Source organism: Monodelphis domestica, chromosome 2, assembly GCF_027887165.1.
Source record: "Monodelphis domestica isolate mMonDom1 chromosome 2, mMonDom1.pri, whole genome shotgun sequence".
In the NCBI taxonomy this organism is placed as follows: Eukaryota; Metazoa; Chordata; class Mammalia; order Didelphimorphia; family Didelphidae; genus Monodelphis; species Monodelphis domestica.
Window position 1 is genome coordinate 493,954,032 of NC_077228.1, and position 144,179 is coordinate 494,098,210.

The 144,179-nt window shown below is 39.7% G+C and overlaps 3 protein-coding genes across 5 annotated transcripts; 1 reads left to right on the plus strand and 2 right to left on the minus strand.

The window, feature by feature from the left end:
• Positions 1-30,310: 30,310 nt before the first annotated feature.
• LOC100014588 (purine nucleoside phosphorylase-like) lies at positions 30,311-31,766 on the minus strand. Its single transcript, XM_056819302.1, has one exon. The coding sequence runs from the start codon at positions 31,564-31,566 to the stop codon at positions 30,694-30,696; it is 873 nt and encodes a 290-aa protein (XP_056675280.1). The 5' UTR covers positions 31,567-31,766; the 3' UTR covers positions 30,311-30,693.
• A 2,376-nt stretch (positions 31,767-34,142) lies between these two features.
• Positions 34,143-35,367, plus strand: LOC103100392 (purine nucleoside phosphorylase-like). Its single transcript, XM_056819301.1, has one exon. It carries the CDS (start codon positions 34,359-34,361, stop codon positions 35,229-35,231), a length of 873 nt encoding a protein of 290 aa, XP_056675279.1. The 5' UTR covers positions 34,143-34,358; the 3' UTR covers positions 35,232-35,367.
• A 9,178-nt stretch (positions 35,368-44,545) lies between these two features.
• GJA5 (gap junction protein alpha 5) lies at positions 44,546-82,655 on the minus strand. 3 transcript variants are annotated; one of them, XR_008916787.1, is made up of 3 exons: positions 82,192-82,655; positions 74,361-74,426; positions 65,553-68,319 (listed from the first exon to the last, which is right to left on the minus strand). XR_008916787.1 is itself a non-coding variant. In XM_056819298.1 (2 exons), the coding sequence occupies exon 2, from the start codon at positions 47,848-47,850 to the stop codon at positions 46,780-46,782; it is 1,071 nt and encodes a 356-aa protein (XP_056675276.1). In that variant the 5' UTR covers positions 47,851-47,884; positions 82,192-82,633; the 3' UTR covers positions 44,546-46,779. The 3 variants fall into 3 exon arrangements, 2 of the variants coding, with proteins under 2 accessions (XP_056675276.1, XP_056675277.1); XM_056819298.1 differs by lacking the exons at positions 65,553-68,319; positions 74,361-74,426 and adding an exon at positions 44,546-47,884 and having other exon boundaries at positions 82,192-82,633; XM_056819299.1 differs by lacking the exons at positions 65,553-68,319; positions 74,361-74,426; positions 82,192-82,655 and adding exons at positions 44,546-47,884; positions 81,307-82,174.
• Positions 82,656-144,179: the final 61,524 nt, after the last annotated feature.

The window sequence follows — 144,179 nt, forward strand, 5'->3', positions numbered from 1 at the left end:
AAGTTGTGCAGAAATCCAAAATCCAATCTGAGACAGTTTTCTTGGCCAACTGTTCACTTTCCAAATCAATTTTTCTCTTCCACATTATTTTACTTCAGTGATTAACAATGAGCAAAACACAATCTGTATCCTTGTAGTCTTCAGTTTCTTGCCCAAGATTTTCTAATTTTTGGTAATATTTTTAGTTTTGTTCTGACAGTATCATTTGGGCTCACATGAATCACCTGAAATGACTAGTAGTTATGTTTTGACAAGTCTTGAGAGGCTCTCTGTTATGTTACATGGAGTAGAAAGACAACAGATTTCTCTAGTGTTGTCAGGGTGACAAATGACAAAAAGCTGCCTCGGTACCCCATGATGGAGTCACAAACAACCAATATTCTTCTCTTCTTCTTCTGATACTTATTGTTGAATAATTTCTCACTTGACAGCTTCTGTGATTCTTCTTCATCATTTCTTGAAAGATACACAGCAGCTTCCTTCTTAGAACATCTAGCTCCCTTCTCTTTAGGAAATCACAGGCATGTTTTTTTAGCTCTAAGTTGAGTCTTTTTTCTTTTCCTTTCTCTTCTATATGAGATTCTTTAACTCAAATCTCTGCTAAAGGCCATTTCCCTTCTGCCACTTCAGATCCATTTTTACCACTTCTTTGTTCCTGTTGTATCTTCTTTTAAACAGATTTTTTTGGTATTAGTATCTTTTTCTTTTGTATCTATTACTTTCATTTCCAAGTTTACCTTTCCCTTTTCAGTACTAGAAAACTAATACTTTTTTAAAATTATATTTTATTTGATCATTTCCAAGCATTATTCATTAAAGACATAGATCATTTTCTTTTCCTCCCCCCCCCCCCATAGCCGACGCGTAAATCCACTGGGCATTACATGTTTTCTTAATTTGAACCCATTGCTTTGTTGATAATATTTTCATTAGAGTGTTCATTTAGAGTCTCTCCTCTGTCATGTCCCCTCAACCCAGGCAGTTGCTTTTCCTCGGTGTTTCCACTCCCATAGTTTATCCTTTGCTTATGAATAGTGTAAAACTAATACTTTTTTAAAGCCCTTACCTTCTATCCTAGTATCAGTTCTAACTAAGAAAGAAGATTGTCAAGAGCTAGGCAATTGGGGTTAAGTGACTTGCCCAGTCACACATCTAGGAAGTGTCTGAGGTAAGATTTGAACCCAGGACCTCCTGACTCCAGCTCTGGCTCTCTATTCTCTGACCCACCTAGCTGCCTTAAGGGGGTTATAATGTGTCTGTCTTCCCATAATACTTCTAGAATTTGCCATCATTGCTAATCTGCCAGGTATCAGATGAAATCCAAGAGTTGTTTTATTTGATCATTTCTCTTATTATTAGTAATTTGGAGCAAACTTTCATATGACTATTAATGAGTCACTCTTCTTTTGAGAGTTGTTTCTTTACATACTTTATCTCCTGAGGTAAGATAAAAATAACAACCAAAAAAAGGTGTTTTGAAACTCTTGGTTTTTTTAGCTGTTTGGGGAGAAAATAAAGAAGCATCAGAGAAAGGCCAAGACCTTTGCTTGAGATGGTTGAAACAGTGAAGTTTGACAACAGAGACAAGGTTGATAGTCTTATTTTGTTTCTGTTTTCTCTACAAAGGAGAATGACCTTTACATAAATGACTAACAGGAACTTAGTTTAAGCCATTTGGTCGAGATGAACTCTATCTTCTGGTCCTGAAAGAACTGACAAATGATATTGCTACAACACTCTGCAAAATGTGAAAGATCATCGTCATCAAAAGAGGTACCATACGTTTGGAGAAGGGGGAATGTCCAGATTTTCAAAGAGGAGGGAGCAGACTGCAAGCTGACAAGAAACTTCAGTGTCCCCAGCTAGGGATGTATTTCTAATATCTAGGGAATAGCTAAGAAGTTTGCATTCCTGTTTCCTTAAACTGGAACTCAGAATTGCATTTCTCCACAGAACCAGCATTCTAAGTTGTGGTTCATTCATCCAGGATCCTTAATTTTTGGTTGAGTTCTTTTAAAGGATCGCTGGAATTTTATGGACTAGCTTGGAGACCAAGCTAAATACCACATAGAGTATTATTTCCCAAGTCTTCCCATCTTTTAAAAAAAATTCATTAGATTCTACCATTAAGTCAAAGAATTATCTAGTATTTCTCTGTCCTTTATCAACCAAATCTCTAGAAAAGGCTGTCTACAGTCACTTCTATTTTCTATCCTCTTAGTTGCTTTTCAGCTCTTTAAAATGTCTTCTGTCCTCATAATTTAATGGAAATCACTGTCTCTGAAGTTACCAATGGTCTCTTAAATACTAAATCTGGGAGCTTTTTCTCAATCTTCATCCTTCTTGACCTCTTTCATATATATTGTGTTGATATGGACTATATTTGGCACTGACATCACTTTCTCTCTCCTTTCCATTTTTTAATTTCACTATTTTTAGTTTTCCTACTCCCTATCTGACCACTCCTCAGTCCCCTTCTTTGGTTCATTATCCTTATTTCACCTTTTTACTGTGGATGTACCCCCAATGCTCTCTTCTTACTTTACTATCTCATGTGGAGATGTTATCAACTCCCAAATGGGTTCAATTATCATTTAATTATCAGTTCATACACAGACACACATACATATATGTGTGTGATCTGTTAATTAAATATGTGTGTATGTGACTTCTCTCCATTCTCTCTTTCTCCCTCCTCCACCTCTCTCCCTCTCCCTCTCTCTCCCTCTTTGTCTCTCTCTGTCTCTCTCTCCCCCTCTCCCTCCCTCTCTCTTCTCCCTCCCCCACCTCTCTCTCCCTCCCTCCTCTCTCTCTCCCTCTCCCTCCCCACCTCTCCCTTCTTCTCCCTCTCTTTTCCTCCCTCCCTCTTTTCTCCCTCCCTCTCCCTCTCTCTTTTTCTCCCCCTCCCTCCCTCTCTCTTTCTCCCTCCCCCATCTCTCTCTCCCCCTCCCTCCCCCACCTCTATCTCCCTCCCCCACCTCTCTCTCCTTCTCCCTCCCCTCCCTTTCTCTCTCTAGTCCAACAATGTTCTCTTTCTCAACTCCAATCCCAGATCCTCCACACACTATCAGACATTTTCAATGTGATGTCTGAAAGGAATATCAAACTCAGTGTGTCGAAAAGAGAACTAATTATCTTTCCTCCTAAATACCAGCCCTCTTCCAACCTTCATTATTTCTGTTGAGGGCACCACCATCTTTCTAGACACTTAAGTTCACAACCTCGGTATGATCCTATGCTCCTTACTCTACAACATCCCTCTTATTATCAATTGGTTGCTAACCAGTTGTTTCTACCTCTGCAATAATGCTCACATCTCTTACCTCCTCTCCATTCATACAGCTTACAAACTAGTTCAGTCCTTCATTACTTTTACTCTGGACTATTGCAGTAGTGCTCTAATTGAACTCTCTAACTCAAGCATCTCTCCATTCCAGGCCATTCTCTACCCAGCTGCCAAAGTAATTTCCCTAAATAAAGCCCATGTCAAAGCACATAACTCTCCTAGTTGATAAACGCCAATGATTCCTTGTTGCCTCTAAAATTAAATATAAACTCTTCTCTTTGGTTACCTGTCTTTCCCACCTGTTTATTACTCTCCTTTTTTGATAGTCAAAGGAAACTGTTCCAAATATCCACAACATCCCATCTCCGTTGCTATGCCTTTGCATTGGCTTTCCCCTGGATGCATCCTCTTCTCACCTTCAGCTTTTACAGTACCTCGTTTGTAGAATCATAGGGTTGAGGGGGATGCTCTCTAAGGTTCCTTCCAATTTGGAGACCTTTGGTCCTTATTCCTGTTATCTCCCATAATTCTAATCTCAATGCCTTTTACAAATACCATGGAGTTATTCAAGGGAACTTCCTGGATCTTCTGGATTTGGGAACTTCCAGTAGAAATGAGAATGTTTCTTGGTGTCTTTTAGTGGACTTCATGTTTGAGCCCTTTGCTAAAGTATAGGTACAATCACAGCCTGTGTTCCTTGGTCTCCATAATTGAGGCCTGTGCAGCATATGATTGTTGACTGAAACAATTTCTGCTCTCACTCTGTCTTCCTCTCTTTTGAATATGGCTTTTTATATAGCTTGGGGTTGACTACTCTTTCAAGGATTTTTCATTTCTAACACCAAATATGACAATGACATGCATATAGACTGAATAGATATGATTGCCCAGGTATGTGTGAGACAGGATTTCAAGTTCCTGTTCCAAGTTTCTTTCCTTCAATACAAATGACCAAATAGTAATTCTGAGAGGTGAACCATCCAGCCCTGGAGATTTTGAGTGGACAGGAGTTCCTGGCTTGTTGACTGGCAGAAGGAGGTTCTTCCTATAACTACATGTTCTCAGAGAAGCTGATCACCCTAAGAAAGATAAGCTAATTCCCTGGGTGGCCAAGAGAACTGAGTTATTGCTTGAAGAATCAATCACATCCAAGGTGAATATAAAATAATTGGACACTTCTTCCAGGAATCTTTTCTATCAGAATATAATAGAAGTGATGGACAGTGTGTTTCTGTAGGTGTTTATGGGTTCCTCTGAGTTCTTTATGATTGGTTATCACTTAATATGATGATATATATTCATGAGCCTTTTTCTTTCATAATGAAGGAAATAAATAACTGTCCTGTAGCTGATATCTACTACTTTGTGCATTTAATAACTCTTCCAGAAGGGACTTCTGCTACTTTCTTTTGGAAAATCTCTGGACATAAGTCATGCCCAAGGATGCTTTTGCTTAAAAATTTCCCCCAGAGTTCTATATTGGGGTTGTAACAAGTCAGAGGGTATAAAAAAGTCCTTTTCTCCGCTCTTTGAGGTCCAGTTTCCCCAGAACTGAACCCAGATTCACTTGTTCCCAAAAGCCTGAGCATTTTGTGGGAAGGGACCCTTTGGCCCTTAGGTGACATAGAGCAATAATTTCATATCGAGGTTTTAAATTTTCTTCTCTTATCCTAAACAAAACTCTTTGCTTCTAGTCATGAGTTTTTCTCAATGTGCAACATGGAGCTGGCATTAGGCAAAGCAAGTATGTCAGCTCTGAACAATAAATAATAGAATCCAAGTGGGTTAAATCAAAAGAAATACTGTATATAAAGAGTTTTGTAAATCTTAAAGTACTATATAAATGTCAGCTGGTAATCGTTGTAGTAAGAGAAATTAAAGATGTTTGCAAGGATTAGGAGATGGTGGTAAATGCCTAATGTTTTAAGATTGACATTATGTCTTTCCATAAACTGTCCCCTGGTACCACTGTCAGCCTGAACACTCAGCTAAGGGAATAAGTGGTTTGATTCTGAGTGGAATTACATAGAATTTAAGTGCTAGAGGGCCCCAGAGAGATCATCTAATTCAACCCGCTAATTTATAGATGTGAAATCATTTTCAGCTTTCCTGTGAATCTTCTAAGTGTTCTGGAACACTGGAATATAGGTGTACATAGAACTTAGATATGCCTAGAACAAGGTGGTAAGTATTGACATTCTTTATCTAATCTTTAGAGAGAGTTAAGTGCTCTTTGGTCTTTAAATGTGTGACCCTCTGAGGAATAGTTTTAATAAAAAAACAAATAATGAGAGTAGATGTTCTCTGAAGCAAATTATCATTAGTGTTGTGTTGCATTCCCATTTAATCCACTGATCAGTGTTGTGCTTTGGAGAAACTTTGATTTTGATTCTTTTGTTATTATGGCATTCCAAGAGTCCCAGCCAAATAGCATCACTGGGACACGATGATTAAAAAGATAAACTTTTGTAGCAATGAACAGCTCAGAATCATTGAAAGAGCTAATGATATATAATGTTCCAGGGCTCAATGCAGACTGTTCAAATAATCTGCAAGAAGGAGCACTGGGAGAATCTTGCCATTGATAGGAAATCTTTCTCACTCTGCAGGGCATCCTCTAACATCCCGGGAAACACTTAAGTTAAGAATTTGTTGTTTTTTAGTCATTTTCCAGTAATTTCTGACTCTTTTTGGCATCATTTGTGGTTTTTTGGGGGGTTAAAAATACTGGAGTGGTTTGCTATTTCATCCTTCAGCTCATTTCACAGATGAAGAAACTGAGGCAAGCAGGATTAAGTGACTTTCCCAGGGTCACAAGGTTAGAAGTGTCTGAGGCTGGATTTCAAACTCAGGAAGATGAGTCTTCCTAGCCACTGTGTCATCAAGATTCATAGAGGATAAATTGGAGATTATCTGTAAAGGAAGGGCACAAGCATTAAGGGACCCTAGGAGAGGCTTCTTGCAGAAGAAATGAGGCTTGAAGGAAAGAAGCCAGGAGGCAGAGACAAGGAGATAGGGAATTCCAAGTATGAAGCTCGGGCAGTGAAGATGCACAATCTGAAGATGGAGTGCCTTATGTGAAGGACACTAAGGAGATCCATGCCACTGGATTGGAGAGTATATGGAGGAGAGTAAAGTATGAGAAGACTGGAAAGGTAGGAAAGGGCCCGGGTATGAAGGGCTTTAAAAGCCAAACAGAAGATTCTGTAGTTGATCCTAGAGGTGACAGGGAGCTACTGGTGAGATTGCATTGAGTGGATGCTGGGGATGTGAGGTATGATATAATTAGGTCTAAGCTTTAGGGAGATCCCTTTGGAGGCTGAATGGAAGGTAGATTGGCATGGGGAGGGAGACATGGGCATACTTTTTGGTAGTAGGAAAGCAGCCAGTAGACAGGGAAGGATTGAAGATAAAAGACGGAAAAGAAGTTCTGGACATATGGCCAACAAAAAGGAGAACTAGACACTTTCCCCAGTCTTCTCAACCTCTCAAACTTCTCTAAAATAGAACAAGATCTCTAATATAGAAACTATTTAGAAGAAAGCAGCTAAAAGAACACAGACACTAAAGGACTTTATTAAGCATAAAGGCAATGAATCCAAGAATAAAAGTTTAGAATAGACTGAAAGGGAACATAGATAATGAAAAAAAGGCCCTTCTAGAAAGAGTCACAGAAATGGACATTTTAAAAGCTAAGAAACACAGTAAGTTAAAGGGGAAGAAAAGGGAAATTTTACTTGACTAGATAAATGAAAGGGGGGTAAAGGGAGGGAAGAATCAGACAACTTGATAAAAGAGAGAAAGAAAAAAGAATTAATAAGTAAAGCAAAACTCTAAAACTAGAAAAAGGCATACCAAAAGACAGAAGGGAGGGAGGTTTGAGGGGAAGGGGGCGTCAACAAAAACTTGGTTGCCTTAAATTAGATGAAGTGAAAACAACTAAAGAGACAAAGTAGTTCCTGAGACAAAGTAGTTGCTTTGTGGAGGAAAAGGGGAGAAATCCACTAATTTTTTTAAAAGGTATTAGAGAAACCAGAAAAATATAAACCTAATTCTCATAATTTTGAATGTGAAAAGATTTAACAATCCAAGAAAATAAAAGGAATAACAAACTAGATAAGAAAATGAAACCCTGTAATCTGTTGCTTTTGAGAAACATACCTAAAAACCAAAAATCTGCACAGAATGAAAATGAAGGTCTGGAGGGAAATTGCTATGCATCAAATAAATTTTTTTAAAAAAGAACAAGAACAGCATGCTGTCAGATGAGGCAAAAATCAAGGCAATATAAAAAGATATGAAGTAAACTACATTATGTTAAAAGGAACCATAGACAATGAATTAAAATCATAAAGGAGAAATTAACAGAACTACAAGAAGAAATTAGATAGCAACTGAATAATAGTCAGAGATTTCAACGTTTCTCTCTGTTTTGCACATAAAGATAAACAAAAGGGAAAATGTAGAATTGAACAAATTACTGGAGAAACTAAAGGTAAAATGCTTACAGTATCTTCTAAATGGAACTGCTATAGAATGTATATGTTTCTTAGCAACTCATAGAACTGTGATGGCCAACCTATGACACTGACACATGTAGCCATTTTTGATGACACACTGCTGCATGGGGGCTCAGCATGCCTCAAGGCGGGGAGCCACTGTGCCCACAGTTGTAGCTTCGGGGGAGGGTGGGAAGGGCTGTTCCACCAGCTGGCCATAGGGGTAGAGTGGGGGGCTAGCACCAGGCAGCATGCACCAGGGGGCAGGGGCATGTGGGGTTGGGGGCGGGATAGGGGAGGAGGAGTGAGCACAGCAGGCAGGTGGCTGCTGCTCTCCTGGCACCTCCCTGGCCAGTCAGTTGGGGAAAGGTGGGAAGGGGTGGGGCTGGGCCAGTAGAAGATTGGGTAGGGCTCTGGCCCACCTGCAATGGAGGAGTGCCTGGAACCAGTTACCAGACACTTTTAGCACCCTGAAAAATATAGGAATGACTTTACCACAATTTTTCCCTCTATGTACTTTTGTGAGACTTTATTCTCAGCATTAAATAATATCAAAACCAACAAAAGAAATAGATTTACAGATGAAGTTAGTAGTGCTTGCTTGGGCTTGAAGTGTACAAAATACCAACCTTCAATTGAAGATTTAGCCAATGAAATTCAGCAACAAAAAAATTCAGCAACAGTCACTAATAGGCAAGTTAGTTAAAGAATTCTCCCTCCTTCTCACTTATCTTAACCGAGTGACAGATGAAGAAAGTCACTAAGCTGGTAAGATAAAAAATTAGTTTTTGGTTTATTAAATACAGTTATATATTACAATTATACATTTTTGTTAAACTATAAATATCATGAAATTATGTTTTTTTTTCTCAAAGAGACACACTACCTGAGTTATGCTTGTTTTTTTTGGCAAATTTTGACACACCAAGCTCAAAAGGTTGCCTATCACTATCATATAACTTTAAAATATGTAACCAGACATTAGGACACAGATATTACAAAAAAAAAATGTCAAAAGGCAGAAATAGTAAACACATGCTTTACAGACACAACATAGTGAAAACAGTAATTAGCTCAGAAAGCACAAACAAAAAAAAATAGACTTAGAGACAATAAAATCCTAAATAATGAGTAGGTCAAAGAATAAATTATAGAAATAATAATAACAATATAAAAGAAAGTGATAATGATGAAATAAAAAACCAGTCCTTAGAAACAAAATTATATACCTAAAAACATATGTTATCAAAATAGAAAAGGAAAACATTAATGAATTGATTATTCATTTAAAAAAATAGAGATTAACGAGAAAGCAGGGATAATATATGAGGCAATATTTTGAAGATACAATGACATTACATATTCATATAGAAGGGTTTACCTAAGTAAGGAGAAGGGCCACTTCTTCATGGGAGACAGAGAGGGAAGAGACAGGAGGGAAGTCAACTGAGATATGTGAGATGGGGAGGAAGAGAGGACTTCTTGGTGAAGAGGCTCATTTTTTTTCAGTAAAATATGAGGCAAAGTTCTTGGCTGAGAGGGCATGGAAAGAAGGGACTTTGGGAAGCTTGGAGAAGGATGAAAATTTTTGGAGAGGCACTCTGGTGAGTTGTATAGTGAATAATTTTTTTTTAACCCTTACCTTCCATCTTAGAAACAATGCCAACTATCAGTTCCAAGACAGAAGAGCAGTAAAAGCTAGGCATTAGGGGTTAAGTGATTTGCTTAAGATCACACAACTAGGAAATATCTGATGCCAGATTTGAACTCAGGACCTCCCATCTCTATACCTAGCCTTCTATTCACTGAAAAAATTGAGGCTTTTGGGGGCAGCTGGGTAGCTCAGTGGGTTGAGAGCCAGGCCTAGAGATGGGAGACCCTAGGTTCAAGTCTGGCCTCAGACACTTCCCAGCTGTGTGACCCTGAGCAAGTCACTTAACCCCCATTGCCTAGCCCTTACCCTTCTTCTGCCTTGGAGCCAATACACGGAAGGTAAGGGTTTAAAAAAAAATTGAGGCTCTTCACCAAGAACTCCTCTCTTCCTCTTCATATAAATGTGGGATGTCATTGTATCGTCTTCAAAATATTGCTTCTCATATCATCCCTGCTTTCTTCTCCAGCTCATTTTACAGATGAGGAAACTGAGGCAAGGTAGTTTAAGTGACTTGCCTGGGTCCCATGATTACTAAGTATTTAAGGCTAGATTTGCTCTATTCACTGCACCACCTAGGTGCAGTAAGTTACTATTAACCAATACATAGTTGAAAAAAAATGGGAAGAAACTGTCTTAACAGTAGCCTCATAGATCTGTTTATAAAATATAGTCTGATTTTTTTAACCTGTTGCTGTTTGCACTAGTACTAAAAACCAATGGTATTCTCCTGTAGTGTTTTGTTATTGTTGTTAAACCCTTACCTAGAACTGATAGTAAGTATTGGTTTCAAGGTAAAAGAACAATTAGGGCTAGGCAATGGGGGTTAAGTGACTTGCCCAAGGTCACACAGCTGGGAAGTGTCTGAGGGCAGATTTGAACCCAAGATCTCTCATCTCTAAGCCTCGATCTCTATCCACTGAGCCATCTACCTGCCTCCCTCTAGTGTTTTAAAGAGGACACTGAGCTTCTCAGATCTATGAGAGATATTGGAAATCACGCGCATAGAAATCACATCCTGTCTCTTAAGTCCTTTGTTGGTGCCATCACACTGTGAGCTCCAGAGAACAAGATTATTGCCTTTTTGTAGCAGCAGAAGCACTTAGGTGTTTAATACATATTCCTTCCTTCCTTCCTTCCTTCCTCCCTCCCTCCCTCCCTTCCTTCCTCCCTCCCTCCCTTCCTTCCTTCCTTCCTTCCTTCCTTCCTTCCTTCCTTCCTTCCTTCCTTCCTTCCTTCCTTCCTTCCTTCCTTCCTTCCTTCCTTCCTTCCTTCCTTCCTTCCCATTACCTTCCATCTTGGAGTCAATACTGTGTATTGGCTCCAAGGCAAAAGAGCAGTAAGGACTAGACAATGGGGGTCAAGTGACTTGCCCAGGGCCACACAGCTGGGAAGTATCTGAGGCCAGATTTGAACCTAGGACCTCCCATCTCTAGGCCTGACTCTCAATCCACTGAGCCACCCAGCTGCCCCCCAATACATATTTCTTAACTACCCATCCACTGGACCTCTGATAATGGCACCAGTAAAGACTCCAGGTTTTTAGATCTTCAAAATAGTCCTCTGGACAGTTAGAATGTGAATGTGCCCAGCTGCTGTCGTCTGGGTGTGATCAAAGGTAGTCAATCCCCTGCACTGGAATTTAGGTTGGCTTTCCTGTTGGCAGCTGGACCAAATCCTTCCTATCAGGCTAGCTTTCAAACCTCCAACAAGTGGCTACTCCAGATTTATCTCCTTTTACTCAGTTTCCCTTGGCTATCTCTAGAGTTTCATTTGATCATTTTCACCATCTTGTCTTTCTTTTGTCTGATCTAATCTGGCCCTCTTAGGTCTCTTCCTTTTCCTTCTCTTTCCCCTGTGATAGACCTCCCCTTGCTCTCTTGGCTGGGCCAGAATCAGTGGACTTCTAAGGGTGGAAAGATATAGGGATTCATGAGGCAAGAAAGCCTTTCTTTCTATTTTTCTTCCAGATCCAGCATCTCCAGGGGTTGACGTTTGGGTTGAGGATAAAAGTCTTGCTCCCTGGCTGCGGAATTTCCATTCAGGATGTTTCTGTCTACAGCAGTTGTTCTGCACAACTTATTTTCAGAAGCTCCATAATCCCTGAGGGTCAGGGGGTGGCATTGTGGGGCTATATTGGGCCAAGGAGGTGAGGCAAGCCAGGAGGCCTGGCTGGTGGGGAGGGGAGGAAGGGGATGAGCTAGCAGGGGGCTTCTGGAGAAGGGAGGCTTTCAGAACTCCAGGGAGAGGTAAGACTTTTCAGGTTAGAAATACCAGCCTTGGCATTAGTAAAGATGCCTCCAAGAAACTGATTCATACATACAGGTACTTATTCTTACATACATGAGAATTGCAACTGCAGTAGAAAAGTATTTTTCTATTTTTTCCCCAGTTTATTCCCACATAACAGGAACACCTGTTGCCAGATGAACAATATTTGTTTCTCTGTTTCCCACATTTATTTTTAGTACGTTCCACTCTCTCCCTGCCCTTACCCCACAAGATGCTCTGCATTAAAGTTGAACCAGGCAGGCATATTTTCGGGTCTGCCATAATTTCCATTATCAAAGGAAAGCATCTGGCTCACCTATTTCCCCTGGTACTTATTTCATATCATTTTGTTCCAAATTCATCCTGAAAGCCTCTTTCTCTTCTCCTAGAGGTCACTTCCCATTCCTCATCCAATTCCCCTGAAAAACAAATCAGAGAATCCAGAAGTTTGATTCCATAACACTGATGTGTCCATCTAAGCTAATAGTGTCTTTCCCTTTTGTATATCTCCCCTAACAGGCTTCCTTGGCAGGGCCATGGCACGGGGGGCAGGAACTAGAAACGGTTTGCCTAGATTAGTAGGTGTGAGGGTGTGCAGTGTTTGAAAAGCCAGGAGTACTTTTCCTTTGAAGTCTGCCACCCATTGCTGTCACACACAGTCAGTTCTGTCAACTTAAAGGCCAGGATGTCAGAAGAAACCTTTTGCCCTCTCTCTCCCAACAGCTGAAGTACTTTTAGCTGTCTTGAACTCAACACCTCGGTTCCCCTGCCAGGGCAAAGGGAGAGGGAGGCAACTGGTCCCAGCTGATTACCCCAGAAGGCCCTTTGAATTAAGGGACCACTATCTGCCTAAAAGATTAGAGCCAAGTTTTCCGACTTTATGCAGAAAGCTTGAGATAGGCAGGGATCGGATGGGTGCTTTGCAATGTCAACCATGTAGAAATCTGAGATAGAAAATTAGTGTGGCAACTATGGAGTCTGGGAGCAAGGTTGTAAGTGGAGGAAATGTTGGACTAAATTATATTGCTGCCACAAAAGATTTAGACAAAATCCTGTGGCCATCAGCCTCCGATTTCTACTCTTCCAAGAAGTTGATACTGCTGCTCTTCCATCAAATGGGATCAGCCAAAGGGAGGAAGAAGGCATGAGTTCTAGACAAGTAAGATTGGATGGAGAGAGGGAGAACAGGAGCTAAGTAAAATGATCATGGCCACTTAGACTCCAGGGAAAGAGAGGACTGGAAATTCAGATCAATTCAACAAGTATTTATGGATCATCTATTGTTGGGGTCCCAGCACCAAGTGGAGTCCTAAAAGTTCAAACTTCTGATCTAGAGGAACACAGTCTAGCTTGGTGGACAAAACTAGCCCAGGTCAAAAGACAAGAGAATAAGGCAAGATGGTAGATCATGAAATGTTTGGCTGAAAATAACAAAGACCATGCAAAAAGATCATCGAGCTAGTTCCCTGAGCAGTCAGGAAAGGGAGAGATCAGTGCTGGCTGTCATTGTCTGGAGAGACTTCATGGGAAAAATTGGACGTGAGATGAGACCTCCTGAGAAGGGTAGACAGGGTCCAGAAAGTTCATTAGAGGGAAGGAGAGTCAGAGAAGAGGGAGGAGGGAATGGAAATGGGAGAGATAGAAAACCTCAAATGAAGAGCCAGGAATACAACCTAGATCTCTTGAAGCCCAGTCCAATTCTTTATGATTTTATCAAACTGCCTATATTAGTTGTAGAATATTTAGGAAAGACCATTAAATCAAACTTCCCTCATTTCACAAATGGGGAAATTGAGGCAAAAAGAGTTTAGCCATTTGCTCAGTCACACATCTAGTAAGTACCATAGGTTTGGGATTTGAATCCAAGGCTTTCCTGACTCCCAGGCATTACACCATATTCTAATATGGACTATCCCCAAAATGTTGGTACAATTTTAAGCTGTCATATATTAACTGATACATAAGAATACACATGTATATACATGAATATTCTAGTGTTATAGCTCTCTGTTTATTAATAAATAACTATTTAATAATGAAACCTGAATCCTTTCTCCATATCGAGGATTGGGGGTGTTGTGTCCTCACAATCTGGAAAATCCATGAAAAAAAAATTTTTGGCCTTTCTTTTGGAACAGAGAAGAAGTCTGAATTTTTTCTTTTTCTTTAATAGGGTATTTACAATACCTTATTGTAAAATTTAGGTTAAATATTTGATCAGAGGCTACATGTAGGTCAATGTTAAGTAAAAATACTGTGTGGAAAAATTTTTAATTCAAAATAAATCTGAAAAAATTAAAATGGAAACAAAATATATTGAGATCTTACCATGTGATCCATATATTTTATGCATTTTCCACAAAACTTTCCCCACCCCCCAAATTCCTACTTAATTTCTTACGCTGATCCACAAGATGTTGAAACCACAATGGGGAAAGTCACAATGTAGAAGGGATACCTGTATATACTTTTTTGGAAATTGGAAACCCTGGAGAGTATATCATGCTCTTACATATATGTATATACATATATATATATATATATATATAGTATATCATGCTCTATTTATCTATCTATCTATGCATACAAAACACTCAGTGCCTAATTTGGTAGGAACTACTTTTCCATTTTGTGGGATTCTCCAAAGGGCGTTTTGTTCCTTCTGTCTGTCTTGGCCACTTCACTGCAAACTTATGTCCTAGAATCAGAGTTGTAGTGTTGTAAAGGTCCGCAGAGGTTACTTAGTCCATCCCAGACCCAAAGCATGAATCCTGTCTCCCATGCCCTCTGTAGGTGATCATTTCACTTTTGCTTCGACTTTTGGTAAGTGGAAACCCATTACCTCCTAAGGAGTGCCATTTTTCTACTTTGGGAGCAATTTTAATGGAAGAATCATGGAATGTTTAGAATTAAAAGGGATTTCAGCCAGTATCTAGCCTAAACTTAATGCCCACCCCCTCCTCTGCTAAGATCAGGCTCACCTGGCCTCAGACATTTACTGGCCATGTGACCCTGGGCAAATTACTTAAGCCTGTTTGCCTCAGTTTCTTCATCTGCAAAATGAGCTGGAGAAGGAAAGGCAAACTGCTCCTATATCAAAGTGCTAAGAAAACTCCAAAAGGAGTCACAAAGAGTTGAATGTGACTGAAATATGATTGAACAACAAACAAAAACCTTTAGGTCTTTTTCAGACAAACTGTAGCCTAAACATGCCTCCTCCATCTTGCCCTTGTGAAATTGATTTTTTTTTTTAACACGAGGTTAAGACTTTTCATTTTGCCTTAATGAACTTCACCTTTCTTAGATTCAGCCCAGTGTTGTAATCTGTAGAGATTTTTTTTAATTTGGTTACTTAGTCAACAAAATCTCTCTCCCAAGGAGAGATAAGATAAGCATGTTATTTTAGGACTTTCTAGGATTCATTGATAAAGGTCCAAAGGCAACTGAAATGAAGACCTTGCCAAGCTGACATTGACCCATTAGTGATTACCATTTGAGTCTGACCATCAACCAGTTCCAAATGCATCCATCCATTCCTATCCGCTAGCCCATTTCTCTCCATGTTTTCATGATGTAGTTCATCAAATGTCCAAGTAAACTAAATCTTAGCATGCTTCTCATTTATCGGTTTCAGTAACCCTCACCAAAATGGACAAAGGCTTAATCTGGCTTCACCTTTTTGGGATGAAGCCCTGCTGGCTTTGGTAGGAAACTGTCTCACCATGAGAAAAAAGTCTTCCTCCTCCTAACTGTAGTCTTTGGTCTTGGTTCTGCCCCGGGGGGTTAATCAGAAGGAGTCTAATCCTTTCTCCACATGACAGCTCTCCACATATTTGAAGACAGCTATCTCTGTCCCTTGGCTATTTTTGCTGAAAGGAGCGGTGCAGAGCTCCCTATGTTGCTATTTGTTATCAGGTCTGGATTTAAAAAAAAAAAAAGCCTGTTGGAAGAAGAGGTGGGATGCACTGACTAGCACAGCAGAAGGAAAGCCGGAAAGCCGGCCAAGAGCCAGATCCCTAGCTCGCTCTGTCACCTTGGGAAAACCACTTCAGCTCTGAGGGAAGATGAGGACGTTGGACCAGTCAGGGCTTCTGGACAAGGACACTATGAACTTTAAAAATATCTATTTTCATGAATTCGATATAGGTGGTTTCCTCTCTAATCCTTTGGATTATTTTCTTTTATTTATGGATTTATTGTTTTATTTTTAAAACATTTTTTTGAAGAGAGGTCCAGAGGCTTCACTAGATTGCCCAAGGCGTTCATGACACAAAAATGGTTGAGACCTCTGGACTAGATGATCTTAGTGAATGAGTAACACAGATATTGCTTTTCAGATAGTATATGATATATAATGCTATATCACATCACATATTACTTTATATTACATTGTATCATATTATGTTTTTATATATTTTATAGTACATTGCATTATATTATACTTATTATGTATATTATTGGGGGCAGCTAGGTGGATAAAGTACCAAGTCTGAAGTCAGAAAGTTTGGAATTCAAATTCAGCCTCCAACATTTACTAGCTGAGTGACCTTAGGCAAGTCAATTTCCTCATCTGCAAAATGAAAATAATAATAAATATTATTAAATATATATTTTACATATATTTATACATATATAATTTATATATATATAAATTATAAAAAATAAAATATAGCATCTACTTCCTAGAGTTTTGTGAGGATCAAATGAGATATTCATAAAGGGACTTAGCACAATGTGTAGGACACAGTAAATGCAATATTAGTATTAGTTATTATTATTATTATTATTCCAGTTTGACAAATGAGGAATTAGATCTCACAAAAGATCAAATGGCATTACAATAACAATAATAACTAGCATATACATGGCACTTTAAGGTTTGCTAAATGCTTTACAAATTTTATCTCATTTGATCCTCACAACAACCCTGGGCAGGGGGTAGGTAGCTGCTATTATTATTCTCATTTTACAGGTGAGGAAACTGAGACAGACAGAAGCCCTGAGTCACAGAATCGATAAGGTCTGAGGGCAGCTTTGAACTTGATCTAAATCTCCTCTGATTTTATGTTTCAGAGTACATTTTAGAGAACCTGGAAATTAATTCCCCACCTCATTCTCTGTCCCTCATATGCATAGATAGCTGAGAGTTAGGGTATTCATTTAAACCCTGGGCTTCGGGGAGGGCAGTGTGATGGCTTAAGAAGGATTTTTTAAAAAGTCTTTTCAAATCCCTCCCTACAGCATGCACTGTTCCCAGAGGTAAGCAGCTGGCATAGCATCTGCTTTCAGAAGCAAACGTCCCCTGGACCCCATCCTGGCTGACTCCCCTGCTAATCTTATTCCTTTTAAGGGTGGGAGCCACAGACCCAAAAAAAGAAAAAGTTCCAAGGCATGACTGTCCCAGAGATGGAGAGCTGGCTAGCTGGCTCCCCAGGGAGAAACTAAATTTAGCCCAAATGTTAAACTTGAATTTCCTTATAAACTGTCTGTACATTAAAGTTTCACTACAAACCACCTCTTAGAAACATTAGCAACTAAAAGGGACTTGGACTTCACTGGATTTTCCTGATGGCAGTGAGCACACCTGGGAGGGACTCAAAATTATGCTTTGTTCCAACAATCCTTGTTATTTGGCTTTCTCTGGCGAGTGCCATTGTGTACCTCAGTTTCTTCAACTGAAAAATGAGAGGGTTGCATTCAATGGTTTCTAAGATTCTTTCCAGTTCTTATCCATGGTCCCTTAGTCTTCTCAAAGCAGAATACCCTTAGTTTCTTCAACAAATCCTTATATGGAGCCTTTTGGACACTCTCCAGTTTGTCAATGACTTTTTAAATGCCTTTAGAGCTGCAACAGCCTTTAAATTCCTTATTTGTCTCCTTTACTTGCCTGGGTCACTTCATTGTGTTTGAGTTGGGAATAGAATCTAGATCTTCTGGTTCATACTTCTGGTCTCTTTCTGATAAATTATGCTTGATTATTTATTTAGCTTACAGATATTTATTGGTGTCCACTATGAACAAATCACCATGATGGGCATAAAAGAGGATACAATTAAAAAAAAAAACTCAGTAGGCATACAGGTCATTATTGGTAATATAATTGATAATATATTGATAATAGACTGCCACCTATCTACTACCACTGTATATCTTTCCATTGCCTTCCACTCCATTTTTCCATTGCTTTTGGTGTTACTTCCATGATTCTGTTGCCTCTTTTCTTGACTCTTCTGTTGGTTCATTGTAGATTGGAGAGGATGTTCTACCAGCAAAATCCAAGTTGTGTCAGTCTGTACTAAATTAGGAAGACTTTGATTAGAAATCTGGCAATAGACTATGTTTCCTGTCCAAGGACTAGCCAAATTAAATGTGGGCAAGTCACTTAATCCCCCTTGCCTAGCCTTTACCACTCCTTGGCCTTAGAACCAACACTCATGGTGAGGCAACCAAAGGAAAGATAAGGAGTCAGGAGATGTTTGTAGAAGGCCAGTCTGGCAGTACCATAGAAGCAATATAAGAGAGTGCTATGTAATAAGTCTGAAAAGGTAAGACTGGGCAGTAGTGAAAGCTTTAAAAGACAAACAGAAGAATTCCTATAGATAATAGGGAGACACTATAATTTATTGGGCAGGAGAATTTCACAGTCAAATCTGAGCTTTTAGTATTATCACTTTGGTGGCTATGTGGAAGAAGGGTTGGAGTGGGGAGAGATTGGAGCTGGGGAGGCTCCCTTAGGACGCTCATTGGAATAGTCCAGGTGAGAGGTGATAAGAGGCTGATGTAGAGTGATGGCCAGAAAAGTGGAGAAAGGTACCCCTCTATGTAAGACGTAAAGAAGACAAAGAAACAATAAATTTTGGCAACTGACTGATGTGGGGCCAGGGAGAGTAAGGAGTCAAGGATGACACCAAGTTTTTGAACCTGGGTGATCAGGATGGTGGACCAGATTTAGAGATCTGGGAGTCCTCTGCATAGGTATGATTATTGAACTCATGGGACCTAATGAAGTCATCAAGTGAGAGAGCATAGAGAGAGAAGAAAAGAGGGCCAGGAACAGAGCCTTGGGGCAAACCAATGATTTAAATATGCAAGCAATGCTCTGTTAACAATTGTACATTTAGGAGAAAAGGAGTGAAATATGAAATCTATGTATAAAGTAAATTATAGAAAAGGAAATGAGTCTAGAGAGATTTAGTGTCTCATCAAGGGTTGCACAATTAGGAAGTACATGAGGCAGGATTTGAATCCAGCACCCAAGGGAGTATTTGGAAAAAAAGGGGGGGGAAGAGAGCAACTAGATGGGTCACCCCAGAGACTGGAGATCTTGGGTTCAAATTTAGCCTCAAGTATTTCTTAGTTGTATGTCCCTGGGCGAGTCATTTAACTCCCATTGTCTAGCTCTTACCACTCTTTAGCCTTGAAAACAATACACAATATAGACTCTAAGACAGGGTAAGTATATAAAAAGAACAAAAAAAGGAAAGGAGAAATTATTCACTCTGTCATGGTTAAAGAGGTGTCCAACAGGACAAATAAGGTTGAATCATTCCAGCAGTATTGGGGAAAGTGTTAACATGACACAAAAGATATTTCCAATGCTCACTGCAACTTTTAAGAGAAAAACAATCCAGTTAATCCAAGTCCTTTTCTGAAGATTTTACGCACCAGAAATTCTCAATATCAGACAAATACTTTGTTTCTGGGGTAGCTAGGTGACACAATGGATAGTGCACTAGGCTTGGAATCAGGAAGATCTGAGTTAAAATCCATCCTCAGATGCTTATTTGCTGTGTGACCTTGGGCAAGTCATTTAATTCATTTGCCTTCATTTCTTCATCTGTAAAATAAACTGGAGAAGAAAGTGACAATCCAGTATCTTTGCCAAGAAAACCCCAAATGGAGTTAAGAAGAGTCAAACACAATTGAAGAGACTGAATGACAAAAACTCTGGTTCTCAATGAGCTGATGAAGATGACAGCTAATTTTTAGATAGTACTTTCAAATTTGCAAAGCATTTTAGATACACCATATTCTTTAATCCTCACAACAATCTTGTGAAGTGTGTATTATTACTATTATTAAAACTCTCACCTTCTGTCTTAGAATCAATACTGTGTGTTGGTTCCAAGGCAGAAGAGTGGTAAGGGCTAGGCGATGAGGATTAAATGACTTGCCCAGGGTCACACAGCCAAGAAGTGTCGGAGGCTAGATTTGAACGCAGGACCTTACGTCTCTAGGCCTGGCTCTCAATCCACTGAGCCAACTCGCTGCCCCTCAGTGGGTGCTATTATTATCCTTATTTTATAGCTGAACAAACTCAGTGTTGTCCCATCCCTTCCCATCACCCCACTAGCATGAATCTAAAAACTATTGACTATGTACATGTTTGTGCATATAAATGAATGGGAATGGGAATATGAATGAATTTCTGAATGTGAATATCTCTGTGTATATGTGAGTTTAGCTACTGGGATTAATGAAGCTTAATTGACAGACTCTTGATTAAGGGTTTCATAATTAAGATTCTGATTACAAGCTAATAAAATCTTTGAAAATTAAGATTCCATGTCTGCTGCTCTTTCCTCATAGCTCCCTCCTCTGGTTCCTTATATTTATTGACACAACCATAACTGGGGTAGCATTGCTGATTTGACAAGTTATTAGCCTCTCTGAGCCTCAGTTTCCTCAACTGTAAAATGAAGAAGTTAAACTAGATGATTACTTGGGTCTCTTCCTATCCTTATATCTTAAGTCCTGTATCCCTACCCTCTTTCACATGGGTGTATGTGTACACATGTATACATATATACATGTACATAGTACACACATATATTGCAAACACACATACATAGTATTGGACTCCATGTCCAATTCTCTATACACTGTGACACTTAGGTAATCAGAATAATGGATAACATAGCACTTACTAACTGTGTTCGGTGTTTTAAAATTATTATTGAATTTGATCCTCACAACAAATCTGGGAGGTAGGAGCTATTATTATCATCTCCATTTTACAGATGAAGAAACAGAGGCTAAGTGTCTTACCCAGGATCATACCACTAGTAAGTGTCTGAGGCTGGATTTGAACTCAGATCTCTCTGACTTCAGGATTGGCACTCTACTGCTACATCACCAGCTGCCAACATGAGCTCCTTGGTGTAGGGATGCCTCTGAGATGGGAGGTTTTGAAAGGGCAGGGGAGAAACCCAAAGCACAGGTGAGAGAGAAAGAGGAGGCAGGGGAAGAAAGTGGCTGGTAGCTAAGCCAAGAAAGATAGAACTAGAGATATTTCCTTCTCTATCTTCCAAAATCAGACACTCATGCATTAATGGAGCAGCATTCTGCCAGTCTGTTTGTAGTTTCCTCACTCTTGCACGTGCTAGACTTTGAACCCTTAGTGGGCTATGCTCTAGAGGTCCAGGGAGGCAGGTCCTAGGGATGCTAGGAACCAACCCTGGAGAAGACACTGCCCAGTCTTGAGCTAAGAGGACTCTTGAGCAAGACACTTTTTGTGGATGATCAGCCAACGGGTCAGTAGTTAACTTACCATTTCTACTTCCCTAGGATGGACTCCACTAATAGCCTCATTATGGCAGCACAGTTAGGCAGGATTTGCAACCAGGATGGGCCAATAAATGTTTAACAATGAACTTCCCCCCCTAAAAAAAAACAAAAAAACTCATGCAGGACACACTAAAGTTCAATCTATATTATTAGCATTTTCCTAATCACTTTCTTAAGTCTAGATAACAACCAGTCAATTCCTGATTTATAGCATGTGCTGATTTCCCAGTGTGAATTTTAAAAGTCTCCATCTTGGTCTAGCACCAAAAAATTGTGCACACCCACACTACACGGGCATGTGCTAGGTAAATTCCTTGGCGGCCATTGTTCAATATTACATAAATCCTGTGGCCACATTTTTAGCCATTACAATATTATAACCTCTCCCAGAAGCCTAAAATTTCTACATTTACACCAGGCATAAATATTTACAATGAAAATATTACAATCAGCTTTTGGGAGCTAGTTTGAGCAGGCTCCAGCATACTTCTGCTCCTAATCTTCTGTCCCCGAGAGTTGGTTGGAAAATGGTTTAATTCAGGCCACAGGTATTAGTGGTATTTGCTATTTTGTGTGAGGCAGCTAGTTAGCAAAATACATAGAGAGATGGACTTGGTGTTCAGAAGAGCTGAGTTTGAATCCTGATTTTGACACTTACTAGCTGTGTGTCACCAGTGCAAACCTCTATTGGCCTCAGTTTCCTCTTCTGAAAAACAGGGTTGAGATAATATTCATAAAATACTTGGCAACCCTTAAAGCACCATGTGAATGCTTGCTATTGTTATTAATATATTATTTTTTCTATTTATTCTTTTTCAATTAAAATGTCCTTTTTTATTGCCTCATCTCTCATATGGGTTGGTTATAAAGATCAAAGTGGGAAAAGCTGTGGCTTAGAGCAATGGACACAGATGGTGAATCTAAATGGGTTTTAAGAACCATAAGTAGCTAGGGAGTACTTACTACACAGGTTTACATTTTTCAAGTAATTCCTGCAATCACCTGCTTCCTCCTTCTTCTGGAATCCTCTACAGCTCAGGGTCCCTTAAAGTCTTTCCTTTGCCCTTGGCCTATTACTTTCTGTACTATTTCATTCTCATGAAGGAATATTTAATAACCACTTATTAAAGCTTTGAAAAATTATAATTTTTAATTTTAATTTTATTTATTAAAATATTTTTAAAATAAATTTTTCTAGAGCTGAATCTGTCCCTTTCCCCTTTTGAGGCACATACACATGTGTGTTCTGATCCTTATCACTAGTGACCATGAGGCCTAGATGGCAGTTACTGTCTTTCCCAGAGCCCATCTACATCATTGGCCCCTTCCCTCAGTCAGAAGAAGATTTCTTCCTGATTCAAAATCTTGATCCCTTTTTGGACCACCCCTAATGGAATTGGGATGAAGGAATGGTTTCTTTTGCATTTTTAAATCAAAATCCTGTGGGTTGCTTTTAATATGAGCCTTTGAGCCTTTATTGCTGCAAGTATATAATGATATACCACAAAATGAGTATCCGCTTGCCATGGTGAGCAGACTTTTCTGGCATTGATAAAAAAACATATTGAAGTCTTTCTCTCTGAGCTATGGCCCAGACAACTCTTGGTACCTGGCTCTTCCCTCAAAGTTTTTATTTTCTGTTTGAAGGAGCTCGTCTGCAAAATAGAGATAACTGACTGACCTCTCCTGGGCCTAATGAATGGTCATGTACAAGGCTGACCATGTCATCCCCAGAGCTAAGCTTTAGAGGAAGCTTAGGAATTCTGAGTTATATGGAGGTAAGGAGAGAATGAACTCTAATCACATCCTTTCTTGGGTACTACTTTAATTACAGGGAGAATGGAGAGTCCGAGAAGTGGGTGGGATGCTTGAGGATGAAAAGAGGGGGGTCACAACCAAGGATCAAAAATAGGATTTCTTAATCTTAAGTTTATTACTTTGATTTTTTAAAAAAATGTTTTTGAGAACTCTATTTCATTATAATTGGTTTCCTTCATAATTCTTCATATTTCATGCCTTTAAAAAATATTATTCTGAGGATCCAAGATGGAGATGTAGTGCAGAGAAGCTCCAAGTCACCATGAGAATCCTCTCCAACCAGTATTAAAATAATGCCACAAAATGAATACAGGAGTGAAAGAAAAGGGAAGGGAGAGATAGAATGGGGTAAAAAATGTATAACATAAAGAGGTATGAAAAATCACTATAGAGAGGGGAAGATAAGGGTAGTGACAGGCAATGCTTAAATTTTATTTTCATTGTAACTGGCTCAGAGAGGGGAAAATATTATTCTGAGAAGAGGACCAGAGGCTTCACCAATGACACCAAAAAAGTTGAGAATCTCTGGACTAAAGGTGGGCCCAAAGTTCAGGCTAGAAGCCCTGAAAGACATATTTCAGAAGTTTTCCTGGGGCAAGCCTACATAGTTGGTTTATGTCGAGGCACTAGAAGTAACATTTTCTTATTTCCACTGCGAGAAGAGGAGGCATAAAATCTGAGTCATTAATTCTAAAGATTCCTTGAATTTCTGGTTTAAAACCAGACTGTTGTTCGTAGGCTTGGCATATCTGATCTTCACCAGACTGCCTTACCGTGGGGTCAAGGGTCAGGTAAAGAGTTGGTAGATGAGCTGAAGGGGATAAAAGACCTTCAAGATAGGAGGGTAGGAGGCTTAGCATCCACCAAGACTTGAAGGTGTATTCAGAGAGCTCCCTGTCAGCTGTTTAGATCCATGTGAGTTAGGAAAGAATGTTAAGTCAAACTGGGTCACCCATCTGTGGGAGTCACCTAGGGTGAGTCAGCTCAGACTGTTCTCTCATTCCTCTTCACCCATCTCCAACTTCCTGTGGCAATCTCCAGAATTTTTCCCCATCCTCAATGATGACCATCTTCCTCACCCTTGCCAAAAAGAATTTCCCCAAGGCTTAATGTGCCTCTGCTGTTTCTAGGAGAGGGTGACATTAACCAAAGGAAATAACCATGATACTGGCAATATACAAAAAAGTACATACAAGATAAATATAATTAACAGAGGTATGCACCAGAATGGAAAGGGTTGGGAATGGTTTCCTGTAGAAGGTGGGTTTTTAGATGCATCTTAGAGGAGGTCAGGAAAGTCAAAAGCTGAGGAGGGAGAGCATTCCAGGCATGGAGGGTGAACCAGAGAAAATGGCCCCAAACAAGACATGAAGTATAAGATAAAATGTAAGAACCTCAAAGAAGGAACCACTGATAATTCTAGCAATCGTTAGGATCTGGCTGAATTTCTAGATATGTAGCTCTCTTTCTAGCTTCAATTAACATGTTTAAGTATGGGACCACTCATATCCAAGCAGAAAAAGTAAATTAGTAAAATATCACAGAGAACAAATAGTCTCTTGCCCTACGATCAATGATTGATTACATTGTAAAGGGTTGAGAAATTTAGAACAATAGGAATAATATTTTTTCCCCAAAGAATTTGGCAGCAAAATGGAAAAGATATATGGAATGATACCTTGAAGCAGTGACAAGATTAGGGAAAGGTTGTTATTGGGGGTTTTTTATGTGTTTTATTTATTTTTATTTTTAAAAATCTTTACCTTCCATCTGAAAAGCAAATATTATATATTGGTTACAAGGTAAAAGAATAGTAAGGGCTAGGCAATGGGGATTATATGACCTACCCAGGGTCACACAACTAGCTTCTCCTGATCCTTGGCTGCCTGGTACTTTCAGGCCAGATCTTGTACTCTCTTCTTATACTTAAGTTCCTGCTGCTCAGTGTGGCTCAGCTCTACATCTCCAAAAAGAAATTCCTCATCTGCCAGCTCTGTTTCTAGATCCTCCAGTTTCTCCCACTCTCCCTTTGCAAGGTACTGTATTATAAAAGCATTAATTTGTTACCAGAGGGGTTCAGACTTTCAGTATGGAGCAGGGGAAAGCGAAGAGACCCCCCCATTCTCAAAGCAGGGTTCAGGGGAGACAGCTGATGTTTAGGGTTGTCTCAGAGAGAGGAGAGGGGGTTTGAAGATTTCCCCCCTTCTGCATTCCCTCCTTCACTAAATCTACTCTCCCCAATTTGTTCTTGTCCCTCTTGTCCCCCCTCCACTACTCAAGACCAAAGGATCTCCCCTTGATCTGTTCACTCACACTCAGCTTGGGGAAAAGATAACTATTTTAATGTCAACTCAATCAGGTAATATAAAAGGAGTAACAGGCAGGGAAGAATGGGAAAAGGAAAGTGGGGAAAAGGGGTTTCTATCTAAACCTTTTTTCCTTCCCTCCTCAAGTTTGGGGGGAACTCTCTCCTTTCTATCTCTATTACTGAATTATATCATTAACATGTTACATATATACATGTCTGTTATTTGTATATATTTACATATGTCACATGTTATATATATATATATATATCCTCTGGTACTAGAGATCTATTTACAGATATACAATTTATGGGCTGTCCTTATTTACGGTACAGCCCCTAATATAAGTGTGAAATTTGTTTGTGTTCTAGATATGTCACAGAGGATGCATATTTATTTCACTATATATGTGGATATACTTCCCACATATGTGAAGTTAATATGATTGGCGATTAATCTTACATGATCCATTTTCCTGAAGTTCATTCCCCATAATGTCTTTGATTCAAAGTTCTTTCCAGTTGTCCATGTATCTTCCATCCTTTGGTATTGCTTGAAGTTTATCACTGGTCCAGGGTGCCTTCTCCTTTACAGGATACATACTTACCTGTTGTTTTACCTTGAAAGACAATCTCAAGTATCCAGAACTACAGGATCATGTGTGTGTGTAATATTGTGTGCGTGTATGTAAGAGTAAACATGTTGATTCATGTGAGTGAAACTTTATACAGGATGTTTGTGCCATCTTCATGTGTGCAAGTGAGATTTTTTTTAATGTAATAAATGTAGGTATCTTTCTTAATGTGTCATTGTAAGGCAATTACTCTATTCCTCTGTGGTTGATTATAGAGGTTAATGATATTTTAGTCTAGGCTTGAGATTGAAATTTGTATATAGGTTTAATAAGTCTAAGGGATTCTAAATCCACCCAAATAAATTCCCAGGTTCCACAAGGAACTGCTTCTCCTCTATTTCACAGGCTACGCTAACCCTCCCTGATCTAACTAACCCAAATTTATATTATCTGTCATGGGGCATTATTCTATTTCAGTTTTATGCAATAATTTTTGTTTGGGTAAGATGCTCCAATAGCATCTTGGATATTTCTCATCTACATTTACTGGAGTTCGTGGACTTGTCTCAGTTTTGTTTTTCTTTTCAGCCAGACCTTGTCATTATGGCTTAGGGGTTTTCCTGATTTGATTAAGGTAACTTCATGGATTAAGTGTCAGATCTTATGTCTAGTACCAGTGTGGGTTTCTATAAGGTTTCGTGTTGTTTGCTACCCTATAGAACTCAAATCAGTCCTGGTACCAAGTTCTCTATCATATTACTTCCAATTCAGTGTCACTGTCCCCTAAGTCATATTTCTTCCAAAATTCTTCTTGACTATTGACTCCTGCAATATACAGTATTTCCTCTACTGATAAAGAGTTTCCTATATTTTCAATTTTTTCATCAGAATCAGAATCAGAAAAACGTGTTTGTTCTGAATTCAGGTGTTCACTATGCCAATTTGTGTCCCATTCATCTAAATCTTTGTGAACTTTATCATAAAGGTTAATGTACTCATAGGGTTCCTGTTCTTCATCACTGTTTTGTTCAACTATTATTGTACCATTTGATACTGTAGCATCTGGGTCTGAGTTTGACTCTTGGTCACTGATTTCTGTACTCTCCATGTCTTTCACTAGCTTTTGTTCAGTGACATGTTGTAATTCTGTGTCAGGTGTTGTTAACTCGGGTTTTGTATCTTGGTCTGACCCCATTTCAGTGATTTCTATATTTCCCAAGTCTTTTTCTATCTGTTGCCCAGTAATATGCTCTAATTCTGAGTTCTGTGGTGAAAAATTTGATTCTTGTGGGTTTACTGCTTCCTATGGATCTGCTATTATGTTACTAAAGTGCACAGGTTCTACCATATCTTTTGGATCAGGCCCTTGTGTATCTACTCCCTCTTGTGAATCTCTTGACATAGAAACCACTCCCTCTATGGTGGTATCTTCTGGGAATTACTTCAATACAGATCCACTCTCCCCTCTATCACTGTTTGTGGTTTGTACTTTTGTTCTCCCACTTCTGTCCCAAGTTACAGTTCTAGTCTCTTGTAAATTAGCTATTATGGTGTTTGCATACACAGGTTTCCTATTGTCATCAGAACCTTCTTGCCCCAGGGTTTGTAATACAATTGTATAACTAGTAGATGTTTCAGGTTTTGTAGATGTTATAGTGCAATCATCCCCTTTTTAGTTATTCCACCCTCATTCAATCCACTATTATTAACTAGCTCTGTATCACTTTGGAGCACTGCTGTCTGTGAGCTAACAGCTTGCTCAGAAGAAAGGTTTGTGTTTGTGTTACTTTCAGTTTGAGAACTGCTTGGATGAGGTTTCACTATCAAAGACTCTTATGTTCCTCCTTAAATTGTTTTGCAGTCTCTGGTTCAGGGAATAGACAGTCATTGAAATTTTGGTATTGATCTGTTCTAAACCCATCCCCAGGACTGGTATCTTTGAGTGTTATAATATTTCATGGGTAAAAGTCTTTGGCTTTTGGATTTGTTAGTTCTCCCCTCATTTTCCTTTCTTTCCCCTCTTAGATGTATAAACGTATTAGCTCCAAAGTCTCTTGCAACAATGTCTCATTTGGCTATCTTGTCAGAATGGTGTGGATACTTAAGTTGCTGTTTTAAAGATTTGCTAGCCCCTTTGATTTTCCACTGCCTAGATCCATTCTGCAAGCTAAGAAATTTTCCAAAAAGGTTTTAATCTGTTCCTTGCTTTTCTCCATGCAGTTTTATGTGCCCATGTATTGTGAACCATAAATGTCATGTTTCATGTCTGCTATTATCTGTGCAATTTCTCTCTCCATCTCAATTATAGATTTCTGTTTTGTACTTAAGTTACTTCCCTTGGCATCTTACCCAACTATCTGTTTCTCCACCAATAAAATTTTAAAGTTTTCTTTTTCCTTTCTACACTTTATGCTTATGCCCTCGTGTTTCCTCCCTGGGGTACCTCCCCCATTGGTCTCTTTTTTACTAGATAATGCTAAAAGCCTAGCATCATGCAGTAGAATGATTACTTCTCCCTACAACTTCTGAATACCGGAGTTTTGCTCCAGAAGCAAAGTGGGGGAAAAGGGTCCCTGTCTCTAAACCCTTTTTCTTCCCTCTTTGAATTTGGGGGGAACTCAGGCCTTGGCAGCCTGAGCCCCCTGAGAGAAAGTCAGGTTGACTCACCCCTGGGCAACAGGAGCTGAGGTAAAGTCTGCTCAGGTTTCTCTTCAGAAAGTCCCTTCAATTGGGAAGTGTTGGGGGCGGGGGGAGTATTTTCCAGTCACCAGCAGGAAAAGTGGGTAACCCTCAGGAGAAAGTCTTTTCCCACCTTCTGCCTTGGGCTTCTCAAGACCAAGAGATGACCAACTCCTCTCCCAGTTAGTCTTCTCTCCTCAGGAGTCCTAACTCCTGGGGCCCCTCCCCCATCGAGGTAATCAATTTCACACACTCTTAAGCCTGGCAATTTTCTTTAGTGCCAATGTCTGTCACAGTACTCCCTCCTCTATTTCTTTTGGAGCTCAGATACCATTGCTTTCTGGCCTTCTTCAGCCATTTTCAAGTGCTTCTGGGCCTCCTCATAGGCCTTCTTGTTTGACCACTCCAAAATGTTCTCTGGTGTGACAATCTCTATCTTTCTTAAATGTTGAAATGCATCTGGACTAGTCTCCCCATTGGATCTTTCAAACATTACTATCCTACACTCTATATTTCTAGTCAAAGTTGCCTATACTATTATTTCTTTATAATAGAAAACTATACTGATATGAGAAACAGGGAGAAGTAAAGAAAGAAAGCAAGTCTCAAATTATAAACATTACAGTTATAAAATTATAACTAGTTACAAGTAACACAATCCTGACTATACAGAAATAAGAACCTAAAGATATCAATCTAAATTCAACTTACAATTATTATGTAAAAAAATTATATACAACAATATTATATAAATACAATATCCCCTCTGAAGCGGTGTTGACTAACACTTATAACACTTTGTAACACTTTATCATTTACCTATCATCCAGTTATTTTAACTTTTTCTATAATCCTATAAAAATATACTAATAATTATTTCTAAACAGAAATCCTATAACATAACATAAATTATACACTTACCTATTGGCTTTTACTCATTCTATTTCAAAATCAAACCAACTACAAGAAAATCAAGCCTCTTATTGAAAAAACATAAGTTTAGGAGTTCAATGTCATTGACACATGCAATCAATCATTTTTGATGGAAGATACTTTTTTCACATGAGAGTAATGGAGCCACAATATCTTTTCTCCAATTTTTATCACTGTTGAGGTTGTTGAAAGTACTTGGAATGGACCTTCCTAGGCCAGCTGAGTTGTACCTGTGCACTAGAAGTTCTTTACATACATTGTATCTCTTGGACTTAAATCATGTAGAGAAGTCTATAGGTCCTCCTTGCACTGCTGCTTGGGATTCCTGAAGTTCTCATATTTTAATTTGCAGATTTGTATATAAATATTTAAATAAAGACAAGAGTTTGTCATTCAGTAGCTCAATTTAATTTTGTACTTAGGTTACCATTCAGAATGTCAAGTGGGAAAATGACAACTTTGCTTTCTATTACAGATTCTCAATGAAATATGCTTCTGAAACATCCAATTAGACATATATACAACTTAAAATAAGGACCTGGTAGGGAAATATGAACATTATTATACAATTTTTTCTGTTATTGAGACATTTTGAAATAATTACAATTTCTGAAAAATAAAATGAAACTTATCACTTGATTTCTTTAAAAATTTTATTATAATATTTTTCCCAAGGTAATAGTATTCATGATACCCCCTCACCCTACTTCTGTAACTTTAAATCTCTGAAATTCTTGACCTTATGTCCACAAACAATCCTACTTTCTTCATGGAAATGCTGGTTTTGTGTGGTTTAACCTCAGAATTAAAAAAATCAAATTTTGATTTTAAGAAGAGCCTCTCTCTTGACTTACCAGATAAACAGTGAATTTTCAATGCACTTAACACTGGATCTCTTATTACAACATGGATCCAAAAGAACCCCATTTCAGTTGATATAAATGAATTCAAATATGCTCAGTTTATTGTGGTACTCAGATAAAGCTCTTTATTGTCACAGGAGGCAGAAGTTCTTTAGGTAAAATCAATTACAATCTTTGATAACATTACACTGTTATGGTACTCGTGCAGGTGGTACTAACTGTATCATAAGAGCAGGGAAGGAGAGGTCAAAAAGTCTCTTCTGCTGGTGGCTGCATGTTCTCCACAAGAATACAGACAAACTTTTCCAGCTTCTTGGCAGCCTGCTGCCCAGCCATCAGCACCTCTTCATGATTGGCAGTCTCTCGGGTTTCATAGTCCAGTATTGATTTGTTGGTGATGAGGGAGAATCCAAAGACCCGAAGGCCACAGTGTCTCGCCACTATCACTTCTGGCACGGTGCTCATGCCCACGGCATCGGCCCCTATTTTCTGCAGAAACCGACACTCTGCGATGGTCTCAAAGTTGGGGCCTCCCACCATGACATAAGTTCCTTCTTGCAGTGGTCGGTCTTGATCCATCTGCTTCCAGATGCCATGGGACTTCTGCCTCAAAACTCGGTCATAAGCATCAGACATGGGGGGGAACCTTCCTCCAAATCGGTTATCATTGGGTCCACTGAGGGGATTTTGGCCCCCGAGGCCTGGCAGGTTGATATGATCTCGGATCAGCATGATGTCCCCCACTTCATATTCGGGGTTCAGTCCCCCGGCAGCATTGGTGACAATTAAGGTGTGCACATTCATCAGTCGGAAAACCCTCACAGGGAATGTCACCTTCCAGAGAGGATAGCCTTCATACATGTGGAAGCGGCCCTGCATCATCACACAGCATTTGTCCTTTAAGTATCCAAATACCAGTCGCCCTGCATGGCCTGGTACCGTGCTCTGAGGGAAGTTGGGTATCTCACTGTAGGCAAAGGCCTGCCCTTGGGTCACTCTATTTGCCAAATCCCCCAATCCAGAACCGCAGATCACCGCTATTTGGGGCCGATGTTCTGTGTGGGCCAAAAGCCACTCTGCTGTTTCCTTATAATCCTCATACCTGAACTCATGCTCCATGGCTCCCTCGGGGTGTCTGATCCTCTCTGCTACGATGTCCCCCTCTTTCTTTAGCTTCCCCTAAAAGCTGTTCTGCTGGGATCTGTCCTCCTCAGCCCCTTTGGGGATCAAAGTGGCGGCTGCCAAGTTTTCTAAGGTGGGTCTGCAGATCCTTCAGAGCCGGCTCCAATCTCCAGGAAAGCTGCTGCTCTTCCAGTAGCCTCCGGTGAGCTCAGAAGCCCCAGACAAACAGGGCTTTTTATACTGGATCCTGGAGGTAATGAGGCCCCTGGAGTTCACACGGAGGGCCTCACAAGGAGGAGTTCACAAGTAGGACTTCACAAGGAGGATCTCACAAGGAGAAGTTCACAAGTAGAAGTTCACAAGGAAGACTTCACAATGTCAACATGGAATCTAGAAACGCCAAACTTGTAGCCTAGAAAGAGTTAATGACCCCCAGTTTACTTAGCTTAAAGGTTTGACTTTGTCACCTGAGTTCCTCCCTGGGGGAAAGTCCTACTTCACTAGTCTCAGACTAACAATAGATTTTAGGGTAGTTTGGGTGGGAATAGTTAATCCCATCAGGTATTAAGTACCTCTTTTGTCCCAAGGGTTTCTCCCCTTAGGCCAAAGTCCTTTACCAAGATGGCCCAGCCCTTCCCTTTTGTGTCCATTGTAAAGCAACAGCCCCCCTGTGTTATTCCCCTTTGTTACCATTGTCAAGTCAATCAACTGTCCCCTCATCCTCAGCCCCCTTGTTTCATCTAGAGAGGTCTTCAAGCTTCCCAACTTTAATGGCTCCTTGGAACTGTCCAATCTAGCTTGGTTGGCTTTCCCAGGGGTCAGTGTCCAGAGAGACCAGAGTTCAGTCCTCAGACTCTACAGAGGCGTGTGGCTCACAGCTCCTTGTGTAGAGGCCTACTATCTCACTGAACCCCTTTCCCTTAATTAAAGAGTGATTTTCTGACCATTTAATTCTACATCTTTTCTAAGTCAACAAATTGAGGTTCCCCAGCGAGATTCCTAAGTCCCAGCTGCCTGAGTCTCCCTGCTAAGGAGGATCCCAAGATGTGAGGTACCCACACAGCCCTCTTGATGTTGAGTCAGGAATCTGACTAGCAGAGGGGCAGAAAGAACTCGGCCTCCAGTATTTGGGAGTGACCCGCTCTTTAATTAAGGGGCCATTAAGCAGTGGACTGTGGATTGCTCAGAGAGCCACAGAGTCCAGAGCTACCCAGAAGCTGCTGGAATGGGGAACTGCATGTCTATGGTCCACAGGAGGAGGTGGGGACAGCTGACAGTCTGAGGAACCACCTAACAAAATGGCCTCAAGTTATGTTTACAAAGTTTGGGCCTGATGCAGGCTAGGGTTCAGAGAAGATGGCAGGTGGGGGCAGAGTCTGGCCCCAACATAAACTGGACAAAATGGAGTCTAGCTCAACCTGACTACAAGCTCAGAGCTTGGCTACATTTTTGGGGGTGTGTGTTGGTTCATATGGATGTAAGCGCAGCCCTGTCTAGAGGCGAGGACCAGGAGAGCAGTTCAGATGAGTGAATGGTTGGGTGAAAGCTTTCAATGGGAAGCTCAGCTGGAGTGAGAGAGCCTGAGTGTTCAGGTGAAGTTCTGGGTAACTGCTGTAAGTCGATTAAAATAGAGAAAGTGTCTTCATGAATTGAAATGCCAGTTTAAGGTTTAAATGGTTGTAAGTTTTGGTGAAAGAGCTTCTCGGAGAAGCTTAAGAACTGGTTCAGTTCTGTGGGGTTTTGCTCATATTGTATGTCTAATGTAGTAAAATGCAAGTGATATAAATGTTAGCCAATAATGTCTCTAAAGTTGTGTTAACAGTTAATTCCTCCCCAAAGCTGAAGAACCCAGACTGGAGTTGGCAATCTGGATATGGGAATATCCAGCAGGAGACAAAAGGAGGTCCACACATCCACGAAGAGTCTGAGGACTGAACTCTGGTCTCTGGACACTGACCCCTGGGAAAGCCAACCAAGCTAGATTGGACAGTTCCAAGGAGCCATTAAAGTTGGGAAGCTTGAATACCTCTCTAGGTGAAACAAGGGGGCTGAGGATGTGGGGACAGTTGATTGACTTGACAATGGTAACAAAGGGGAATAACACAGGGGGGCTGTTGCTTTACAATGGACACAAAAGGGAAGGACCCAGCCAAGGGCTGGGCCATCTTGGTAAAGGACTTTGGCCTAAGGGGAGAAATCCTTGGGACAAAAGAGGTACTTAATACCTGATGGGATTAACTATTCCCACCCAAACTACCCTAAAATCTATTGTTAGTCTGAGACTAGTGAAGTAGGACTTTCCCCCAGGGAGGAACTCAGGTGACAAAGTCAAACCTTTAAGCTAAGTAAACTGGGGGTCATTAACTCTTTCTAGGCTACAAGTTTGGCGTTTCTAGATTCCATGTTGACATTGTGAAGTCTTCCTTGTGAACTTCTACTTGTGAACTTCTCCTTGTGAGATCCTCCTTGTGAAGTCCTACTTGTGAACTCCTCCTTGTGAGGCCCTCCGTGTGAACTCCAGGGGCCTCATTACCTCCAGGATCCAGTATAAAAAGCCCTGTTTGTCTGGGGCTTCTGAGCTCACCGGAGGCTACTGGAAGAGCAGCAGCTTCCCTGGAGATTGGAGCCGGCTCTGAAGGATCTGCAGACCCACCTTAGAAAACTTGGCAGCTGCCACTTTGATCCCCAAAGGGGCTGAGGAGGACAGATCCCAGCAGAACAGCTTTTAGGGGAAGCTAAAGAAAGAGGGGGACATCGTAGCAGAGAGGATCAGACACCCCGAGGGAGCCATGGAGCATGAGTTCAGGTATGAGGATTATAAGGAAACAGCAGAGTGGCTTTTGGCCCACACGGAACATCGGCCCCAAATAGCGGTGATCTGCGGTTCTGGATTGGGGGATTTGGCAAATAGAGTGACCCAAGGGCAGGCCTTTGCCTACAGTGAGATACCCAACTTCCCTCAGAGCACGGTACCAGGCCATGCAGGGCGACTGGTATTTGGATACTTAAAGGACAAATGCTGTGTGATGATGCAGGGCCGCTTCCACATGTATGAAGGCTATCCTCTCTGGAAGGTGACATTCCCCGTGAGGGTTTTCCGACTGATGAATGTGCACACCTTAATTGTCACCAATGCTGCCGGGGGACTGAACCCCGAATATGAAGTGGGGGACATCATGCTGATCCGAGATCATATCAACCTGCCAGGCCTCGGGGGCCAAAATCCCCTCAGTGGACCCAATGATAACCGATTTGGAGGAAGGTTCCCCCCCATGTCTGATGCTTATGACCGAGTTTTGAGGCAGAAGGCCCATGGCATCTGGAAGCAGATGGATCAAGACCGACCACTGCAAGAAGGAACTTATGTCATGGTGGGAGGCCCCAACTTTGAGACCATCGCAGAGTGTCGGTTTCTGCAGAAAATAGGGGCCGATGCCGTGGGCATGAGCACCGTGCCAGAAGTGATAGTGGCGAGACACTGTGGCCTTCGGGTCTTTGGATTCTCCCTCATCACCAACAAATCAATACTGGACTATGAAACCCGAGAGACTGCCAATCATGAAGAGGTGCTGATGGCTGGGCAGCAGGCTGCCAAGAAGCTGGAAAAGTTTGTCTGTATTCTTGTGGAGAACATGCAGCCACCAGCAGAAGAGACTTTTTGACCTCTCCTTCCCTGCTCTTATGATACAGTTAGTACCACCTGCAGGAGTACCATAACAGTGTAATGTTATCAAAGATTGTAATTGATTTTACCTAAAGAACTTCTGCCTCCTGTGACAATAAAGAGCTTTATCTGAGTACCACAATAAACTGAGCATATTTGAATTCATTTATATCAACTGAAATGGGGTTCTTTTGGATCCATGTTGTAATAAGAGATCCAGTGTTAAGTGCATTGAAAATTCACTGTTTATCTGGTAAGTCAAGAGAGAGGCTCTTCTTAAAATCAAAATTTGATTTTTTTAAATTCTGAGATTAAACCACACAAAACCAGCATTTCCATGAAGAAAGTTTGATTGTTTGTGGACATAAGGTCAAGAATTTCAGAGATTAAAAAAGTGGAAAAAAGATGCAGAAGTATAAAAATATAGTAACTCTTTTTGTTATAACAAAGAACTGGAAACCAAGGGAGGGGGATGAGAAATGGCTGAACATTGGAAATGTTCAATGCTAGACTATGAAACTCACAAGACTGCCAATCACGAAGAGGTACTGATGGCTGGATCCTGGAGGTAATAAGAGACTACTGGAGTTCACAAGGAGGACTTCACAATTTCAACATGGAATCTAGAAACCCCAAACTTGTAGCCTAGGAAGAGTTAATGACCCCCAGTTTACTAAGGTTTGACCTTGTCACATGAGAGTTCCTCTCCAAAGTCCTACTTCCCTGGTCTCAGATGAAATAGACTTTAAGGTAGTTTGGGTGCGAATAGCTAATCCCATCAGATGTTAAGTATCTCCATGTTTCACCTAGAAAGGTATTCAAGCTTCCCAACTTTAATGGCTCCTTGGAATTGTCCAATCTAGCTTGGTTGGCTTCCCCAGGGGTCAGTGACCAGAGTTCAATCCTTGGACTCTCCATAGGCATGTGGCTCACAGCTCTGTGTAGAGGCCTACTATCACACTGAACCCCTTTTCCTTGATTAAAGAGTGATTTTCTATTTAATAGTTCTGTGTTTTTTCCAAGTCAACAACCAGGAGTTCACAGCTTGTGAACTTTGGGAAAGTCACTTTGAATTCTAGGTAGTGAGCTCCCTACAACCCCTGGCAGTAGAAAGACTTTGGGTGGGAGTTTCTGCCCTTCTTTTTTAGAAACTCAAACTAGTCTTTTTTTCCGAGGCTTTCTCTGTCAACATGATGGCCGGGCTTGATGGCCTGGAAACCAGAAGCAGCTCTATTAAATTTTATTTTATTTTGACATAATTTTAGTAGATATTTTAGAAAATGGGGTGGGAGAGGTTCAGATTTGGGGGATGAGCTGTTGGTAACCCTTCAGTACTAATCAATCTGTGGTGGATTGCAAAGTCCCTAGTGGGAGAGGGGGGTTGGGGGGAGGGGGAGAAAGTGGCCCTTTAAGCCTGTGGCCTATGTTGGAACCCCAAACAAGTTATTTGGGTCTCCTGTGGATAGTCTTTGGGGTTGCACTTCATAGAGCCCTTCTTGTCCAGCCATACCATGGAACCTCTGTCATGGCACCCAGCCACCCCCAGCCTCCAACCCTTGCAGTTCCTGCCTCATTGCCTAGGTGCCCTGGGCACTTGCCAGCTATCCTTGAAGACTTCAGGCCACCAGAAGCAGTTCTGATACTGTTTAAAAATTAAAAGTCTGGACAACACTCAATTCCTTTTTGTTGATAATAATGATAATAATAAATAATGTATAAATAGATAAATAATATAATTATAAATAATAATAAAAGGAAAACAAATAAACGTTTGTTAAAACTATTTACCCCCAAATTTGTTCCTTACATTTCTAAAGCACTTCATCACCTCAGAGCCCAACCAGTGTAGCAAGGCCATCTGAGCTTTCCTAGAGGAGTCCCCATCCTTTTTTTTTTTTTAAATATATTTTATTTGATCATTTCCAAGCATTATTCATTAAAGACATAGATCATTTTCTTTTCCTCCCCCCACCCCCCATAGCCGACGCGTAAGTCCACTGGGCATTAGATGTTTTCTTGATTTGAACCCATTGCTTTGTTGTTAGTATTTGCATTAGAGTGTTCATTTAAAGTCTATCCTCTGTCATGTCCCCTCAACCTCTGTATTCAGGCAGTTGCTTTTTCTCGGTGTTTCCACTCCCATAGTTTATCCTTTGCTTATGAATGGTGTTTTTTTCTCCTGGATCCCTGCAAGTTGTTCAGGGACATTACACCACCACTAATGGAGAAGTCCATTACGTTCGATTATACCACAGTGTATTAGTCTCTGTGTACAATGTTCTCCTGGTTCTGCTCCTCTCGCTCTGCATCACTTCCTGGAGGTTGTTCCAGTCTCCATGGAACTTCTCCACTTTATTATTCCTTTGAGCATAATAGTATTCCATCACCAACATATACCACAGTTTGTTCAGCCATTCCCCAATTGATGGGCATCCCCTCGTTTTCCAGTTTTGGGCCACCACAAAGAGCGCAGCTATGAATATTTTTGTACAAGTCTTTGTGTCCATTATCTCTTTGGGGTACAGACCCAGCAGTGCTATGGCTGGGTCAAAGGGTAGATATTCTTTTGTCGCCCTTTGGGCATAGTTCCAAATTGCCCTCCAGAATGGTTGGATCAGTTCACAGCTCCACCAGCAATGAATTAATGTCCCTACTTTGCCACATCCCCAGAGGAGTCCCCATCCTATGGGGATCTTGGGAAGGATAGTGCATGGGCCCTGGAGCTGCCGTGAAGGGAGGTGATGATCCCATGGGGTGGAATAGGTGTGATCTAAAATCTTCTGGGAGTGAAGTTACAATCAGAGGAGGAGGAAGCAGGGCAACATGAACCCTTACTGGAGGCCTACTGAGAGGGAGATTAAAACAATTGGCAGCTACTAGAGGAGAAGGAAGAAGTCCTGGAATTCCTTTCAGCTTAATCCAGAGGCTGTGGCTCCTTTTTTTGCTTTTCTTTTCCTTTGGCCATCTGTCTTCTTGCCCATTTCACATGAAGCCAAAGGACTTCTCAGCAGCCATCTCTGCAGCTTGTTTGGCTAGAAACTGGATGAAAGTCCAATGTTGCCTTTGCCCAACCTTTAGGAACTCATTGAACTGCTCCAAATGATTTCTCTCTCTCCCTCTCTCCCTCCCTCCTCCCTTTCTATTTCCTTCCTTCCTTCCTTCCTTCCTTCCTTCCTTCCTTCCTTCCTTCCTTCCTTCCTTCCTTCCTTCCTTCCTTCCTTCCTTCCTTCCTTCCTTCCTCCCTCCCTCCCTTCCTCCCTCCCTCCCTCCCTCCTTCTCTCTCTCTCTCTCTCTCTCTCTCTCTCTCTCTCTCTCTCTCTCTCTCTCTCTCCAACCTTTTGCTTTTTGTCTTAGTAAGAACTCTAAGACGGAAGGGCAAGGGTTAGGTAAAAAGAGTTAAATGACTTGTCCAGGGACACATAACTAGGACATGTGGAGGCCAGATATCAACCCAGGTTCTCCAAACTCCAGGACTGCTCACCCTAAAGTGATTTTCTCATTTTTTTCCTCCTCCAATTTAAAAAGAAAATTAATTTAGTTTTCCCCCAATTACATGTAAAACCAATTTCCAACATTTAAAACAACAACAACAACAAAAAAAACTTGAGTCTTGAATTCCCTAAAGTAATTTTCATAAAGCTCAGTTCTGATCATGTTAGTTCCTCTTGACTCAAAAACAAAATCTTCTATTTGATGTTCCAAACCTGTCCTCAACTAGTCCCTTCCTACCTTTTAAGTCTTACCACATCTTCTCCCCTCATACTCTTTAATCTGGTGACAATGGTGTACTTCATCTCTTGGCTGTGATCATTTTCTCTGGCTCATCCTCCATGTCTGGAATGCTCTCCCTCCTCAACTCCTGATCTTCTCTAAGACCTGTCTAAAATCCCACCTTCTACAGGAAACCATTCTCAATCCCTCTCTATTCTAGTGCCTTCCCTCTGTCAATTACATTTATTATGTACAGAATATATTTGTCTATCCATTTGCATCTAGTTTCTCCCATTAGATTGTGAGTTCCTTGAGGCCAGAGACTATTCTTTGACTCTTTTTTTAGCCCACTGGAGTTTATTGAGAAGGGGGAATGGAATGACATGATCAGGCCTTGCATTGTGAAAATCACTTTGGGAGCTAAATGGAGGATGGATTGGAGTGGAGAGAGAGTTGAGGCAAGCAAACTCACCATCAGAATGATATGTACATGCTCATACAAATCTTTCAATAGGTTCTAAAACGGATTCTATCATGTTACAGGCTCTTTTTAAAAAAGTTTAACAATTTTCCCCTCACTCTTCAAGTGCTTAACATACAATCTGACACATAGTAGGAGCCTAACAAATGTTTATTGATTGATTGATTGGAATTAGGGCCTTGATTTATTGTTTTGTTGATTTTCTAACTTAAGAAAATTCCAGAGAAGATGTTAATAAGGTAATTAAACTTAATGGTATGTCATGTGTACTTTTTTCTTTTTTCTGGGAGAATCAGTTGTTAAACATAACCAGAACACACCTGGAGGGATTCATGTGTCCTCAGAAATAACAAGGAAGTATTAAATAAAATGGGGAAGATGGAAGGGATGTGTCAAGTTCCTAGAGAAGGTGTGAGAGTATGGGATCATGGACATAAGTAGAGCAATTAACCTCAACAAGGAGAATGGAGTAAAGGAGATGGTAGGTGAAAATGTAAACGTGTCTTACATTTGGAGTAGGACAGATAACAGAGTTCATGGTGGATAGCTTCCATTTACCCCCCAGCAAAATAGGAAGTAAAGCCAATGTTGGGACAGTGAGGCAAGGGATAGGTAGGCAAAAGGATGGTGAAGAGAAAGGACAAGGTTTATAACAGTCACTCAGAGGTTATTATAGAGAATCAATCAGGAAAGAATAATGTCATGGAGCAATAAGCATCCAGCCAAGATCAGAGAATGTAAATTTATAGTGGAACCAGCCAGCTCAAGTATGTGACATTCAACAGCTTGGAAGGAGGAGTTGGAAGAAGAAGTAAATAGTAGTGTTGACCCAATTTTGAGGAGCAGGAGGAAAATAGTGGTAGGAAAAAGGTCCAAGAGGTTCAAGGGCAGAGGATAATATGTTGTAGAAAGAGTCAACTATAGGATAAAAATGTAGGGGCAACTAGGTGGCTCAGTGAATTGAGAGCCAGGCCTAGAGACAGAAGGTCTTAGCTGTATGACCCTGGACAAGTCACTTAACCCTTATTGTTTAACCCTTACCACTCTTCTGATTTAGAACCTCTATTTAATATTTATTCTAAGACAGAGGATAAGGATTTAAAATAAAAAGAAAAGAGTGAAGACAGAGGCAAGTAGCATCAGAGCAAGGGTGGATTAGGAAGACCTAGAGGAGTAGTGGGTAGAGAGCATGGAAAGAGCAAAGAAAAGGTTAAGGAAAACTAAAGCAGAGAGAGAGATGAAAGGATACTGATCAGGATCATATATTAAAGGCTTCCTATGTGCCAGGCACTGTGCTAATCCCTAGGGATAAAAGGCAAAAACCAGTCTCTGCCCTTAAGATGTATCTGTTCTAAAGGGTCATACAACCCACTTTCTGAGAAAAAAATTTCACAGCCTTCCTTAGGAATATCTTCTTCTATCTCTCTTAGACTCTCTGACCTCTTTCCAGATGAAATTCATGAGCTACTTTTTCCAAATCACTTTCCTTCCTTCCTTCCTTCCTTCCTTCCTTCCTTCCTTCCTTCCTTCCTTCCTTCCTTCCTTCCTTCCTTCCTTCCTTCCTTCCTTCCTTCCTTCCTTCCTTCCTTCTTTCTCTACCTTCCCCCTTCCCTCAATTCCTCCTTTTTCTACCTTCCCCCTTCCCTCCATCCCTCCTTCCTTTTTTTCCTTCCTATAGAATCAGACAGTGGTATAAACATGACTCTCATGTTCTGAAATCTTGTATTTTTCACCAGTTAGCACACATTGCAAAATCTGTATTATTAATCATTTATATTAGTCTTGTAATTTTCTGTATTATTAATCACCTACTGTTTTGTATTATTCTTGTACTGTACTGTACTGTACCCTCTCTATGTCCCTAGCTGATAAGGACATTCCAGGAGGGTAGTGAGACCTCTCCTACGCTGACAAATGATGGCAGGTCAAACAATGGAGGGAACATGAGACATGCACACTGAAGACTCTTGCAGTCCAGAGGAATCCCCCAAATTTCCTCATGCCCCTTATTTCTTTTTTCATGTGTCCTTAAGTTCACCTATGATGTATCAGACCCCAAACACACCTCCACCTGGATTTGTATGTACCCTCCTCCTCTACACAACAACCCCAGACTATTCTGAAAAAAGAAATAAAGAAAAAACCTTCTTTATCATAAGTGAATCCCCTAACCCCAAGTCTACTCCTGCTCCCAGTTCTTTATTTTATTAAGTCCAAACTACTTTGCTTGACTTTCAAGACCTTCCTGGATTTAACCCTCCCACCCCCATTATCTATTCAATTTATTTCTCATCACAATCTTTCTGCCCCACCATTCTCCCAGTTATTTAGGCCCATGACCTAGTGTCATCATCAGCTCTTCATACTCTCTCAAAACCTCCGCTTCTAGGCCAACAGGATTAAGTGATTTACCCAGGAAAATGTCTGAGAATGGATTTGAACCCAGGAAGATGAGTCTTCCTGACTCCAGGACCAGCACTCTTTCCACTGGACCAAATAGCCACCCCCAATAGACTAAGGACTTTGTGTAAATCAGATTAGAACAGTGGTTTTCAACCTGTGGGTTTGTAGCAATGAGAATACATAATGCATATCAGGTATTTACATTCTGAATCATAACTGTAGCAAAATTACAGTTTTGAAGTAGCCACCAAAATAATTTTTTGGTTTGGGGTCACCACAATATGCGGGGTCACGCATTAGAAAGGTTGAGAACCACTGGATTAGAGGAAAGAGAGCCTGGAGGCAGATTGACCAACAGGAAGGTCTAACCCCTTTCAAAATATCTCTCCTCTCCTGTATGCCTTCTTTTCTCCTCTGACACTGCCACCACCTTGGAGGATGCCCTTATTTCCCAATTATTATACTAAACTTTTGGTTGGTCTTCCTGTTTCTCTTCCCACTCCAGTTCATTTTCCACATAGCTATCAGAAAGATCTTCCTAAAGCATAGGATTGACCATGCCACTGTACCCCCTATTCAATGAACCCTATCAGTTCTCTATTACCTCCAAATCAAATATGAAATCTTCTGTTTGGTTTTTAAAGGCCTTTGTAAACTGGACTCCTACTTTTCCAGTCTTCCTATACCTTATGCCCCGAAACATACTTTATATAGTCCAATGACATTGACCTCCTTGGTGTTCCTCACACAAGACCTTCTGTCTCCCAACTCAGGACATTTTGACTGATCTTTTATGCCTGGAATTTTTTCCCTCTTCATCTTTTCATTCTGACTTCCATGATTTCCTTCAAATCTCAGCTAAAATCCTCCCTACTGAAAATGCCCTTTTCTCCTCTAAAGTAAATGTTCTCAATTGAAAGCCAAGCCTAGAGATGGGATGTTCTGGATTCAAATCATACTTCAGACACTTTCTAGCTAGCTGAGTAACCATGGACAAGTCACTTAAGCCCCATTGCCTAGCCCTTGCCACTTCTCTGCCTTGGAACCAATACATAGTATTGATTCTAAGACAGAGGGTAAGGATTTTTTAAAAAAGTTGATGACTTTCTTGCTGATATTATCCCCACTTTGTCCTATTTCTATCCTGTTCATAGATGTTTGCATGTTGTCTTCTTCATTAGCCTATGAATTTCTCAAGAGCAGAAACTGTTTATATCTTTTGTTGTTGTTGTCCTAGCACTCACTACATTGCCTGCTTCATTGTGAAAGAGAATTCTCTACTCTATTGTCTATCCTGAGTTAACACTAACTTAAGTACCTCACTAGATCACCAAGATAGGATTTATTCTCCATTGTCTACTTTTTGATTCAATCAACACAAGCTTGAACTAGGTGGAGGAGCTCACAGACCACTTAGTGAATTCACACACTACTTAGTGGTAGGTGAGAAACCAGCAAGATACTTGCAAGAGCTCCACCTTTTTTTTTTTAACTCAATCAGTAAGAAACTTGTGAATTCTTTTAAGAGTTCACACCTTCAGAAACTATTTTTTTAAAAGAATTTACACCCTCAGAAACTGTTCAATTAGGAAACTGTAAACCTTTTTTTGGATGAGAAATTGACCTTCAGAAGGTGAGAAGTTGATCCCACAGACACTGCCCCCTCTGTAGTGCTAGACAATTTGGAAACTGATTGGTCCTTGTGAAAAGGGAGGAGACTGGAAGTCACCATAAAAACAAGCCCTGAACTCCCTCAGAGAGGATGGTCTTTGAGAAGATAGTCTGAAGAGATTGTCTGCTGGATATAGTCTTCTGACTGGGAAGAGTCTTCAAGGGAGCTTTGCTGGAGACTGCAGTTTGGATTGATTGTGGGCTTGGAGCTCAGCTTCAACTTAGAATCTGATTCCTGGACTACTTTGTTGGGTGAGTGATAGGCTGACTACTTTCCTAGTTTCCTAAGAGACCAGCTTCCATCTTGGAGGAGGCTGAATGTTTACTTACCACCAGCCTGCCTGGTTGAGATAGGATAGATAATTTCTCTATCCCCCTTACATTTCTCTTCTTTATTGTTTCCTCTCTATAAATACTTATAAATTTCTGACTCGAGATATAATAAATATTGGTGAGCATGTAATTTCATAAAATTATTGTCCAACCATTCATTTTTACCTTTACAATAGAAGATATCTAATAAATATTTATTGACTAGTCAAGACTATCTCTTCAGCCCTCCAAAATAGCTTTGCCCAATCCTAACTCCAAGCCTTTGTGCATGCCATTCCTTCATCGGAAGTGCCTGTCCCTCTTTTTGTCCATCTGGCTAATTGAAAACTCAAAACTATCTCCAAGACTTTGCTCATGTCATCCCCTCTGCTGAATTGACTTGCCCTCCGTTTTCCCATTTGTGTAATTGAAATCCCAATGTCCTCTCTCAATATTTGACTTAAATTTGCTTCCTTGAAGCCGTTTCTACTTTTTCTGAGCTCTCGCTTCTTTGAAATCCCTTAAAGACTTCAGTTGGTAATTCAGCAGAGCACTTTGTTGTTTTCAAATGGCTACATATATGTGTGATTTCTCTATCCCACCTAGATCTGGCAGGATTTTTGAGTTCATAGTGGGTGTTCACCAAATACAATCCATTGAGATAGAAGCCTAAGCATTCTTCTGTTTCTTAACCTTTTACTTAAAGCCCATCATTGAAAGGACATACAGAGGAAGAGGATGTCAGATCAGCTTTTATTAAAACAAATACATATGCCTTTCTCCTTGCTTAAAAAAATCTCCATCAAGGAGAAACCTCACAGAGTTTCTAATTCAAGAATAAACAATTCATAAAACCAGAATATTGGAGAGACAGAAAGAGGGGGGAAAAGACACCCCCCCATCAAAAGAGCTCCAAGAGATAAAGAGGAATTTTAATACCTAAGGGGTGCATTTGAAACCAGAAATAACCATCCTTTCTTTATTTGGTTAGGCTTAGAAGCCCTATCTTTCCACCCTGCTTCATATTCTTGGCCCTCTTAGATTAAAAACAGAGTGAGACAGTGGATGGGATTTGTGGCTAGGAAGAGGAAGGCAAGACAGCAGAGGATGACTCTCCTCTCCGAATACCAACATTCAGTTTTGAAAGTCCTCCTTCATCTAGTTTGACGACTATCCCAGGATATGAACAAGCAGGCAGATCTATGTAGCTCCAAGGGGGTCTCTTCTCTTCATCATACTAGATCAAAGAAGTATGTGCTTTAGGAGAAATAACAGAACGTCCACATCCCCAATCATGACCCCTTCCAACAGGAGTGTAGGAGTCTTGCTGCTACTGTTCTCACACCAAATCCTCTTCAAAGAAATCACAGGCCTGGGCACTTGCACAGAGCTTGTAACCTGGTGCTTCAATCTGGGCACTAACTTGAAAGTCTTCAGGAGAAATAAGATGGAGGGTGCAGAGTGGCTCTCTTTTCAGTGTGTGTCTCCCTCCTCTCTTACTCTCTGTCAACTGTTCACAGCAATGGGATTTGGATCCTCTAAGATGTATGATGCCCCTTTGGAATTTGTTTTCATGAAGATGTGGGTGTATACCACTGGACATTTTAGCTGGTGATTACTATCTCAAGGAAGGATCACTGGTGGGGGAACCATGGTTCTCCACATGCATTCTTTTTTTTTTTTAAACCCTTACCTTCCGTCTTGGAGTCAATACTGTGTATTGGCTCCAAGGCAGAAGAGTGGTAAGGGCTAGGCAATGGGGGTCAAGTGACTTGCCCAGGGTCACACAGCTGGGAAGTGTCTGAGGCTAGATTTGAACCTAGGACCTCCCGTCTCTAGGCCTGGCTCTCAATCCACTGAACTACCCAGATGCCCCCTCCACATGCATTCTTATTAGCAAGATCTTTGATTCTTGGAGAAGATGGGCATAGGAAACAGTTGAGAATAGAAAGAATGTCTTCTAAAAAACGATTGAGATGCAAAGAAAGTTGTAATATAAGTAGTTTCAAAGATTCAAGTAAAGTCAGTTTGCCCAGTAAACTAGTGTAGGGGCAGGCATACTGGTAGAATGAACATATGCCTGGGTAGACAATATACCCAAGAAGGCACTTCTTTCAGGTATCACAGAGTCGGGCACTGATGTAGAGGTACAGCCTGAACACTTGCAAAAGTGAAACCATTGGCCAAGATGAAGCATCCAAGAGCCTGTCGTTAAGTCAGGAAGAGGAAAAGGATGCTTCAAGGCAATGTGTGGTCTCCTAACCTCTACTCAAAGGAGCAGCTTTGGGGAGATAGCCTTTTGGAAAATATGACTGATAAAAGCTGCCCACACTCATACCATTGGTTGGGATCTCTATGGACTCTCCTTGGACCTCATAGACCGACCTCAGAGGGAATTAATGAAGCTGAGGAAACTTGAAGTACTCAGTAGGACCAGATATTTCACCAAGACTTGCCAAGGTGACACTTGTAAAGCTGTGATAAGAATTGGGGTAGGAGTACAGCTGAGGTACTGATGCTTACTCTTGCCTGCTTGCATGTTCTTGGCAAAGTGGACTAACAGTGTGGTCCTTTGTCTGGGGGCATAAATCAGAATTTTGGAACCCTGAATGACTTCGCAAAGGATCCCAACCCATAATCACTGCCCCAATCTGCCCCATTTGAGTCCTCTTGAAATGTCCTTACTGGGTACCTTCAGTGTGTGTGAAGATAATGAGGAAGCTCCTTTTATGGCCCCTCACACCGCTCTCTCTTCTTCTTCTATGCTGCCCCATTTCTGGATAAAAGAGCAAGGTTATTATGACCAGAATTCTCAAAAAACAAACAAACAAACAAAACTAGCAGGGCAGCAAGAAGGAGAGGAAATCGAGGTCCCCAGCCTAATGCTAAGGTCCAACACAGACATACATTCCTACCCTTATTCCTGCCCCTCAACCCCACATGCCCCTTGCCACCATCCGGGGTACCATCACACCGACAAGTCATCTGACCTGGCTTTGCTGCTAGCCTTGCTCAGGCGGCGCTTGTCAGCATGGTAACTATGGGGGAACCGATGTGCATTGGACATCCCATTAGCCACCTCGGGCCCCTCTGCATACTGCATGTGCAAAAAGGCCCTCCCTACAGCCTCCTCCTGGCCTTGGACCTGCTCTGTGGCCAAGTTGTCTGTATTCTGCCGGGAGGCAATATTATTGCTGAAATGACTGCTGTAGAACTTCTGATTGGGGCTGCCCTCTACACACTCATTGAAGTCTGGGGGTGGCGTGCAGTTCTGGGCCACCCCTGCTGTGGGCAGGCTGGCCTCCACCCTGCCTGGGCAGTTCTGGTTGAAGTGCCGCTTGGCTTTCTTCCAGCCCAGATGGTAGAGTTCAGCCAGACTGAGGCAGAGGGACAGACCCCCCACAGCCAGCATGAATACGATAAAAACATTCTTCTCAGTGGGCCGAGACACATAGCAGTTGACCGGGTGAGGGCAGGGTTTTCGGCGACAGATGTATAGGGTCTCCAGGAAGACCCCGTAGAGGAGGTACTGCCCCACGATGAAAGCCACCTCCATGGCCGTGCGAATGAGAATGCTGCAGACATAGGTGTTGAGAAGGGTGCCTTGAAGGATAATCCTTCCACTCAGCTCTTCCCGGCAGGAAAGCTCAGCCTTCTCTGCCTGATACTCATAGGTGTCTGCACCCTTGGAATCCTTGGCCCTCTCAGCCTCCTTCAGCTTCCTCTTCTCCTCCATGCGCACGGTGTGCATCGCGTGGCCCATGTACACCAGGGATGGAGTGGAGACGAAGATGATCTGCAGCACCCAGTATCGGATGTGGGAGATGGGGAAGGCTTGGTCATAGCAGACGTTCTCACAACCAGGCTGTAGCGTGTCACACTGGAAGTCGGCTTGCTCGTCCCCCCACGAGGACTCCGCCGCTGTGCCCAGCACTAGCATACGGAAGATGAAGAGGACAGTCAGCCAAACCTTGCCAATCACTGTGGAATGCTTGTGGACCTCTTCCAGGAACTCCCCGAGGAAGCTCCAGTCACCCATCTCTTCTCACTTGCAAGAAAGACCACTGCCACTTCTGTAGGCAAGAGAGAAAAGAGGAAGTCTGCTGAGAGCCAGGACAATGTGCTTGAAGGAGTTATTGTCAATAAACTCAAAATTATGACATGTTTATCATTAAAATCACTTAGATTTCAATAAATAGCAGCACCCAATTCCCATTCTCATGCGTCATGGTAGAATGAAGGGATTGGTGGGTTTTCAAAGGTTACACCAAACTGAGAGCAAGCTAGAAAGACTTTAAAGTTGGAAAAAAAAAAACCTTCAATTATGGCACTGGTGACAGATGTCCTATTCATCATTTGAGGACCAGTTTAGTTTGCTAAGTTCAGAAAGACTTGGATCCAGAAGCTTAGATATGAAGTAATGACATTTTTTAGGCACGGGAGTTCTCAAAACCATCTACAAAGGAAAGACAAGTCCTGATTTGCAGCACTGGAGAGTGTAGTCTCCCAATGGAGCTAAGGGTCCTTAAAGTGAGATAATGGAAGCAACAAGAGATGGGACAGTGATCAAATGGGCTGATGGGGATATGATAGGGGATATAGACTCTAAGCGATCACCCTAATGCAAATGTTAATAATATGGAGATCAATCTTGATCAATGACACATGTAAAACCCAGTAGAACTCCTCATTGAATACAGGAGCGGGGTGGAAGGAGGGGAGGGAAAGAACATAAATCATGTAACCATGGAAACAAATTCTAAATTAATTAATTAAATAAAATTAAAAAAAAAAGGTGAGACAGCCAGATGTCCATTTGCTTGTGAGTCAGGAGTACCTCAAAAGATTAGATGGTCAGGGTGGATAATGAATCCACCTTCCAGGATTAAGATGGTAATAACACTTTAAATTAAGACTACAATGCATTTTACATATATTCTCTCATCTGATTATCAAAGAAGCCTAGGAGCCAGATGCTATTATGATCTCCATTTTACAAATAATGATTTGTTGTCATGGTTGTTTAGTCGATCAGTCATGCCTGGCTCTTTATGACCCCATTTGGGATGTTCTTGGCACAGATACTGGAGTGGTTTGCCATTTCCTTCTCTAGCTCATTTTGCAGATGAAGAAACTGAGGCAAACAGGATTAAGTGACTTGCCTGGGGTTACACAATGAGTACTGATTTGAATTCAGGTCTTTCTGATGCTAGACCTGGCAATCTATCCACTGCACTACCTAGTTCTCTATAACCATAAGATTGGTTCCAACCAGCATCACTTCAAGTAAATCTGTGACATCAACTTTTCTTTAGATACCAGCAATTATTACCCTGAACTGTAATTTCCAAAAGCTGTTCTCTAATTTTTGACCTTGAAATTATTATGCTTGAAACTCACTGCCCATATATATGAACTTCTGGCTGATGAATGCAGAAGAGTGGTAAGAGCTAGGCAATGGGGGCTAAGTGACTTGCCCAGGGCCACACAACTGGGAAGTTTCTGAGGCCATATTTGAATCTAGGACCTCCTGACTCTCAATCCACTAGTTTTTTTTTTTAAACCCTTACCTTCCATCTTGGAGTCAATACTGTGTATTGGCTCCAAGGCAGAAGAGTGGTAAGAGCTAGGCAATGGGGGTCAAGTGACTTGCCCAGGGTCACACAGCTGGGAAGTGGCTGAAGTCAGATTTGAACCTAGGACCTCCCGTCTCTAGGACTGGTTCTCAATCCACTGAGCTACCCAGCTGCCCCCACAATCTACTAGTTTTATTGATTGATTGACTGTACTCACTATCTCTCACATGTCAAGTAAACTGAGTTAATTCCTCCTCATACCTTCCAGATCCTCTGACATCTATTCCAACACCATGAAGAAACTTTCTTTGGCAAGACAGCATAACCAGGGACCCTTGGTTTAATACTCACTTTTCTTTACAAGTGATGCCATTTCAATTTGGAATTATGCCCAAAGAGCTTTAAAAGGATGCAAACCTTTTGGTCCAGTCATATCACTACTAGGTTTGTACCCCAAAGAGATTGTGAAAAATGTTTGTAAAAAAAAAAAAACATTCGTAGCTGCACTCTTTGTGGTGACAAAAAAAAAATGGAAAATGAGGGGATGCACTTTGATTGGGGAATGGCTGAACAAGTTGTGGTATATGATGGTGATGGAATACTATTGTGTAATAAGGAACGATAAACTGCTTGATTTCCATACAAGCTAGAAAGACCTCGACAAACTGATGCAGAGAAAAATGAGCAGAACCAGGAGACCATTGTACACAGAAACTGAAACACCGTGGGATGATCATATGTAACTGACTTTAAAAAGCAATGCAATGATCCAGGACAATCCTGAGGGATTTATGAGAAGGTACCTTATCCACATTGAGAGAAAGAACTGTGGGAGCAGAAATACAGACAGAAAACATTTTATTTTTCATTTGTTTACATGGGTATTGGTTGTTAAGCTTTGGTTTTTTAAAGATTATTACAAAAATGAATAATATGGAAAAGGGTATTGAGTATAACCCAGTGGAATTGCTGTTGGTTCTGGGAGGGGGGAGGGAAAGAACATGAATCATGTAACCATGGGAAAATACTTTTTTAAAAAGCAATGCCATTTATTTTCCCATTATTTAAATGACATAAAGTATTTTCATTACAACACCCTTGTTGTTTTTCTTCCTCCCCATCTCCCCACTCCCCTCTCATCCTCCCCTGGCCCCAGTTGGAGACATCATTGGACATTGAAGGTATAGGAGAATAATATTTGAGCAGAGTCTGAAGACTAGATTCATTTCTTGACTCTGCCATTAATATGCCTCATGCTTTGGAAATGTTTCCCTTCGCTGCTTCTTCTTCAATTTTCCCAGGTAAAGATAGAGCCAATAATGTTGGGTCATCTCTCAAATACTTATATGCATTTTTAATTCTCAAAATGCTTTGAAATTTCATCTGAATTCCTGTGGGGCAATCCGTTATTAACATAGGAGCTCCTCACTTTAAGTAAACCAAATATCTACCCATATGAATTTGTGTAAAAGATAAATTAAGGGGTACTTTGCTTAATAAAATTCCACTGCACAAATATGAAACAGCTTTTATCACTGCAAATGTTTTCATATCTATGGTCCCAGGGGATCCTCCCAACTCTGAGTTAGGGAGTAAAGTTTATCACCAATTCACAAATCCTTGAAAGCCACAAAACCAGTGATGTGTCCAAGAGTCACACGACTGGCTTATGACACATTTAGTTTGTTGTCCCCATCTTCTCCTCCAACCCTATTTGAGGTCTTATCTAGTGTTTATGGCATTAATTCATGGCTACCCTCTGGCCCTTTCTGGAGGGAGTCTTTGCTTTTCTAAGAGTTCTTAAGAGGATTTCTCAAGCTGTCCTGCACCCTGATTTTTTTGTTTGTTTGTTTGGGTTTTGGTTTGAAAGAAAAGAAAGTTAAAAAACTATGTGCTTTGGGTTTAAATATGACTCATATACCTCCTAGCTCTGTGACCGTGGGCAAATCACTTACTCCTCATTGCCTAGCCTTTACTACTCTTCTGCCTTTGAACCAATACACAATATTAATTCTGTTGGAAAGTAAGGGTTTTTTTTTTTTTAAGTGTGCACCTACTTTGTGCCAGCCACTCTGAAAAGTTTTTGACAAATATCTTACTTGGTAGGTATTTGGAAGCACAGTGGACAGAGCACTGGGGCTGGGGTTGGGAAGACCTGAGTTCAAAGCCAGCCTCAGGCACTTACTAGCTGTGTGACCCCAGACAAGTCACTTAACCTCTCTTTTCCTCAATTTCCTGATTTGTAAAATGGGGATAATAAGAGTACCTACTTCCCAGGGTTGTCATAAGGGTAAAATGAGATAATATTTGCAAAGTACTTAGCACATAGTAGGTGCTATACAAATGTTAGCTTTTATTATTATCATATTTATTTTGTAGTTGAGAAAATGTAGGCAGCAGATGTTAAGTGACTGGATTTGAACTCAGAGCTATCTAACTCCAACTTCATCCCTAGCTCTATTCATTGCACCATGTATAATTGAAAATCTATTACCCTAAAAAAAAGAGAACTACATTTCCGGAGAGCCCACTGACTTCCTGTTGTTACGTACTTCCTGTAGACAGGGGATATTGGGTGGGGACATGGAGGGTCCCACCTCTCTTTTTGGCATTATGTAGCATCAGCAGTGATGGTGGTAAGGTGGAGATTTTAAAATGGCTAACTAGCCATGGGCATGTGGTTTTTATTTTTATTTTGTATCCTCTTTATTCCTTTCCTTTATTCCTAATATTTTATTTGAGATATAATTTAAAATTTTTACAATCACCACTAGGACTTCTAAGGAAGCAGATCTTTTCAACTGTGAGACTTAGCTATGCTCAGCAATACAATGATCCAGGACAATTTTGAAGGATTTATGGCGAAGAATGCTCTCCACTGCCAGAGAAAGAACAGTTAGAATCAGATGCAGATCAAAGCAGACTATTTTTCACTTTAGTTTATTTGGATTTTTATTTTGAGGTTTTGGTTTTGCACTAACGACCAATAGAAAAGTAGGTTCTGCCTGATAACACATGTATAACACAGATCAAATTGCTTGCCATCTCAGAGAGGGGGGAGAAAAATGAGGGAGGGAGATTTTTTTGTGGGGGCAGCTGGGTAGCTCAGTGGATTGAGAGCCAGGCGTAGAGACAGGAGGTCCTAGGTTCAAATCTGGCCTCAGTCACTTCCTAGCTGTGTGACCCTGGGCAAGTCACTTGACCCCCATTGCCTAGCCCTTACCACTCTTCTGCCTTGGAACCAATACACAGTATTGACTCCAAGACGTAAGGGTTTTAAATATATATATTTGTGGAAAATTGTTATTACATGTCATTGGTAAAAGAGATCTTTTTTTAAAAACGAAAGCAGATCTTTGATTAAAATTGGTGTAGGGAATTCTTGCATTAAGAATTTTCCACTCTAATGCAAAATTAGTAGTTGCATTATAATTTAGTCTTAGAGACCCAGGGTACTGGGTGATTAAGTAACCTGCCACTGTTGGTGTTAACAGACTGGTCAGGAACAGGACTAGAACCTGGGTCTCCCAGATACCAAAGTCTACTTTTTTGTATACACTGCCTCTTGTCATTGTTGTCATTTCGTCTTTTGAGTCATATCCAACTCTTTGTAATCCCAATTGCGGTTTTCTTGGCAGAGACACTGAAGTGGTTTGGCATTTCCTTCTCCATCTCATTTGACAGATGAGGAAACTGAGGCAAACAAGGTTAAGTGACTTGCCCAGGGTCACACAGCTGGTAAATGTTGGAGGCTAGATTTTAATTTAGGAAAAGGGGTCTTCCTGACTCCAAGTCTGGTGCCCTATCCATTGTACCCCCCCTAGCTGCCCAGTGCCTCTTAGGTACACTTAGAAAATAGAATTCAGTACACATACCACTTTTCAGGAGCCAATTGTTTCAAAGAAAGTAAAATTATGATGACTCTAGGGGCAGCCTGATGGCTTAGTGGATAGAGAGCCAGTCCTAGAGGTAACAGGTTCTGGGTTCAAATATGACCTGATATGCTCCTAGTTATAGGACCCTGGGCAGGTCACTTAACCCCTATTGCCTAGCCCTTACTCTTCTTTCCCTTGGAACCAGAACTTAGTATCAATTCTAAGACAGAAGGTAAGAATTTTTTAAAAATTGTACTGATTCCGGGGGCAGCTGGGTAGCTCAGTGGATTGAGAGCCAGGCCTAGAAACAGGAGGTCCTAGGTTCAAATATGGCCTCAGACACTTCCCAACTGTGTGACCCTGGGCAAGTCACTTAACCCCCATTGCCTAGCCCTTACCACTCTTCTGCCTTGGAACCAATACAGAGTATTGATTCTAAGATGGAAGATAAAGGTTTTTAAAAAATTGTATTGATTCCATTTGACAGATGGGTAGGTTGAGATTCAGAAAAATAAATTGACTTCTCAAAAAATTGACATATGATTCAAGCACATTGAATTTAAAACTGGAAAGGTCTTTGGAAATGACCATGTCAGAGAATCAGAGATTTTGAAGGGTCCTTGGGGGTCCCCTAGTCAAACCTCTTCTTGGGTAAACCAAGGCATAGAAATAGTCAACGCTTTATCCAATGCCATAGGAAGGAAATCAGTGAGAGAGGATTCAAAACCTGGTCTTGACTCTAAATCCTGTATTCTTTCCCAGTTAGCCCATTCTTTTCTTAAGCTTGCTGAGCAAAGCTGTCATTAGGGAGAATTTAAAAGCTGTTAAACTCTACTGGGGACAAAGAGAAGGTGGCTCATGATCAGACCCCAGTGGTTGGAACGAGTTCAGGAAAATCACTTCCAGAGCTGATTGACTTAACTGCTTTCTATTCAAGAGGAGGCAGTCCATTATTTTTAAAGCACTCTGGGCATCAGAGCTGAAAGAAGCTTTTTGGGGGGATAAGAATCATTCTGCCTGAAGCAGCAGCTTCTGCCTACTGATTTCTTTCTTCCTGTTATAATTGTCTAAAAATACTCTTATCTTCTCTACCTTGGAAGCAGCCTTTCCCCCAATAAATCCAGGTAAAGTAGCCCTTAGATTCTGCTACTGGCTCCACACCAGCTCCTGGAAGGGCTGGTGACTCTATTTATCAATTTTAAATCAATTGGGTAGGTCTTTTGTTCACCAATAGCAGGAAGATGACTGTGGCAAGGATTGGAGTGTAAACCACTCCAGCATTTGAAAAATAAAATCATCAAGCTTAATCAGATGATAATAACTTGGAATCCTAGAGACCCGATTGGTCTTTTTACTTCACATCTCTGCCCTCTCCAGCTGCTATCATGATTTTCTTAAAGTCTGACCATATCATTCCCCTACCCAATAACCTTCACTGGCTCCCTATTACTTCTCATATTAAATAGAAATGCCTCTGTTTAGTATTCAAAGCCATTCACAATCTTGCCCCAACCTACCTTTCCTGTTACACATTATTTTCCTTTGCACACACTATGATTCAACCAAACTAGTTTTCTTTTTTTTTCTTTTGTTTTAAACATTTACTTTCTGTTTTAGAATCAATACTAAGTATTAGTTCCAAGACAGAAGAGTGGTAAGGGCTGGGCAATGGGGGTCAAGTGACTTGCCCAGGGTCACACAGCTGGGAAGTGTCTGAGGACAAATTTGAACCTAGGCTTGGTTCTCTATCCACTGAAGCACTCAGATGCCCTCAAACTGGTTTTCTTTTAGAACCTCATATATAACACTCCATCTCCTGAATTTGTGCCTTTTCACAGGCTTTGTCCCCTCCCTACCTCAGCTGTTTAGGACCTTCATTTCCATCAAGCCCGGGTACCATTTTCCACATGGAACCTTTCCTAATTCCTTGAGCAGCTACAGTCTTCTTCCCAATAGCTGGGGTAGCTATTTGGTGAACTGGATAGAGCTCAGGCTTGGAGTCAGGAAGTTGTTATTCAGTCATTTTTCAGCCATGTCCAACTCTCCATTACCCCCATTTGGAGTTTTCTTGGCAAATATACTGGAATCAGGAAGACCTGAGTTCAAATATGACCTCAGATACTTAGTAGCCATGTGATCTTGGGCAAGTCACTTAACCCAGTTTGCCTCAATTTCCTCATCTGTCAAATGAGTGGGGAGAAGGAAATGGCTAAACCACTCCAGCATCTTTGCCAGGAAAATCCCAAATAGGGTTAAGAAGAATGGGACACTGAATGGGACTGAAGTGACCCAACAACTACCCTGACAATGACTTTGTATTTATTTTTTATGTAACTGTAATGGGGTGGAGATGGAGGATGGATAGATTTACCATTGAGGGTCCGTTCCTAGGAGGCTGTGCATGAGGACAATACCTGCTACCAACCATTTGCAAAGCACTTTACAAATATTATCTCATTTGACCCCCCAGAAAAATCCCAGGGAGGTGGCTGCTGTTATTATCCCCAGTTTAGAGGTAAAGAAAATGAGGCAGGAAGAGAGATTAAGTGGTGACTCCCCCCCCCCCCCCCAAGTCATTCAGCTATTAAATTGTTTGAAGCTAGATTGGAGCTCAAGTCTTTCTGGTTCCAGGTCCAAAGCTCTATCCACTGTGATGTCTAGGTAATTAATAATGATAATAATAATAAAAAAACTAATATTTATATAGCCTTACTATGTGCTAGGGAAGTAGGAGCTATTATTATCCCCATTTCATAGATGAGGAAACTGAGGCAAATAGGATTAAGTGACTTGTCCAGGGACATATTGCTAATAAGTATCTGAGGCTGGATTTAAGCTCAGATCTTCCTGACTCTATCCACTGTAATACCTAAGTATCTCTCATATTAAATCAGCAGCAACCATCTTCACTTCTTACCTGCAGTTCTCCATCCTGATCCAAGACATGAATGTGTTATATTCAAAAAGATATTGCACTTGGAACCAGGATAGAACTGGGTTCAAATTCTGACTCAGGCACATGACAGTGGGCAAATCACTTAATTCTCTCAAGCTTGGCTTCCTATATTATAGAGTGGGGGATAAGACTCTTAGTATCGGCATAGCCCTCACAGGGCTGTGGGGCAGATAAAAAGAGCTAATGGAAAGACTTCAAGTGCTAGAGAGACGTCATTAGTTGGATCCTGCCTGCCAGCTCAGCCTCCCTGCTGAGGGATGCTTTGCTTTTTAAAAAGCACCAGCCAGGTACCTCCTGACCTCCCCCAACCCTGCCAAGGCAGAACTCATCATCTCAGACCCCAGACACTCCTGTGGACTTTCTTCCTCTCAGACTGTGGTCAACTAATTAATGTCCCCAGTCTGGTAGTAGATAATGGCTTAAAATAGGATCTCCCCTGGGGTTATTTGCATTTTAATAGAGGGTTCTTGAATAATAATAATAATAATAATAATAGCTCAGCATTTTGTAAATGGTTTCCTGAGAGCAATCCTAGGAGATCAGCAGGGAAAATATGATTGTCCCCATTTTACTTCCAGCCATCATCATTCCTGCCTGCTGGTGTCTCAACCTGGATGTCCCATATAATTCTCAAACCTGCCAAGTCCAAAATGGCATTTCTTATTAATGCCCCTGAACCCATTTTCCAACCAACCTTCCCTATTTCTTTTGCGGGTGCCACTATCCTTCCATTCACCCAGATTCTTCAATCTTGAAAGTGTCACTGGCTTTTCCCTCTCTATGAACCCCCAGTACCAGGAAAGATCATCAATTTTTATTCTGAAGGGACCCTAGATGTCACAGAGCCCAACCCTTTTATTTGACATGTGAGGATCCAGAAATCCAGGCAAGTTAAGTGACTTACCCATCTGAGATGAGTTTCAAACCCAGGTCTTTAAGTCTTGTGGATTCTGCCTCTAAAGATCATTCACAGCCCTTGAGGGAGCCTATTGAAATGCACAAAGTGCTTTCTCCAAAACAACTCCATAAAATAGATAATCCAATATTATCTCCATTGCATGTTTGATGAAACTGAAGCTCAATGAACTGGTTTTGACTTGACTATTGATCACACAACCAAGTGGTAGAACTGAGATTTGAACCCAGATCTCCTGACTCCAAATTTGGTGATCTTTCTACTTTTATAGTTGACTTAAAACTTGGAGTCATACATCTTTAATGATGGAATTTCAGGCATTGTGATGGGGTGGGGGTTTCTTACCTACTCTATCACTCTATGTGGGACTCCTCTTGCCCAGTTTCTCTGTAGACTATTCTGTGGCTATCACTCATTGGGGTGGGGGCACAGATATAAGTTAGACAGTGCCTACCCTCAGGGAGCTCATGTTCTAATGGAAGAATACAGCCTATAAAAGGGAACTAGTATGAAATTTAGGAAAGAAGAAGGGAACTGTGAAAAATCAAAAAGGAATTTGGAGAGAATCCAGGTCTGAGGAGGGTGAACCATGACTGGGGACCTTCCTAAAATGATGGTCCTTGGGGAAGGAATCATCTATAAGGAGAGGAGGGCCCCAGGGTAGCAATAAGACTGCTGAAGGGGGAGAGAGTTTCAGAAAGAATCCAGGCATGAGTGAAATGGAGCATGGCTGGGTACCTTCCTAAAATGATGGAAAGGGGAGAATTCCTTAGAATATGTCAGCTCTGCTCCACAACCACTGGACCTCTATTCCCAAGTTTCCTTGGCAGTTACCATTCCAGGCTTACCTGGAGTACTAAGGCCAAGGTTGATAGTGGTTCCCCTTGGTACTATGATATTTTCTTAATTACACTTGAAGGCTGTGGAGGGAGGAGAGGGGGATGGATTGTAAAATTTCTCTTGGTCATTTGAGTACTTTGTCCTTCTTGCTTGCTATTCAGTCATGTCCCACCCTTCATGATCCCATCTAAGGTTTTCTTGGCAAAGGTACTAGAGTGGTTTGCCATTTCCTTCTTCAGTTCATTTGACAGATGAAGAAACTGAGGCAGACAGGGTTAAGTGACTTGCCCAGGGTCACACAACTAGCGTCTGAGGCCAGATATGAAATCAGGAAATGAGTCTTCCTGACTCAAAGTCCACCATTCTTACCACCATGCCACCTAGCTGCTCTTGTTCTGCTTAGCCTGCTGCAATGAATAAAGAACCAAAAGAAAATTCTTCCCTTTGGGTATAAGCCCTAATTCTTCAGCAAGATGCTGGCTTCCCTGTCCCAGGACAGTGGCAAATGCTCCTCTGAGAAAGTGAAGATGACAAAGACCACAAGAGCCCAACAGGAAACCAAGGGGCTGTTAATCTGTGATGGGCCTGCTCTCCTGCTAGAGGAGCAAAGGCTGTGTCTGCAGGCCTCATGGACTGTAAGTGGCAGAACCTGGAAGAATTCCCAGATAAAAATTCTCCTGGCGAGTTCGTCAACTAAAGACAGAACTTCCTGGGGAGGATGGGAAGCAGCATTTAGGAGAATCCTGGGAGACAAGAAAGCTGGGCTCAGAAGGAATCTGCTGCTGAAAACCTTTACCTGGTACCCCAAAACAGAGGCCTAGAAGGGATCAGCCCACATACTCTTCTGAGAAAGATGGAGTGGATGACAGCACACACTTCCATAAACAATCATCAAAGCAGTGGATGAATGAATGTCAAAAAGACCTGAGTTCAGGGGGCAAGCAAGGTGACTCAGGGGATTGAGAGTCAGACCTAGAGACCTGAGTTCAAATATAACCTCAGACACTTCCCAGCTGTGTGACCCTGGGCAAGTCACTTAACCCCCATTGCCTAGTCCATACCACTCTTCTGCCTTGGAACCAATACACAGTATTGACTCCAAGATGGAAAGTAAAGGTTTAAAAAAAAAGGAGGTTTTATTAAATGAGCTCTAAGGTCCTTTCTAGGTCTATTATCCTGATATATATGCAAAGTTTTTAGTAAGCACAATATACTACAGTAAATAAATTTAACCTGTTATTAGTTTTATTATTGTTATTAGAAGAATACAGGGAAGACTTCTACTTAGTCATTACTTGAAATTGAAGCTTTATTCTTAGAGCTTTATTACTTGGGTTTCAGGCTATATACCCTTCTGTGGTTTAATGGAAAGCTCACTGAACCACGAGTCAGGAGACCATGTCTCTTGTCTCACTTGGGTCTCTAACTAGCTGGGCAATATTGTGAAAATAATTTGATAATCCATGGCCCATTGGTTTCTTAACTCTAAAATAAAAAGAGGGCAAGACCAGAATCTCCATAGATCCTTTCTAGGGCTTACAGTGGATCCTTCTGTGGCTTCTTTGGACTGGATCTTTGCTTTCATTGATAATGGAAGTTTCTTCCTGGGAGCTTAAATAGTTGTCAAGAGCCCAGTGTCACAGTTCATATGTGCTAGAGGCTAGATTTTAACTCCAATCTTCTCAACTCTAAAGCCAGCTCTCTATTGACTAAGTCACAGATCCAGAACAGAACGGCTTCTTTAAAAATGTAAATTCCCCTAGGAAAGAAGTGACACATTACACTGTCTTCCGTTATTAACCTTGGAATACAGAGGAACTTGGAATCTAAAGACCACCATTCCAGTATAAACTCTTCCACTTATCTGCTACATATTCCTTAATAAACCTCAGTTTCTTTATCAGTAATATTTTTACTATTTTTTAGCACCCCTTCCAAGACTACCAATCCAACTTTTCTCTCAAGTTGTTGGGCTGGATCCCTTAAGGATGACTTCTAATCCTCCCAAAGGGCTGATGGGGTTTCTAGTTCTGACAATCACAAGCCCCTGCTGGTGTGCACTGATCAGTCAGCCTTAATTAGCTTTTAGAAAAGGTATTGATTGAGCAAGTATACCATGGACAAACATTACAGAAGCAATCTTTTCAAAACTGGGGAGCTGATTCTCCCTTTTTACATATAGCGTCCCTGGGGAGATTGAACTCACACCTACAGTAAAATCATAGTGAAGCACAAGTATAGGAAATGTGTGGCAAAGGGCTCTTGGTTACTTGAAATCTATTTTTTCCCCCTTCATAGAGTCGTCATGAAATCCCCCTTAAATCTAGCTCTGCTAGGATCTGAAGGTAAAAATCTCTGCAGGATCCCCAAACTATCTTTCTTTGATGTATCAAGTTTGTCTTTGGTATGTTCCTCAGCTCCTTACATTTCCATAAGTCATCTCTGATGGATCTAACCATCAGCCATCAACCCTGCTATCTGCTCATTCCATAGAGGGGGAAATAAGAGAGGGGGAAGAATTTTCAGGGATGTTTCCCTCAGGGACCTAGAATCTCCAGCTGTTGACCTTAGAGTTATCTCCCATTTGGCCAATTGGCTTCAAACAACCTTTCTGATTTTATATGCAGCCCAAGCGGTATGACTTAGTCTTCAACCAATCGAAAGATATTTTCTGGCATGAGATCATTTAACTTTATCCAATGGCTCCTTTGATTCAAATTAATTAAGAATTTATTTATACTTAATTGATTAAAAAAACCTTTACTTTTTCTCTCAGAATTGATACTAAGTTTGGATTCTAAGGGAGAAGAGTTTAGTGACTTGCCCAGGATCACACAGTTGGGAAGTATCTGAGGGTAGATATGAATCCATGCCATACTATCTCTAGGTTTGGTTTTCTATCCACTAAACTACCTTGCTGCTCCTAATTTGCTTTTGATTGATTCAATCAAGATGGATGGGAATAGATCCCCACTCATGTTTCTTAGGGGGCGGAGTTTCAAATGTATGTGAAAGCATATTGATAACTTTTTAAATGTTTCTGAATGTGTTATAAATGTTACTAGTATGAATTAATTTTTCAATTTGCAGCAATGAATATGTAGTTGGTTTAGGAATTCAAGGACCTTCGATGGGAAGAAGATGGTGTTGGGTAAAGTATTTTCAGAGAACATAATGATGGATGTCTTGATATGTGAAGAGAGGAAATGCTTAAGTAGTATTCAAAGCAGGAGTTCTTAACCTTTTAGGCATCATGGACTTCTTTGGTAGTCTATTGAAAATCAGGAGACCCCTTCTCAGAATAATGTTTATAAAGACATAAAATAAAAATCATGGAATTACAAAGGAAAATAATTATATTAGAATAAAGTTGTCAAACTATTTTTTAACAACTTCACAGACCCCAGTTAAGAACTCTTGAATTAAAGAATCACTTTGCCAACTTTTATAACTGCCTCCATTTATTTCTGAGTTTCCTCTCAGAAGCCTTTCCATTCAGGGACTAGGGTGGTACATTTCTCAAGCTAACCTTCCTGGATTCCAGGAACAAACACAGGAAGCAGCTCTCTGATCTATCTCCTTTGTCCTCTGCCTACCTCACTGACTCTGGATGGATGAGAGGTGCTCTCAGATAAAGTGAAATGTGAATTTATCCATTTTTCCATCCTTGCAGAAAGGTTTTTGGCTACTACCTCCCAAAGGGGACATCATAGAATTCCTAAGTTCTAAGAGACCTCAGAAGTTGTTATAATATTATATATTTAAATCTGTAAGGGATTTCATCTAGTCTAAATCATTCATTTAATGGGGGGAAAAAGAAAAGAAGAAAGGGAGGAAACACTCATTTATTAAGCACCCACTATGTGCCAAGCACCATACTAAGTGCTTTGCAAATATCTCATTTTACTCTCTCAATCTTGGGACATAGGTGCTAATAACAGCCCCATTTTACAATTGAGGAAACTGAGCTTGACAAAAGTTAATTAACTTGCCCAGGGTCACACATGTAATAAATATCTGAAACCAGATTTGATTTCAGGTCTTCCTGACTTCAGGTCCAGAACTCTATCTACTACACCATCAATTATCAGGAAACTGATGTTCAAAGATCTGTCTTGGTTAAGGTTAATGAATTAAAAATAACAATGCTGAGATTTGAACTCAAATTCTCTCGATAAATTCTCTTTTCATTGTACCAGTGCCTTCAACATAGTAGATAGTTAATAAGTGTTCTTACATCAACCTGGAAGAAAATCTCTACTGTTTTGCTTTAGGGACCTGTCCTTGGCCCTGTTCCAAGGGTGTGCTGGTAAATTATTAACAACCAGCTCTCCTTAAGAAAAGTTCAAATGACTTCCAAGTTTAATCACATTATTAATTTTCTCCACTGCTTTCTTAAATTTAGATAATCAACAGAACAATAAACTGAATTGTAGCATTTGCCAGTTTCCAAGGTGTAAATAAATATTCACAATGAAAACTGAACAATGGTTCTAGGGAATCAGCCGGAACTGGCTCCAGCACATCCCTATGACTGTTCTATTCAACACTTTTATAAATGATGTGAGTTAAAGGATAGATAACCAGTTTTTAAAATGAAACAGTGGAACAAAGCTGGAAGGGACAGTTTATACAATGGATCCCCAAAAGTCTTTATAAGCTAGAAATTGGCCAAGCCAAATAAAGTAAAAATGACAAAGGAATTGGCTTAAGAAAATAGTAACATAGACATAAAACCAGGAAATGTTCATATGAGAAAGATCTGAGGGTATTAGTGAACTTCAAGCTTAGTGAGCCAATGGTATGACTTGGAAGCAAAAAAAAAAAGTGAATACATTTGATTTGTCACTCCATATGAATTTGAAGAGCTACTATATGGAAGAAGAGATTGATTTATTCTGCTTGGCCTCAGAAAATGGAACAGGAATCATAAGATAATAAATTTAGATCTAGAAGGGATCTTAGAAGTTACTGAGTCCTTGATTTTACAGATTAATAAACTGAGGCATGGAGCCATTAAGTGACTTGCCCAGGTCACAGAGCTAGTAAATATGTGAAAATTCAAACCCAAGTCCTTCTGATTCCACATCAAGGATTTTAGACATTATACCACCTAATTGCATAGGAGCAATAAATGGATGTTGTGAAGAAGCAAATTTCATCTAGATATAATAATTAGAGCCATCTAAATAAGGAATAAACTGCCTAACAATCATAGATTTGGAACTTGAAAAGTCATCTTGAATGACCACCTCAGTTTACAGATAAAGAAGCTGAGGCATAAAGAGGTTAAGTGACTTGCCCAATGTAGTGTATTTAGTGAGTGGGAGAATTGAGATTCGAACCCAGATGCTCTGGTTCCATATTTAGTCATTCTTCCGTTATGTCACAGTCTACAGATATAAGATAATTTTTTCAAGCAAGAGGTCTTCGATCATGGATTGAATTATAGTTTGTTGGAAATATTGTAGAGGTGACTCCTATACAAATCTATTTGGATTAGATGACTTTGGTCCCTTCCAATTCTTAGATTCCTCATGAGAAGGGGATAAAATGCATCTTCTTTCAGATCATCTATTCACTCAACAGTATTCAGTGACCAGAAAGACCTCCTATAATCTGTCTAATTTTCAGGGAAAGACTTTCAGTTCTGGGGAAAATTTGACTTCTTGCATAGTTTACATTTTAGTGAAGAACTACTAGTAACTTTAATTGTTTAAAAAAAAAGAAAGAAAAGGAAGGAAGGCAGCTTAGTCTATTTAGAAATCATATAGTTAATTAAATTTTCACTAAAGGTAATAGTAAGCCAAAAAAAAGTGTTCTCTTTCCTATTACTTTACCGGCTGTCTTAAAATCAATATTATATATCAGCTCCAAGGCAGAAGAGTAGAAAGGGTCATGCAATTGGGATTAAGTGACTTGCCCACAGTCATATAGTTAGGAAGTGTCTGAGGCCAGATTTGAAACTGAGCCACCTAGCTTCTCCTCCTCCCATTTCTTTGTATCTACTTAGCTTTTTCTTATCTGTGTACATATTTCCCCTCATTTGAATGTCAACTCCTTGAGGAAAGGCACCATTTAAATTATTTTATCCCTAGTACTTAGCATAGGGTTTGACAAATAGGTGCTTCATAATTTTTTTTTATTGCCTAATCTGTTCAGACCTTTGATTTTTATCTGCAAGGGTATAGAAATTTCCTTCACTGATACAGATCCAGCAACTCAGAGAATTACCTGAGACATTAACTGAAAAGTTAATGATTTGGAGGGTAGCGAGATGGCACAGTGGGTAGAGCACTGGGCTTGGAATCAAGAAGACTCATCTTCTTAAGTTCAAATCTGATCCCAGACACTTACTAGCCCTGTGACCCTGAGGGAGCCACTTAACCCTGAGCCTTAATTCCTCACCTGCAAAATAAGCCAGGGAAAGAAATGGCAAACCACTCTAGGATCTCTGCCAGGAAAACCCCAAAATGGGGTCACAAGTTGAATACAACTGCAATGAGTCAATAAAATAAATTATTTGCCTGTGGCTCCCATCTTCATTTGTGGCAGAAATAGAATGTCTTTCTAAGGTTTCATTTGAACCTCTATCAACTATTCAAGGCTGCTTTTTGGGAAAAGAGTTATGGATTCTTTATTAATTGACTTTCTTTAACACCAAAACACTTGTATATTAACACAAATAATAACACAACAAAGTTGGAAGTAATGTCCCTATTTTACAGATGAAAAAACAGGTTCAAAAAGGTTAAATGACTTTTCTAAAATTTCACTCCTTGTAATGCTAGGACATTGATTCAAATCCAGTTTTCCCAACGTCAAATCAAATGCTATTTTTACTGCATCCTCCCTAGTATGGCAGTAGGGATGAAACATAACACTGGGCACACAGTTAATACATTCATTTATTTCATTCATTCAACAAATGTTTATTATTTGAGTGCCTCCTAAGTACAAAGCACTTTGGAAGATACAAGGATGAATAAAACTCCTTCCAACCTTTAGGGAACTCATATTTAGTTAAAAAAAAAAAAGAGATGTCTGCACAAACAAAATTTGGTAACTGATTATTGATTGAGGTAGACAACCTGTCTGTCTCCTTAACATAGAGGGGGCTCTAAGTTATTCTGCTCTGCCTTTCCCTTTCTAAGAGCAGTTAGCTTTCCCTTTCCTTAGCTGGTGAAGGGTCCATCTCCTCATTAGCACTCCAAATGTGGAAAACTGTGGAGAGTTTACCAAAAAGGAAAAGTGAGTGAGAAGATAAAGAATTTAAATGGTCTGTCAACTGTTCTGCCCACACATTCTTAAACACCTCCAGAGATAACATATCAAGGTTGCTACACACACACACACACACACACACACACACACAGCTGCCAGCCTTGGGGTGGGGGTGGGGAAGAAAGAAAGAAAGAAAGAAAGAAAGAAAGAAAGAAAGAAAGAAAGAAAGAAAGAAAGAAAGAAAGAAAGAAAGAAAGAAAGAAAGAAAGAAAGAAAGAAAGAAAGAAAGAAAGAAAGAAAGAAAGAAAGAAAGAAAGAAAGAAAGAAAGAAAGAAAGAAAGAAAGAAGAAGGAAGGAAGGAAGGAAGGAAGGAAGGAAGGAAGGAAGGAAGGAAGGAAGGAAGAAAGGAAGGAAGAAAGAAAGAAAGAAAGAAAGAAAGAAAGAAAGAAAGAAAGAAAGAAAGAAAGAAAGAAAGAAAGAAAGAAAGAAAGAAAGAAAGAAAGAAAGAAAGAAAGAAAGAAAGAAAGAAAGAAAGAAAGAAAGAAAGAAAGAAAGAAAGAAAGAAAGAAAGAGAAGGAAGGAAGGAAGGAAGGAAGGAAGGAAGGAAGGAAGGAAGGAAGGAAGGAAGGAAGGAAGGAAGGAAGGAAGGAAAAACTAAAGGGGTAGAATGAGAGAGCAGGAAGGAAAGTGAGAATATGAAAGTGGGAGGAAGAAATAGAAAAGAAGCAAAAAAGAAAAGGAAGGAGAGAAAAGAAGAGGAGAACTAGGAAGGGAATATGGTAAAACACAAAAGAATTTAACCTTTTCATGGGATACCTTGCATGGACCTCTATAGTATAGAATAAGGGCCATTCTCTGGACTAGTTTGCTTAGTCCCATCTTCTTTTACAATGGTACTTTGGAGTTCCCAGAGGAGGACTATCGTCATCCATCTACATCTCAGATTCTCTTGGGGTACGAGGGTAACCTTATTGTTAAGGAAATACAGTCTTTCTAATATAATAGCACCCAAGCCCATATCTGTGTGTTTCCCATCTACACAAAACTGGTCATTCACAATAATGACATTATGAACTGTTCAACATAAAACATTTCCTTAATAATAAGGCAAAATCAACAATAATCAATATATTATTTATTTACTATATGTCAATGCAGGAGTAATTAATATATTGTGGTCAAACTAGAAACCTGGTTCATAGTCTTCCATCCAGATCACACATTATCCATAGGAAAGAGTGAAAACAAATGTATAGAAACCTGGGAGAGTCACAAGAGTGAGGATAATCCAGGTACTTGAGACAACTAGTGATTCTGAACTCCAATACTGGATATCCAGGTTTCCTTCATAAACAATCTATATCAGACTTTTGTTCTATGATAGTGATAATTCACTTAAGCCAGAGAATGCCGCAATATAGATCAGATAAACCAACTCACTGATTCTATTTTATCCAATTGACTCTTGGTAGCTTTTATTTGCAAAGTAGAACTGATTACAAAACCCTTGGCTGGCTGTCTGGGTAATGAAGATAAGTCCAGTTAACTCTCTACAGAACTTTGTTCACTGTCCAGTCAGCTTCACATCTATTCCATCTTTGAATCCTTTTCTCCTTCTGTTTCTCCCTATCAAACCAGAGAAGGCAGTAGGGAGCAACCAGCACCTCCAGGAGGCTTCATTTTATGCCTTCTAACTTGCTCCTTCTATCTGACTCTTCTGCAGGCTTTTCAGTATCCTCAGGGGGCTCAAATCAGATTCTCTCTCTCTCTCTCTCTCTCTCTCTCTCTCTCTCTCTCTCTCTCTCTCTCTCTCTCTCTCTCTCTCTCTCTCTCTCTCTCTCTCTCTCTCTCTTTCTCTCTCTCTCTTTTAATTTCAAATCAGATTCTCTTGATACTTAGTGACTTTTTTCTCACAAGGTAAAAAGTTTTAAATCCATATTTATGTCTGAAGGTAACAATATTGAATTATCCCATAGTTTCCAAACAATCGTTTAATTTATCACTTTATCAGTTTTAAATCTCTCAAACCCTACAAAAAGTTAAAAGAAAATAAGCAGAGGGATCACAAGGTCCTGTAATCTCAGGCATCTCTTTGTCTTCAACTTTATCCCATCAGTTCTTTCCTCAGTCTTCCAAGCAATCTGTTCAACAGAACAGATTCTAGAAAGGTAGTGGGGCTTTCACACTTAAATTAAACTAAATTTCCCATAAAGAAAAGTTCTTTTTCTACCCCTTTTCTCATCCACATTGTATACACATTAAAGTTAATACTTCCTATCATCCTTGAGTTGATTTGCATTTTTGCTGTGAATAAAAATTCACAGAAAAAAACCATAAAAGCTTGTTTTCTGTCATCAAAATTCATTCTCTGCCTCTTTTTTGTAGCCAGATATCTCATATGAGAAAGGGAGTAGGGCTTTATAAAAAGGAGAGTGGGAAAGAGAAGAAAGACTACATAGAGGAAGAAAATAAAAGGAAGAAGAAAAAACAGAAAGCAGAAGAAAGGACAAGCAAGGGAAAGGAGAAAAAGAGGAAATGAAGAAAATGTAAGGGAGGAGGAAGAAAAAGAAAATGAAAAAATAAAAGAGATGTGAATTTAAGATTATTTCAAACTTTTCTGCAGAAGTGAAAGGAGAACCACAAAAGTGATTATGTAATGACATTATAAAGACAAAGAGCTTCAAAAGACTTAAGAACTCTGATCAATACAATAGCCAACTATGATTCCAGAGGACCAGTGATGAAGCATGTTGCTACTCATTTCCTAGTCAAGAGGTGATAGATCTGAGATGCAGAATGAGACAAACACTTTTGAATATGATTAGTGCTGGAATTTGTTATGCTTAACTATTCATATTTGTTACAAGGACTTTGTTTTTCTTTCTTTTTTTTAAGGTAGCAGAAGGGAAGATTGAGGGAGAGATGCTAGTTAATTGAATTTTTTTTTATTATCTGGAGGTCATCAGCCCTAATGTCCCAACCTCTGCAAGTTTCACATTCAATGTTCAATCTGTCATTGTGAATTCCACAGAAAAAAAGAATTACTGCCAAAGGATGTGATTCTTGTCATGGCTGCCAAGAAGCTTTACTCCTGACTCACTTCTGATCTACGGAATCCTACCTAGAATAAATAAGAAATATTTACATCAGTGGAATGTCTTAGAAACTCAGGAAGGAAGTTATTAGGGATGATTCTTCATCAGGAGAGAGGGAAGCTACTTAAAGGAAGGTTGTGGGGGTAGGGAAGATTCTTGCCAGTCCGGGAAGCAAGAAATAGGAAAGACCTTTCTTTGATTCCTTGGCTCTCACCCTGATACAGTCAAAAGGAGCCCCAAATTGCTACCATCTGACAGCAGCTCAAATGTGGAAGACAAGGACAGGTGTTATTGATCTTTACTGAGATGCCAAAGACATGTGGAAATTTTTTTTTATTACAGTATCCACCCCCTTCCTGCTAGTCACACCACCACCATTCTTGTTCAGGCCCTTGGCACTTATCACTAGATTATTGCTTTCCTAATCCAATCTCTGTCTTCTCCAATATTCTTTCTTCCTTCCTTCCTTCCTTTCTCTCTTTCTCTCTCTCTTTCTTTCTTTCTCTCTCTCTTCCTTCCTTCCTTCCTTCCTTCCTTCCTTCTTCTTTCTTTCTTTCTTTCTTTCTTTCTTTCTTTCTTTCTTTCTTTCTTTCTTTCTTTCTTTCTTTCTTTCTTTCTTTCTTTCTTTCTTTCTTTCTTTCTCTCTCTCTCTCTTTCTTTCTTTCTTTCTTTCTTTCTTTCTTTCTTTCTTTCTTTCTTTCTTTCTTTCTTTCTTTCTTTCTTTCTTTCTTTCTTTCTTTCTTTCTTTCTTTCTTTCTTTCTTTCTTTCTTTCTCTCTTTCTTTCTTTCTTTCTCTCTTTCTTCCTTCTCTCCCATCTTACAATCAACATTAGGTATTGGTTCCAAGACAGAAGAGTGATAAAGTCTAGGCAGTGAGGATTAAGTGACTTGCCAAGATCACACACACACTAGGAAGTTTATGAGGTCATATTTGAACTCACAACCTCCTGTCTCCAGATTTGACTCTCTATCCACTGAACCACCTAGCTTCTCCCTACAATATGTTTTCCATATAGCTTCCAATGGATATTCCTAAAATTCAGATCTGATATGTCACTCTCCTGCTCAAGAAGCTTTTATGACTTCCCATTATCTTTAGGATAAATTTAAACACCCCTGTCTTAGGTTTTAATTCTTTTATAATCTAGCTCTAGTCCATCTTTCCTGGATAATTACACATCCTCTCACATATTATATACCCCAACTAATTTGACCTCCTTGCTGCTCCTTGGTCGCAGTATTCTATTTTTCAAATCCATGCATTGCATCAGCTTCTCCCACAGCTGAAATCCTCTGCCTTTTCTTCTCTCCATTTATTTGGCTTCTATTACATGCCAGGCACTGTGCTTTACCAATATTATCTCATCTGAGATTCACAACAACCTTGTGAAGTAGATGCTGTTAATCTCCTTTTACAGTTAAGGAATCTGAGGTAAATAGAGATTAAGTGATTTGCCTGTTGGAAACATCTGAGATAGGATTTTAACTCAGGTCTATGTGACTCCTAGCTAAATGCTCCATCCACTGTGTCATCTAACCATCTCTTAGAACCTTTGGGTCTTTTCATGGCTTATCAAGTCTCACTTCCTTCAAGAAATCTTTCCTAAGAGTCCCATCATTAATTCTATCCTCCTTTCCCCACAACAGTATATTAATTTTGCATATATGCTATATTTACTTATTTATGAATGTTTGGTATCAAGCAGAATTTGGGTTCTTTGAGGGCAGAGACTTTCTTATTTGTGTGTGTGTGTATCTACAAAGTCTAGTCCATAAGTGGATAAAAAAAATGGATCTCTGATTTCATTGATACAGGGAACCCCTAGGTGAGAAAACATCTTTGACCAATGCAGATCAGCAGCTTTCCTGCAATTTACAACCTTAATAAATTGGCTAGAGACAAAGAGACTAAGTGACCTGCCTCAGGTCTTGCAACCAATACGTATCAGAGGTAGTATTTGACTCCAGATCTTCCTGCTGTTAAGATTAACTGTGCATTGTACTATGGACACCTCTACCTGGCACATAGTAAGACTTGTAATAATAAAAGCCTTGATTGGCTGGTTGATGGTTGATTAGGCACCATGCTAGATGTTGGAGGTACAAAGACAAAAATGAAAAATTTGGGATTCTATTCCAACCGAATTTCTCAAACTCTGAAATTGATCAACTTCCTATCTCTTCTTCAGTGGTGTGATAATAAATCATAGTTTGATGATATAACATTGTCAATGATAAATTAATCACTTATGTTCTGAATATACTTAGCCTTTATCTCATTACTTGTAAGAACTTACTTCCTACTGAAAAAAATGTACAAAAATAAATAGATATAAAATACATACTTGGTGACCATGCTAAGTTGAGTATTGTTGTTCAGTCACATCTAACTCTTTGTGACTCCATTTTGGAGGTTTCGTGGCAGAGATACTGGAGTGGTTTATCAATTCTTTCTCCAGCTCATTTTCCAGTTGAGGAAACTGAGGCAAACAGAATCAAGCAACTTGCCCAGGGTCACAAAACTATTAAGTGTCTGAGGCTAGATTTGAACTCATGAAGAAGAGTCTGTCTGATTCTAAACCTAGTGTTCTATCCACTACTTGGGAGTAGCAGAGCACTAAATTGGGCATATTAGGAAAGGCTTTGGACAAAGCCTTAGTGGGATCTATAGAGGAACTGGTCTGAAATCTTCAAAATGGAGTGGAATAGAGCATGGGGAACTATACCTATGTACAATGAACATGAAACTAGAGATTGTTTATTTAATTTCTTTGTTATTGCTTTTATTGCTCCTCAGGTAGCTAGTGCTGTACCTTGAATAAAGCCAGAAATAAGATGCAAGTTTCTTATTTCCTAGTCCAGTGTTCCTCCATACATTAATCTGTGTTGTCTTTTTGTGAGCCTGTAGTTCCAAAGGAAACAATTTCAAGTAGCCCTAAGTATATATCCAAAGACTGAAATCATTCCTTTCATTCCACATAACCACACACCACAGTTCATTTTGGGGGGAAATTCTTTCCCCTGCTCACCTCCAAACAGAGGACCAACTCTCACTTTCAATGATTTTTCTGACATTTTAGGTCACAGACTTTCAGGATTGAGACTATGACAGCCAGATTTGTGTTTTCAACAACATGATCTTGGTAGCTGTGCAGAAAAATAGATAAGAGTGGGGAGACACTGAGAGGTCACTGAAATTATCCGGCCAAGAAATGATAAAGGTCTTGAAATCTGGTGGTGGTGATTATGTAAGAGGACAGAAATGGGAAGGTGCAAGATGTATTGTGGAAGTAGCATCTACAAGACTTGACAACGAACTGAATATGAAGAGTCAGGGACAAAGAAGAATTAAGAAGTGCTCCAAGGTTTTAAATCAGAGTGACTGACAGAATGATGGTGCTCTTGATAGAAACATGGAAACACGGAAGAGGGTAGGATTCAGGAGAGAGAGAGAATGATTTCTGTTTTGAATACTGAAAATTTAAGATGTTTGTGACACTTCCAGTTGGTGGTGTGGAATTGGAGTTCAGGAGAGAAACTGGGACTGGATATATGGCTCCATGTATCATCTATGAAAAGAGGAGAGTTGAACCAATGGGAGTTGGTAAGATCACAAAAAGAGAGAGTATAGAAAAAGAAAACCCAGGATGGGACTTAGAGTACTCAGAGTACACTTTACACACACCAAGGTGGTCCCTAGATGATGGTAAAACAAAGGAGACCAAGAAGCATCCAGACAGGTTAAAGGAGAACCAGGAAAGAGCAATGTCATGAAATCCCAGGGATAAGGAGGAAGGGATTATTGACAATGTACAATTTTTTTTTGAGAGATTAAGAAGGAAAAGGACTGAGAAAAGGGCATTGGATTTGGCAAATCACCATTGCAGATTGAGATAATTTCTTTTTTTGACATAGCCAATACAAGAGTTTGTTTTGCTTAATTATACATGCTTGTAACTAGGTTGTTTTGTTTTGTTTTTGCTTTCTCAAGGTGGGGGGAGAGTCAATGGGAAGGAAAGATGGAGGATCTTCATTTGAAAAGTTTTTTTAAAATTTAATTTAAAAAGAGAGATCATCAGTAACATTGTAGAGTGCCATTTCCATTACCATAGTGCCTAAAGACAATCTCACATACACAGTAATTCTGTGACATGAAAAAGCTTTCTAATAAAGCTCTAAGCATATTTATAATTGTTTCATCTCATATCTACTATGTTTACTTTAATGTTTCTCTTTTTATCACTGATACTTTTTCTTTCCAAACAGAGAAACAAGAAAGAATTATGCAAGTACCTGGGTCTTGGTCCAGAGTCATGCCCACTAACCTTTACTCCCTGTTCTGTATCTCACCCCTACTTACTAAAGAATAATGACTGATGTAGGGTTATGTGGCAATTAATAACAAAATCGATCAGATTCAAATTCTCCTCACATATCCTCCACCTTTCTGTAATTCTTGGCTTAAAATAAAAGAATGCTTTAAGGGAGGTTACGGTTACATATGTATTTATAGATAAAGACTAGGAAAGGGAGATAATTGAGAAATGAATGAAAGATAGTTCTTTCATTTAAGGCAAGGGTTCTTAAGCTGGAGTTCATGAATAGATTTGAGGGAGTCTGAAGTAATCAACCGCACCTTTTATTTGATCATTTAACTTAATGACTTCTGGGCCATTTTTTCCCCCAACCAAAACTTAGATTCTACCTCTGGAACCATCCAGGATATTAACAGGGGAGCTTTCATCTCATCTTCTGCACTTGATCTTAGCCAAAAGGCCAAGAAGCGATGTCATCTCATCTTCTGGGAGGCCAAGTCTCTACCTCAAAAACCATGTTGTATGTTCTTCTCCCCTGCCCTCCCACCTCTCTTTTATGACTTCCTCAATAGAAAGTAAGCTCCTGGAGAGCAGGAACTGTTTTGATTGCTTGCTTCATATTATGCATAGTAAAGATTTAATGAATGCACTGTCCTAGTAGTCTTCCTGCCTGCCTGCCTGCCTGTCTATCCTATCTAGCTCTCTTTCATGACAAAGATAAAAATTATTTTTGCAGGAAAAATACACTGCACAGAACTTAGGTAGGGTTGGCATAACTAGTGTCTTGCCTTTCTTTCAGCAGTATAGACTTTGTCCCCAGTTAGCAAGAATAAGTAATTAAAATAAGAAGCTACCAGATGGCAGACTTCCTTCCCTGAATTGTCACACTTCAGGTGAGCTCTTCCCTGGCTAATCCTGCTTCCATTCATGGCCTCTCTACAAAGAATTGGTGTCTCCACTGTCCTCTGCAACAGAATTTTTCTTAAAAAGTTGATTTGAGGGTATTTCTTGTTCTTGTTCTGGCCATGTTTTGTGAAACAGGGGCCAGGTACCAATAATCACAAAGTTATGACTCCAATGATGGGAATTCTGGGTTTTCTGCCCAAAATGTAAGAGAGGGACAAAAGAACAAGTACAGTGGGCAAATACATGAGTGGTTATGGTACATCAAAGTCTCCTGTGTTTGCCCTGAGTGGCCAACAAAACCATACAAAGAATCCACATTCCTTGACTATTTCCACTAATCTCCTATTGGATCTAGGGTGTTTCCTTTTTAGCTCATGCCTTTTTTGGCTTACCATCTCTTCGAATGTGCTATTCAGAGTATTAACTAACATTGGGTCCCCAATGGTCAGGATTCTCAGACTCTTCCAGATCTGTGATCCTGTTGCTTAGAATTCATATATAGAAAGTCTCTCCTTCCCTTTTTTAGACAATAAGCTCACTAGGTTGGGATAATGTTTTCTGTTCCCTTCTAGGTTCCATGTCTGACCGACTTAACAGTAGGCTCTCGTGTTCTATTGATGTCCAAATCTGTCCATGAACAAAGGCTTAAATTAGGGTGCAGCAGGATTCCCTTCTAGGCTACTCTGCACATTCCTAGTCTCACAAGTTCTATCATCAAGCCTTTCTGGCCGATTTGCTATTCCCTGAAGTCGGCATCCTGTCTCTTGCCTTAGTGACAGGCTGTGTACCATTTCTGGAATTCCTCATCTCCACTTCTCCAAATGCTGACTTTCTCTAAGACTCACCTCATGTACTATATCATCTGGGGCAGGAGTTCTGAACTCGACCTCTGTGGTTAGATTTCAGGGAACCTACAAACAATATTACATCGTTATTTTTGACTAATCTTTAACTAAAAGTTAATGTTTTCTTCAAGTATGAATGTGGAAGACCTTTGAACAAGCAGGACAAAACAAAACTGGACAACTTTTCTTGATCCCTGAGGTGTTAGTACTCTGGAGAACAATGTGGAGGAAGTGGCACTTCATTGCTTTTGATCAGATCCCTTTTAGATTCCTTTTCTTACCCAGTTTATTGATATTTTTTTCTTTTAACATAGGGCTTAGCACATAGTAGGCACTTAATAAATGTTTATTGTCTATTGCATATATCATAAGGAAACGGTCACTTTAGTCATCATGGGCATTTCTTCTACAAAAGTGGGTGAAGGATAGAGCTACTCTTATCTGGAGGTGAAATGGGTGATCGTCTACATATAACTTTAATGGTCCAGACAATAGGACCTAGGTTTGAATCCCATCACAACCCTTAACTATTTGTGTGATTTGGGACAAATCTTTAACCTTTGAACTTCAGTCTCTTTATCAGTAAAATGAGGATGATAATAATACCACCTATCTCCTAGGACTGCTGCTTGATATTTTATAAATACTTATAAATAAGAAGCAGATTTCCTTCCCCACAAATGTCACACTTTAGGTGAGCTCTTCCTTAGGCCAACCTGCTCTCATCCATGGCCTTCCAGGGTCCCTACAAAGAGTTAGTGTCTCTCCTGTCTTCTGCAACAGAATTTTCCCTACAAAGATGATATGAGGGTATTTATTTCATAAGTAAAATAAATTGTATTTCTAAACTTATTTATAAATAAAGACTTTGAGCTATTCTTATTATGAAGGGCAGCTAGGTAGTACAATGGATAAAGCTCTGAGCTAGCAGTCAAGAAGACCTGAGTTCAAATCTAAGCTCAGATACTTACTAGCTGTCTGTCCCTGGACAAGTCACTTAAATCTGTTTGCCTCCATTTCCTTATCTGTAAAAAATGAGCTGGAGAAGGAAATGGCAAAACCCTCTAGTATCTTTGCCGGGAAAACTCCAAATGCAGTTATGAAGAGTCAAACATGATTAAACAATAAAATTCTTATTATGAAATCAAAATGAAGGCTTAAGTTTTCTGATTCCCAGATTGAAAGGCTACAGATTTCCATTTTCCCAGAAGAAATTGCTTAGAAGTAAATAGTCCCTTTCCCTCATCATACTTAACGCTTGGACCTCACAGTGAGAGAACCCTGACAGTGAAACCTCAAAATAGCCTAGAAGAACAAAGCCAATTTGGTCATTTGAATTGTCTTCAGTTTTCCCTGTAAAGGAAGATAATATCCCATGTGGTCAGTTTCTTTTGTCAATTATTTGCTATTGGAGAAGAAATGATTGACTCATAAAAGAGCCATAGATTGTCATTCACCAGGATCCTGGGGCTTCTGACAATGGGCAGGAAGGCAGTTTCCTTTGGGCAGGAAGGCAGTTTCCTTCCTTGGGAGTGCTGAAACTAAGTGTTGAAATGAAGCACCTCTCCTCTTGGCAAACAGCTCCTTGTGCCACAGGTGAAACAGATGAGGGATGGACACCCCGCCAACCCAACCCCACTCCCCTACACTATCGAGAGCGTCCCTTCAGATTCTTTTCTGTAGTCTAAGGATCTTTTTTGTGGAGCAAATGATCCTGGGACCCAGGACCAAACCTGGAAATCCTCCACTCCCTTTTTCTGATTGGTTCCCATGGAGATGCCCACCTCAGATCTGGGACCTTGCTTCCATTAGCTCACTGAAGCCTTCTGAGACTTCTGAGGCCCCCTCCCCATTCTCCCACCTTGCTGCTGCTCTGTACTTCTCAGTAACGCTGGCTGGCAGAGGTTCATGTAAGCTACTACTCAGGACTATATACTTAGCTGCCAGCACACTGCGTCCTGGCCATCTAATCCCCAGTTCTCTGAAATGGCCAATTAGAAGGACAGACGTGGCCGTCTCCCCAAGGACAAGGACAAGCTCTAGACAGGGCTATAGAAACATATATATATATATATATATATATATATATATATATATATATATATATGTTTTATTGTATATATTGTATGGAGACCCCCACCCCCACCCCAAGCCTGGCCAACCCCACCTACCTCAGAGGCATCCTGGGAATGTTAATCAGACCAGTCCATCTCCTTAACTGACACCTGTCACCCCCTCTGCCCTGAAATGCAGCCACATGATCTCCAGAGCTAAAAAGAGAGAGAAAGCCCCCCTTCTTCCTGCAGCCCCTAGACTCCATTCAGAGCTCCTGTCTGCCTCCAGCCAAAGGCTGCCAACACAGGGTCCATCATCTTACCTTTGCTCATGGCACTGATATTCTTAAATAGAGAGGGAGAGAGAGCAGTTCATGTGCAGAGATCTGCTCCATTCCAGTGGTGAATAAGATAAGGATGGGGGCTGGGGAGGGATGCACAGTTTTTTATTTGTTTGGGAAGTTATTTTTGCCATAGAATAAACCCACTGAGTCTTTTGCTGGTTTGTGTAAGTCTAGTCTCCAACTTGAAGCTCAGAAGAATAGGGAAAATTGTGTCTAATGTCAAGCACTGGGCAGAGTCAGGGACCTTGGCACACATGAGCTGTGGAATCTTGGACAAGTCACTTGGTCCTTTGCAGCCTCAGTTTCTTTTCTTTAAACACCTCACTTTCTGTCTTGGAATCAATACTGTGTATTGGTTCCAAGGCAGAAGAGTGGTAAGGACTAGGCAATGGGGGTCAAGTGACTTGCCCAGGGTCACTCAGCTGGGAAGTGTCTGAGACCATATTTGAACCCAGGACCTCCTGTCTCTAGGCTTGACTTCCAATCCACTGAGCTACCTAGCTGCCCCCACTGAGCTACCCAGCTGCCCCCTTCAGTTTCTTTTCTTATAAAATGAAAGGATTGGATTTTTTCATGTCTAAATTCTCTCTCTCAGCTCTAGCATTTTATGTATCTGTAAACCTATAATGGGGGTTACAAAGAAAAAAATCACTGAATATTAGTGCTGTTAAGAGGCCATGTCACCTAGCACCTTTCATTGTAAATATAATGGGCTATAGAGCTGGAAGAGACCTTGGAAATCATCTAGTCCCACCTGTTCCCTTTATAGATAAAGAAATAGAGATTTATCCCTTTGAAACAGAGAGATTCGGTGAATTCCCCAAAGTTCCACAGGTGGTAGAATAGATAGAATAGAAAACTAAGATGCAAATAAATCTAGGTCCTCTGATTCCAAAATCCAGTGTAACATCCTCTACACCAGAGATGCCAAACATCCCCAACCAGATTAAAATGTAAGTGGGAAATAGTTAAGAATATTAAAATACAGTAAAACATAGACAATGTTAATATGTGATCTTCTAATATGTAGCCTTTGGGCATCCTTATGTATAGTTTAGTGGAGCCCATTTCTATTTGAGTATGATAGTACTGCCACATGGCATAAAAACCATCTTTCTATGAATGGACTAAAGTTTAGAATACAGAAAGGAGAAGGGAGGAGAAGAGAGGAGACAAGAGGAGAGGATAGAGGAGAGGAGAGAATAGAAAAGAGGAGAGGAGAGGAAGGGAAAGTACATAATTATTAAGGTATCTAGGTGGCCCAGTAGATGGAGTACTGCTCCTGGAGTCAGCAAGGCTGTTCTTCCCAAGTTCAAATCTGGCCTCAAACACTAATTGGGTGACCCTGAGTAAGTCATTTAACCTGGTTGACTTTAGTTCCTCATCTGTAAAATGATCTGGAGAAGGAAATGGCAAACCACACTACTATCTTTGCCAAGAAAGCCCCAAATGGGATCACAAAGACTCAGACAAGACTGAAAATGACTGAACAACAGTTAGTTTTCAGTTCATCACAAACCTCTATCAAGTAGCACCATCACACAAATACAATATAATGATACTTGCTGTTCATGATAAAAATCTTGGAACACAGGGCGATCCTGAAGGGTCTTCAGAATCATCAAAGACAAAGTTAATTAGGTTCAGCAGAGATTTAGTGCTCAATGTTTAGTTTTTATTATATTTGAATTCTCTGGTTTGTTAATACGCCTATGGCATTCATTCATTCAGCCCACAAATATTTATTGAATGCCTACTATGTCCAAGGCCCTGTGCCTTGCATTATGAAGGATACTAAGATGGATAAGCATAGTCCTTGAACTGTTATAATCCAGTAAAGGGGATTTAGCAGAAATAACTCTTAAACAAGAGAGAATGTGGAACTATACTAATGAAAAGAGATATAAGCTGCCATAAAGTTCAAAGAAAGGAGAGGTCACTCCCTCTGAGGAACTGATACTTGAGGACGTTAAAAGGGTGGCAGGATGGTTATTGGTAGATTTGGAAGGAAAGAAACAAACTTACAGACAGAGGCTACAGCTTGAAGAAAGACAGCAGGGTAGGAAATCCCAGAGTATGTTCAGGAAGTAACAAGTTGTCTATTTTGGTTGTAGCACAAGGTATATAAAGGTTAGAGTTTTCAATTAATCTGAATATTTAATTGACTAGAATAGCTGATCCATTTCTCAAAGAGGATGGATAGCAATGTGTATTGAGTCATACATAGAACTGTAGTGTTGGAAGGGATCTCAGAAGTCGACAAGTTAAACCGTTATTCAAAGTATGATTCCTGTCTATAGCACTCCTGACAAATGGTCATCCAAGTTCTTCTTGAAGACTTCCAATGACAGAGAGCTCATTATCCATCAAAGCAGACCAGTGCATTTTTGAACAGCTCTGATAGCATTTCCCCCCACTTATCCCTTAAATTGTGCTAAAATCTACCTCCCTGTAATGTCTCCTCATTGGTCCTAATTCTTTCCTCGGAGGTCAAATAAGTATAATCTCTCTTTCATATGTCCACCCATCAAATATTTGAACAAAATGATCCTGTCTCCCTACCCTCCAAGGTTCCCCCCCACAATAAATACAGTTCTAATCATTGCTTATCAATGATTCTCTCTCTCTCTCTCTCTCTCTCTCTCTCTCTCTCTCTCTCTCTCTCTCTCTCTCTCTCTCTCTCTCTTTGCCTAAAAGTAATTTTAGGGAATGCACAAAAGTCTGATGTGACTATCCCAAAAGATCAGTGTTTGCTCTTGATCTACTAAGCAATTGTCTCAGATTTTACCCTGCTGATATGTTTTTCCCTTTGCATCATCAAGAAAAAATATCAATCTTGAACCCTACAATTGACTCATTCTGACCTAGAGAGGCTTGGGAGTGGAGTAATCACTACTGGCTGGTGAGAGGGTGAGTGCACACCTAGCCATGAAAGACTAGTCTGACAAAGGCTCCTTTTGGAGAGCACCAAGATAACAGAAAAGACTTCCGGATCTTTGGTCAGACCTTCATGGAATCTCTAAATCTCGGAACTAGAAAGGAAATCGAGGGCTTTCCCAGAGTCCTATCTACTGTGTGCCTGAGCAGGAAGACATCCTCTACAATATCTGCAATAAATGATCATCTGGTCATTAGTCAACATGTAATCTCCATGATTTTAAAGGGCAAAAAAATAAAAATAAAATAAAATGATCTAGATGTTCTATCTGGATATAGATAGCTCTAGATATATACATAGTCACATATGTATACATTTAATTTCTATATGGGTTTTTATATGTTATTATATATATATATATTTATACATACAAATATATAAATCTTTGACTGAATCTCCTGGGTTTCATCAATTGTATTGGTAGAAAAAGACAAAATTAGATCCCCAAAATCCTTTGCCCAGAGACAGGACCATTATGTCAACTTTGTTGTAAGGCTGTTAGGTTTTTAGAAGACCTTGTCTCTCAGAGCTCAGCTATAGATGGGCTAGATTTTAATATACAAACTGAGGGACCTTCCCCCAGGACTTGTTCTAGAAGGGTCTTAGAATTGTACTCCTATCTGTGAATTTCAAACCCAGGAGTGGATCCCAAGTGCCAAAGGAGAAAAGAAACAAATACCCCTGAGGGACAAAACTACTTGCTTCATGTCTTTTTTCTTTAACTCAAACTCCCAGACCTGGGTCATAGATAGAGAGTTTAGTCCAATTTCATCATTTTGTAGTTGACTAACCTGAGACCTAGGGAAGTTAAGTGACTTATCAAAAGTCACACAAGTACTAAGCATCAGAGATGAGATTTGGGTTCAGGTTCTCTGATTCTATAATTTTTGCCCTCTCCACTGTTCTATACCACAGGGTATAGCACCTAGTGTGCGCCATCTTTTGCCCAGTAATCAATAGTCCCGGCCATATGTTGAAGCAAAAACTCAAGAATCATAGAATGTGGGCAGCTAGATGGCTTGGTGGATTGAGAACCAGACCTTGAGACAGGAGGTCATGGGTTCAAATAACACCCATTGCTTAAGCTTTATCACTTTTCTACCTTGGAACCCATACACAGTTTTGATTCTAAATAAGAACATAAGGGTTTACTTAAAAAAAAAGATTTTTTTAAAAGAATCATAAACTGTTAGAGACTTAGGTGAGCTTAGAGGTTATGTAGTCCAACCTTCTCAACTCACAAATTGGAAACTGAGACCAGACTTGTCCAAAGCCCTAGTTATTAGAAGAATTAGAAATAGAATCCACAGCATATACTAAGAAGTATAAACTGAAATCAGAATGGGAAGAGAATTTTGAGGATATTTGGTCTTTCTTATTTTGCAGATGAAGGGATGGAAATCAAAGAAAGAAAATTACTTAGCAAAAAGTCACACAATTGGTAGAAGAGCTGTGAGCAGAACTTCAGGTTACAAGTGAAGGTAAAAATTCAAGAATCTTCTTAAGTAATTGAACAAAAATAAAAGAAAGTTTACAGAAAGACTCAAGAATTACAGAATCATAGACTGTCAGAGCTGTAATGGAATTTAGAGGCTATCTAATCTACTTACCTCATTTTACAGATGAGTAAACTGAGTCACAAAGAGGTGATTTGTGCCTGGTCACAGCTATTTCAGAGACCCTTAATTTTTAAAAATTCCTATTGAAGTCCTAAGGGCGTCAGGAAACCTGGTGCCAGGCTCATTTTTGTTATTGGTACATAGCCAAGATTGGGGAAATGGACTAACAGGAGGAAGTTCAGGGACAGGGCATGGCCTCCAAGGTTCTCCTGCATTACACAGCACACAATTGAAAAGGAAACTTTCAATAGGGGCTGCTTTATGCTTCCTCTGCCTGGGTTCTGCTCAGTTTCTTTCCCACTGACTGCTAAACGGCAGGTTTGATTTCTCACCCGCTGCTGCAGCTAAGCAGGGACATAATACACAGCAGGAAACTAGGCAGGGAATATTTTTAAACCATCCAACATGCCTTAGGGGGGAAAAAAACCAAAACACTTTCATAGATACTCTGGAAGGCATTTCAAAAAAGATTCCATGCCTAGAGGAAACATCGTAAAACAGGCTCGAATTTGCGTTTCCTAAAGAGATTCTCTAACTCAGCTTTAAATTCCCTGGACCTGAATTGTAACCTGTTTCTCAGATTCTACCTCTCATTTGTCTTCTCATCTGCTAGAGGTAGGCTTGAACTTCAAGTGCCTTCAACTGTCATTTCTAGAGCTACTTACAAGGGTTAATTTCTCCACTGGTCCACTCATCCTTTCCCCTTTTTATTAACCAATAATCATAATCAACTAAGCAGAGCAGTGATAGGAACAGAATTTTTTTTTAATGGATCCTAGGAACATTTATAATTCTACCTAGCTTGGAAATTGATTTCTCTCAGCACTGGCCTATGTTTCATAATTCTCTCCCTCCCCAAGCCAATTTTGTTCTTACCTGGTTTTCTCTCTCTTCAATTTTTTGTTTTCTTCTTAATATTTTTTTTCCTTCCTCCTCAAACGTTCTTCCCTGACTTCTAATTGGTCTTTGTTCTTGGTCCTGTCTGTTATTCCTCTTTGACCCTCTCTTTTAATCTGTTTCTCTCCCTCCTCCCACTTCTTCCTACTCTTCCTCTCCCCCCACCCTTTCCCCCCTCTGTCTCTCCCTCCTTGTTCTCTCTCTCTCTCTCTCTCTCTCTCTCTCTCTCTCTCTCTCTCTCTCTCTCTCTCTCTCTCTCTCTCTCTCTCTCTCTCTCTCTCTCTCTCTCCCCCTCTCTCTCTCCCTCTCTCTCTCTCTAACAAACTTTTCTTCTCATTTTAAAAGATATTCTCCCCTCCCCTTCTAGCTTCTCCTCCTTGCAGTCTCCCCAGAAGGAGATAGAACCCGCCTCTGACAGCTGGCCTCCCTGAGTCCTTAGTGTGCACAGCTCTATGTGTAAGCAGAGTGCACGCCTCCCTAAGGGCATGGGCAAGGCTTTCCTGGCTTTTCCTTTAGGCTAAAAGTTCCTTAGTCCCTATTACCCAAGACCCCCCTAAGTATACTTGAAGAATATTGGAAACTCCCCAAGATCTCCTTCCTGGCCTTGTTCATGTCAAATTGTGAAAATGACACATTCTTTCAATATGCCGTTGTTAGTAGGCACCTGCTAAGTGAAAAACTCCAGGCTAGGTGCCGAGAGGGACATAGAAGAAGCTGTCGATGAAATAAATCAATCAACAAACCATTTCTTAAAAGTATTCAGCATGTGCTAGGCACTGGATCAACAAATGTCTGCCTAAAATCAGCCCGTCATTGAATGTGAATTTTCCTAGAGAATGGTAGGGGATCTTTCTAAGCCTCCATGTATCAGGGAAGACACAAGCTGGGATCATTTGCCCCTCAAAAAGGAACTGGATTTCATTATTGGGTGATTTTTCTCTCCTCCCACCCTTCTGTATTTTCAATTCCTTGACTGAAGCATTGATCACTGAAAGATCAAGTGCCTGATACATACCACCAATTGATTCCGCTGTTATCAACAGATTGAAATGAGGTAAACCAGCCTGAGAATCTCTAGCACTCTAAACTGTTAGCTCTGGAAGGAACATTAGAGGGCAGTTAGTTTCAGTCCTGTCCTACTACAGATGAAAAGGAGGGAGCTGAGGCACAAAGGGATGATGGAAGGGTCTTATCCAATGTCCCATAGTGAGTGACTGAGTGGCAAAGCTAGAAGTAGCCCCTAGGTCTCTTGACTTCCAAACCAATGCTCTTTCCACTGTCTGCCTGAAGACTCCCCATTACTTGCCACCCATATAACTTGCTACTTCTTGGACTTGGCAAACTATTAGATGTTCTAGTGGTCTTTAGTCACATGAGGGCAAACTAAGGAATTGAGAGAGGACATGACTAAACAGGTGTCAATGGCAACAGAATACAGGGGTCTTATTCTCCAAAACCAGTGGTTTCACTCTCATCTCCCTTTGCTCAGAAAGTCTTGCTGGTTCTTTATTGTTTTGGTTTGGTTTTTCACCTGTTGGACCATTCTTCTGTAAAAGAATTCATTCTGCATTGTCAATTGCCATAATTTTTAATCCTTCTTACAAAAACATCCCTTAGGAAAAAATTATAAGGTCCTATATTTATGTTAATTATGATTATTACTGAGTCAGCTAGGTGGCAAAGTACATAGACCCAAGTTCAAATCTTACCTCAGGAACTCACTCACTATGTAAGCCTCAGCAAGTTACTTAACCTGTCTGCCTTAGTTTCCTAATCTGTAAGATGGTTTTGATGATAGCACCTATCTCTCAGGGTTATTGTGAAAATTAAATAATATTTGTATGCAAAGGGCAATTAATTGGCAAAGTGGAAAGACTGCCAGCCCTGGAGTCAAGAAACTCACCTTTTGCAAGTTCCAATCTGGCCTCAGACACTAGCTGTATGACCTTGGGCAAGTCACTGAACACCTTTTACTTCAGTTTTTTCATCTGTGAAATGAGCTGCAACCACTCCAGTATCTTTACCAAAGCAAGCAAAATCCAAATGGGGTCAGAAAGAGTCAGACACAACTAAAACACTTAACAAATTTGTATGTAAACTGTTTGACAAACCTTAAAGTGCTATATAAGTATTAGCTAGCTATTATTATTTTGGTATACTATAGAATCCCAGAGTTGAGAGAGATCTCAATCATATTCTAGTCCAACTCATACCTAAGAATGGAAATGGTTCCTAACCCCCTCAACAACTTGTATTGAACTCTCATTTGAAAATTTCTTGGCAAAAAACAAACAAACAAACCAAAACAAACAAAAAAAACTGAAGTAGTTTGCCATTAACTTCTACAGCTCATTGTACAGAAGAGGAAACTGAGTCCAAGAGAGTTAAGTGACTTTCCCAGGATCACACAGCTAGTAAGTGTCTGAGGCCAGACTTAAACCCAGGAGGATGAGTTAGGATCACTTACTTCTGGAATTACTTCTGTTTATCAATCATCTGATACTTTGGATGGAACTCTGATTTCATCAGTGTGAATAATTTCCTCCAACACTGTGGCTACCAGTCAATTCACACCTGCCCATCCTTTGCAACTTGAGTCCATGGGTCCCTGTGAATCCTCAACCAGAATCCATCCAAATTGCTGGTAGCCTTCTTCTAGTTCTCTTGACTTTGCATAGATATCTTGGCACACACATCAAGTGTTCATCAGTTATCCCTCAGCCTCCATACTTCCCAGGTCACCTTCTTTTCTGGGCATACATCTCTCTGATGACTTCCTTTATGTTATTTCTCCTATACAATAATCTTCATGCTTCCTTTCCCTGTTTTATTGATGCCTTATAGTTTCACTGGACTTATCCACCTTTTCCACAGCACCATTCCTTTGTAATAAAGAGAAAACAGCAAATCCATCAGCTACAGTGACTTCATCTGATAGTGTATGGAAAGCCCATTGTACCCTCCCATCCTCCTGAGTGTGGCAAGGAGGGAGCTATGTCTCATCTTCTCTTCTGCTGCATGATTCTTCATTTATCCCCAGAACTGACCAGAGTGTTCCACTTGTGTTCTGCCTAGAGCAGAGTACATGCCACAGGACAGTATTATGGAGCCGAAGATTGCATTGAGAGGCATTATTGTGTGTAAAGAACTGCCTTGGTGTCAAGAAGACCTTGGTTCAATACTTGCCTCTTGATGGCCCATGTGCTTACTGCAACCACAAACTTGTTCTCAAAAATATTCTTCAATTATTGGACTTCAATATAATGGTTTCTTTTCCAATCTTATATATTTTATTTTATATATTAAAAACCATTATTCTAAACAAGCAGTCCATGGACTTCACCAGGAGGATTCAGATAAATATTAAGACCTCCTGTTTTATATGTGCCAGGATATAGGCTAAGGATACAGGGGCTAAAACAGTCCCTGCCCTCAAGGAATATACATTTTAATTAATGTGTGACACTGGCTATCATTTAACCTAACAATGTCTCTAGGTCCTGAGGCAGATAGATGGTCAGACAGAGTTTTGAACCACCTGGAGTTAGGAGGACCAGAGTTCAAATTTGACCCCTAATACTTACCACTGTGTGATCCTGGACAAATCACCTATCCTCTGTCTGCCTCAGTTTCCTTAACTAACAAAATGAGAATAATAACAACACCCACTTCATAGGGTTGTTGGGAGTAGCAAATGAGATATTTGTAAAGTACTTAGTACATTGTAGGTGTTTGATAAATATTTGTTCCCTTCCCTTGTTCTCCCAGGCTATTCACAAAAAATCTATTTATGCAAATGGTGCTATTCTGTATTGGTAAGAGGAAATTTCCTTGCCAAGCACCTCTTAAACCAATGAAATCTTAAAATCTGGCTTTGATTTAAAAAAAAATAATTACATTAGCATTTTGGGACCCATGCTATGCCATTATCTGATATCAAGTCCACAGTCCACTAAGACCTCCAGGTCTTTTTCACTTGAACTAATCAAGTCACATCTTTTTCTTTCTGTATATGTACAGTTAATTTTTAAAAAAACTAATGTAAATCTTCAGATTGTCCCTCCACACTTCCACTTCCAAAATGCCCAGTGAAATCTAAGCCAGAGAAGAAGCCTAGAAAGGTGATTTTATGCCTCTTTTCTATAATGGTCATTCTACAAAGTAATTTCAGGACCCATGGAAGTGCCCCAATGCCTCTAACAAGGAGGTAACTCCAGTGGTGAGAAGGCTCTAAAATGGAGCTGTCTAAATCTTGAGTGGTCTGGCTGCCAATGCATGAAGTTGGGGGTTGAGAGAGTAGCCAATGCCAATAGGGCCATATCAGAGGAGAATTTTCCATTTTCCTTAGAAAATAAAAGATTCTACGATGCATAAACTATACTCAAGGAAAAAGTAAAATCAAAGACAAGTATAATTAACTTTATCTGGTAGCTTGAGAAATGGAAGGACAGGGAAACTTAATGTAACTTGGTACAGAGCTAGGAATAAAACTTAGTCATATAATTTTCTGGTCCAGCTTTGTAGTCCCTAGATCACGCCAGCCCTTAAGAGCCAAGCAGCTATCCAGTTACCACACTCTACTTAAGTCGGCATCTTGTACAGGACCCAAAACCGAGGCTGCTTTAGCCCAGTCATCAATAGTCTGGTTTATTTTTAGCCTATTTCCTTCTAAGACTGAGATTAGGAGACTGACAAATGTAAGGAAATTTTCATTCTGGGGGACTCAAGGCGTTTTCTTAGTGGTATCAGACCTAGATGCAGCCACCTGGTCCAAACTATAGCCCTAGGAATTGTCTGTTTTCCCTTTGCTGAAAGAGGCCTCTGCCTTATTCTCTCCTTCACTGGGTTGGGTTCTAAGAATGAAGCATTCAGTTCTGGACTACACACTTTTAAAAGGCTAAGAAGAACTCTTACCCCTATACTCCCTTTGGAGTATACATCCTAGTCTGTCCCATTGCCATTCTGAAAACACACAAACACACACACACACACACACACACACACACACACACACACAGCTGTGCCCTGGGGTCCTCCTCTCCTTATTGGAGATTCCCTCTGAGTACTACCATTTTAGGAAAAGCTCTAGCTCAGTTTCACTTCATTTACACCTGGACACGATCCTTTGCCCTTCCTCCTCTTCCTCCTCATCCCTTCTCCCTCTTAGGTATCCTTGTCCCTCAGTCTTTACAGCTCCTCTTTAGATGTCTTCCCCATTTGAATATAATGTCCTAGAGGATAGGGTTTGCATTATTTGTTTGTATCTGTATCCCCAGTGCTTAGCCTAATGGTTTGGTCTTTGTTAAGTGCTTAATAAATGTTTTAGCCTCCTATCAAAGGGGCTGAGGAATAAGACTATAAAAATAAGGTTAAAAGAATTGGGGTTATTGAATATCTAGCTAAGAGATGACAAGTAAAGGAAAGACAAAGAATCTACAATTTCATCAGTCTGTACCCCCTCTTTGGATGCATATTGCTGCCATTCCTTTGCCTTAAAAGACAGTCTTCATGAATTGAAGCCAGGAAAATTTGTCAGTTTGGAAGCCAACTGTTGGGGGATGAACCTCTCCAAACTTAGATAAGATGGTGTTCAGACAATAGACATATTGTCTTCACTAAGTTAGCTCTCAAAGGCATTCTAGCTTGGCAGAAGTTGTCTGTCAGAGCTTAGTTTCCATTGGCATAGCTTTGGAAGCTAGGGTTGCTTCTACAACATAGTGAAATAGAGCTAGATCCTGATTAGTGCCCTTGAAGCAGTCACATATATTCAAGTCAGCTCTATTCAAAGGTAGAATAATGCAAAATATGGTCATTAGATCCAAGTCAGTGGAAAAAAGGAGTGTCAATTTAAATAATGCAATCTGTTTGGGGGATTTTTTTTTTCACACTAATAAAGACCTAACTGAATCAGAGTAGGACCTTAGACTGTTAGTGTATATTGATATCAAATTGTGTTTAGTGTATATTGATACTGATACACCAACAGTCTAATGTCCTGATCAGAGTAGTACATCACCTGCTTGCATAACAACCAATAAATAGTATTTACTGAGTGCCTACCGTGGCTAGAACTATGTTAATTTCCATGGGGGACCAAATAAGTGTGTGGCATAGTCCCTTGTCTATAAGGAACCATATTACGTATTTCTAGTTGGAGAAATAAAACCTGTACTTTGAGCAATTTTTCCCTTGCATATACTTTTAAATCTTTACCATTTCTACCTACTAAAATCTTCCTTGGAGGACTAGCTCAGACCCTCCATCACTTTTTTCTCTGATTACTGCAGGTAGAAGCAATCTCTTTCTTTCGATGTTTCATGTCACTCTATTTCATTTCTTTACTCAATTTAATCTGTTTCTAACTTGTTTTGCAGTAATTTTGTACATCCCATTCACCTTCTAGACTTTAAGATATATGCAGACAGGAGTGTCTTCTCCCAACTGCACCCAGCTCTGTCTCCTGACCACTGGAAGTGCTTTCTAAGTATTTCTTCCTTTAGGTTGGACTGAATCAGACTATGGCAGAAGAGACTTAGATTAGGCATCAGGAAGAACTTTCTATCTGTGGAGTTTGGTAAGTAGTAACAGGTTGCCTTGGAAAGTAATTCAATCTCCTTCAAACCTTTTAAAGAAGTCTACAAAGTATTTAAACAAATCTCCAAAGTATAGAAAGTGCTACAAAGTGTTTCTCTGTCTGTCCACAATGCCGGTGGCAAAGTCTTCCTTGGAAGCAGAGGGATGACTTAGGAGAGCTTTTAAAGTCTTTTCCAGCCTGAGATTCTCTGCTTGCTTCATTTTCCTTCCCAAACATTTGAGTCCAGATGTTAAAAGGGCCATCTCCTCTTCTGCCTGCAGATAAGTTCTGCTGTTGTCAAATTGCAGGAGCAACGATTCCCCAGTGACTCAATGGGAGGGCATAAATGGGTAATTGGAGCCACAGTTAGCCAGCTGAGGTCATACTTTTCCGTCAGTGCGTTTGGCACCCTGTTGTAAGTAGAGACACAGACATTGCAGGCATAAGCAGTCAGCCCCCTTTTAAATCTTTTCCCTTTCAGATACTGGCTAAAACAGACAAGTCTCTCGTTGTCAGAACACTCTGTTCCAAGAAATGGAAAACGAAAGAAACAGTCTGCATTGCCCCTGGTATTACAAGCAATCTTTTGACTCTTTCTCTTTGGCTTGGCTCTTAAGACAAAGTTTCAGAGGTGTTGTTGGGGAGATGGAAGGCAGAAAGAATCTCCGGGGTCCTCCTGACTCAGGACCCTTTGGAGAGGGACTTAGCAAAGTCCTCAGGAAGACAACCTTGGCAAGCAATCACCCAGGGCCTGATGCTTTCCCCATGGCGTGGTCCGGGACTGAATGGTCTACTCAGATCTGATTTGACTGAGCCAACAGCCATCTTTAGCACAATCAGACTTCAGACATAGCTCAGCAGAGCTCATTTTATGACGCTCATCGAGACCTTTTCCAGGGTGACACAGGATGACAGTTCACCCTCCATGCTCATTGTAAGTCCTTGGCTAAAGGCATGTCTGATCTCTGCATTCAGGAATGGGAGATTGCCATAGATGGTTGGAGTTCTCACCTTTCTCCTCACACAAGATATACCCCTGCTTATGTCTCAAAAGAAGAAATAATATATTTGATTCATCTCTGGACTTTCTTTTTTTTTTAGAGGGAAGGGGACTGTCCTTTGGATTGAAAGGAGTCATTAACTGGCAAGATTACTCACTAGATTAGGATTTATGGATACTCAGATTCTAGTACTGGGTCTGCCACTAACTTACTGTCTGTGCATATTATAGATTTATACCTGGAAAGGACCTTTGGGATCCTTCCCCATTCTATGCCTCAGTTCCCTCCTCTATAAAACAGGCATTATAATACTATCTTGAAAAATTGTTAAGATAAAAATGAAATTAAATGTGAGAATATCCAAAAATATAAATGCAAAATTATTCTTAATTTTACAGAGACTCTCCTGGCCCATGACTAATGTGACAACCTCATTTGGTGGAAGCTCAATCTATTGGTGGTTCTTTCTTCTTCTTCTTCTTTTTTTTTTAAACCTTACCTTCCATCTTAGTTTCAGTTCTAAGACAGAAAAGCAGTAAGAGCTCAGCACTAGGGTTAAGTGACTCACCCAGAGTCACACAGCTAAAAAGTATCTGAGGTTAGATTTGAAGCCAGGTCCTCCCAGTTCCAGACCTGGCCCACTATCCACTATGCTGCCTATCTACCTGCCCTTCTAGTAATAGTTCCTAACCTGGGTCTATGACTTTTTAAAGACAATTGACAATTATATTTAAATATAATCGGTTTCCTTTGTAATCCCATATATTTATTTTTTTTGCATATAACATTATTCTGAGAAAGGGTTCATAGGCTTCACTAGACTGCCAAAGGGGTCCATGAAACAAAAAAGGTTGAGAACTCCAGACCTAAGAGGAAAGATGCTATAGAAGATAGTTCATTCCATAGGAATGATGTCATAAACAGCTGATCAGCCATATAAGTGGCAGGGATTTATGACCTTATAATGGGACTTTGTCTGGTCATAATGTATTAATGATATTGGTGGGGAATGACATTGGCTGGGGCAACCTAATTGGGCCCTGCCTGCATTGCAATAACACTTTCTCACCTTTGCCCCCCAAAACACCCAACTGAGTTCTTCCAGATCCCTCTCCATAAACAAATATTCTCAGGAACAGACTTAAGTGGAAGCCCCACTGGGCCACTCCACAAATTGCTGGTCTGGCCCCAGATCCACTTTTGGGGTGGGGCAGATCAGAGAAGAAACTTTTATTACATGACTTTATGAGAAAAGATCATCAAGTTAGTAACATGGTAGTTACCACTCCCTCAGGGCTCCCCATGGACCAGGATAAAAGTACAACAAAGCAAAAAGAGTTCCCATGAGCATCATGTACATGATAAGAAAGACTGTAAAGCAGAATTCTAGCCAATCAACCAGCAAATATTTTTGTGTTGTTGTTCAGTCTTTTTGGAGTCTTTGTGGCTCTGTGAGCTAATGGACCATGGAGTTTTCTTGGCAAAGATATTGGAGTGGTTTTCCATTTCCTTCTCTCAGTGACACTGGGATTAAGTGACTTGCCCAAGGTCCCACAGCTAGTAAGTGTATAAAGTCATATTTGAACTGTGATCTTTCTGATATTTCTAACTGCAGGTCCAGTTCTCTATTGACTGTACCACCTAGCTGCCCCATAGATATTTATTTAACACCTACTATATTCTGGGAACTGTGTTAGGCTCTGAAAATGCAGGTACAAAGAATGAAACAATTCTTATTCCTACTCACAATGAACTTACATCTAATGGGTCAGCTGGAGTCAGTCATTGGGAGTCATTCAAGGCAAGGAGATAATAATACCCACTATTGAGGTTTGTTTCTGAGAATAGGCACGTTGTAGGACAATAGCACCCAACTTTCACCCTCAAGCATTTATGTTTGGGGAGAGAGGGGAAGGGGCAGCGGTGACTCTCCAATTCCACCTGAACCCAATCACATGCCAATCTGAGTTCCAAATAAGATACAAACTGATCTCAACAGACTCATTAGGGCCACACAGTGGACTCAGAATGGACCAGCAGCCTTTCTCTTTGTTCTGTGCCCTGAGCCTGGGCCAGGAGGTCCCCAAGCTTTGAAAGAGAGCAGCTCCCCACAGCCCCCAGGACAAAACTAGCATACTCTGACAGTCTCCTGCCCTTCATTCCTTTAGGATTCTGTAGAGCCTGGCATATAAATGTGATCTTACCCAGATGGCATTGTACACCCGCGTTTGGCTGGGGCTCAACCCTTCCCCAGGCTCCCAGCTCCTTAATGTGTATTGGAGGAATTTGGAGGCTATCAGAAAGGAAGTCAAATTGTTTTCGGAAAACAATAGCAAAGTAACTACAAGTCATTAGCTTCCTCCCAGGGGCCCCAAATCAAGCTTGTCAGAGTCACTGAAAGGATTGGTAGTCCTGTTTACTTAAAGTTCTCTGGATAAGACCCATAAATTAATTCCTCTGTGTGTGTGTGTGTGTGTGTGTGTGTGTGTGTGTGTGAGAGAGAGAGAGAGAGAGAGAGAGACAGACAGACAGACAGACAGACAGACAGAGAGAGAGAGAGAGAGAGAGAGAGAGAGAGAGAGAGAGAGAGAGATAGAGAGAGAGAGAGAGAGAGAGAGAGAGAAGAGGGGACAAGGGGCAGATAGGTAGATAGACAGACAAAGATAGATGATAGATATAGATAGGCAGACAGAAAGAGACAGTAGATGAGACAGGCTGACAGACAGACAGAAAGATAGATAGATATAAATATATAGACAGACAGACAGGCAGGCAGGCAAATAGATATCCATATCTATTATATTATCTCATATGTACATAATTGTGTGCTCGTTGTCTCCATCAGTGGTTTGTGAGTTCCTTACAGGCAACAACTACCCTCAAGGAATAGGGACTTTTTTTTAACCCGTATTTTCTGTCTTGGAATCAGTACTAAGTATTAGTTCTAAGGTAGAAGAGCAGTAAAAGCTAGGCAGCTGGAGTTCAGTGACTTGCTCAGGTTCAGACAGCTAAGAAATGTCTGAGGTCACATTGGAACCCCAGATATTATCCCTTCTCTAGATCTGGCTCTCTATCCATTGAACCACCCAGCTGCCCTGGAACAGGGACTCTTAAAGAAAAGCATTGTGTATCTCTATACATATACATGCATACATATACTGTACACACACACACATCATATATATATATATATATATATATATATATATATATATGCACACTGCAAGACAACCTGAGTAGAGTCCTTAGGGTAAATGAGAGCTGAACCAAGGCAGAATCAGCTCCTCAGACCAGTCCTCTGCCCCCCACCACCATGGTCTTGTCATTTATGCCACTTAAGGTGGGCTGTTCCCTTTATTTTGTCTCACATGATCATGCTCTCTGCAAAACGCCCATAATTCCCTTAACTCTCTTACATGGAGGGACCTAATCCTTGAAAATTAATTTTTTGAGTCATTTTTTCCTGTTGTTTCCTCTCCTGTCATTGGGATTTATGCTTTATTATTTTTGAAAGGTTATTTTAATTCTCTTCTGATATGATTGTGAGTGATGGCTTTGGCTTTTTGTGGATGGTGACAGAAAGAAACTTTATTTCATTTCATTTCTTTTCCTTTTATGTTTAATTGCTTATTTTAAATATGTTTTTTCCTTATTCCATTTTTCTTTGTCCATCATGACATTTGAAAGCCTTAATTTGTGTCTTCTTTCTTGTTTTTGTTTGGCTTGTGTCTGTTGGGGGTTTTGTGTTCTCACTCTGGAAATTTTCTTTTATTTTGTCTTTTCTCAACATGGAGCAGCCTCTTACCTCAACTTCTTTTGCATACATTTTCCAATTTTTGTCTTCATTTTTAGAATGTTTATGTATGGTATACTTTTTCATTAGTCACTACAAGTTTTGTAGTTTCAATTTTGACTTTTGAAAAGTCATGTTTTACTTCTCATTTTACTTCTCATTTTGTTGTCCTCTAAATATTAAGAATAGAAATAGATTAAAGACTAAAGTTATTATAAAAATATCTAAAAAGAACTGTAGGGGCAGCTAGGTAGCTCAGTGGATATAGTACTAGACCTGGAGTCAAGAAGATCAGGGTTCAAATCTAGCTTCGGGTACATCTTAGCTATGTGACCCAGGTTAAGTCACTTATCCCCAATTGCCTTGCCCTTGCTGCTTGTTTGTCTTAGAATTGATACTAAGACAGAAGGTAAGGATATTTTTTAAAAAGAGAAAAAGGAAAAGAATTATGAAAGAGTTGGAGAATTGCACATATATGGCAACATAAAACCCAATGAGGTCACTTGAGAAGTATTCTATGAATTCCTTTACCCATTTGGGATATATGGCTACCTTATGCTATATAATAAATATCACAAATAAAAAATAATTCATATTATACTATATAATTATTATAAATATCAATAATAAATAAAATATAAATAAATAAATTTTAAAGGCTACCATAAAATAATTGCAGTTTGTAAGCTAGTGCTATTTTCTGAGAACAAAAAGGTAAAGAAATTCTATAAAGAACTCAATAAGACCTTCCAAATTAAGTCAAGATATCTTAGGATACTCAGTGACTTAAATGCTAAGGTGAGAAAAGGTCAGGATGGCAGAAAATATACAGAAAAGAATGTTCCAAGAAGAAGAAATGAGAAAGGTTAAAAGCTTGTGGACTACATGGAAGTGGGGTACTTTTACATCATGAACCTTTCTTCAAGAAAAGTGTTGGTCCTCTCAATTCGGTGCTCAGTTTACAATCTGCCCCAAAGACACATCTGCCCACTGTAGGGATGCTATCTATAGGTCTCAGGAATTGTATGACTAGAGGATGGCTAGAATTCATGAGCCAATAAAATAGACTTCAGGGAGATCATATTATGAGTCTGTTACTTAGGAAGACCACCAAGGAGGAGAGCGTTGGATGAAGTATAACTTTCCCAGGGGTCTTTGCTTCATTTGCACTGATATGAACAGAAGGAAGAGGACAGAGGGCTCAGGGGTCAGAAGAGTCCAATGGTGCCTTGGGAAGGTTCTGAGTTTTTTACAATGAGAAATTCAGGGCCCTTTTCTTCACCCTATAACTGATAGATTGGGTGACAGAAATGAAGGTGAAGTAGAGATGACCGATACAATATTTTCAAAAATGCTTCTTGCCAGAGGAATCAAGGACCTCATCTGGGGTGTCTGTTTTTTCTCCAGAGTGGACGCTTAGATCCAGCAGAAGAGGGAAGAACAGCTTTAAGGAATGAATGGCAAGCAAAGCAGGATAGGTAGATTTTCCAGTGCTGTGCTTAGAATGGAAGGTACTCTGGTTCTCTTTCAGCTACTTCTAATTATTGGAGAGCCCTTTCTGTCTGGAGATGTCTGGTCCTGGTGAGAGTTTCTCCTCACCTCCATCTTCATTGCTGTCTTTATTGCCATGCCTCCATTTTTGCACACAGTAGAGTTGTTAATGCCGTCCCATTCCAGGAATTCCAGCACTCAAGGAACATAGGAGAAAGCCTCAACCATTCTCAAATTTCCGCAACATTATCTTTCACATACTTTTTCACCTCTTGCTACAGTTCCTTTCTGTGATCTAGAAAATGTTTGTGAAATCTCTTCTCATTGGCCAATGAGGCAGGCTCCTCCTACACAGGTTCCCTTTCCCCTTGTTCTTCTGCTTTGAGTATGGCTGATTCAGCAATAGAATCGAAATGTATCAGCAGTTATCCAAGACAGAAAGGCAATTTGGATTATCACCTTACTTTTGTTGTTGTTGTTGTTCATCTTTTCATCTGTATTCAACTCTTCATGACCTCATTTGTGATTTTCTTAGCAAAGATATTGGAGTGGCTCACCATTTCCTTCTCTAGCTCATTTGGCAGGTGAGGAAACTGAGGCAGACAGGGTTAAGTGACTTGCCCAGGGTCACACAGAGAGGAAGTGTCTGGGGCTATAAACAGATGAGTCTTCCTAACTTCAGACCCCTCACTCTATCCATGACACCACCTAGATGCCCCAGTCACCTTACCACTTTGCATTTTATTTATCTTTGACCTTCCTAAAAGCAATGTAGTCTTCCTACATCATCAGTGACTGCCTCCTTTCTATCTTCTTCCCTCTATTCATCACAGAATGTCAATGATGCAAAGACCCCTGGGAAAGGTATGTGCCTTCCAATTGTGCCTCTTCTCCTTGGTGATCTCCCTAAGCAACTCTTCTTAAGACTCACTGGAGTCTTCCTGAAGTCTTCCCTGAGCAGTTCAGTCAGTCTCTACAGAAAAGCTCATATCACTCTGCCAGTCTCTTGCCAAACTGACAGGCTGCTGTGGGTCATTTAGCTGACTCTAAAGGGGATGAGTTTTGTGGGGAAACATTGGTGACTGAGCTCCCTATTTCTCCTCCAGTAGGGAAAATGGGACCCACTCTAAGAGTTTTCCTGCACATTCCCATCCTCTGTGAGGATCTAGAATTCTATTATCTTGTTGTGAGGGTAGAGCACCATCTTTTCTCACATCAATGTAAGGATTTTTCAGACCATTGCAAGTGTAAAATGGCCATGGGTGTTTTAATAACATTTTCTAGCATTTGCCAGTCCCATGCCTTTAATGAGTTGAATATTTAGCTTTTCTCCCTTTACCATCCCCTTACTACTCACCCCCACCCTTTTACTACCTTTCTATGAATATATTTTGTAAATCCACTTATTTGGTGTTTCTTTGTTGTGGAGGGAGGAGTCTCTCAGTTACTTCTGGTTATTTCTCTCTGCAACCTTCACTATCTTTTTTCCTTATAATTCAAGTTATATTTTCATCCCTCCTGATCCATTATACTTGAAGACTGGGGTCTAGACAGGGAACAACCAGTTATGCTGGTTTTGAGAGTTGATATTTGTCTCTCTCTCTTTGAGAGGAAGAGGAAGAGGAAGAGGAGAGTTCTTATCCCTGGTACATTTCAAGTTCTCTAATCCACAGGGTAAGTACTAGCTCTGGATAAGTGCCGCCATTAGCACAGGATGCCAAGAAAAGTCAGCTTTTTCCTGAGCACTGGGTATAGCTTTGTCATTCCAAAGACTCAGAGACCTGAAATCCACTTTGTCAAAACTACTGCCATTTATATCGAGCCATTCAAAGAGATGGTACAGACAATCAGGAGCCATAGCAGAAAGCATACTAAAAGACATGAAAACTGTGGCACCGGGTATGATGAGTACCAGATAGCATTACAAAAAGAATTAAATAAACTCTATTCTAAGGAAAATACTTCTTATTGATGTAGGAATCATCTCTGAAATAGTTGTCTATATAGAGTAAACCCACTGACTTGTCAAGGCAAAGATCAGGATTAGCAAAAAAAAAAAGCAGGAAGCATGGGAAGAAAAGACGTGACAAACCATTGGCCAACACAATTCTGAACTCTGTAAACAAGGAATTAACCATGATAAATGGCAAATGGGCATCCGAACCAACATTAACATCAAATCCAGGATCTTTACATATAGTTTAGTCACTATAATGTTATTGCCACAACAGAAAGACCGAGAGAGCCCAGAAATTGCCTTAGTCAGCAGACATTTGACTTATCTGCCAAGCAGAGAAAGATGGTGGCCATAGGCAACAAGTATTTAGAAGATAAACTATTATGTCAATTCTTATGAAAATTAATAATGGACAATTATGAACTGTATCATCTCATGAATCGGGGTGGGGGAAAGGCAGTATACTAGGGTTCAACCAGTTTAGGGAAAGCTTGACCTGACTCCAGGCTCAGGGTCCTATCCACTGTGCCAATGAGCTGCTCATATCCTCATCTATAATATAGGGACAATAATAATGCCTATCTTTAAGAGTTGTTATGAAGAACAAATGAGATAATACTTAAAAACACTTAGTAAACCTTAAAGTGCTACTATACACATGCTAGTTATTATTATGTGTAGATTTTTCCATTTAAATGCATAGCATAATCTGGAGGCTTTAGACACTTAAATCTCCTTCACGCACAAGTATCTTTGTGCACACTCATCTATCCTAACCCCGTCCACCCTCTTCAAGACCTGCAGCGATGGGGGAGTGGCGACGCAACAGGTGGAGGTGACCACTGGCAGTTGTAGTCATGATTCTGCACGTAGGCGGCCCACGGACCAGTGGTCGCTCGGCCCTGTGGGCAGCAGGGATGTTCGGCAGCATCCTGGGCAACTGAGCAGCCCTCTCTAGGACAGCACTGCTCACCCTAATCAAGGGAGGGGACTAGAAAAGGTGTCCCAAACATTGCCTGCCCTACAAACACCCGGTCAGCACACTGTGGCTGGCGGGTCATCCCTTTAAGTGGTCGAAATCAAAGAAAAAATACAAAGAACCTCCTTCTAGGAGTATGGAACATCAGAACATTACTTGATAGAGAGAATACCCCAAGACCTGAGAGAAGAACAGCTCTAATGGGTAAAGAACTGGCAAGATATAACATCGACATCGCAGCCTTAAGCGAAACACGCTTACCAGAAGAGGGATCACTCAGCGAACCCACCACTGGATACACCTTCTTCTGGAAAGGTAGAGCCTCAAATGAAGACAGAACCCATGGTGTTGGCCTGGCTGTCAAGACCAGTTTGCTCAAACAGCTGCCAGACGGCATCAGTGAGAGGCTCATGAAGATCCTTTTGCCTCTCAGCAAAGACCGGTATGCCACAATCATCAGCGCATATGCCCCAACACTGACCAGCACAGAGGAGACCATCCAGCAGTTCTACTCTGACCTGAGTGCCGTCCTGCACTCAGTGCCCACAAATGACAAGCTGATACTACTGGGAGACTTTAACGCCCACGTTGGCCAGGACCATGAAAGATGGAAAGGAGTGCTCGGCAAACATGGCGTGGGCAAAATGAACAACAGCGGCCTACTGCTACTCAGCAAATGCTCAGAGTTCGAACTCACCATCACGAACACTGTGTTCAGAATGGCGAACAAATATAAAACAACGTGGATGCACCCGCGATCAAAACAGTGGCATCTCATTGACTACATCATTGTACGCTGGCGAGACATCCAGGATGTAAAGTCACCAGAGACATGAGAGGAGCTGAATGCTGGACAGACCACCGATTGGTTAGAGCGACTCTTCCAATGCGCATTGCGTCTCACCATCCAAAAAGTGCCCAGACAGTTCGCGCATTTTACATGAGTTGTCTTAGAGATCCATCTTATTTGAAAACATTCCAGTCCTGCCTGGACAACAAGCTGTCTGCCAAGGGACCACTCACTGGAAGCTCAACCGAGAAATGGAACCAGTTCAGAGACGCAGTGAAGGAAGAAATCCAGCGGTTTGCTGATACGAAAAACTACAAACAATTTTTCAGTGCCCTCAAGACTGTCTATGGGCCATTAAAACCCACCACCACTCCCTTGCTATCCTCTGACGGTGACACTCTCATAAAAGATAAAAAGGGCATCAACAACAGGTGGAAAGAACACTTCAGTCAGCTTCTCAACCGACCCTCTTCAGTCGACCAAAGTGCCCTTGACCAGATCCCCCAAAACCGCACCATTGAACAACTTGACGTCCCTCCTTCAATAGAGGAAGTCCAAAAAGCCATTCAAAAAATGAGTGCAGGCAAGGCACCCATTAAAGACAGGATCCCAACCGAGGTGTATAAGGCCTTAAATGGAAAGGCGCTCCAGGCATTCCACATAGTGCTGACCAACATATGGGAAGAGGAAGACATGCCCCCAGAACTCAGAGATGCCTCAATCGTAGCCCTATACGAGAACAAAGGTGCACGAGCAGCCTGTGACAACTACAGAGGCATCTCACTACTCTCCACTGCTGGAAAGATCCTCGCCCGTGTTATACTCAACAGACTCCTGTCATCTGTTTCAGAGCAGAACCTGCCTGAATCACAATGTGGCTTCCGACCAGATCGCAGCACCATCGACATGGTCTTCATGGTGAGGCAAATGCAGGAAAAATGCCTTGAGCAGAACCTGAGTCTCTACATTGTCTTCATAGACCTGACAAAGGCGTTCGACACAGTGAACAGGGACGCATTGTGGGTGATCCTCAGCAAGCTCGGTTGCCCAGCAAAATTCGTCAAACTGATCCAGCTCTTTCATGTCGACATGACAGGGGAAGTCCTATCTGGTGGAGAGACTTCCAATCACTTCAACATCTCCAATGGCGTGAAACAAGGCTGTGTCCTCGCTCCGGTACTATTCAACCTATCCTTCACCCAAGTATTATGACATGCTGTGATGGATCTAGACCTGGGCGTCTACATCAAATACCGACTGGATGGCTCACTATTTGACCTTCGCCACCTGACTGCAAAAACAAAGACAACAGAGAGACTCATCCTGGAAGCTCTCTTTGCAGATGACTGTGCGCTCATGGCCCACCAAGAAAATCATCTCCAAACCATTGTGGACAGGTTCTCTACCGCAACAAAACTGTTTGGCCTGACTATCAGCCTCAGCAAAACAGAGGTGCTGTTCCAACCTGCACCAGGTAGGCCAACTAACCAGCTGTGCATCACAATCGACGGCACGCAGCTTTCTAATGTCAACACTTTCAAGTACCTGGGCAGCGCCATCGCCAACGACGGGTCCCTAGACCACGAGATCAATGCCAGGATCCAAAAGGCCAGCCAGGCACTCGGGCAGCTGCACTCCAAAGTCCTCCAACACAGAGGTGTAAGCACTGCAACGAAGCTCATAGTGTATAACGCAGTGGTCCTCAGTTCGCTCCTGTACGGTTGCGAGACATGGACACTGTACCGGAAGCACATGAAGCAGCTGGAGCAGTTCCACCAATGCTCCCTCCGGTCAATCATGAGGAGCCGATGGCAGGACCGAATCACGAACCAGGAAGTCCTCGACAGAGCCAACTCCAGCAGCATCGAAGTCATGGTCCTCAAAACCCAGCTACGATGGTCTGGACACGTCATCCACATGGACCCACAGCGAATACCAAAACAGGTATTCTAGGGTGAACTGTCAGCTGGACTCAGGAAACAAGGCCGACCAAAGAAAAGATTCAAGGATCAGCTAAAGTCAAACTTGAAGTGGGCTGGCATTACACCAAAGCAACTAGAACTCGCTGCCTCTGACAGAAGCAGCTGGCAAACCCACATTAACCACGCCGCCACCACCTTTGAAGATGAGCAACTCTGACGTCTTGCCGCTGCACGTGAACGCTGATACCAGGCCACACCTGCACCTCCTGTAACAACTGGAGTCCCATGCCCCGTGTGCCACAAACTGTGCGCGCCTCAGTCTTTGGACTCCAAAGCCACATGAGGGTACACCGTAGATGAAACTGCACAAAGACAATCGTCATTCTTGATCACCGAGAGACTACCACTATCCTTTTGGTCTTTCTTGTAGGTATAATCAGGCCAAAGACTTTATCCCTTCCAAGAATTGTGACAATAGTTCTCCAGACAAGAACATCTGAAACACCTCACCATACTCTGGGCAAGTCACTTAACCCTGTTGACCTCAGTTTCCTCACTTGTAAAATGAATTGGAGAAGGAAATGGCAAATCACTCCAGCATCTTTGCCAAGAGAATCCCAAATACAGTCATGAAGAATCAGACACAACTGAAAAATGACTGAACAACAAATGAGAAATCGGAGGCAGGGGAATGCTAAGTGACTTGTTTAAGACCACAAAGCTGATATGTACCTAAGGCTGTATTTAAACTCAAGACTGACTAATTTCCAGTCCACTGGAAATTCCTACTCCCACTTAGCTGCCCATTGGTATTATATCTGGAACAGACAATATGTATGGCTGGACAATGAATTAGGTCTGGAGTTGAACAGGAAGAGAGCAGGCTGAATGGTCTTTAAGAAATTGCAAAATTACTTTAATATACCCAAGCTTCCTATGGAACAAAGGACTTTCTCCTTAATACTAGCATTCTACTGGTTGTTGCTGAATCTCAGTGATATGTGGTGTGATTCATGAAAGAAGCATTAAAAATTTCCATTTCACAGAAAGAAATGGGGAAACTTAGAGTAGGTATGAGTAGGCTACAATAATTACCCAATGAAGAACTTAAAAGAAGACAAGGAATAAAAGACATTATCAAGGAAGTGTATGATAAGAAGAGAAAATGGGCTGGTCCCAAGTTAACGCTGAAGGATAACAAATGGTCAGTCAGTGGGCTACATTGATATCCCCACATTATGTCAATAGAGAGCAGGGGAAAAGCCCTCAGTGTACTGGATGGACTACCAATGCCTAATTTATAGGAGGACATCGTTAAGAAACAGGATGGGTAGCATGGATGGATTACAACCTGAATCCTTGCAAGGGCTTCCTATATCAACAAGATCCCAGATCCATTGGAACATGCGAAAAGCACCACAAAGTCAAAGGTGAATGCCATAATTTCTGCCTTTACCAGCTCATTGGGGAAGAAAACAAATAAGAAATATAAAGAGCTACATATAAAGAATTTGGCAAAGAATTTTAAGCAAAGAAACCCATTGCAATGAAAATTATCATCCTGTAACTGGTATTTTTTATAAATTGACATTTTAGACACCTTCTGCTTTCTTAAAATAAGATCCAATCTAATAAGTAATTTCACTGGGAAACCAAGCTGGGAAGGAATCTTAATGATCACCCAAGACAATCCCCCTCATTTTACAGATGAGAAAGTTGAAACCCAGAGAAGAGATTTGTTCAAGGCCAGGCTGTTAGTTAAAGACAGAACTAGGATAAGAACTTGACTCTCCTACTATCTAGTTTAGTGGTCTCTCTACTACATCACATTGCCTCCACACAGGAAGTTATCCACAGCTGAGCCCCCTCCAAAGGGCAATTAACTACCACATGGGATCTCTCTCATCCAGCCTCTCTGCTGATAAGAAACCTTCTGGAATGTCAGGCATTCATTCCCAAAGTTGTTCAAAATTCAAGTTCTGTAAAGCTTGCTTGATTTGGGTAACTGTCTCCCTCTTTCACCCTATCCTATCCTATCCTATCCTATCCTATCCTATCCTATCCTATCCTATCCTATCCTATCCTATTCTATTCCCTCTCTCCATATATGTATATTTGTGTTATTATATATATTCTTATATATTTACATATAGTAGAAGTACTTGAAATATATATGTACATACATGTAGACATATATGTACTTGAAAAGAAAGAAAGATACAAGGAAGAGGCCAATACATAAGCTAGTCATTACTTTGATCATGTCCCTTTCCTCAGCCTAGTTGTACTCAATCAGAACAGACTTCCTGGACTGGTTGCATAAATTACAAAACAGGATAGATAAATGGATGGATAGATGGAGAAAGAGAGAAAGAGAGAGGACACACAGATAGATAAAGTGAAAGATAGAGTCATTAATGTGTGTTGATTTAATTTTTTGATGAAATTATTATCAGTTCTGATATCATCTCTGTTATTTATTTCTCATTTTAAAATGTTTCAATAGAATGTCTAAATAATACAATGGTAAGTCTAGTTCTTTGTATACTGTATCTTTCTTTTATAAGAATTAAAATTAAATCTCAAATAATAAAATATTATATTTTAAGGGGTTTATTAATGATCATTAGAAAACAAGGAATAAAGAGAACACAAAATAAAGACCATGGGCCCATGGCTGATCAGCCAGTTCAAACTCCCCACGCTTAGCTTACCACCACCATCATGCTGGCTGCAAGCCCAAGAAAAAGAGCCCCAAGAGGACTGCCCATTCTCTCTCTGTGTACAGGAAGTACATAAGGACAGGAAGTCAGTGGGCTCCCAGGAAATGTAGTTCTTTTTTAGGGTAACAGATTTTCAATTATACACTTTCCCCTTAACTAATGTTTCAAATTTCATTTGAATTATACTTTCCTCGTTAGGGGGTTCATTGCTCCATGTTCTGTGAGGGATATGGTTGATGAGAGCTTAAGGGAGAGTCTGGTCTTCTGGTTTCCAGATTCAAGAGAGAAGAAATGGCATTACAAAAAGTACCTGAAAAGAAAGAAAGACTGGGGAAAGGCCATTACAGAAAGGAGTCATCTTGATTGTGTCCCTTTCCACAGACTGCCACAGTTTACTTTGTAAAATTTCCCTTTTGGGGAGAATTGAGACCTTCTCTCTTACTTGAGCTCATATTTCTCATTCCTATTGGGAAAGTTTATTCACACTGTATTTTCTAGTATGCATTCTTCTCTTTATAGTTGCTCTGATTTCTGTTTCTATTGGCTTGAATAAATGTGTTTTTCTGCTAAACACATTATATGTGTGTTTGTGTGTGTAGAATATAGATTCTATTTCAAATTCTACACAACCAGTTCAGAAAGTTTGCTCTCTCTGAGTACAGTTAGGCAATCAGAAATCAGTTTCCAATAGAAAGTATAAAGAAAAAAGTTAACAGAATCTCATTGGAACTCAGCTTTCTCATCTATAAAGGGACACCAAAAGTGGTACTTTAAGATCCCTTCCTTTTCCAGCAATCTATGATTCCAGTCATGTAAACCATAGGACTTCGGGGTAATCTAACATCTGTCTTCAAATCCTGCCTCTTGACAGCTATTTGATAGGTAACCTCAGTTTACTCCTCTATAAAGTGGGGATAATAATAATATATGTAGTGCCTGTCTCTCAAGATTGTTATAAGGATCCATGGGATAATATATGTAAAAGCCTTTAAAAGGCTCTGTCGGGATAGAGACTGAATATGTGATTTCATTGGTATAGGGAACTCCCAGATGAGGAATTTCCCTCTATCAATCCAGGTGAGCACCTTTTCTTGAGACATAAAAGTTAGCTATTATTATTAAATATATTTGTAAATGTTAGCTGATTAGTAATGTGGATGGTGCAGTGGATAAAGCACAGGGCCTGAAATCAGGAAGACCTGAGTTCAAATCTAACCTCAGATACTTGCTGGCTGTATAACTCCAGGCATGTCATTTAACTTCTCTCTGCCTCAATCTCTTCAGCTATAAAATGGGAATAGTCATAGCATCTATATCCCAGGGTTGTTTAGAGAATCAAGGGAGATAATATTTGTAAAAAGTGCTTAGTGCAGTACTGCCACATAGTAGGCATTTGAAAAATGCTTGTTTACTTCCTTCTTCATAATTTATATTTTTAAGGGAGTTACTGATAACATTGAGAGATTTAGTGACTTGCTCAGGGTCAGAGGCAGGAATGTGCCTTACAAAGTACTGTATAAATATGAGTTATTGTTATCATTGTTATCCCATTCTCCTTTTTTTTCCCCTTGGGCTTCAGATAGAAAGAATCTATGACAGATTGCAAGGCTGCTACTATTGTTTCATATTCAATATATTACCAAATATTGGTCAAATGGTTAAAACAACTATTTTTTTGTAGATGAATAAAATGATTAAGATATATGTTCAGGATCCCTGAAAGCATCTTTGAAACACCTAGCAGCAGATGGGGAAATTATTTCTATGGTAAACTATTATCAAGTTATGCTAAATCAGCAAACATTTTTTTTTGTCTTAGAATTGATAGTAAATATTCATTTCAAGGCAGAAGAGTGGGGTTAGGCACAGAAGAAGGGCTAGGCAATTGAGGTTGAGACTTGCCCAGAGTCACACAGCTAGGAAGTATCTGAGGTCAAATTTGAACCCAGGTCCTTCTGATTCCAAATCTGATCCTCTGTCTACTGAGCCACCAAGCTGCACCTAGCAAACACTTATTAAGCACCTCCTGTATGTTACACATTGTGTTAAGCACTAAGCTAGATGTAAGTATTTAATAATGTAAAAATCATTCTTAGCTCACAGGGCATACAAAAGCAGGTGACAAGCCAAATTTGATCCACAGATCATAATTTGCCAACCCCTATGCAAAACTCTGAGAACCCCACTAATGCCAACATAGAACCTAAAGGGTCACTTTGGTCTGATGAATCAAGGAATGTCAGAGATAGGTTATAAAAGGCCCAGAGAAACAGGATCCAGCCAACAAAAAAATAAACAAAATTCCATATTCACCTAAGAAAGATGAACCCTTCCCCAAAGGAGAAATTGATTCCAGCATTAAAGGAGATGCTCAGATAGGGGAACCAGCATACATGTAGGATATACTGTATTGTAAATTCAGAAGACCTAGGCTTGAGTTCTAGCTCTGCCACTTACGTGCTGTATGACCTTGGGAGATCCTCAAGAAATAATTTGTGTCTGGGGGCAGTGAAAAAGATAGAAGAATCCGCTGCAGAGATTTAAAACAACCTAAAGAATATGTGGAGAGTCATTTTGCGGAGGATAGTATGCAGTCCAATTCAGTTCAATTCAATAGAAATTCATTAAAATTTAGTACATGCAAGACATCATGCTGAGTACTCAGGATTCAAAGTAAAAAAAAAAATAATAATCTCAGCAGGTACACAGAAAAATGCATACAAGATAAGAAAGAGAAAACACGAGAACTAGGAGGTCTCAGAAGCCCTCACTGCAGCCAGACAATCCTTTTATACATCCTTAATTGATTCATTATCTTACTTGCCACAATTACTTTTCAAAACCTTTCTATTCCTCCTCAAACTTGTCATCCTTCTCTTCAGCTGAGGACCTTGCCTCACATTTCACTGAAAAAAAATGAGACCATTCTTCAAGAGTTCTTTCTCCTTCTTCCTTCCCTCTCATCCTCCTCCTCCTCCCTCCTCATAGAACACTGAGATACATCACTTATCTCTGTCATCCCAGGTTCACATGAAGAGACAGTTCTCCTTTCCAAGGTTAGTTCCTTTACATCCACAAGTAATCCTATTCTATCCCATCTTCCTCAGCAGCTTCTCCCCGCTAATACTCACACTCTCACTAATCTTCAAGCTTCTCCCTTCTGTTGACTGTTTCCCTGATGTTCACCCATGTCTCTCCCAGATGTAAAAAAAAAAACCAAAAAACTCTTCTTCCTTAACTTTCCCTCCCCACTATCAGCCTTTATCTCTCCTCCCTTTTCACAGCAGATCTCCTTATGAAAGTCATCTACAATCAATATCTCCATTATCTTTCCTCTCATTCTCTTCTTACTTCTCAGCAATCTGGTTCCTGATCTCATCATTCAACAGAAACCACTTCCTGCAAAATTTCCAATGATCTCGATTGCCGAATGTAACAGTCTTTTCTGTGAACATACCTCTTGATCTCTCTGCAGCCCTCGATACTTTTGATCATCCCCTTGTCCTGCAAACTTTCTTCTCTCTAGGCTTTCCTGACAGTGCTTTCCTGGTCTTCCTCCTCCTTGACAACTCTTTCTCAGTTGCCTTTGCTGGATCTTCATCTTAGTTTCACCTACTAATAATAGTGTTTCACCAGAGCTCTGTCCTAGATCCTTTCCTCTCCTTCTGTCTTCTTGTCCTCTTGTCCTTCTCCTCTTCTCTCTTGTCCTCTCCTCTCCATTCCTGTCCTGTTCTCTCCTCTTCTCTTCCTTTTCTCTCTTTCTCTTCCTCTCTTCCTCTTTTCTCCCTCTATACTATTTAGTTTAGTGATCTCATTAGCTCTTATAAATTCAACCATCATCTCTTTGCAAATGATATGCATATCTATTTATCCAATCCCAACTCCTCTTAATCTTCACTCTTACATATCCAACTGCCTATAAGACATCTCGAGCTCTATGTCTTGTATATATCATAACATCAGAATGTTCAAAACTGAATTCAGGGGGCAATTGGGAAGCTAAGTGGATGGGGAGTCAGGCCTAGAGATGGGAGGTCCTGGGTTCAACTCTGGTCTCAGACACTTCCTAACTGTGTGACCCTGGGCAAGTCACTTAACCCCCATTGCCTAGCCCTTAACACTCTTCTGCCTTGGAATCAATAAGGGTTTAAAAAAACTGAATTCATCATTTTCTCCTTAAAACTCACCCTTCTTCCAAACTTCCTGATTACTCTCAAGAACATCACTGAAGCTTCTTAAACAGGGAAATAATATAATCAGACTCGTGCTTAAAGAATATAATTTTGGCAGGAATGTAGAGGATAACTAATTAGAGAGAAGAAGTCTGGAGGTATGGAGAACAATGAGAATTTATTGTAATAGTCCAGGTGAGAAGTTATGAGAGCCAGAACTGGGGTGAGGGCCATGTGAATGGAAAGAAGGGGGCAGATGTGAGTTATTATCTAGGCACCTTTTAGATATAAAAAGTAAAGGATAGGAAAGAATCAACAATGATTCTAAAAATTGCAAACTTAAGGTTAACTAGAAAGATGATGAAGACTTCAAAGGAATAAAGAAGTTATGGAGAGAAGTGGGTTTGGAGGGTAAAGATAAAGAAGTCTCTTCTGGCAAGTTTGAGATAGCTATTAACATCCAATTGGAAATAGCCAAGAGGCTGTTGATAATACAAGATTAGAAATCAAGAAAGAGAATAGAGCTGGTATAAATGGCTACAGATCTGGGATATAAAATTGATTGAATTTATGAGAGTTGATGAGATTGTCTAGAGACAGTACAGAGAGAGAGACGAGAACTTTGGGGTATACCCATGTGTAAGTAATGAGACATGATGATCCAACAAGGAAGACTTTGTAAGAACTTTAAAAAATTGTTGGACTGCATGGGGTCCCTCAAGTTAGTTTTTATTAACTAGGATAGCCACACTTGACCTCTTCATATAAATAAGTAGATTTCCTTCTCTCCACTTAAATTCCCTTGAAGCCAGAGCAGTACACCCAAGAACAGTTATTATCCCTGGCCAGTGATCATTGCTTTCTTGAACGAGGTCCTTTTTTAATTTTTGAAAGCAAACATTTTGGTGGTGATATTTTTATTCTCCTGGAACCAAGATTCTTTATTGTCTCTAAATCATCTCAGAACGTATACTAAAAGCCTATGGGAGCAGGCTGAATATTTGTACAAAGCAAAACAAGAAACCAGTCTCCCCCACCCCACCTCCGATCCCAGACACACACAAAATAACACACAAAAGGAAATGTGTTGAGTGAATGGTGAAACATTAGGGAAGATAAGAATGACCTTGACAAACCCTGAGAAAATCCTGTCACAAATCTTGGGGGATGATTTATACTGGGAGTAAAGATAGGTTTAAATCTCAACCTCTAAGCCCAATTTTATAAAAGATTTCCCCTATCTCTCCCCCAGAGGATGGGCATCTCATGCTTTAAGGTTTGCAAAGCACTTAACAAATATTTTGTGGATTTTCAGACATTGCTGTGAGTATGCATTCTACCCATTATATAATAATAATATAATAATACATATATATAATATAATAATCATATATATAATAATGCAAGACATGGAATGACTAAGAAAATAAGTCAGAATCACCTTGAGCCAATTTTAGTTATTATTCATAATTATATTATCATAGAATATAGTAGTATTAACATATCACTATAATATGATATATAATATATTATGGATATGTTGTTATAATATTACACACAGCATGGTATATTATATTATGACATTATTATTATATTATATGTAATATGACATATTTCATTTTAAATTACATCTCATAGTTAACATTATTGATGTGTTAATAAATTATAATATTTTATTATATTACATGTTATATATTAATAATATATCATATAACACCATATATAATATATTAATAAATTGTTATAACAATTATAACAACAAAAATATAACAATAAATTATAACAGTTATTATTAATAATACCAAACATGTGTATAGCACTTACTATATACCAGCACTGTGCTAAGCACATTATAATTATTATTTCATTTGATCCTCCCAACAACCCTGGCAGGTAAGTGCTATTGTTATCTCCATTTTATAGATGAGGAAACTGAGGTACACAGGGATTAAGTGACTTGCCCAGGATCACACAACTAATACATTTCTGAGGCCAGATTTGAACTTGGTCTTCCTGATTCTAGAGCCAATGCTAATCAACAATCATTTATAAGCATATTTAAGAATAATAACTAGCATTTATAGAGTGCTTTAAGGTTTGCAAAGCACTTAACAAACATGATCTCATTTACCTCACAATAACCCTGGTAGATGAGTGCTATTCTTATTCCTATTTTACAGATGAGGAAACTGAGGCAGACAGAAGTTAAGAGATTTGCCTAAGGCCACATAACTAGTAAGGGTTTGATGTAATATTTGATCATATTTCTACCTGACACACCTAATTATATATTAATAGTATAAATATGATATGATATAGTGTGAAATATTACAATGTAATATGTGCCTGACATGCACTCCTTGCCTCTCCTCTATCCAAGGGAAATCTATTCTTCCTTCAAGACATCTGACGTACCAGCTTCCAGGCAAAGTTTTTCCTACACCCTCTCTCAAACTGCCTTGTATTCAACTATTTTGAATTTATTCTCTTCATGTTTATTCCAAATTGACTTTTATGTGTCATTATCTGTGCCATTAGATTGAAAGCTCCTTGAGGGTAGGAATTGTTTCATTTATTGTGGTGTATCTCCAGTGCCTGGCATTTAGTAGACACTTAACAAATGCTTATTGGTTGGTTATTGATTACAAGTTGCTTATTGCCCATCTTTTTAGCACCAATATTCTCCTATGAATAAATGAATCAGTGGCTTCATGGCAAGCATTAAGAAAGAAAACTAAATCAAGATGGTAATGCTATAGGGTTACAAACAAGAATCACAATTGTAGAAGAATCCAAAGGGCAATGGAAAGAAGTATAATGTATAACGTGTCACTACCAATGACTGGCATGTAATGAATAGTATCAAAAAATTACCTAGAACATGCTTGGCCAGAGAAAAGGATGAATTGGTATTGGTATTGTAGTAAGAGTGAGAGATAACAGATGGACAGTGTTGCCTAATGCCTAGAGCACTGGACTTTGAACCAAGAAGCCCTGGATCCAAATCCAGCCTCAGACATTTCTTAGCCATTTGATCTTGAAAAAATCTCAACCTCTGTGAGCCTAAAGTGGGGTGAGGAACAGGGGGAAGGGGTAGACTTGATAATCTCTAAGATCCCTTCTAATGCTAGGAGCCAATGATCTATGATCAGTGAAATATTACAAACTCCAAAGAAATGAGTTTTGCAAATTGGTTCTATAATAGCACACATTTAGACACTGCTTTAAAGATCTGCAAAGCACTTTACATGTATTATCTGCCACTTGAGTTTCTCGGTGTTTTTCTCTAAACAATCACAGAAGGACATAGAAGAACTGCCCTGGAGGAAAAGGCACATATAGGTACTAACAGTGATAGTCAATGAAGCAGTGAACCAAAATGGAGTATGCTTCAGTTGGGAATTGGATCAGATGATCTTTGAGGCTTCTTCCACCTCTAAGATTCTAATTCTATGATTTCCCATTTGTATCATGCTTTACAGTCTAAAAAGAAAACCAGTTCTTTGAGCCTGGTAGTATAAGGATTCCATAGTATTTGTTCTTTGCAGATAAGAAAACCAAGGTTCTTTAAAAATGAATTACCTATAGTCACATTATAGGTAGCAGAGCTAAGACACAAACTAAACTCTCCAGTCTCCAAGCGTCATGTTCTTTCTGCCCTTTATTACTCTTCTATATCTCTTTGCTGTACTTTTTTTTTCTCCATCCTGGGAGTTCCTTTCAGGTTCCCAGGACTCTTGACTTGTCTTAACCCTTGGATGGCCAGAATGTTTATGGTGGTAGCCCACTGAAGCCTTCATCACTGGCAATGCCTCATGCTCTGGACCTTTTCCTTTCTTCCCTTTAACTTCTCCATCAAAACTCTCCTAGAGCCTCATGGTACTTCAACACTGAGAAGCCTCCTTTAATGGATCTGTGGTCAAATGGTTGGGGTGGTAAGAGGGAGCTGTTATGGCCTTCAATAATGTAGATCTTGATCTATTGTAAAGATTAAAATAAATTGCAAAGTTTAAATTCTTTTTGAGAAGAATTTTAGGTAAAGAAGATGCTACGTCTCTGAATCCAGAACTGAACTGTTGGAGAAGACACAATGAAGAAGCCTCCAGACCACAAGCAGCACAAAATTGAACCTTGGGTGTGGTTGATTGAACATTTATTTGTATGTATACTTTCATGTCAAAGGGGACTGCCCTCTAACGGCTTTTTGGCAATGCATCCAGCAATTATTGGTTTTGGTTTTTTTCTCTTATCCTCAAATTACTGTAATGTTTAAGTTGATTATGTTTTCATGATCCTTTTTGGGGAAACTTCTCTCCCCAATAATGATCAAACGTGGGAATGTAAAAATAGACTCGAATTCAGGACTCCAAACCCCAGAATCCTTTGCTCTACTTCCCCAGAGTGCTTTGTAATCACACTGAATTCTTGCCTGGGCGAGAACACAAATGATTATTTAAAGGAGTTCTTCGCCTACTGAGGGGGCTTTTGGACTTCCATTTTGGAGCAGAGGTGGCTCTTTTCATAATGTAGGTGAGGTGTCTAGGCCAGAGGCCTAGACACATGTTTTCTTATCCTGTATTTTCTTTAATCCTTAATTTTTAATAAACCTCATAAAAAATATAATACTCCTTACAAAGAGAAACTAATTTCTACCTGCCTCAGTTCCCTCCTAATTTTTAACTGTTACACTATCCACACCTTCCTTCCATGTCCAGCTTTTCTCTATCCCCCTCTCACTTACCATAAATCATCCACAAAAAGTCCAGTCTTCTAGATTTCTTGATATTATATGGAAAACAACAGAGAATGTGGGCTGTCCAGTGGTTCTCTCTCACTTTCATTACATAACTAGTTCACCTTTCTTTGTGGTTATATTTAAAAGTAGAAGGGGAATTTTTTAAAATCTCTTTTTAAAAAAGTAATAAATGGAGAAAAAGATGTCTAACTTTCATAGAAATAGCTAGGTGGTATAGTAGAGTGCTAGACCTAGAGTTTGGAAGTGCCAAGTTCAAATCCAGTCTCAGACGCTTACTATCTGTGTGACCTTGAGCAAGTTATTTTAACCATTGATTACCTCAGTTTCCTCAAGTGTAAAATTGGGATAATAATAGCATCTATTTCCCAGGGTTATTGTGAAGATCAAATGAAATGATATTTCTAAAGTGCTTAGCACAGTGCCTGGCACATAACAGGTACTTAATAAATGCTTATTTCCTTCCTAACTTTAAAGGTGAATGGATTAAACAACCCAATAAAACAAGAATATCAGATTGGATAAGAAAACAAAACCCACAACTTGTTGCTCATAAGGAACAAAACTTACTAGGCATTAGGCGAATTAAAAAAAAATCAGGAGTTGCAAAGATGCTATCAAACAAAGCATATTTAAAATTCACATGTTTAACAAGGTTAAATGTGGAAATTATGTCATAAGATATTAGACAATAAACCATTAAGATTAAACTTGCATGCTGCAAATGCCATGCATATAATTTCATAGAGGGAAAACTAGATGAATTGCAAAAAGTCACACATAGTAACAGAATAGACACTTTACTCTTCCTCACTCAGAGTTGGACAGATTTAACAGAAAGATAAATAAAAAGGAAACTATATAATTAAACAAACTGTTGGAGAATGCAAAGCCAAAATATTTTTGTAATCTTTTGAATAGGACCACTAAATACTATACATATTTCTCCGTCCCATATGGCACTTTTACAAAAAGTAGAACATGCATTAGAACATAGAGAAATTGAAAATAAATGGAAAAAAGGAAAAACTCTTAGAACATCCTTTATAGACTATGACATAACAAAAAATAGTCATCAATTCAGGCAAAAGACATACACCTATGTAGAGACTCAATGATGAAATCCTAACTAGCAAGCAAATCTATTAACAAATCATAGAAACCATCAGTGGAAGACGATGATAAGACCTCATTCTATCCTTAAAAACATCTATTAACAAAATATGTAAAACGATGATTTATGCACTGAATATCATTTTTTTAAATTATTGTCAAATTAACAAGCCCAAAATAAGCACAGAAGAGGAGTTCTTGAAAATTGGAGGAGAAACAAATAAGTTGGAAACCAAAAAGTTATGAATCTGATAAACAAAACTAAAAACTGTTTCTTTGATAAGACTAACAAAAATTGATATTTAGCCACCCTGATTGAAAAGAAGAAAAGCAGATCACAAATAGAGATGAGCAGCTAATTCTTAACTAAACAAGGGATAGAGATAATTATAAAACATAAAATAAGTCATTTTGATTCTGTGAAATTGCATGACTTTTGTATACGGAAAAGTATTGCATCTAAGTTAAAAAGGAAATAGTCAGTTGGAGGAAAATGTTCATATTGAATAGTTCTAATAAGGGTTCAATATCCAAAATATTTAGACAATTAACAGAAATATATAAAAACAAAAGTCATTCTCCAATAGATGTTGCCAAAGAATATGAACAGTTCGCTAAAGAAAATTTGCAAATTATTAACAATACATAAAAGAATATAGCAACTTAATAACAAAAGAAATGCAAATCATAACAATACATCACACCACAAGATGGCAAAATGCAAATAGTCCAGGTTGGAGGGATTGAGGAAAAGCAAGCACACTCATGCATTATTGTTAGAGAGGTGAATCAGTACCATCATTCTGGAAAGCAATTTGGACTTATGCAAATAATACGACCAAGATGCCCATACCCTTTAAACTAAATATTCCCTTGCTAGGCATAAACTCTAAGGAAGCCAATGACAAAAATACATTTATAGCAACACTTTTGTAGTAGCAAAGAACTGGAAACAAAGTAGTTGTCCATCAATTAGGAAAAGACTAAACAAATTTTAAACAAAATATGGTTATGTTAATGTAATTGAATGTTAATGTGCTAACAGAGATAGCAAACATGGTGAATCCAGACAAAGATGAAAAGACTTCCATGAACTGATGCAAAGTGAAGTAAACAGTCTAAGAAAACAATATGTACAATGTAAATGGAAAGACAAGAAAATCATTAAAATTGGATGTTGTGAAATTTTAATATACAAGCTTGGTTCCAAAAAAGGAGATATGGAAAGATACTTCCTTTTGTTTCTTTGCAGAGTTGGGATCCATGGAAGTGGAATATTGTATATAGCATCCAAGTTTTTCAATGTGTTTTATTGGTTTTGCTATTAAAAAGAAAAGTTTTTTCTTCATCTTTCATCCTTATTATAAGAGATGACTCTCTGGGATAACAGAAGGGAAAAGCTACAGGAAGAAAAAAGTGATATAAAACAAAAAATATTAATAAAAATCTATGTTTAAAAATTTATAATAAGAGCCATGGCTTCTTCCTAGTATTTACTATCCTCTTATCTCAGATATGTTGAGAATTGATACCCCAATGACATCAAAGTTATACATTCTCCAGCAAAAGCCTATTAAATGGATGTTTAGTTAGATCTAACATCTTTTTTTGATAATAAAATAAAAATTTATTATAAAATCTTAGTGCAGTAGGAAAAAAAACTATGAATTTTACAGATGGGTAAACTATTGAGAAGAGAAGTTTAACAGGTTACACAAATTCATAAAGGTAACTAAATGAATAGGTAATCAATGTAAGAACCTCTCCTAGTTCTTTATTCAATTTTTAAATGCCAAAAAAATTATAATTGCAATCCAGCTATCCTCAGTATAGTGCTATTTCAGGGCATGGATCAATGGTTGTTATAAAACTATGTTGACTTTTTTCCTTCAAATACTAGGTTCCTAAGGCAAAGAGTATATCACCACCTAGCCAAACAACATACTTGATTTTTCCTTACATAGCAAATAAAGTCTGTCATTAACATATTCTATGGACCTCAGTAGAATCTCCAAGAACTAATTCTCTGCTGAAATAGACTGAAAAATCCAGGAATCACTTCCATATTAAAAAAAAAAAAGAATTACAGCAGGGCCTTTTTGAATGAAGGTTGCATGATTATACCAAAAATCCCCTCCCACATTAACTAAATCCTTTAGATATATACTTTCTAGGAAAGTATCTTTGAAATTCTCACAATAGGAGAGAAAGCCTTTAGATAGAGTGAACTAAATGATGAGATTCAATGAAGTACCTGGCAATTAAAAAACTTTAAATATTATTTAAAATATCATGAAACCCAGAGAGAAGACAATATTTACAAAGGGCAGTTTCAGTTGAGTGATGAGATTTGGAGGCAAAAAAAAGAAAGAGGTTGAAAAGTGAGTGAGAGCAAAGGCAGAGAAAATAGAAATGACTTTTCAGTGTCTTTTGTTTGTTTGTTTGTTTTCCCTTGATTATGAAAGAGTGAAGAGATATATGAAGATAAGGTCAGGTGGTTTTAAGGATTGGGAAGACTAGGTAAATTTGTAGGCAACAGTAAAGGAGCCAGTAGAAAGAGAAAATTTTTTTTCCATAAAAACTTATGTTCTTTTCTTTTTTTCTTGTTTACACCTGGTTTATTCTTTGATTTAATTGATTAACTTAATGCAGAGTCCAGGAAAGTTTCACTCGTACATAAATGAAGAAACTGAGTCCAGGAAAAAGAAAGCTTTTGTTTTACTCCCAAAGGACACATAGTGGCACTCAAGGCTAGAGTTTGGGTCTTTTGGCTCTCATTCAATATGCTGCATAGTATACTATTAGGTTAGGCCACCCAGCAAAAATCTTTCCTGGACCAGGAAAATATGGATAGTTAGATGTTGTTGATGATTATGTTGATGTTGATGATGATGTTGATGATGACGATGTTGGTGATATTGATGATGATGATGATTGAATTTGGAGTTGGGGGTTTCCCTTCCATTTGAACCTTTCTGACCCTTCCCACTGTAATGATTAAAATTTTCTTGGAGACTGTTTCCAACCTCTTTTACCCTTCCATTGTGTTGTTCTTCTCCCCACCTCGCCCCATGCACTTCTTTATGAAATATAAAATTACCTTCTCTTATTTATTTTCTCATTTCTCTTAGTATTATCCTCTTTTTACCCCTAGTTTATATCTATATCTATAATTATATCTATTTGTTTTTGACATTTCATCCTATACAATTTATCATGGTTCCTTTTAAGTATACGTCTTCTAGCTACCCTGATGATAATAACAATTTTCAAGAATTATCAATATCATCTTTTCTTATAGAAATACAAATCATTTGAACTTATTGGGTCCCTTAAAAAAGTTTTGGGTTTTTTTCCCTTTCTTAATTACCTTTTGGTGATTCTCTTGAGTTCTGTGTTTGGGCATCAAATTTTCTGTTTAAGTCAGGTCTTTTCTTTGTGAATGCTTGGAAGTTTTCTATTTTATTAAATGACCATACTTTTCCCTGCAAAAATATAGTCAGTTTTGCTGGGTAGTTGATTCTTGGTTGTAGACCCAGTTCCCTTGCTTTCTGGAATATAATATTCCATGCCTTCTGGTCCTTCAGTGTGGATGCAGTCAGGTCTTGTGTTATCCTAACTGTGGTTCCATGATATCTGAATGGTTTCTTCTTAGCGGCTTATAGTGTCTTTTACTTGGTCTGGTAGTTCTTGAATTTGACTATAACATTCCTGGGCATTATCAATTGGGGATTAAATGCAGGAGGTGACTTGTGGATTCTTTCAATCTCTACTTTTCCCTCTTGTTCAAGAATGTTGGGGCAGTTTTCTTAGATCATTTCCTATAAAAGGATGTCCAGGCTTTTTCTTTTGTCATGTTTTTCCAGTAGTCCAAAAATTCTTAAATTGTCTCTTCTGGATCTATTTTCCACGTCCATAATTTTATCAATGGGGTGTTTCATATTTTCCTCAATTTTTCACCCTTTTGATTTTGATTTATAGACTCTTACTTTCTTGTTAATTCATTTGCTTCTAGTTATTGGATTCTAATTTTTAAAGACTGAATTTCATACCTGTTTTTTTGGTCATCCTCCTCCTTCTGGTCTATTCTTCTTTTAGGTCATCTTTCACTTTCTTTGCCTCGTTTTCAAGCTGGTCAATTCTGGCTTTCAAGACACTATTTTGTGAAGATTAAAATCAACTAACTCTCACCTGATCATGAAGATTAAAATTGTAACCCCTGCCTATTTTTAGATTTTAATCAACAAAAGTATAAACACCCTACTTAAAAGTTGAGTATGGTGATCTGCCCATTTTTAGATCTAATCACCAAAAGTGTAAACATCCCACTTAATCATTAAGAGGGAGGTCTGTGACCCATGTGTGCAATAGTGGGTGATGAATCAGAGTTGAACTGACTGCCCTTGGGCAGTCCTAAAGCAGGGCTTCAACTGTGATTGGTTAACATAGAATTAGGGGAAGGCACAGGAAGTAACATAAGAGAAAGTATCTTTAAAAGGGATTTACAACTTCCTGAAGGGAGTTCTACTTGCAGTTCTTCATTCTTTGAAGTGGAGGCTAGTGATGAATATGCTACCTGGACCTGAGACCCTGTTTCCTGGTGAGACTGTTCTAAAATCTCTTCCTTTAAATTGACATGTGGTGAGTGAAAAGCTGACTCTTAACTGCTGGATTTTCTGGAAAAACTAACCTCAGGAGAGACTTATCCTCTTTCTGATTTTCTTATTTCACTCTTTCTTTCTACATTTTGTAAATAAATTGTAAACAAATCTCTTTGGAAGAAATTAAATTCCTGGGGACTACACTCTTAAATAATCCAGTCCAATCCTTTTAAAATTAACCTCCTTTCCCCCTTACATTTTATTTGGTGACCATGAAAGGACTTGCCCCTAATTGTGAAGATTAAAATCTAAAAATAGGCAGGGGTTACAATTTTAATCTTCACAATCAGGGGAGAGTTAATTTTAATCTTCACAATTTTTTTCTTTTACTTAATGTGCCTCTCTTTCCAAATTACTTATTTTGCTTTTTAAGTTCTTTCCCCAATTGGCTTCAGTTCCTCTTAATTGTTTTTTGAATTGTATTTTGAGTTCTTCCAAAGTCTGAGTCCAATTTGCTGGAATTCCTGTTTTTGCTTGGTGTTCCTTGGTCATCCTCTGTTCCATTTGCTCTTTGTTCATTTCCTGGATAGAAGCTGTTGACTGTAATTTCTTTTTTCTTTTTCTGTTGTTTACACATATTTTTTAACTTCTTTTCCCCCTGTCATTAGCTGTAGTCTTGTTTCTCTGATTATTTGCTGGATCTGTGGGTTTGGGCTATTCTGTCCTGAAGGGGCTTCTTCTCTGCTCTGCTCATTGACTAGATTAGGCTGATGGAGTATTAATGAGCCCTGAGGTCAGATCTCCCCCAGATGGCAGCAGAAGTTGAAGGTATAGGTGAAGATGTGGAGGCTGAAGGGAACTGTGCTTCCTGCCCTGTTATCAAGGTATTCTTTAATGGTTGCAGCCTTTGCTCTGGTATCAAGTTGGCAGGATTCCTACCATAGCTCTCAGTGCAGTTGGTGGGGGAAGGGTTTTGGAGATTCTAGACCTAACATCTTGAACCAAATGAATAAGCAGGATATCAAGGCAAAAAAAAAACTGGAATGATAATAGATCCAAGAGTACAGACCTTAACTCCTAACTCCAAAGGCTTTCTACCAAACCCCGTGTTTATATTTATCTGACCTGTTCATAATTGGTGTCCTCAAAGATATCTAGGTATCTTTTTACTGTGGACTCATGTTTGTATAATTTGCTGTAGTTCCCTTTGTCTGTCTCAGTATGAAGTCACATAGACTCCACCTATCTCAAGTCATTCAACTATCTTATCTATAATTCATATAGATAGTTAATTTCTTAGGTGGCAACTAGAGGAGTGGCTTCATCTCCCAAGGCTAGACCAAAATAGGGACATAGGTATAGAGATATGACCAAAGCACATATCTCCTTATATTCTTTTTACTTGAGAAAAGTTTTAATTTATGGCTTATAATATCAATAAATTCTAGTTATATGAAAGGTGAGCATGACTGTGTTTGTATTCCCAAACCAGATAAACATATCTGATCTGATCCAGCTGCTCTTCCTATGTTTGTTTTCTTTAGTATCATTTGTATTTCCTCATTTTACAGGCCAAATGTAGTGATTCCACTATCATTAATTAGGAAAATCATTTATTGTAGTAATCTTGACAGATGTTTTCATTTTTCATTGTCCTCCTTCAAATCAAATTCCCTCAGGATGGTCTGCCTTAGTTAAGTCTCTCCCCAGGCTTTCTGTAAACTTCTATTCATTCAACTTCTTCTTGGTCTTCTATGAAGTAATAGTACTCATAATTGACCATCATCTTTAATATTGTAGCTATGTGTGCTCTGGCATTACCCTATCAGGATCAGGCTTGTCACATCCCCTTGATCAGAATCTTTCAGGTATTGATTCTTCACATTTGTTAGAGAGTCAGTGATGAATACCACAGTTCCATTTAATTAATTAGCCTTTATGAAGGGATATTCACTTCATAGATATAGCAAGAACTAATGTATACATTTTTCTGTTTTGAAGACACTGACAAATCCAGATTTTCCACCAATGAAAAAAGCCTTTTCCTAACCAGAATTCTCCCAAAAAGTACCTCAGGGTAGATGAGCCAACTGGAAATTACATAAGTAAGTTACCAAATATCTATACATGTACTAATCATAACAATTCTCCCAAAAGTAGTTCCCTAACATCTTATACTTAAGGGAGGCATCTAATACATTTAGAGAAGAAGCCAGTAACCTCATAGATTTTAACTTTTTTGGAGAGTATATCTGCCATCCATGAAGCTGACAAGTATGCAAGGCTGCCAGAAGGAGAAGCATGTGCCAGATGGTCCAGAAATAGATCTCTTCAAACATTGAAAGAGAAAGTCCAGTATTCCTGAGCCCCAATGTTCCAGAAATAATCATGTCCCTACTACTACTGGTCCTACTTACAGTTCAGACCTTGCAACCAGAATTGAGGGAGTAAAGCAGCCCCTGTGGAGAAGGGACCATTCAGCTACCAAGCACTACCAACAGGGAGCTGAACCCCAAAGAGCTGGGAGTAGTAGCTTTTCCCAGACCACTGACCCTGCTTATAGTCTGGCCCCAGTGGCCATTGTCCAAGGAAACAATTCTTATGGAGTTGGAATCTGTCAACTTCCTTTGCAGATATCTTCTCAGCAGCCACAGCTAAACAAGATCTGGAAAAGAAAGTTCTTGCCACCAAAACCTTTGATACTATCAAATGGTTCCAGATCAGAAATTGATATAATCTTACTAACTGAAATGATAGGAAAAATGTGTTATCCTCTGCTTGAAAAAATATATTGTATATTTTTCTGACTCGTAGCTTGTGTTATCTCCCTTTATCAGAATGTGAGCCCCTTAAGAGCAGAAATTATCTTACTGTTCTATTTGTATCTCTAGCACTTAACCAAATACTTTGTATATAGTAGGTACTTAAATGTTTTTCCATTTATTCATTCATTTGGTATATTAATATCTTTACACTGGTCAAATTTATATATGAAATGGCATTAGTACATGCCAATGTCTGTTCTTTTATCCATTTCTCCTTTTTTTTAGTGTCAAGAGTTTGTTTACATATATCAGGTTGGAGTTACTACAGTTGTATGCCATAGCTTCTCATTTTTGCCCTTATTTGTTATTTTTGTTATTGATTTTGATCTATGATCTAAAAAGTTGATAGTCTAGTTGTATATATACAGCCTGCTTAGCCATGACTCTTGCATCAGCCATTAATCAATTCTTCTCTGTTATAGCACAATCAATTAAATTTTGTAATATGGTTTGATTATTTTAATGTCCAATGACTACCAACTCTCTTCTTAGAGAAAGTATTAATAATACAGAATTTAAAAGCATGGGTCTCATCTGTGTATCATTAGCTTCATTATTTTTTTTTACTCCTGAAACATCTTCTCCAATATTCTTTTTACTGTGTTCCTCATTTGCATATTGGCAGTGAGGTCATCATGTGTTGAAGCATATTTTCATTATCAAGCAATTTGTGAAATATCTCTGTCTCTTTATCCTCTGCAAGACATGTTGGTACATATGCTGCAAAGGTCTTCCTGGCAGTCTTTTTGTAGATGCTTATTATCTGTATTATAATACAAGATAACCAAGTATTCCATGTTTTTTTAATCACTGTTTCCTGTTTTCTTTAGACATTAATCAATCAACAAACATTTATTAAGTGCCTATAATGTGCCAGGCACTGAACCAAGTACTGAGGATATAAAAAGAGACCAAAGACACTCCTGGCCCTCAGGGAATTTATAATATAAAGGGGACATGTGCTAAAAGCAATTCCAACTAATCTTTTATTTGCTTCTCTAAGGAAAGTTTGTGAGTAATCATTCTTCCAGTTCTTTTTATGACAAAAATGCCAATATTAATATGATTTAATGCCTTTAATAAGTAGGTCAGGGGGAAAGAATCTCACATTTAGAAAACCATTTGTAGCTCTTTTCTCTACCGCTCAGTTGGAACTGAAAGGGGGCTGCATAAGACTGAAGAAGATCATTAAAAAATTTTTTTCCCTTTATCTAAAAAAGTCATTCTTAGTGACTAGCCTATGGGTAACTATCCTTTCCATCCTAAGCTAGGCTGGTATCATCTTCTCATTCATTTTTCTTTTTTAAACTAAAAAAAAAACAACAACTTTAAACTCTTACCTTCTGTCTTACAATCAATATCAAATATTGGTTCCAAGGCAGAAGAGCAGTAAGGGATAGGCAATTGAGGTTAAATGACTTACCCAAGGTCACACAGCTAGGAAGTGTCTGAGGCCAAATTTAAACCCATAATCTCTCATCTCCAGGCCTGGCTCTCAATCTAATGAGTCGCTTACCTGCTCCCAGATATGAACTTCTATAGATGACCATACTAAAAGTCTTTTCAATATGGTAGAACCTATCAGAGCTTGTATTTAGTTGGCCTAGACTTTTTGAAGGCAGGGTCATCTCCAAGACAAGATGAGACATTCAAGTAGACTGTGGTATATATGTATGTGGTATACAATGTAAATGTATTAAAATATAAGTGAAAGTTGTTTGTTTTTTAAATTTTATTTCAAGTCAAAAATAACTTAAAACTGCAAAGGTATATTGGGAAGCATTGAATAGGTAAGTGATGTTTTATGCTGTCAAGGAGAAAGGGATCCTTTCGCTGGACCACATGGGTGAGTGAGGAACTGTGGCAGAGCCTTGAAAAGTTCAAAACTGCTTCTAACAAACTATGTTTAGGAGCAGCTGGGTGGCTCAGTGGAGAGAACATATAGGAAGCCCTGGGTTCAAATTTGACCACAGATACTTCTTAGCTGTTTGACTCTGGGTAAGTCACTTAACTCCAATTGTCTAGACCTTACTGCTCTTCTGCCTTGGAACCATATCAATTCTAAAACAGAAGGTAAGCATTTAAAACAAACAAACTAAGGGAACCTGAGAAGAAGGAAAGGCACTAAAATTAGGTCACGTCTTATTTCCTTCTATTGGAATGTGAGCTCCTTGAGAGCAGGGGTCGTCTTGTTTCTCTATGTTTCCCCATCACTTAACACAAGTTTTGCTCATAGCAAACACTTAATAAAGGCTTCTCATTCATTAATTCTTTACTCATTCATAGTCTGCTTATAAAGAGATGATTGTTTAAGAGCCAAAAAAGAACTGAGAGGCAGGAATAAATCTGGCTTCAGACATTTACCGGCTGTATGATCCTGAGCAAGTCACTTAACCCCCATTGCCTAGCACTTACCACTCTTCTACATTAGAATCAATACATAGCATGGGTTCTAAGACAAAAGGTAAGGGTTTAAAAAAAAAGACCAAAAAAAGAAAATATTCAAAAAACTGTTGGAATACAAAGGCAGGAAAGAAGAAAAGAGGCTTTAGCCGGGATAATGTCACAAGTCATAGAGGAGACAGAGAAAGTAGGAAGGAACTTGACTCCTTTCCAAACCAAATACTCTGAGTAATGTGAATTATAAAAACAATAATAAACTCCACATCCCTTCTTCTAACCACAGGACCACACAGCCTCTCTCACACTTCAATGTTCCTGTGTTTCTCCTGATTTTATTTGTACTCTGCCACTGCTTAATTAGACAGGCAGACCTAAGTTATTGTTAAACCTTCTAGTGCCTTCTATTGATACCATAAACAGGATTCACAGAGAGAGCTTTCTTACCTGGATTTTGGATAACTGAGGTCACATTGCCAAGAGTAGTCTTTAGAATAGGAGTTCTTAATCTGTTTTATGCAATGGATCCCATGGACAGTGCAATGTGTTATGGATCCTTCTTAGAATAATATTTTTAAATGCATAAGATAAAATACATAGGATTATAAAGAAGATCAACTATATTGAAATACAAGGTTATTTTTTTAATTAAAAAAAAAGTTCAGGGGCAGCTAGGTGGCACAGTGGATAGAACACCAAGCCTGGAGATAGGAGAACCTCATCTCAGCCATTTCTTAGCCATATGATCCTGGACAAGTCACTTATCTAGTCTTTGCCCTTCTGTCTTAGAGTTGTTACTAAGACAGAAAGTAAGGGTTTAAAAAATCATTCATGGATGTTAGGTTAAAAAGCTCTGTTCTAGATCTATTCCTTTCCTGTTTCACAAACAGGATCAGGATGGATTTCAATAAGTATTTTTGTTGAATATATACTGGGTGCCTACCTCTATGCAGGGCACAAGGAGGTATACCAAAGGTAAACAAGAAAATCCAATCCCTGTCACTTACTCCTCTTGGGTATTGGTTGGCAATGAACCCATGACCATCCAGTAATGGGGGAAAAAAATATAGAACCTTAGCTTTAAATCTGGAAAGGACCTTTGTCCAACTCTCTCATTTTTATAGATAAGGAAAATGGGACCCAGAGAGGCCATTTGGCCAAGATTCTATGCCCTACCTTATCATAGAGACACTTTGCATGTGTTCTAAGATGAGAAGATGAGTGGGGGAGGAGGTAAGAAATGACCCCATTTCTTTTCACGGTTTATCCTCAAAGGAGAATCAAGCCCTGGTTTCAAGCTGTCCCTAATAGTTTCAAGAAGCACAGGACAACCTTGAAATACCAATTCCTTTTGGTAAACCCAAAATACAGAAAGATATATTTCTCTAGAGGGTCCCTGAACTAGTCAAAAGTAAATTTATCAGATTCTTTCCCACTCAGCCACCAGCACTAAAGAGCTAAATATATAACTGGAAATCCTGGGAGATCCCACCCAATACAAGGGCTTCCTGCTCATAAGTAATATTTTGAACAAAGGTCATTTGGGAAATGAAGAGGACAAAAGACTCACAATCTCACTTGATAAAAATCTTTGAAATAATCGCCCTAGGACTCAAGACCTCTGGAGATTGTAGCCTATAGTGTGGTAACACATAATAATATCGATGTTAATAATAACAACTAGTAGAGGACAACTAGGTGGCTCAGTGGATTGAGAGCCAAGCCCAGAGATGGGAGGTCCTGGGTTCAAACCCTGGGCAAGTCACTTAACCCGCATCACCTAGCCCTTACTGCTCTTCCTCTTTGGAATCAATACATAGTACTGATTCTAAGATGGAAGGTAGGGACTTAAAAATAATAATAGCAACAACTAGCATCTATTATGTGTTAGGCATTGGTGCAAATGCTTTACAAATATCTCATTTGATCCTCACAAAAATCCTATTATTATCCCCATTTTACAGCTGAGGAAACAGAGACATGCAGAACTTAAATAATTCCACTTTGGTCATACAGATAAGTGTCTGAAGATAGATTTGAGCTCAGGTCTTCCTGACTCTAGACCTAGCATTCCATCCACTGCACCATCTAGTTGATTCATTCAAGAAGGAACCTTAAGCAAGTACCTATTGAATGTCTATTGGAAATAAAGAATGGTGGATGAGAAATGGGATATGCTCCTATCTCCTCGAGAAAATTGAGGTCTGCTCTTATATAAAAACAACTAACTTTATAAGATGGCATATGTTAAATGCTACATGAAGGATGGGGACAAACGCTTCAGGAGATCAGAGATGGGACCTTTGAGACCAGGTAAAGTCTAGAAAGATAGCAAGCTGAGATAAAATTTAACCTGGATCTGGTGGGGTGGGCCAGATTTCAATAGTCAGAGGGGTGGAGAAAAGCATTCCTGGTGTAGAAATGATCATGAGGCTGATTTAGCTGGAGTGTGGGATTCTTATAGAGCAATAGTAGGAGAGAAAGTTCAAGAGATGGTTTAGGGCTACACTGACACTAAAGAGATTAGCAAAATGTTAACTCTACCAAGGCCAGATGTTATCCCTTTTCTCCTCTGTTTCCAGGGCATTTAGGAAACACCCAGCCAATGAGCCTACTTGTTCCCTAGAAAAGAACTTTGGTTTTTCCATAGGTAGCCATTTAGGAGGGTCAGATTCTATATTGACAGTAGGGGAAGTAGATAGAGTAGATAGAGTCAGGAGTGAGTTTGAAATCAGAAAGAGCTGGATTCAAACACTACAGAAAATCCTTATGAGCTTTATAACCCTTAGTAAATCATTCGACCTCCTTAAGCCTCAATTTCCTCATCTATAAAATAGGGATAATCATCCTGTCAAGTCATAACCAATCTAAGTCTGTTTGCTCATCTGTAAAATGGAGACAATAATGCACCCTCATCTCATAGTTATTGTGAAGGTTAAATGATAGCGTGTATTCCAAGTGTTTTGCCAACATTAAGGAACTACTTTTTTTAAAGGTGAGCCATCATTATTAGTGATGTATATGTTCTAATTATTGATGACCTGGAATTGGAACTTTGATCTACCTGCTTCTTTCCCCACCTCCTCTCAAAACTTCTACTAGACTTCTCTCCATGCCAATCAGTATCCCTGGCATCCTTTTGGCTTTTCAGGAAGAGTTACTCGTTATTATTTAACAACAGGCTATCCAAAAACTAATTTTAACCAGGATATCCTTTTAAGTTTAAGCTGTGCTATTAATATGGTCTCCAACTCTTTATTAAGACTAGATAATCAATAAAGTAATAAATCAAGACATAATTTGTAGCATTAGCTGATTTCCAGGTTGCAAATGCTTGCAAGGAAAACATAATCTGTTCACAGCAACTGGTTAGCTCTGGCTCCAACAACCCTGCCTTTCTACCATTTTATCCAGACATTTTTCTAAGTCTGGTCAAGATGCCTCAGAAAATTTTTTCAGAGTTCAGAAAACAACAAAAAAAGAACAAGGAAAATATGGTCCTAGACTATAAAATTCTTCATTTCTTTCCAAAAGAAATTAGAATTAAAGACCAACTCCTTCTGACCTTCTAACACAGGCTGGCAAAGAAAGTCAAGTCCCTGGGATACAGCCCTCAAAGGAAATCAAACAGGTTCAAAAGAGAAGGCAGGTTGGGAACAGGTCAGAATATTAATTCAAATAGAAAAATCAATTTGACTCACTTCACTCAGATAGTTTACTTTCATCAGATATTGAACTGAGGTTTTCTTCAATGTTATTTTTGGTATTAGAGGTGAGGAGGGAAGGGCTTCTCCAGTTGGTAGATTTTATAGACCAGCGATAGTCATTTACGCCCACTGCATCCTTACTTAATTCTGTTAAAACCTGTAAGTGACTTTCCCTAGACCTTATTTCTTCATCTTTAGAGTAGATCTAGCATACCAGTTGTAGGAGATAGGCACCATAGGAATACTATTCATGAGAGATGTTGAACATGGTTCCTGGTGGCATACCAAACTAGATTAAAATATAATTGGAAAATAATTAATAAAATGAATAAAAATATAATAGGATGTAGGTAATATTAACATGTGGTTTTCTAAATTATTCTGTGCCATAGGGACACTTAGGTAGATTTAAGTCTATTTGAGTTTGACTAGACTGCCAAACCTATCTTTATAGATTAAGAAAATTTCCTCTACTTACCCCCAGAAAACAAAGAAGAAAAGTATATCTCCTCTTATTTGCAGAGGTGGAAGACTATGGTTGTATTACATTGCATACACTATCAGAATTTTCAGATGTGTTGGTTAGCTTTGCCAAACTGTTATTTTTCCCCCTTGGTTTATATTTTTTGTTATAAGGAATGACTGACTTTCTAGGTAGTAGAGGAGCATATATAGAAATGAAGATGATGTGAGAACAAAATATATCCAATAATGAAAGAGCAAAAAGAAAGAAAAAAAGAAACTTTCCCCAAATCAAAGCTTTTATACATTTAAATATGGTATTATATTTAAATATGTGTATACATACATACATATATATATATACATATATATATATATATATATATACACACATGTGAAGATCAACCCTTCACTACTTAGATGGAATTCCCTTAGACTTTATTAGATCTTCAGAATCAACAGCCCCCTCCCATAGGGGTCCATCTGTTTTCTGTTTCCTGTTCCCTGTCTTGGCAAGACAAGAAGGAACAGCTATTTGAATACTCTCTTTTTATCCTCCTTACTCAGATAAAAGATTGGTATACTCACAGGCATTCTAGCAAGCAGCCTCAAAGCTCATTACAAATAGAGCAATTAGCTTGTAATTGGGAAGAATTTGTGTTCAAATCTCTCCTCAGACACTAACTAGGTATGTGACCTTGGGCATCGTACAACCTCTCTGTGCCTTGGTTTCTTTATCTGCAGAATGCGATTAATAATAGCACCTACCTCACAGGTTTGCTTTATCAAATGAGATAATCTATATAAAGTGCTCTGTAAACCTTAAAATGGTATATTAGTATTAGTTAATGTTATTATTCCACACAGATGTTCCCCAAGTCTAAAAGAAAGCTCTGTATTTGAGTATAGTCTTCAATATATAAATACACATATGTATATATGTGTATATATATATATATATATATATATTTGCTTTAGCTGAACAAACCCAGGCATTTAATAGATAATCTTCAATTACCTGCTCATGATTTTCAGTTCCACTGAGCAGAAGTAAAGACAAAACTCTTATTCTAAAGTCTCTTTGAACTCTAGAGCTCCACAATGCTAAGTTTTAGTCTTTATCTACATGAGGTTGTAGTAAGTGGGTAGGAAAAAAAAAAGATGAAACTACAGAAATAGACCCAACCAAAAAAGCAAGGTGAAGGGCAAAGAGCAATTATAATCATTTAAGGAATGGGAGGGATTAAAATAGTATGGAGAAAGACTGAGGACAATAAGCACTTAAGCCATAATTCAAAGGATATAGCAGAACAGATGCCAAGCAGATTCTAAAAAATTTTGAAAACTTAAAAGTCCTGGGAGAAAAGTTGAGATGCAATACAGTTCAAACAATATGTTTCCAGTTAAAGTAAATATGAAGTTTGAGGAGTTAGGAAATCAAATATGTGCCCAGAATAAGTATAGACTAGAGACAAGAGACAGGAAGACCTGTGGGTCATGTCATGCCTTTAGTGAGTACCTTCTGGGAATCATTAGCAAGGGACTCAAAGAATGGTGGAAATCTGGAAATCTGGTGGAAATCTATATATGAGCTTACTGGGTGGCCTTCCCACATCTCTCTTCTCTTTCATCTCTGTTTTCTTAGAGTTGTCTTGTTCACCTTATCCTGTATCCATACAGGCGAAAATTTCCTCAAAGAAGCAGTAAATACTACTACAATGTAATCTCTCTATGGGTAACTCTGGTATTTGCTTCCTCCTCTTCTATTCTACATGGTGGCGATTGAGCCCCCACTGGTGTGTTTTCCATTGAACAAATCAACCAGATGACATCACTAATTCTTCATCAAAACATTTACTAAATAAACAGTAAAACAAGAATAATTATATACACATTCATAAGTTTGGATGGTTGTTCATCTTTCAATTTTAAAGAGGACCAATGACATCTCAGGATGATGTCATGACTCATGAATGAATTAGATTTACCTGAAGCAGAGTTGCAGAGTCATCAGCCTCACTCTTTTGTAGAGCCATCAAAGTTCAGTAGCAAGACAGAAGTCAGGACTAGTGCTGATGGTCCGGGATGCTGTGGATGACCTTGGTGTCTTCAGTATCTGACTAAGCTACAAATGCTCCTTTTTCCACTGCCATGGCCTTTGGAATAAATTGTTCTCATCCACCTATTCTGCCACCTATTCTGTCTTCACATGCTAGGAGGTTAGACACCTCCTAACCCTCCAATGAGTCTGAGGCCAATCAAGTACCCATAACCTATTTAAGCCTGCCTGCCCATACAGTTTACATGGGTATGATTTCTCTGCCTATGAAAGCTTCTTGAAGCCACAGGTGAGAATTGGGTAAAAGGTGGGCACCAAAGGTGGATCAGCAGCTTCAAAAAGGGTATATCAAGCCCTCACACCAGAGGTGCTAGTCCTTCCTGAACACTCCACACACCCTGGGTACCCTCTCCCATAAATACACATAGTATCTGTAGGGGAGAATGGGCAAAAACTTAAAGTACTAAGTAGTAAGGCACATGTGTCTGGAACTGTGGAACTAGATTTCTCTCATTTTCCTCAGAAACTGTCTGAGACAAAAAAGATCATGAATGAGCATGGATCGGTGGCTCTGGATCTCAGCTGGGCTGTTCCATGACAGGACTGCTTTACTAAGCCATTCTGTTCCACCTCTGGGTTAGGATTCTTCTTTGCCCACTGTTCCATTCCTCTACTGGACCATTCATTTCTATTTGCTGTTGAAGTAGTGTTATATTCAATTAGCAAAAATTTCACTCCATTACATAAAGAAAAACAAAGGACTACAAATAGAGACAGGAGTGGAGGACAAAGAGGTAAATGGTGTTTTGAGAATGGAAATATCACAAGAGTACAAAAATAATTATTTCCTAATTGAGAGGGGAAAGAGGATGCTTCTGGAGAAATCGACTAGAGAATGACTGACTGCAGAACAAAAAAGGAAGTTCTACCTGTCTTTATATTCCTACTTAAAGTATAGTTTTGAGAAGCTCATTTTTGGATGCCACTTGGAAAAACTATTTAAACAATGGGGCAGGAGCACTTCTGTTCATTTACATGATAGTTAAATAATGAGGATATAGTGCTGTCAGTACTAGCCAGAAATGTGATGTACTCCATGTAGGACTAGGGGACTCTGGGGGATGAAAACCAAGGTTATGTGATTCTCTGAGAAGTAGCTGTCTCAGTCTCCTAGTTCTGATCCTTTTGTGAGTGGCAGCATTTGATTCAATTGATGAGGGAAGTGGGCTGTATTCATTTATTCAATTAAATTCTTGACTCAATCCCTATGAGTCAAGAAAACTCCTCATTCTTCCCTTTTCCACTTCCTTAGTTCCTATTCAGATAGGAACTAATTCATATTGCTGAATTGAGCAAGAGAAAGTACTGACTGGGTCCACTAGAAATTTGTTATCTAATTTCTGCAGCAAAGCAATCATTTTACTCTTTCCTAAATGAGTCTCTAGCTCATTCCCCACAGCAGCTGTTCCAGATTTTCTCATCTCTACTCAAACTCCCACACCACCCTTTACCCCACTCTCACAACAATGAGCTAGCCTCATATTTTACTGATAAAATTGAGGCCATTCACAGTGAGCTCCCTCTTTTCTCATTCTCTAAATCTCACAATGCCATCTCTCTCTCTCTCTCTCTCTCTCTCTCTCTCTCTCTCTCTCTCTCTCTCTCTCTCTCTCTCTCTCTCTCTCTCTCTCTCTCTCTCTCTCTCTCTCTCTCTCTCTCTCTCTCTCTCTCTCCCCTCCCCCTCCCCCCTTTCTCTCCCCCCTTCTCTCCCCTCCTCTCTCTCCCCCCCCTCTCTCTCCCCCTCTCTCTCCTCCCCCTCTCTGCCTCTCTCTGTCTCTGTCTCTGTCTCTCTCTCTCTCTGTCTCTCTCTCTCTCTCTCACACACACACACAAAATCTCCCTTCTTTTACTCCAGTTTCTGACAAACAAGTGGCTCATCTCCTTGATCAGGCCAACTCCTCTTTATGACCCTAAATCCCATGCCTTCCCATCTTCTCCAGTAGATTGACCCCACAATTCTTCTCTATGATCATCAATATTTCTCAATCTATTAGTTACTTCCCTATTGTTTATAACCTTGACCAAATCTCTCCTATTCTTTATATAAAAAAACAAACCCTCTTCAATCCCTAATATTCCATCAGGTTCTTCTACACCTCTCTTCCCGCGAAACTTCTAGAAAAAAGCTTTTGATTCCCATTTCCTCTCCTCTCACTCCTTTCTCAATCCTTTGATGTCTGGCTTCCAGACTCACCACTCAACTGAAATTTCTATACTAGAAGTTAATGGTGATCTCTCACTAAATCTGATGACCAATTTCTTGTCTTCCTCCTTCTTGACCTCTCTGAAGATGTTGCTGACCACCCTGTCCTACTGGAAACTCTCTCTTTTCTGGGTTTTATGACACTAGTTCCACTCCTACCTCTCAGACTGCTTATTCTCAATGTCCTTTGCTGGCTCATTACCGATATCCGAATTATGTTGTCTGATCTTCCACATTTTGAAATGAATATCTCATGGGCATTTCATACTGATCTTACCCACATTTAGAGATTAGCCAAAAGGCTTGTTTAGCAAAGATGGAAGTGGTGGTGATTTATTACTTAACATGAAGGCAAACTACCCAGAGTACCTCTGACTTTGAGCAGAAACTGACCTTGGCAGATGGATAGGGAATTATGGAAGCTGGAGCCAGAACAGTGTCCCAGCTAAAGTTGACTTGTTGAACTTTTCCATTATGGGTTGTGTAGAAGGCTGACAAGCATACTGCTCATTGCTAACCAGTTACAGGGGCAGGCTCAGGTGACCCATGAGCAGACCATATAAAATCCAGGAACAATAACAAGGTTATTATTGAGATTACCTTGGACTTTTCCCTTTGTGCTTTTCTGAGTTCAGAATTCATTCCTCTGTCTACACTAGCCAAGGTCAAAGTCTCTGATCATCTCTATTTACTTTTCTATGCATTGTTTGCTTAGCCTGGCTTCCATCTCTTTTACTCCAAGGTTCCTTCCTCCAAGCTCAAAACCAGAGGCACTTGGAGTGGTTTTCCCTCGAGTTAATTCTGATTTTCCTTGGAGCTTAGGGAATTGTGGGAAGAAGACTGTCTCAGACAGCCCTTACCCCACCCTGTTTCCCTTTGCTCCATGTCCAAGTTTTTTGGCTGAGCTCCAAAAGTTTGGGTACATCAACATGTCCAAAATATCACCAGCTAATCTTTCTCTGCAAACCCACTCCCTTGCAAACTTCCTTATTTCTCTCATGGCCACCATCATTTTTCCAATCACCCAGACTCAAAACATTGATATCATCCCTGAAGCTTCATTCTTCCCTACCCCATGTATCCAATCAATTGTGAGATCTTGACATTTCCACCTCCATGACACCTTACATCTGACCCCTACTCTTCACCCACACTTTAGCTCTCCTAGTTCAGTCCCTCATCACCTCTTGCCTGGACTATTGCAAGTCTTCTAAGTAGTCCTTGTATCTCATCTCCTCGTTGTTACAATTAAAATATTTGACAGATTAGTTTTGAGGGGAGAATATCACTTTATTAATTAGGTCAGTATATAACCAATAAATTAATAGGTCAGTGGATCCCTTACCATCAAAGGTCCCTTAGGTAGATCTATAAATATAGTTTGTTTTTGTAAAACCCTTACCTTCCTCTTGAAATCAATACTGTGTATTGGTTCCAAGGCAGAAGAGATGTAAAGGTTAGGCAATGGGGGTTAAGTGACTTGTCCAGGGTCACACAGCTAGAAAGTTTCTGAGGCCATATTTGAACCCAGGACCTTCCTAGCTCTCTCTAGGTCTGGCTCTCAATCCACTAAACCACCTATATTCCCCTATAAATATGGTTTTGAGAACTCATTAGTCAGCCCCAACTTTGAACATCCCAAGATATCCCTAATAGGTAAATAGTTAAGTAGGAGGTCCCTGACCATTCCATAGGTGAGGAAGAGAATCATTGTCTCCTTTAGCTATTAACCAGGTTTTGTTCAAAGGAAAGCATCCCTTGAAATTCCCAAGAACAAAGAAAAGGCAAAAGTCCATGAACTTTTTTGATCCAAGACCCTGACATGGGAATTCTAATATAGAGTAATTAATACAGTAAGTATATAGACAATAAATCCTCAAACCATTCTCCTCTATACTCTACACAGCTGCGAGAGTGATTTTCTTAAAGTACAGATCTGATCATTACAATACTCTATTCAATCAGTCTCAGTGACTAGCTTCTACCTGCCCTCCTCTATTTGGACTTTAAGTTCCTTCACAACATTGCTCCAACCTACTTATCATGCCTCTTTAATGGTGGATCAAATTCAATGGTAGATCAAGGGATCAAAGGAAGGGCAGGAAGAATAACACTTCTATCTCATCCTCAACACTACTATCCAGTCACAAAAGACTTTTGCTGTTTCTCATACACAGCTCTTCATTTCTCCCATTTCTGCCTTTGTAGTGGCAGTCCCTCTGCCTAAAATGAACTCCTCCCTTCCTGTGCCCAGAATCTCACAGCTGTTATGTGTCTGAGGTAGGATCTGAACTCAGGCCTTCCTGATTCAAAATTCAATCCCTATCTACTGTGTTACCTCGATTCAAAAAGATAAGTAAATGTAGTTCTCTTAGAAGTTCTAATTTCCTTCAAGGCTCAGCTCAAGCACTACTTTCTACATTAGAAGTTTCCTGATTCCTGCTATGCCTGATGATCTAATGTATATACTTCATAAATTTTATACACACCTATACACATGTGTATGTTGTCTACTATAGTTAGAGTGAGCTTACTTGAGGACAGAAATTAAGAAATTGTTCCTTTTTACAATATAATAGCTATTTTAAAAATATTTTCTATGTCCTGGGCACTGTGCTAAGCACTGAGGATATAATTAAAAAAAAAAGATAGTCCTGCCCTCAAGAAGCTTAAAATCTAATGAAGGAAAGATGACACAAAAAAAGGAAGTTGAAAGGGGAATGGGGGTGGTGGTGAAAATGGAGACCAATTCAAGCAAGGGATGCTGTTGGTGGGAAATGACTAAGCTGTGGGTCCTCTTTAATGGAGACTTTGGGAAGAATTCCTTATTCTGCTCTCCAGCCCTCTAATCAGAGGATTAGATGCTAAGAGGATAGATGAGGTATAAGTATCAAAGCTGAAGTAATCTGGTTGATGGATTTTCTGGTGATAAGCATTTTGGTCTGCACCAATCTCCAGTGCCAAGTCCAGTTACTGGAAAAAAATCAGGCACTTAAATGCTTGTTGATTGACTAATTTATTAAGCATATTGTATTTTGGTGGTATTTAATCACACAAGCAAGGTACAATGTAGTTAACTAAATAAGAATAGTCTAATTACATATAGTTCTTTAATCATAACCTATAAATCAAAAAAGAATAAAATCAAATATATTCAAACAACTATTGCACAGGCCAGTTTCCTGTATTTCCTCCTAGTCCTAAACTTGGCTATGTGCATACCGCATACCCTAAAATGTATCTAAGGCCCCAGTTCAGGTATTTAGCTTCAAGCTTCTTCATCAGCCATTCCTGCCAAGAGTTGACAAGCATGGTTCCACTCATAGTTTCCCAGAGGACCAACATTCCTCATTTGGAAACTTAGAACTAGGATGTATGCTTTTCATAATTCCTTGGAGAGAGAGCAGATCCTGCCCTCAGACTGCTTCCTGGAAAGACTGGCTCGTCAGTTACTCCTCTGTCCTGTTTTTCATCCTTAGTTGAATGTTGGATCAAGATCAAGGCATGAAGAAAAACTCCTCTATCTCATCCTTCTTTCCCAAAACTTTCTGGTTCTATCCTAAGCTATTTCCTCTTAGGTCAATCCAGATTCCTCCAGCCACTGGAAGGCAATGGATCCAATGGAAATGTCATGGCAATATCATGTTACAATGAACTTCCTAAGTTCCTCCTCACTTCCAGAACTACTACATTCTGAATTGGAACTCTAAGGCCAGGGAAACATGTCTATGGAATGACCAATAATCGACAGAATAACTCCACATGGATCCTAGAGTAGAAATCAAAGGAAAGACATTCCCAGCCCTATGGATCCTTGGAAAGGAATTCATTCTACAGGTCGTCAGTTCCTCAATCTCTCCTCACCACTGTAAAAAGGGGAATTGAGTTCATAATTATGATGCATTTATTTAGATGACCATCCCTGTTATCTTTGGTGCTGCAGGAAAAGGGAACTCAATAGTTATCTTTACAAAGGCAAGTCTCATGTAGACATATAGCCAATAGAACTCTACTGGCCAGCACTCCTCACATCATCATTCTATTTCCATTTAGAAATTGTTTTTCACCCTTTTTTACTCTGCTGAAGAGGGTTCAATCTTCAGTTTAATTCGACCAATATTCATCCAGATCTTACTATCTGTAAAAACAGCATGGGATGTGAAATCCAAAGACTCCAGTTCAGTCATTTCTCTGCTACTCCCTACCTCTTTGACCCTTGGGGAAATCACGTCATTAAACTTCAGTCTCCTCATCTATATCTCTGACCCAGACCACAAACAACCATTATACACAATAGACTATGCCAAATGCAGAGGATAAAAAAACAAACAAACAAACAAATTGGAAGCAGTCCTCATCCTCAAGGATTTTTCATTTCCCTGGAGTATAATAACATAATAACAGTATTATTTTGTTATTATTATTAGCTAATATATTTTAAATAATAGTAATAGCTAGCTTTCATATAATGCTTTAAATTTTGCAAAATACTTTACAAATGTTATCTTAAATGATCATCACAAGAACACTGATGGGGGCATATTATTTCCATTTCACAAATTAGGAGGTTGAAATAAAGATGAAGACATCAGAAATCTCATAGAGATGAAGAGATTCAAGATCACATAGAGATGAAGCAACTTGCCCAGTTTCATAGCTGTTAACTCTCTGAGGTAGGATTTGAACTCAGGTCTTCCTGATTCCAAATCCAGTCCCTATCCATTGTGTTACCTAGCTTCAAAAAGCTCAGTAAATGTAGGATAATTTGAGAGAATGGAGAACATGAACAAACAGGAAGAACAAGGAAGATTTATCCTAAGAGGGGTGGAAATACTGATATTATCAATACTGATCGTACCAACATTATCAATTATTCATTATATTTATCCTATGAGCTGGGCCTCCAAGGAAGCTAGGATCCTAAGAGACAAAGGTGATGGCAAGGGAATGTTTCAGGGCTTTTCAGGCTCTAAATCTAAAATTTTACTGCAAGGGACTGTAAAATAATTTACAATTAGCTTCCCCCCCCCCCAAAAAAAGTTCCTCTTTTATAGGACTCAAGTGAACTCAGAGATCATCTAATCTAATCTTCTGTTTGGGGGATTTAAAGAAAATCCTTATCTTATTCTCACATGCAATGAATTGCCATAGTGGATTATACTAATAATATCAATATTGATAATACCAACATTATGTATCTTTAAATCTTTATCTTCTATCTTAGAATCAAAACTGTATATTAATTCCAAGGCAGAAGAGTGGTAAAGGAAGGCAATGGGGATTAAATGACTTGTCCAGGGTCACACAGCTAGATTTGAATCCAGGACCTCCCTTCCCTGGGTCTGGCTTTCAAATCCAGCCATCCAACTGCCTCCCAAATCACACTTTTTACAAATAAAGAAATGAGAGCTGGGGAAATTAAGTTATATCCAAAGTCACAAAAGAAACAACTGCTGAGGATGGTTTTGAATCCACATCTTCTGACTCCAAATTCAACTTACTTTCCCATTTTACCATGTTGGGCAAGTTTTTTGTTTTGTTTTGTTTTCAGATTCTTAGCTATTCAGAAATGAGCTCAGAGTCTCTCCCTGCATCTTCCAACATCAAATCTCCAGAGTCTCCCTTCCATTCTTAATTAAACAATGATTTGGTTAAAGTCATCTTTCCTCAAGGGGCATTCCTTCCTGAGCATCTTCCTTCTTCTTCCTTCTGCTTCTCAACTGAAATCTTAAAAGAAAAAACCAATATAAAATAAAATCTAGAAAGTGGAAAGGATTGCTGTTCATTTATAGGTTCAACCAGATGATCTCGGAGGGAGACCATCCCATTCTGGATTCCTCTGAAATGCCATAGGGATGATTTGACCAGCAATTCTTTAGTGACTGAATACCATTCTTTTGACCCACTTCGTTACACATGGGCAAAGGAAGTTGAATCACCCAGAATGTCGGTAATATTAGGGAGAGGATGTTCCAGGAATTCAAGGGGCAAAAGAGAACTGAGTAAGGAACTCTTTCTGGCATTCAACAAAGATCATTAGATCCTCGATTAAGAGCTAAAAGGAACTCTAGAGGTTATCTAATCCAGCTTTCTCATTTTACAGATAAAAAAAAACAAAAAACTGAGTCCCATCATGATGAAGTGATTTGCTTAAGATCACATAGACTGTAAATGGCAGAACCAGAATTAGGTGGTGATCTATTACCAACTAGGGGTGAACAACAATCCTTGAACATGTTGTTGCTTTAGATTATTTTGGGAAAATCTGTGGTTTTGTGTTTCTCAGTTGGATTTTTATACTCTTCCATTATTTTCTCTTGATAAAGATTCTTTTTGATAAAAATCTTGATAAAGATTCTTAAATGACCCACATGTACTTTCCCACATGCAATGAGTTGCCATTAGTAGATAAAACCAATATTATCAATATTGACAGTATTATTTTTTTTTATCAGTATTGATTATCAGTATTGATATTTTTTATCAGTACTGATGCTGAATATCAGTATATTATCAGTATTGATAATAGTATCCTGGTCTAACTACTTCAAACATCAATTCAAAAATTCAATTTGGGGGCAGCTGGGTGACTAAGTGGATACAGAGCAGCCCTAGAGATGGGAGGTCCTGGGTTCAAAGCTGGCCTCAGACACTTCTTAGCTGTGTGACCCTGGGCAAGCATTTTCCAGTTGACAAGTTCCAACTTCATTACTACCTCCTTCTTGAAGCCTTCTCTGATTTCTCTCAGAAAGCAGTGATCTCTTCCTCATTTCTTTTGTCTAGGTGCCAAAGTAGATAGAGCACCTGCCATGAAGTCTGGAAGATTCTTCTTCCCAAGTTCAAATCTGGCCTCAGGCACTTACCAGCTATATGATTCTGGGCAAGTCACTTAACTCTATTTGCCTCAGCATCCTCCCCGGTAAAATAAACTGGAGAAGGAAACGGGAACCCATTTTAGGGTCTTTGCCAAGAAAACCCCAAATGGGGTCATGAACAGTAGGACATGACTAAAAAAAAACCAAACCACTAAATTTCCTCAGTGCCCTCATATAGTATAGCATAGGACAAAAACATTAAATTCACAGTTGAAGGACCTCCTGGCCCTGTTACTGAAGACCTTTGTGATCTTGGGAAAGTCACTTCATCTCTGTGGACACTGGTTTCCTTGCCTAGAAAATGAGCTGCCCCAAGTCATTCTAGGCACAGGAAAGATCTGAACAAAGACGAAGAGGAAGGAAACTAAGAGTCCTGCTTTGGGGGGGGGGGCATTACTGAGGGGAAAATAAAGTGAGAAAATTAGATTGGTCCCAGATTGTGGAGAGCCTTGAATGTTGGACTAAGGACTATGGTCTTTGTTCAATGGTCAATGGCGAACCATTGAAAGCTTTGAGCATGTGGATGATGTGATCAGAGCTATGCTTTAGGAAGATTATTCTAGAAGCCAGTACTCTATGGAAACCTCTCATGCCCAAAAGGACATAAGTCAAACCAAACACCACAATGGAGGAAGCATACAAAGGTCCTGCACCTGCCTCCAGACGAGGAGTCTGGACAGGATATCAGCTCTACTGGCCAGCCTGGCTTCCTCTACTATTGTTTCACAATCACTACTTTCCTGAGAACCCCAGCTGTGGGAACTGATCATTGTTTAAAAAAAAAACAAGTTGAAAATCAGAATGGGTTTTCTTTTAGATGGGAACTAAACCATGGCAGACAGTATGGAACAAAAGAGGAAAGGCAGAAAAAAGTTAGGGAAGAAACTTATATGGAGATAAAATAAACTGCCCAGGCATCATAAAAAAGAAATGGCTTGTGGAAAGCTTGTGGATAGAGCACCAGGACTAGAGTTGGAAGGACATGAGTTCAAATCTGTACCCAGATACTTCCTAGCTATGCCACCCTTAATCCCAGTTACCTATCCCTCATTGCTCTTCTGTCTTAAAACAGACATTACGAGAGAAGACTAGGGGAAAAGAAAAGAAAGGAAAAAAGAAAAGGAGAGAAAAGGGAGAAAAAAAGAAATGGCTTGTTGCAAATGTATCATTGGGCCAAGGAGCCCTGGAAGAGAAAACTAAAACTTGAATGCTAATCATGGTATTAATTTAGTATCTACTTTAATCCACATTAATATACTATCTACTAGGTGACAGGTACTTTGCTAAATGCTTTACAATTATCATTTCATTTCATCTTCATGAAAACCCTCGGAGGTACAGGCTATTATTATCCCCATTTTACAGATGACAAAACTGAGGCAAACAGAAGTTAAGTGACTTGTCCCAGGGTCACACAGCAAGTGTTTGAAGTCAGATTTGACCTCAGATCTTTCTGACTCCAGGCTCAATGCTCTATCCCAGAGCAATACAGTAGTGACTTCCTAGGGCTGACAGTGAACCATGTCTCTGAGTAGCAAGGGGATGAGCTAACGGTGTTAAATGAAGTAGACAATATCAGATATGGCTGGGTGGTGACTTGTTTTCTTCTGATACAAGGCTACATCTTAGAGGGAAGAGAAAAGGAGCCAGTTGTGGGGAAGTAGCTTCAACGCTGAAAAAAATGCATGATTTCTGGTTTGTTTTTCAAGATGAATGACGTCTTTGAGTCTCCGGTAGGTGGTTCGGTTCCTGGTACTTGATAAGAGCGAAATTAATATTTACTGATCCTGCCTGTTCTTTGCCCTTTGCTCTTCGAAATGTAGCAAGTCTCCTTCATTTATTCATCCACCTATCCTATAGCATCTACTGTGTAAAGAAAGCTAAGCTTGATGCTGAGGAAAAATAGAAATTATTCATAACTATATTATAAACTATAAAAATAAACTATATTATATTATAAACTAGAAACCATAAAAATAAACATAGCTAAGATCCAGGCCTGACCTCATGGAGCTTATAGTCCAATCAACTCCTAAGCTGAGACCATACTTGGAAGACTAAAGCCCCAGGCTGGCATGGCAGTGCCTAGAAGCCACCTGGACCCAAGGCATAGAATGTCAGAGCCTGAAAAGACCATAAAGATCACCTAGATTCCGGTCCAACCCCCTCACCTAATGTATGAAGAAACTGAGTCTAGGTAGAGGACTCTAATAGAGTGGAAAGGGCACTGCATATAGGATCAAAAGATAGTAGAACCAACATGGAAAAAGTGATGAACTGAGAGTCGGAGGTCCTGCGTTCAAATTCTGTCTTTGCCTCTTACTACCTGTGTGACTTTGGGTACTTCACTGAATCCTACCAGCCTTCAGTTACCTCATCTGTAAAATGAACAAGCTAATTTAGATGGCCTCCGATCCAAGCCTTAAATTCCAATTCTACCACTTACTAAGGGGAATGATTTTTTAACATTTTATTTAATCGATTAATTTAGAGCATTTTTCCAGGATTAAAAAAATTATGTTTTTTCCCTCCCCTTCCCTCAACCCCCTCCCATAGCTGATGCACCATTCCACTGGGTTTTACATGTGTCTTTGGCCAAGACCTATTTCCATATTATTGATATTTGCACCAGGGTGATCATTTAGGGTTTATAACCCCAATCATATCCTGAGGGGAATGATTTTGGACGATGCAACAACCTTCCATGCCCCAGGTTCCTGGTCTGATAATAAGAAGAGTTAGCATTGATATAATGCTTTAATTTTGCATAGAGCTTTATATATGGTAGCCATTTGATCCTTTCAATAATCCTGGCAAGTAGTGTGATTATTATGCCCATTTTACAGCTGACAAACTGAGACAAACGGACATTAAGTGACTCAGGGTCATGAGTATCTGAGACTGGATTTGAACTCAGATCTTCCAGTCTCTAAGTCTATCACATTGCTGCTCTGGCTGGTAATAATAATGATGATGATGATGATGATGATGATGATGATGATGATGATGATGATGATGATAATGCCTTCCCTTCACACCTGGGGTTGGCGTTATGAGGAAGATTCAGTTGCTCTGAAGCTCAAACAAGGTAATCTATGCAAATTGCCTTGTAAGACATAGGAACCATGTAAACACCAACTATTATTATTATGGCTATCGCCCAAGGTCACAGAGTTAGGAGCCAAACCAGGCTAAGTACGTGACTTCATGCAGGGCTCTTTCCAACACATTTCCATTCCTGTAAGTTCCAGTTTAATCAGGGATTTGTTTATTCTTCCACAAAATGCACTGGTACAAAGACCTCAGCTTGAACATTAGTAAAGGTTGAACCAGGGCAAGAAGGGTCTGGGTTTGAGGATAAGGGAAGGACTTGTGAAATCTTTTAATGATGCAGAATTCATAAATGGTAGCCAGTCAACCAGCAATATTTCATGCAAGTTGGTTCATGTCTGGTTTCTTTTTTAAAACTTTTACCTTCTGTCTTAGAATTAATACTGTGTATTGGTTCTAAGGCAGAAAAGCGGGAAGGGCTAGGCAACGGGGGTTAAGTGACTGGTCCAGGGTCACACACATAGAGTGTCTGAGGCCAAATTTGAACCTAGGACCTCCCATCTTTAGAACTGGCTCTCTATCCTACTTGTCCACTTGTCCCTCCACTCCCAAATCTGCCCCCCCCCCCCGCCCCAACCCCTGGCTCATCTATTTTTCATTACAGCTTGGCATAGTGAATAAAGGGCTGACCTGACTTCATATTCCCATTTAGCAAAATACCCGGCACATAGTAGGTGCTTAATTAATGTTTATTGTCTGACTGTGATCTTTGTTTGTGGAGAAAATTCTCATATCCTTATAGGGAATTCCCTAGATGCCAAAATTGCAAATATGAGACTTTCATAACAAAAATAGCACTACAGTATGTCCAAAGAGCCACAGTTTGATCTGTGTGGACACTCCCTGCATCAAAGCAGTAGCCAGTCTTCCTGAGTTTCCACAGCCAAAAAAAAAACCCATCACCTTGTGGTCATCTGTGGTGATGAGCCTCATTTCACTTATCTGGATTTGTCCCTGGAGGACAGACATAGCCTGCTGCCAGCCCACCACAAATAGAGCGTGTGCAGATACTGCTACAAAAGACAGGAGCCAATAAACGCAGACCCCGCCAAGGATGTCGGTACCCAGGGAACAAGCGTAATTGGAATTATAAACCACTTGAAGAATATTTTTAAAACATGGTATTTTTGCTAGGGATGACTCCACAGCCTCTCATGAGTTTGCTGATTGGCATTCCTGATCTCTGAGAATGGCAAATATCCAAGAGGAGCTATGCATTGAGGTTACAAAGGGCGCATACCCTAATGTTTTCCCCAGTAATGAGAGACAGCAAGCACTAAAGCTATGCTAGAATAAGACCCCAAGAGGCTGTCCAGATATATAGGTTCAGGGCTCTTGTCTGCCCTTTGGTTGCCAAATTGGGACAAAGAGACTTCTCTCCCACCAGAAAGAAGGATGAGTTTATAGCCTCAACTATGAGGGCTATCGATGGGCTATTTTTTCCTGTTCACATCATTGCAGGTGGTATTCTGATCCGAGAAGGAGATTATGAGATGGGGAAGCTATTGCAGTAATGAATGTCTCCCTTCCAGAGAATTTACTGGGGCTCACTGAAAATGGGGCAAATGGATAGACAGTTTTTAGGACTCACAGAATCAAAGGCTGTTTGGGATGTGTGCAGTCATTTTGTGTCTTTTGAAATTCACAGTCTAGTAACACTTTGGCTTGATTGCATTGGGAAGAATTTTTAAATTAAATATGGAAAGTAGAGATAAAGATAAGGCATCAACCCTTTCCCAAACCTTATTCTGGGCAATAATCTCTTATCCTGAAAACCGTGATATGAACTTCTGGAAAACTGAACATCAGGGGGCAGCTAAATGGCTCAGTGGATTGAAATCCAGGCCCAGAGATGGAAGGTCTTGGGTTCAAATGACCTCAGACACTTCCCAGCTGTGTGACCCTGGGCAAGTCACTTAACCCCCATTGCCTAGCCCTTACTACTTACTCTTCTGCCTTGGAACCAATACACAGTATTGATTCTAAGATGGAAGAATGGAACCAGAGTGCTGTTTAAGCAAATGCATGTTTAAATTTGGTCTCCATCCTGCGATTTCTTGGCCCTCTAGAATCTGCTCTTCACTCTGCCTCATCCCTTAGTCCCATATCCCATTCTCCATGATACTTCCCTGACATGCTCCTCCACTGATTCTATATTGGTCCATTTGTGGAAGCCAGGAATGCAGACATGTAAACTGACTGAATTTCTTAAGAGAGGAATGTTTCCATGAGACAGGGAGCCCCAACAGGCTTAAGGACAACTTGGTTCCCAACACACACACTTGGAGAGTTGACAAAAATAATATTTAATTTGAGTAACAGATTAATTCCCAGTGCAGGATTGGGGGCAGGGACGGACTTGCAGGACCAGGGCCATCCACCTCTGGTTTTATAAA

Excerpts from the sequence above, each read along its gene's own strand:
- LOC100014588 (XM_056819302.1), bottom strand. The coding sequence starts at position 31,566 with ATGGAGCATGAGTTCAGGTATGAGGATTATAAGGAAACAGCAGAGTGG.
- LOC103100392 (XM_056819301.1), top strand. The coding sequence starts at position 34,359 with ATGGAGCATGAGTTCAGGTATGAGGATTATAAGGAAACAGCAGAGTGG.
- GJA5 (XM_056819298.1), bottom strand. The coding sequence starts at position 47,850 with ATGGGTGACTGGAGCTTCCTCGGGGAGTTCCTGGAAGAGGTCCACAAG.